General features: G+C 42.7%; 1 protein-coding gene across 4 annotated transcripts; it reads left to right on the forward strand.

The window, feature by feature from the left end:
• The first annotated feature begins 20,221 nt into the window (after positions 1-20,221).
• DSEL (dermatan sulfate epimerase like) lies at positions 20,222-114,759 on the forward strand. Of its 4 annotated transcripts, XM_056521483.1 has the most exons (4): positions 20,222-20,744; positions 31,705-31,770; positions 45,931-45,996; positions 110,316-114,759. In XM_056521483.1, exon 4 carries the CDS (start codon positions 110,983-110,985, stop codon positions 114,601-114,603), a length of 3,621 nt encoding a protein of 1,206 aa, XP_056377458.1. In that variant the 5' UTR covers positions 20,222-20,744; positions 31,705-31,770; positions 45,931-45,996; positions 110,316-110,982; the 3' UTR covers positions 114,604-114,759. The 4 variants fall into 4 exon arrangements, with proteins under 4 accessions (XP_056377458.1, XP_056377457.1, XP_056377459.1 ...); XM_056521482.1 differs by lacking the exon at positions 45,931-45,996; XM_056521484.1 differs by lacking the exon at positions 31,705-31,770.
• Positions 114,760-144,179: the final 29,420 nt, after the last annotated feature.

Genomic DNA, 144,179 nt, shown 5'->3' on the forward strand with positions numbered 1-144,179 from the left:
CTGAATTGTCCAGCGATCTGCGGCCATCGCCGACATGGGGGGGGCATAATGACCCCCCTGGGCGATATGCCCCGATGCCTGCTGAACGATTTCAGCAGGCATCAGGCAGCGGCTCCCCTCCAGCTAGCGGCGGGGGGCCGGGATTTGACAGGACGTACTCAAACGGGGCCGTTTGAGTAAGTCCTGCGTCCTTAACCCCTTCAGGACGGAGCCTATTTTGGCCTTAAGGACCGGAGCGTTTTTTGCACATCTGACCACTGTCACTTTAAACATTAATAACTCTGGAATGCTTTTAGTTATCATTCTGATTCCGAGATTGTTTTTTCGTGACATATTCTACTTTAACATAGTGATAAATTTTTGTTGATACTTGCATCCTTTTTTGGTGAAAAATCCGTAAATTTGATGAAAAATTTGAAAATTTAGCATTTTTCTAACTTTGAAGCTTTCTGCTTGTAAGGAAAATGGATATTACGAATACATTTTTTTTTGGTTCACATATACAATATGTCTACTTTATATTTGCATCATAAAATTGATGAGTTTTTACTTTTGGAAGACACCAGAGGGCTTCAACGGTCAGCAGCAATTTTCCGATTTTTCACAAAATTTTCAAACTCAGTATTTTTCAGGGACCAGTTCAGGTTTGAAGTGGATTTAAAGGGTCTTCATATTAGAAATACCCCATAAATGACCCCATTATAAAAACTACACCCCCCAAAGTATTCAAAATGACATTCAGTCAGCGTTTTAACCCTTTAGGTGTTTCACACGAATAGCAGCAAAGTGAAGGAGAAAATTCACAATCTTCATTTTTTACACTCACATGTTCTTGTAGACCCAATTTTTGAATTTTTACAAGGGGTAAAAGGACAAAATTTTTACTTGTATTTGTAGCCCAATTTCTCTCGAGTAAGCACATACCTCATATGTCTATGTAAAGTGTTCGGCGGGCGCAGTAGAGGGCTCAGAAGGGAAGGAGCGACAAGGGGATTTTGGAGAGTACGTTTTTCTGAAATGGTTTTTGGGGGGCATGTTACCTTTAGGAAGCCCTTATGGTGCCAGAACAGCAAAAAAAAACCACATGGCATACCATTTTTGAAACTAGTCCCCTCGGGGAATGTAACATGGGATAAAGTGAACCTTAATACCCCACAGGTGTTTCACGACTTTTGCAAATGTAAAAAATAAATAAAAAATTTTACCTAAAATGCTTGTTTTCCCAAAAAAAAATTATTTTTAAAAAGGGTAATAGCAGAAAATACCCCTAAAAATTTGAAGCCCAATTTCTCCCGATTCAGAAAACACCCCACATGAAAAAGAAAATGTGCTATGTCCTTAAGGGGTTAGTGCATATGCTGCACATAAATTGCTGCCCCTCGTAAATAATAAAAAAAAATTATAATAGTGAAATAAAAATTAAGCGTGGTGGAGTTTTATCAGACATTATTGGTAAAAAGTTTTTTTTTTACTTGCTTAAAAATGCTGTTGCCAGATATTTAATGAAAATCAATAGGGAAATATGAAAACCACTACAAACATTTTTTTTTTTTTTATTGGTGATTCTTTCTTTCGTAGGGCTTTTTTCCCCCTTTTATATTGGGTCAGTGGCAGTTTTTTTTTTTTTTTTCAAAATTCATCATGCTTTTCTTCTATAAACTTCCACCGTTTTTTCCAACTTAAATATTGAAATAAAAATTTTAGGGTGATAATAATCCATGTTAGTAAAACATAGTAACAAAATAAATCTTTATAAAATAATGTACAAACTACAGAGCAACAGACATGGTTAATAGCTAAAGTTGGAAAGTTCTGGCCGATAAGAATGGTTCATTTACCCCTTAAGGACCTGTATACCCGTATGCCCTGAGTCCGCTCCCTTTCTAACAATGGCAATGGCCAGGACCCATGGCTAATAGTGCGCAGCGCTGATCACGGTGCCACGCTATTAACCCTTTAGATGCGACGTTCAAAGTTGATCGCCGCATCTGAAGTGAAATGAAACTGCTCCATGCTAGCTCAGCGGGCTGTTCGGGTCCGCCACAGCGAAATCGCGGCATCCCAAATAGCTGGCAGACACAAGGAGGGTCCTTACCTTCCTCCTGCTTCGCCGATGGCCAAATGACTGCTCAGTGCATGAGCAGTCAAGCGTCAGAATCATCGATCAATGTTATCCTATGAGATAGCAAAGATCGATGTAAAAGATCAGTTAGTGTCATGTTATAGCCACTAGAGGGAGCTATAACACTACAAAAAAAAGTGAATAAAGAAAGTTAATAAAGATCATTTAACCCCTTCCCTAATAAAAGTAAGAATCACACCCCTTTTCCCATAAAAATATTTAAAAAAAAAAATTGTGTAAACAAAAATAAACATATGTGGTATCCCCGCGTGTGGAAATGTCCGAATTAAAAAAATATTGTTAATTAAACCTCAGGGTCAATTGCATACGCGCAAAAAAACTCCAAAGTCCAAAATAGCGCATTTTTGGTCACTTTTTATATCACGGAAAAATGAATAAATAGCGAACAAAAGTCTGATCAATACAAAGCGGCTACCGCTAAAAACTTCAGATAATGGCGCAAATAATGAGCCCTCATACCGCCCCTTTCGCAGAAAAATAAAAAAGTTATAGTGGTCAGAAGAGGACAATTTTAAACGTATAAATGTTCGTGCATGTAGTTATGATTTTTTCCAGAAGTACGACAAAATCAAACCTATATAAATAGGGTATCATTTTAATCGTATGGACCTACAGAATAAAGAGAAGATGTAATTTTTACCAAAAAATGTACTGTGCAGAAACGAAAGCCCCCAAAAGTTACACAATTTTGTTTTTTCTTCAGTTTTGTTGCACAATGATTTTTTTCCCGTTTCAAATGACTGATGTCATTACAAAGTAGAATTGGTAACACAAAAAAATAAGCCATCATATGGATTTTTAGGTGCAAAATTGAAAGACTTTTGTTTTTTCCTCCTCACCCTTAAAAAAATCATAAGTGCAAAAATGGAAAAACCCTAGTCTGACAGCCTCAATACTATTAATGGTCACTGGCTTTATCTTCTATTAAGGTAGCCTTATTTCTATCTCTATTTTATATGAAGATAGCCTTATATCTATCTCTATTTTATATGAAGGAAAGCCTTATGCCTATCTCTTTCTTATATGAAGGATAGCCTTATACCTATCTCTATCTTATATGAAGGATAGCGTTATGCTTATCCTATACATGTTTAAACTCCTTCACTGTATTTGCAGCTACCACTTCTGCAGGAAGGTTATTCCATGCATCCACTACTCTCTCAGTAAAGTAATACTTCCTGATATTACTTTTAAACCTTTGCCCCTCTAATGCAACACTATGACCATTTTATGTGTTTAAATGTGTCTATCATATCCTTTCTGTCTAGTCTTCCCTCCTAGCTACACAACATGGCACTACTGTAGTCTGCTCACTATTACATCTAGCTGCACTGCGGCACAATTTTAAGAAATAGTTGCAAGTCCAGAATGGCGCGTTCATTTGGCAACTGCACTAAAAGGAGCCCTAATCTTTTTGTGTAAGGGAACAATTATAGATGAAAAAATTATTGCTGCAGCAGCTGTGCTAATAGAGATAAGGCAGATAGTAAATACTTCTCAAATAAACCCTTATTCCTGCCAACAGTTTAGATGAATAATGTATAGAAGTGGTGAGGAGACTAAACATACAGACAGAGATGTAACTGGGATACTCCGGATACCAGGAACAGTAAGCTTTATACAGAGCCCATATACCAGTACTATTCCAACCACAGTACTACAGTCAATACAAAAAAAAAAAAACGGACGTGTGGACTGACACCTCTCCCAAATAGTAAAAGTTAGATGCCAAAAATGGTCCAAAGATATTTATTAGAACAAAGGTGCAACACAATAAAATCCAAACATTAGTTTGTATACAATATTAAAATACATAATATATATATATATATATATATATATATATATATATATATAGACATATGAACATACATTTTTATGTATATTATATTTTTTTATAGAACTATATATAATGTCTATATGTTCATATGCATTTATGTTCAAATGTCTATACATAATTTTTATGTATATTATTATTTTATACAAACTAATGTTTGTTTTTTATTGTGTTATGAATCTTTTTATAGACTCTGACCCTGAGACCCGGAAGTAGTCTATGAGAGACATTTTTATCTGACACTTTCCATACACCTAACACATGGTAAACAAGTGCCTATTCTTCTTATTTTTGACAGGTAAGGAACTGGAGAGCATTTTTGGGCTGTGTATAATACCATTTATTTATTACTGATGCTTATTTAATGGGAATGTATCACTTTTCAATTAAAACCAGATACATATGCATATATATATATATATATATATATATATATACTGGTAGTACCCTTCACTGCAAACCTGTCTGACAATTGGGGGGACACTGCTGAGAAGTGATCTCTACAGAATAAGAAAGTGTCAGCTTATTATTAGGCTTTGTGGCCAGACTAATATAGTGCATGACTTAAGGATTATTTTAAAATACCTGATAGTAAAATAGTCAGCAAAAAAAATCCTAAAAATATTATGTTTAACATAAAAAACTTCAACAAAAGGTCAATCTCTGATGGCACATAACATATAAATAAATACATATTTAAAAAGTGAAATTGTCTTCATTCACTTTAGTCCTGAAGAGAGAAAATACAAACCCCCTGCAAATGTTGTCCATGGTCAGACTGATAACTTTGATACAGCAAGACAATAATGTTAAAAGAAACCTGTCATCAGTGTCACCGCACCAACCTGCTGCTACACCATATTGACGTGTCCACGATCCGTGCTCCCATTGTCAAGGCATCGTCATCTATTCAATCTGTTTGGCCAGCAGGCTTGGGGCATAGGTGAAGCTTCGTGACGTCACTGCTGCTGTTTCCCTAGGTCTGCTCACAGCAGGGCCCTGCAGAGAAACAGTGTGGTGTTTCAAGGAGGGATCTGATGACGATACTTGGACAATGGTAGCACGGATTGCGGACACGTGAGTATGGTTGCCATCAGTGTCACCCGCACAACTTGCTTGTAGCAGCAGATAAGTGCGGTGACACTGATGACAGTTTTGCTTTAAGTCGCTGATACACTGAGACAGCTATGCAGTCTAATAAATTAGAGGTATTAAAACAATTATATCCTATGATACCGTATACACTTATTAAGGGTAGCGTCACACATGCTGTATTTTGCTACATATTTTATGCAGCTGATTTTGCTACCCATTGACTTCAATGGGTAGGAAAATGTGCAGCAGCAAAATACAACATATGCGACCCTACCTTAAAGAGTACCTGTCACCAAATAAAACTTTTAATATAGTGTTCCTTGAGTAGTTAGCAGACACACTCCCATTCACTTGCTTTTAAAATTATCAACATAAATATGTTTAAAATGTAATATAAAAAAACGGCCACTAGATGGCTCTGTTCTGTTCCCTGCTGCAATTAATACAGTGTTTGGTCTCCTCCTGGCCTGGCAGAAGACCAAACTCAGGAAGTGTTTTTCTGCACTGAGCTTAATTGACAGCTGCACAGAATCTCACTAAAAGCTGCAAAGAGCCTCACTGAAAGCTGCAAAGAGCCTCACTGAAACATGCATAGAGCCTTACTGAGAGATGTACAGAGACTCACTGAAAGCTGCACAGAGCTTAAGGTCTTCTATTTATCACAGCACTGCAATTATGTTCAGGGGGAAGTGGTCCCCCAGCAGGCTTCAGTGATGTCATGACTGCTGGGAAAAGCCCACTTTCTCTTGCAGGGAGATTGCACTATATGAGCAAGAATAAAGGTAAGATACAGAGCTTTTTAAAGCTTGACATTTTTTAAGGGTGGGAGGAGTGTTAGGTGTAGTTAGGGAGTTAGTTTAGAAAAGTTTATTTGGTGGCAGGTACTTTTTAAGGGTATATTCACACGGCAGAATTTCCGCAAGCAAAATTCTGCACGGATTCCGCATGCATGTTCTGCATCAAATTAAAGCCCATTCAAACGTCAGAATTTCAGCATGCAGATTCTGCATGGATTCTGCATTGATTCCGCGTCAATTCCGCACAAGCCAGAAACCACCCAAATGAATGTGGACACTGAATTGGTGCGGATGTACGGAAATTCTGCTGTATGAATATATCCTAAGGGTATGTTCACACTGATAAATTGGAGAGGAATTTACTCAAGTAATTCCGCTCACTTATTCCTCTCCAATTCAGTGAGCAGTGGAAAACCCAATAGAGTTTAACTGAATTTCCAATCCTCAGTTCACACTTAGGAATTTCTGCAAGCAGAATTCTGACTCTGAATTCTGTTCTGCATGAAGAATGAACATGTACTTTCTTCATGCAGAATCCGCTTCTAAATTCCCATAGACCGCAATGTTAATATTTTTTTTCCGTCAAACGCGCTTTTGCACGGAATTTGCACAGAATTAGTGCTGAAATTTGCAGAAATCTGCATCAATTAGACACAAAAAAAAAACGGAAATTCCACAGCGGAATTTTTAAGCTAGAATTCCTCGCCAATTCCTCAGTGTGAACATACCCTAACAATGAAAGCCATTGGATGTGTGCAAAAAAACAAACAAAAAAAAAAAAATATATATATATATATATATATATATATATATATATGTACACTTCAACTATGAAAAGGGCCAAAGTTTATATTTTTTAAATGGTTGCCCTATCACTATCTGGATGTAGCATAGATGTGGAGATATTGGACAATTTCAAATTCTACCTGATTATTTTTCTCCAGGGTATAGCTGAGGTGTCTAATTCCAGTGACAACAGCAGGCAGGATAGTAACCTGATAATATTCATTTACACGTTGTCAACAGAGCTCTCGCGGTGTATTGATTTCTTCCAGCAGTTTATATTATACTGGGTTTTATTTATATTTCTCAGTTGCATTGTGTTATTTTCTGTATTAGTGGCATGGGACAATATCTGATATGAACGGTACTGAGTCATTTAATTAAGCGATTGTCTATAAAATATTGGGAGTTTCCTATTGGGAAATCAACTCTGGATAGTGGTTTCTATAGTAATTTATTCTGGTCAAATCTGTTACCTCTTCATTTTCCTCAAAGACAGCACAACTGTATCATAGCATGTTTGCAGTTGTCCAATTCTCATATTTATTGCAAAAACTGATACTTTGTTTTTCAAAAAAGATCTCACTTGCTGTACTTGCATGTCTATTTCTCCCTTGCCTTCCTGCTGTTGAATGTGTACAACTGATGAATACAATATGAAATAAATAAACAAGTAAAGTATTTGATGTATTGCCTTGGATACAGATGTTTACTAAAGAATATTACTTATATGTTCATAAAAACTGTGCCCAGTTCAAAATGGTAGTTGAGTTTAAAAGCTGTTGCTGATATTTAAATCAATGTTAAAGGGGTTGTGCAGAGAAAAGTAACTTATCCCCTATCCACAGGATAGGACCTCCAGGGTCTTTCAGAGAAGCGCATGCTAGGGACCTCACTTTATGTGTTCTTGTAGATTTAAAGGGATTATGTAGTGAAAAGTAACTTATCCCCTATCTGTTCTCCTGAATAGGCCCAGCACTCTGCAGGGAGTGGATGCTGGGGACAGCACATGCTCCATTCATTTACTTCCGATAGAGAATCAATGGAGCTTCTGCTGTCCCCCTCTTTGCAGAGAGCTGGGGTCCATTCAGGAAAACAAATTGGGCATCAGTTACTTTTTGTTACACAACCTCTTTAACCTCTTAAGAATGCAGGGCATACCTGTACGCCCTGCACCCGGTCTTGGCATATAACGTGTGGTCACGCTGTGACCCCGCGTCATACCGGGTTTGTCCTGGCGGCTAATGAAACGCCAGTACCCTGGGCTAATAGTGTGCGGCACCACTCGTTGTGCCATGCTCTATTAACCCTTTAGACGCGGCGTTCAAAGTTGATCATCTCGTCTAAAATTAAAGTAAAAGCTTCCCAGCAGCTCAATCGAGCTGATCGGGACCATCGCGGGGAAAACAGTGGCTGTCCCCTTACCTGAAAGCCAGGCTTGAGGAATCAACCGCAGATAACACCGATCTTTGCTGTGTCAATGCATGGCAATGATTTCTGTAGCAGATCTGTGTGTGCAGTGTAATAACACTGCAAAATAAAGTGTGAAAAAAAGTTAAAGGGGTATTCCAGGCAAAACCTTTTTTTATATATCAACTGGCTCCGGAAAGTTAAACAGATTGTAAATTACTTCTATTAAAAAATCTTAATCCTTCCAATAGTTGTTAGCTTCTGAAGTTTTCTGTCTAACTGCTCAATGATGATGTCATGTCCGGGGAGCTGTGCATGATGGGAGAATATCCCCATAGGAACTGCACAGCTAACTTCAGATCACGTCGCAAAAAATTAGCCCTCATACCGGCCCGTATCCATAAAAATAAAAAAGTTATAGGGGTCAGAAGATGACAATTTAAAATTTTCCTGCATGTAGTTATGATTTTTTTCAGAAGTAATCCAAAATCCAACCTATATAAGTAGGGTATCATTTTAACCGTATGGACCTACAGACTAAATTTAAGATGTCATTTTTACCAAACAATGCACTGCGTAGAAACGGAAGCCCCCAAAAGTTAAAAAATGTAATTTTTTCTTAAATTTTGTCGAACAATGAATTTTTTTTCCACTTTGGTGTGGATATTTTGGTAAAATTACTAATGTCACTGCAAAGTAGAATTGGTGGCAAACAAATAAGCCCCAATATGGAATTTTATGTGCAAAATTGAAATCGTTATGATTTTTTGAAGGTGATGAGGAAAAAATGAATATAACGCCTGCGCTCCGGCCGGACTCGCTGGCCGTGAACGCTCTCTGTCCCCGCTGTCGGCGGACCTGAGATTCACATCGTGGGATGTGCCCACATGAGAATCTCAGCCCGTCACTCAACGTCCTCACGGTCAACATCCTTCCTTCCCTGCTCTTACTCTTATAGGGCCAGTACCCAATTAATTAAAGTGCTTGCACCTGTCCCCTGCTCCATAAATCTCTGCTCCTCCCTTCCGGATCTTTGGTTGTTTATGCCATTGTGAAGTCCTCTTGCTACTGTGTACTCACTACTGTGTACCTGTTCCCTGTTTCCCAACCTACCTGTACCTGCCCTGACCTTCTGCCATCCCGCCTCATCCTGCCAGCCACGTCCTGACAGTCTCTGTCTGTGTCACGCAACCCCCCGGCGACCTGTGTGGACGAGTCGTGCCAGAGGTGGCGACCTGGGTGCCACCTGCTGCAGCAAGACCATCCCGCTTTGCGGCAGGCTCTGGTGAAAACCAGTGGCACCTTAGGCCCCGCTCCCTGGCACGGCTCATGTCTCCATCCACACAGGCCCAGAGGATCCACCACCTGCCTCTCATAAACAGCAACACATAAAGTGAGTTTTCATGGTCTTAAGAAAAAGTTGTGTGATAAGGCTAGAGTGGTGCAGACATTACAAGATGTTCTATTTTCATTTAGTCTGTATCTGTTCTTGCTTGTTGGCAGACCTTTGGTAAAGGGTGCCTTGGTCTTCAATGCTTCACAGAAAAAAAGGTCCTTTCATTTCATAAAACATAATATTAACGACATATCTGAAAACATGTAGACAGCACCACATCAAAAAGAAGGGGCACTAACATAATGTAGTTTAGGTATACTTAGAGTTCAAACATTGAAGAACAGTGTTCAAGAATAATACAGGATAATAATAACAATAATAATAATAATAATAATTGATGGTGCTTACATTAAAGGTAGTAAAGCAGTTTGTAGTTCACTTGTTCCCTGATCTTACATTGTTAATCATTAATTCAAATTAGGATCTAAAGTCGAATTGCAGTCCTATGTATACTCACAAGCAGTAAAACTCTTAAGGTCAATAGTCAGGTTGTAAATTGTAGATTGTAAGACCTCAGTTAAGATATGTATTTTAACCCTTTATGATATGTACAGCAACTTGAAACCAGGGGCGCAATAAAAATAAATAGAAAAAAAACCAAAGAAAGCTTAGAAAAGTTGCTTTGTTTTAACCTAAACAATTGGTCTTCCAAGCACATCACCTGCCCCAAAAAAGGAAAATGCAATTACTGTCCCTGTTAAAATACCCAATCTACATATATAAAACTCAACGTGTGTGTGTTTGTGTGTGTGTGTGTGTGTATGTGTGTGTGTGTGTGTGTATGTATGTATGTTCCACAAAAACTTCCAAACGGCTAAAGATATTAACATGAAACTTGGCACACATGTTACTTATAGGTCAACAACAAACATAGGATAGGTGATTTAACCCTTACTCACCCCCATTTGCCAGGGTCGGGGTTTTTGTTTAACCCCTTAAGGACCCAGCCATTTTACACCTTAGGACCCGGCCATTGTTTGCACATCTGACCACTGTCACTTTAAACATTAATAACTCTGGAATGCTTTTAGTTATCATTTTGATTCCGAGATTGTTTTTTCGTGACATATTCTACTTTAACATAGTGGTAAATTTTTGTGGTAACTTGCATCTTTTCTTGGTGAAAAATCCCAAAATTTGATGAAAAATTTAAAATTTTGCATTTTTCTAACTTTGAAGCTCTCTGCTTGTAAGGAAAATGGATATTCCAAATATTTTTTTTATTCACATATACAATATGTCTACTTTATGCTTGCATCATAAAATGTATATGTTTTTACTTTTGGAAGACACCAGAGGGCTTCAAAGTTAGGCAGCAATTTTCCAATTTTTCACAAAATTTCCAAAATCACAATTTTTCAGGGACCAGTTAAGGTTTGAAGTGGATTTGAAGGGTCTTCATCTTAGAAATACCCGACAAATGACCCCATTATAAAAATTGCACCCCCCAAAGTATTCAAAATGACATTCAGTCAGCATTTTAATCCTTTAGGTGTTTCACAGAAATAGCAGCAAATTGAAGGAGAAAATTCACAATCTTCATTTTTTACACTCGCATGTTCTTGTAGACCAAATTTTTGAATTTTTACAAGGGGTAAAAGGAGAAAATGTATACTTATATTTGTAGCCCAATTTCTCTAGAGTAAGCACATACCTCATATGTCTCTGTAAAGTGTTCGGCGGGCGCAGTACAGGGCTCAGAAGCGAAGGAGCGTCAAGGGGATTTTGGAGAGTACATTTTTCTGAAATGGTTTTTGGGGGGCATGTTGCATTTAGGAAGCCCCTATGGTGCCAGAACAGCAAAAAATAAACATATGGCATACCATTTTGGAAACTAGACCCCTCGAGGAACGTAACAAGGAATAAAGTGAGTCTTAATACCCCACAGGTGTTTCACGACTTTTGCATATGTAAAAAAATAAAATAAAAATTTCACAAAAATGTGTTTCCCCCAAATTTCACATTTGTGCAAGCGATAATAGCAGAAAATACCCCCCAAAGTTTGTAACCCCATCTCTTCTGAGTATGGAGGTATCCCATAAGTTGACCTGAAGTGCACTACGGGCGAACTACAATGCTCAGAAGAGAAGGAGTCATATTTGGCTTTTTGAGAGCAAATTTTGCTCGGGGGCATGTCGCATTTAGGAAGCCCCTATGGTGCCAGGACAGCAAAAAAAAACACATGGCATACCATTTTGGAAACTAGACCCCTTGAGGAACATAACAAGGAATAACGTGAGCCTTAATACCCCACAGGGGTTTCACGACTTTTGCATACGTAAAAAAAAAAAAAATCACAAAAATGTGTGTTTCCCCCCCAAATTTCACATTTTTGCAAGGGTTAATAGCAGAAAATAACCCCCAAAATTTGTAACCCCATCTCTTCTGAGTATGGAGGTACCCCATAAGTTTAACTGAAGCGGACTGTGAGTAGTGAGTGGCGGCGATACCGCTATTCTTTTGCAGGTACCGCGCAGCAACTCTTTACAGGGATATCTGTTGTATTCTTTTCTTAGGCACTGGGAGTCGGACCTCGGACTGTGAGTGAGAGCCCTATACATGAAAAGAAATTATACTATACCTGAACATATGGGCTGATTGGCTTTATGTATCTTTTTTATAGGTTATCCCTTCTGGATCCGCTGTGATCAATTACACCCGCATAGTGGCACCTAGTATCGGGGTACCACATGTAGATCAATTACACCCGCATAGTGGCACCTAGCATCGGGGTGCTACATGTATTCACTTATGTTAATATATTGAGTGACGCTATTGTTATCTCTTTATTTCACACATAACCACATTGTTGAGACTTTTTATATGTATGAAGTTCTCCTGATGACGCTCTAGATTAGGGCAGAAACGCGTAGAGAGCGTAATATATTTACATGTCAATCCACCGGATTGGTGGCGCTCTGCATATCTGGTAAATCCACCAACGGGTGGTAACCTTGAGTGGATCCTGTGTATTAGCTATTTTAGATGGTGTTGGTTCACAATCACTATAGTGGTGTATTTTAATTTAATATAATAAAAGTTATATTTTAGTAGCACTCCCCTCACACTTTTTTATTTTTTTTTGGAAAAGTTTTTTTGCATGTAAAAAAAGGTGCCTGTATTCATTTCAAATGTAACATTTTGCACGAAATCAGCATGAATTCCGTGCAAAATTCTCAACAAATCCGCATTTAGCAGAGAAAATAAAGTCCCATTGATTTCAATGGACTTCCGAAGCCGAAAACCACAAAAATATAAGACATTACACATCCGGAATACAGATTTTTTGCTGCAGCTAAATTTTTTCTGTGTGAATGGGACTATGGAATCCCATTGAAGGGAATTGGCTTGAAACACATGCAGAATTTCCTTGTGGATTTTTATGTGGAAATCCATCCAGAAATTGTGCAGTGTGAGGGAGAGAAGGAAAAAGTGAATTTCAAAAATAATAAAATGTCTGTGTCCTCAAGGGGTTAATTGGTATGGATGAAATATTTATTTTCATACTGATAAATAATGCACACAATGGCCCTCATTTACTAAAAGTGGCGTATCGGTTTGTGTTTCTTTTTTGTGTTTTCAACCTTTTTTTCACTTGGTATTTACTAATCTGTCGCAATTTTCCCGATATTTTAATCACAGGGCAAAACTCTGTCGCACGGTAATTTCTGTCGCAGGGTTCTGAGGCACCGTTTTTTCTTATGCAGGGTTTTCTGTCGCACTGTCAATTCTGTCGCAGGCAGGTTTATTTCTGTTGCAGGGTTTCTTCTACAGAAGTACAGATGTGGGAGGTGGGAATCCCAGCAGGGGTTTCCTTGACCTTCCAGTGAATATCCGACTTCGGCACTGGAGCGCTACACCGGCGTGGTGACACAGAATTCGGGTATAGATACGTAATTGCTTTTTATTGATAATCATAAAAAGTGGCAATACATGGTAGGACTACGCGTTTCTGAGGGGCTCCTTCCTTCCTCAGGTCCGAGTTACAGTGTGTGGATACAGTATTTTATATATACATATTTCCATGAATACATTAACCCATTAAACATTTGAAGTTTGCTGGTTGTGAATGCCATTGGAGGCTGAGTATGACGTTAGCCTCCAGGGTCTATTGGTGGTGTATAGGAATGAATGGGCTAGATCTATACCATTGTGATTTTTGGCTAACTGAAATCAATGGGCCCATTGTGGTCTGTGGAGATCTTGTGGAAAAAGGAGTAGAAGGCTAAACAGCAGGGGCCTGGTAGTGAGGTGGATGGGAGACCCTGGTGTAGGTTCAATTCCTGGGTTGAACCCACACCAGGGTCTCCCATCCATTTTACTACCAGGACCCTACTGTTCAGCCTTCTACCCCATTTGCAACAAGATCTCCATAGACCACAATGGGTCCATTGATTTCACCAGGAAAAAAATCACAATGTTATAGATCTAGCCCATTCATTCCTATACACCACCAATAGACGCTGGAGGCTGACGTCATACTCAGCCTCCAATGGCATTCAGACCCAGCAAACTTTGAATGTTTAATGGGTTAATGTATTCATGGAAATATATATATATATATATATATATATATATATATATATATATATATGAAGTACTGTATCCACACACTGTAACTCGGACCTGAGGAAGGAGGGAGACACATATAGATAGATGTATTAAATGAGTATATATATATAATTATTATTTTTTTAAATCACCGTCATTACTGAAACGATAGGAAAAAAAGTGTTGAAAAGACTCATAAAAAAGGTGTTAAAAAAGCTAAAACCTTGCTCAAAAATTGAATTGTGCAAAACATTACAAGTAAAAATTGCTTGAAAAAGACGAGGCAGGCAATGGAGCAAACAGCCAGAGAATTTACTCCGCTTTCTGAAACTTTATACATGCTTTCAAGTGTCAGGGTTTCTTCCCAGATAATTCACATGAATTTCAGAGTGGTTTTAGGAAAAGACAAGTGTTTTTGGCTGAAATGTAGGAAACACGCCCCTTTTACCGAAATCAACGCCCATTTTGTAGTTTTTTTTTTCACTGTGAGTGATTCAGATTCTGTCGGATTTTTTTTGTCGCACATTCCGTTTCACGTTCCGTGCGACAGAATTTAGGTGCAAAACCCGACAAAAAGAGTCAGAAACATGATAGTAAATGAGGACCAATATTTTTGTGGGATAATCCCTTTGGAGAATGCATCATCTGATATAAATGCAGCCTTTATTACTGATAAATCAAGCTCCAGAGTTAACCTCATCTATTGCTTTGAATCTGGAACCAATGCATAGTGTGGAATTTGGCACCTTTAAGTTATCCTCTAAATAAGTCATTAATTCAAGATGTCCTGGCAGATCTCTTGCCTTCTTTTTATAGAAATACATAAGAGATTCATGTGTCCTCCACTTCTATTTTTACTGTTTTAACAGCTTTTATTATCTTTGCAGATCTGTCCTTGGAGAAGAAAATAATCCTCTGAGACTCTCGTGACTGACTCAGCTGATTTCATTTCTCCTTCTAAAAGAACAACATCACCATCATCTTCAGATTCCTCTGACTACAATTTCCTAGATATTTTCCTGAAGAATTCTTTATGGGACATTTTTTGAGCTTTAACGTCCTGTATGACTTCCGAGAGTTGGGACGCCAACCAGGAAAAAATTCTTTTACAGCTGAAGAAATCTGATTCCGCTTCAGATGGCCCGCATAAATAAAATATATCACCCTGTGGAAACTGCTTGTAGGATTTACATAATCTGTAGTGTGACTTTCATCTGCATTTCTGACTGTCCTCAGATTAACAGCTGGACATCTGTAGATATGTTTGTACTACGTACAGTGCCTTGTAAAAGCATTCACTTATCTTTGCTTTTTTCCATTTTACTTCATTACCTGGGATTTAAATAATTTTTATTAAGAATATGTATAAAGGTCCCAAGATTCCCAATTATCACAGTAAAATTATAAAATAACTTGTTTAATAAACAAACAAACAAATAAATAAAACTGTAGCTGCATATGTATTCACCCTCCCTCTTTTATAAAACACTTAAACAAGGTCTGGTCCATCCAATTTAACCTGAGTCTGCAATAGGGAGGTCTTTGCATCACATCAATACTTGGTGGTGTAGGTGCCATTTTTTTTTTTTGCTCACCTTTCCTTTTGTTTAATTTCAAAAAATGTTGGGGTACATATATATTAAACGAAGAAAAGTTAAGTTTTAGCTAATGCATATCCTCATTACTTACTTGTGATCTGGTGCAAGGGAATGTCTGTAACTGGGGAGCAGCGACTTAAACATGTTTGGCACTCCCCATTTTGGGAAGTGTTGGTGTGGCACCATGGTCAATCTACTCTGATACATCAGGCATTGGTGGGTGGAAATCCTGGCTGATCCATGCTTGATTCATCTTCGCAAAGGTCAGTCTCTCCACATTTTTCCTGGACAGACAAGTTCACCTTGAGTTTAATATGGCCCTCACCACACTAAACACTCGCTCTGATGGCACACTACTGGCCGGGCAGGACAGCTTTTCCAGGGAAAACTCTGCTGGATGTGGCCACAAATCAAGTTTGGCTGCCCAGAAGTCCAGCGGATCTTCAAGGTGTGTTGGCAGGGTCATGTCAAGGTATGCCACCACCTGCTGGTTCAGTTCCTGCTCCAGGTCTACCTGGAGTTGCTGATGAGTTGCTTCACTATGCGGGTGAAGAAAGCCACTCATCAGCCACTGTAGACTCAGGCTGCTGCTGATGGAGCTGGTACTGCTCCTGCCACCCTACCCCTCCCCAGCAGCCATGGCAGTGGAAGGTGAGCGCAGAGGGCCCCCCCCGAGTCAGACCTGAGAGAGGATGGACGATGGCGCAGATAGGTATCAGCCAACTGACTACGTAGGATGTCTCTGTAGTAGGTCAGTTTGCTCTCCCTCTCATTTTTTGCTGGTAGAGAAGGTACAATAAGGTGGAGAGCCAGAAGTCATCCCGCTGCCAAATGGTAACAATTCGGCAGTCACTACGCAAGCAAGTGGGCATACATTGTGCCATTTGTGCAAGTGACTCGGAGGGACTCCCTGCCTCCATCCTCACTGCATACTGCCACGGTGTGTCTGGGTCCTCTGTCTCAACTTCCTCATAACCCTCTAGCTCCTCTAGCTCCTCCTGCTCCTCCTCGAAAAAAGACATATGTCCATCAAAGTTCAACTCATGCTGCCGCCAACTCCAGACTGTGTCATACAGCCACTATATGGTCTCCACATGCTGCCGCCAACTCCAGGTTTTGTCATTCAGCCACTATATGGTCTATATGATGCTACCTTCAGGCTGTCTTATTCTGCCATCAAATGTTCTCCTCATGCTGATGCCACCTCCAGGCGGTCTCATACTGCCACCATATGTTCTCCTCCCGCTGATGCCACCTTTAGGCTGTCTCATACTGCCACCATATGTTCTCCTCACGCTGATGACACCTCCAGGCTGTCTCCTACTGCCACCTTATGTTCTCCTTATGCTTCCGCCAACTCCAGGCTGTGTCATTCAGCCACTTTGTGGTCTCCTCATGCTGCCGCCAACTCCTGGTCTGTGTCATTCAGCCACTATATTGTCTTCTCATACTGCCGCCAACTCCAGGCTGTGTCATTCAGCCACTATATGGTCTCCTTATGCTGCTGCCAACTCCAGACTGTGTCATACAGCCACTATATGGTCTCCTAATGCTGCCGCCAACTCCAGGCTTTGTCATTCAGCCCCTATATGGTCTCCTCATGCTGCCGCTTACTCCAGGCTGTGTCATTCAGCCATTATATTGTCTCCTCATGCTGCTGCCAACTCCAAGCTGTGTCATTTAGCCACTATATGGTCTGCTCTTGCTGCCGACAACTCCAGGCTGTGTCATTCCGCCACTATATGGTCTCCTCATGCTGGGTACTGGTATTGCCACCCACCACCCCACTATGTCACTGGGTCACTTTCAGGACTCCTGATGCTGCTGTTGCCACCTTCAGGCTGTCTCATTCTGCCACCATATGTTCTCCTCACGTTGATGCCACCTCCAGGCTGTCTCATACTGCCATCATATGTTCTCTTCATGCTCATGCCACCTCCAGGCGGTCTTATTCTGCAACTCTATGGTCTCCTCATGCTTCCGCCAACTCCAGACTGTGTCATTCAGCCACTTTTTGAACTCCTCATGCTGCCGACAACTTCAGGCTGTGTCATTCAGCCACTATATGGTCTGCTTTTGCTGCCGCCACCTCCACGCATTGTCATTCATGCACTATATGGTCTCCTCATGCTGCCGCCACCTCCACCCTGTGTCATTCAGCCACTATATGTTCTCCTCATACTGATGCCACCTCCAGGCTCTGTCATTGTGCTGCTCTGCGACAGTGATTCTAATAGCGACACCTCTAATCTCCATATCATACTGAATATCAGTGTTAATTCACTAACCCAGAACACACCCTATGCATGTTACAGCAAGGCAAAGTGTTCTACACCCCTATTGAGGCTCTCTGTAGGCCAGAAATAGCCATTTTTAATACAGATTCGCAGCAAATAAATTTGGCCAAATAAAATTTTTCAAAAATTCGCTCATCTCTAGTCTGCAACACCACTATTTAAACTTTGAACATCCCATGGAGTGCTGATAAATTTTATATAACCAAATGTGAAGAATATGGAACTACAAACACAACATAAACTTCCAGAGAATAAAATGAGGACATTTAATTAAAAAAAGAAAACAGGTTTGGGTTGTAGGAAAGATGGACAAGATTTCATACTGGGACAGAGGTTCATTTTACACCAGGACAATTGGGGAGATTTTTTAAAATCTGTGTAGAGGAAAAGTTGACCAGTTGCCCATAGTGACAAATCAGATTTCTCGTATAGTTTTTATAAAGGCAATCTGATTGGTTGCTATGTGCAACTGGTCAAATTTTCCTCAGCACAGGTTTCAATAAATCTTTCCAAAATACTCTAATTGCATTGCTGGTAACCACAGGGCTTGTAACCACAGGGCTCTAATGCAAAAACTGATATCAGTAACTACAGCAGCATAAAAGGGACACAATCAGGAGAACACACAATGACATCAGTGATTGGTGACATCTTTTTTATCTGGTCCATGACTTCTTCCAGCCACATCTTCCCTCTGCAGAATTTGACACCCGGACATCATTGATTCCACTATGCCAGGGAGAGGGGGCTTTTCCTCTCTTGGTACCCTGTGCCCCCCCCCCCCCTCACCTCTTCTTCCTCTCCAACATTTAATAACAGGAATCCCTAGCTCACTCTGGGACCTCCATGCAGTGTGGCCATCCAGTACTGCATCGATGGGTCTGTGTGACCCAGCAATGCAGCTATGGGTGGCAAAATGGAAACAACATATAGTGTAATAGAGACGTTGGTGGTGTGGGGGAAGTGGTTTGGGGGGACACAACTTTTGGCACCCTGCACCACATTGTGGCTCACTGCACTCTATTTTGGCACACAACCAAGCAAAAGCAGGTCAGATTCATAATAGTAAATCAGGGCCATTGTTTATTGAACTTTTTTTATATACTGTTGCTTTTTTGGTTTTGATTTTACAATATGTGAACATACCCTTGAAAACAAACAATGGTGCATTATTTTGCAAGGCAGTGTGAACATAGTACTATAAAAAAAAATGAATGTACACAATGTGGAGTAGCTGTGCACTTTAGGTGTTCTATAATTTCCTGCAAAATGACGTAACAATTCATTTAAATTGCTGGTGATTTACTGTAACTAGACATATAGCTGGTTCTTTGGCTGACACAAGGCCTGTGCCACCAGTAGAATAGCTGGGATCAGAACTTACTCAAATTTTGACCACTTAACCCCAGGGATGCTGCAATCAAAAGCAATCACAGCATTTAGGTCAGCGTTTCCCAAACAGGGTGCCTCCAGCTGTTGCGGAACAACAACAACATCCAGGAGGCCTGGACAGCCAACGGTGATTTTTTTTTCGTAGTTTTTGATCTTTCATCTCTTTAAGATGAAGCTAGAAGGATCCACTACTAAACTTTGGTTAAGAAAAACATCAGTTTACTTTACAGGACCAAGGACACTGCTCCACTTCACAGTTTGGATTGTTTACAGCATACAGTATAATTGGGCAGTGATTGCTGCCAACGTACATGTGCCTATGAAAACTGCAGAGATCACACGCCTAAGGAGCCAACCTGTAGTGCTGACGTATCCCAGGACAGTGGGGTTTTGTGGCAGTTATTATTGGTATTTGTTAGTTATTTATTTACAGTATTTATTTTTTAAACCAAAACGAGTAGTGGATTCAAAAGAAATGGGAGAATAAAAAAAAGGATTTATAGCGCTGGATCCACTCGCAAAATACTGAACGAAAAACGCACTGTGTGAACTGTGTGAACTGTTTAACTATGCATCGTTCATCATTTGTTGGTCTTGTCCTATCCGGGGAGAGAGAGAGAGAGAGATTTCATTAACCCTTTGTTCTGCCTGTAACATTTTAATGTACACGATATTTACATGTCGATAACATATTGCAATAAGGACACACTTTCGATCAGTATGTATATTAAGAATGCCATTATATGACATTCATCCAGCTGATTCAAAATATGCAGGTTATTCGCCTATGAAGTAATAAAATGCTCTTTCCCAGTCTTCCTGCTTGGAACCTCCGGCTTGTTGTTTTTTTTCCCCTTTCCTATAAAGAGCTGCACTAGGATCCAGGAGACTACAGGCAGTAAGTGAGCTGTCTGCGGAGCTCCACCCACATCCCCATCACATTGAAGCTTTCACCCTTTGCTGCACTCCAGAATCCTCTATTTATTCCCTTTTCTTGGATCTCGACGTCCTGTTATGTGTATGTGTTCCCTGGTGAATGCTGATTGCCTGTGCTGACGTCTCAGAGCTGGACCCTGCTGCACAGGGATGGCAGGATCATCTTAATGTGCTGAGAAGGAATGCACACAATCTGCTGCTGCAGTCATACAGGGAAGCTTGCCTCTACACACTGGAAATCTAATTCTTACTTCCTCTCCAGACTTTTGGCTATAGACTATTATTTCTGCACTGCTTGCAGCTACCGCACATTAACAATGCAACGCAGACCTGCATGATCCCAATGCAGAGATGAAGTTTCATAGCTGACTCTATTTGGCTTACAAAAGAGGAAACAAAATAGCATATTGCACCCTAATAATGTTCATGCCCCCCTTTTCCATCACATCAGCGACAACAGGGATTCATTATTTCCCAAGCCGTGCCAGTCTCTGCCCTACCTTAGAATGGTGAGTATATTTTATCTGCTACTACTTCTTGGGCTCCATAAATCTCAAGAATTCTGTTTGATTTTGTTTGTTGCTAGAAAATAATTAAGATTTGACTCCATCTACTGGATGATGTTTTTCATTATGTGGTGATTTTGTTTGTGTTTTATTAATAAAATGGGAGTAATCCTTGGCTTGCAAAAAAGTTTACATAGATAAATACACTATAAATAAACAACTAAATAGTACATAGAGTATGTAGAATGTTTATACTGTCTCGAAATGTATAGCCACATTCGCTAGAATTGTTCTTGGGTAAGTTTACAGTAATTCATTTGAATGCCTTGAATAAGACTATTTGGATGAATGGGACTGATTTTCAGTCACAGATATGTTTGCAAATATTTGCCAGAACTAGGTGTTTTTTAGGGTTATGAAAAAACTTTTGGATGGCCATAAAATTAAAATGGCAACAAATATTGGGGCATACTCTTCTTTGATTCATGCATGTTTATGACTGCTGCTTTATGGACTTCTACCTGCAACACTACACCATGACATGTCATCTGTAGGGACCACGTATAAAGGAACCCTGGCATTTCACGTCCATACTGACTTCATGGCAGTAGTTCTCAACTTTGAATGTCCTCAGTAAGACTTGTAATTATATAAAACAAATGGAAGACTTGGGAGAAGAACTTGGTGGGCAGCATATATAGTTATTTTTTAACGTATTTATTACTAGTGTCAAGAAGCTGTGGGCTTGGGGAGCCAGTTTTTTTTTTTAACTAAAAGATACAATGTATCTATATAATGCTGGTGTCTTCCAGAGAGAACATACAGTAGACATAAAAATTACAAACAAAACCCAAATGAGCACCAACAAATAATGTTACAAAATGATCTAAAGGGTGGGACTTCTATTATTTTTCTGTTCAAGCAATAACAATCTTTCTAGACCTCAATAGAAAACGCAAATATTTTGTAGGTGCTATCTGTCTGTCTATCTTTTTTCTTTAAAGTGAAATCCTACACTTTTCTGTTGTGTAACCTGCCGATGCATGACCCAGGAGACATGTGTCATGAATACATTAGAATGGTAGTCAACACTTGAGGCTGTAAGTGATTCCAAAACATATGCAAAAGAAAAACGTTGTTTCCAGCATGCGTTCTATAAAAATCCATCTTTATTATATTTCCAGTTATAAGAAAAGTTACAGCACGTGGCTAAAACATTCTTAGGACATACTGTCCAATGCCAGCACTGAATAAATTACCATGACTGCGCCAACATTGCTGTCCCGATTGACGGCAATGTATTCCACACAGACTTCAACCAAAGAATGAACAAGATGGATCTTTCAGTGGCTGCTGAAATTCCGTAGTAGGCTCTGTTCAGCGAAATCCCATTGACAGCAAGGGGATTCATCTGCACGTGAATTTCTGAGCATAGTATCAAAGTGGAATTACGCTCAGCGATTCTTCAGTGTAAACCTAGCCTAATGCTTAACATTAACTTTAAATAGTCAGTCTAAGGCCCATAACAGCTAAGCATAATGTGGAGACATCTTTGTATCTGTGTTACGGCATAATGTCCCCACCAGGAATCTGTGCTGCTTTTAGTTTGGATCATTAGACATATGCTGTCTCATGTACTGTTCAAAACTGAATGTACCACGTTTTTTTCCACACATTTATTTACTCATCTTTTCACATCAACAAGAGGTTGGTCCCCTTTGCACCCAAAAGATCTGCACTTTAATGGTGGTGCTTTATGGCACTTCCCAAGCCATGTTCCTCTCCATAGAGCCATGCTTCCTTGTCACTAGAACCACGGAAAGTGTTTAAGACACATAACAAATTTTCCTTGAATGAAAATGCACATAAACAAGTTCTGCCCTAAAATGTTCTTAGTCATAGCGTGTAAGATTGACACAAGAGAAATAATTTCAATTAAATCTGACCCCATCACACATTTTTACCAAACTCCACCCCTATTGGAATTGTTCTTAACCTGGATGTCTGCGTTCACACACACAGTATTTTAGTCAGTGTTGTTTTTATTTTTTTTTATTTTATTCAAATCAAAACACAGAAAAGGGAGCAAGTGTTTCTATTATGGTTTTTCCTGTGTTGGTTCCACTCCTGGACTTAGTAAAATTACTGACCACAATGAGTTCCAACTAGTGACCAAATATCTGTGTAAAAACATATCCTTAAAGCATATCAGATTTTTAATGTGTACATATGCCCAGAGATTGTTACTCACGGCAAGAGCCCAGGGTTAGTCAACCCTTCTCTTCTTATTCGTCAGGAGGATAAGCATAACCTTGAGCTTTGGCTGTAATGGTAAACGCCCCCATAGGCAACTATATATTTATGTGTCTATGTTAATGCAACATTCAACACTGCTGACAGATCCATTTTTAGGCCCTTTTACATGGCCCAACAGTTGCACAATTGCAGGCTGAGCCGCAAATCTCTGGATTTATATAGGGTGATGTGAGGCTGCATGAAAGATGCAGTCAGCCAATAAATAAGAGTTTTCTTGTTTGTTGGTTGGTCACTGATTCAGGCTGTATTTACACGTGGCAATTTATTAGGGGAACTTTTGCGGTATAGCCAAGTTTTTTATTAGCAATTTTAATGCACAATTTAGCAGTGATTTCATTCATTTTCTGTAAAACCATGACACAAATGATAGGAGAAATGACTTTCTAGCAAGATGAAACAAAATCTATGGTCAATAAAGCCAGTTTTATTACTGAGTCGGCTCAGGAGAGGCACAAATACACAGAGCTGTCATGGTAGCCATGACAGAGGGATACTCTGCTTTTAAGAAATTATCATGGCTTTTTATACTCATCTATGAACAATAGACTGCTATATGCATGCAAGGATACTTCAATCTATTTGCAACCTGCAGAATGTTGTAAACATCGATATCTAAGACATTGTATTGCCATGGTCGGAGTTTTATAATTTGGCAGATGCGCCCCTATTGTTAGACGGTATGAAAGCATATATTCTAAAACTTATGAAGCAATATTGATGCTGCAGACAACATGGTGAATTTATCATAAAATGAATCTACCAAAAAATCATGCACGATACCTTGACAGTACTCCTAATAAAATGTCACATGTGAACACAGCCTTACTTTTGTAGATTGTCAGTAACGAGTGTTTCTCTGAGCGCTTATTCAGCCAAGTATCAGTCTGAATAAGGGTACATTGAGACGAGCGGATCCGCAGCGTATTTTACGCTGCAGATCCGCCACTGAAGGACCCCTATAGGGTGCCTTTAGATGTGCCTGCTCGGGGCAGGAAATACACCGCTACGAGCAGACACACTGCTGCAATGTGCGAGTTGCGCGGTGTACTCGCACACATCATGGCCGCTCCCCCTGCTCCCTGAGCTAGGCCGAGAGGAGCCGCGATGTGCGAGCATACTGCGCATGCGTGCAGCGACTGGTTCATCGCAGTATGTCTGCTTGTAGCAGCGTATTCCCGTCCGAACAGGCACCTGAAAAGGCAGCATACAGCGCTCCTTCAGTGGCGGATCCACAGCGTAATAGTAGTAGAATAGTAGAAGGAGCAACTGTTCTTTATTTTATTTTATTTATTATGATCCAAAACTGATTCTAGCTATATATTTGTACAACAAAGCTATAATAAAACTGCACTGTGTAAGAGCAGCCTAAGGGTACGTTCACACGCGCAGATTTTTTATCGGGTTTTCCGCTGCGTATTTGAAAGTGGGCGGGCTCTTCTTGGCTGTCTGCAGAAGATTTTCCACTTTGGAATTTACGCTGTGGAAAATCCGCCACAGTCCCTACTGTCTTCGATGAACATACCCTAAAAGGGCCTTTAGTATTGACATCATGATGTTTAGTTTAATGCAGGAACAGTGAAAAGCTTCGAAACAGGATTAGATACATTTCTAGGACAAAATAACCTAGTGCATATACAGAATCATCTCCCCTCTTTCATTCACCATACCCCTTCCCTTCACCTCCTTGGTCTTGATCTTAATGGACATACGTATATGTAACAATCTAAATGCTTGTCGAATTCTGAAGAATTGTTAAGCACCTCTATGATTATGCTCTGGCCGCAGGGTATTTCTTTAAAGGGGTACTCCGCTGCTCAGCGTTTGGAACAAAATGTTCAGAATGCTTTAAGCTGGTGCCGGGAGCTCGTGGCATCATAGCCCTGCCCCCTTAATGCAAGTCTATGGGAGGGGGCATTATAATTGCCAATCCCCCTCCCATAGACTTGCATTGAGGAGGCGTGGTGTGACGTAATGAGGGGAGGGGCTATGACTTCATGAGCTGCCAGCTCTAAGCATTTGGGACATTTTATTCCAAACACTGAGCAGGGGAGTACCCCTTTAAGGCTATGTTCACACAGCGGAATGTCCATCTGGAAAACACAGGCAGTCATTCCGCACATTTTCATGTTCCACCAGTGCTATGACTGCTCCATAGACAGCAACATTTCTGAGCAAATTCGGCAAAACAATGAACAGGTTCTTGTTTCTGTGGATGCTGAAATCGGGATTTCCACAGCAGAAACATCTGTAGTAGAAATTCCACTGTGTGCATGGTGCAGCAGAATCCCATTAAAATCAATGGGACTCCACTGCAGCAGAATTTCTGAGCAGAATAGTCCCTTGGAATTTCACTCGGACATTCCAACATGTGGACATGGCCTTAATCTCCTGTTAACTTCATAGCATGAGGCTTGTCCAAGTCTATAGAAATCATGATAGGATTTGCCTGAAGTCCTTCCAATTTACAGCCAGGTGAAGCTGATAGACTTGGCATGCAGTCCGATTTATGAGCTCCATAAACTATAATGAAGCATATCAGTTGAACTGTGCACCTAGCCATGGAATGAAGCATGTTCACACATCTATAACTAGTGGGTATCAGTACTGAATACCCCTTGATATCGGGACTGAGACCTTTCAATGACCATTATGCTTTTAAATGGTGTAAAATGTATTCAGTTATTTCTGACTCTATAACTTAAAGGGCTATGCTATGTGCAGTTTTTGTAATGTACAGACCAAAAAACAGATATATTTTCCCATTAAGTTCTATTGAACTCAATGGGAAAAAAGATAATTGTGCCCACTCAGTTTATAGCCAGAATTGATGTATATTTTATGTATATCTATCTATATCTATCTATCTATCTATCTATCTATATGTATATATATATATATATATATATATATATATATATATATATATATTTTGACACACAGTTTTCCAAAACTGCCAGTCAGAACTCAGCTTTCATTTTACCAAAGTTTGTTAAGATATGAAAGCTAAGCTGTGATTGCTGTTTATGGGCAAAAACACAGATTTACTACTAGATAATTTTAATTATCTCCCTCAATGTGTCCCAATTGAAAAAAATAAATGTTTTGGACTATGGAAAGAAAAAAAAAAAGAAAAAATTATGAAAAAGAAGAGGCCCCAAAATAAAACAGATGACTGAAGACCATCTACAATTTCAGAATATTTTTAGACTTAAAAATATGTTGTTTTTTTTAACCATAAAGATGGCTCAAAAGTTGCACATAGCAACCAATGATTTAACATTACTTATTTCTCAGCTCTGGTAAAATAAAAGCTGAGCTGTAAAAGGGTTGCCATTGGTAAATCAGATTGATAAATCTGAGCCGGTTTGTGCAGCACGGCCTTATTGTTGGTACAGACATTGTTGATCTCACTGAATATGCCATCAGCATGTGATCTTTGGGTTACTTAAAAGGTTACACAATCATAAAAACAAAACAAGGAAAACAACAACTTTTGACTGGTTGTTCAGACATGTCCAAAGCTATTACTGCATAAGGTCTCACTCCTGAGACCCTCTGCAATCTCTGATTATAAGCCAGGTAACTTTGCAGCATGTACTGCTCACACCCCAGCTGTCAATTAAATCCGACCTTTTTGCTGTAGAAGTCTATGCAGCGAAAAAATCGGCTCTGCAGGCCAGGGAGTGAAGCTTGATGCTGTGTAATTCCATTAATTATAACTGGCAATCACAGCAGGTCTCAGGAGGGACACCTGGTGGGATCAATACTTTTGACTTGTCTGGGCAACATTTCAAGAGCTTTTATGAATGATAGTAATGAATTAACATTGGGACCCCCACTAGAATATAGTGGGGGAGGGGGGCACAGTTTGTTTTTCTTCCTATCACTGACTAAATCATGTCATGTCATCATGTCATGTAAAGAACAGTGACTTGTCGAATAATGCTATTAAACCACATCCGTTTAGATAACTCTTCCACCCCTACATTCTTGTCCTTGTTAGTAAAATCCGCCATTGGAACCATACAGATGCCTAGAGCAATATTTGAGGCCATTGGGTAATCGATAGGTATGTCTTTAAGTCCATTCATACCTATTAGTTTTTCTTCACATCAGTCACCAGTTTCTTTAGCATGCAAGTCAATAGGATGTAATAAACTGAAATGATAGATATCAAGGTTAACACTTTTATCCTATACAGTATGTCTACCAACTCTTCTAACAAAGAGGTTCTACAGAAGCTGTAGTGTAATATTCAGTATTCTACTTCAGCTGTTGTAGAATCTCATTATGCTCATCTTAGCTGCTTTACATCTCATGTCACACCTCAGCTTTTGCAGAAACGATTCCCCTTATTATGCATTCAATGGATGGCATGGAGGTCTGTGAGGATTTGCCAGCACTACTCACCAAGCGGCATGCACCATATACTTTATCTGGGTACAGGACATTGATAAATCTGGCATAAGCTAGAACAACACAATATTAAAGGGGTACTCCACCCTAGACATCTTATCCCCTATCCTTTGGATAAGATGTCTGATCGCCGCCACGCCCCCTTCCATAGACTTGCATTGAGGAAAGGGGCGTGACGTCACGTCACTTTTGCCTGAAATTCAGAGTTAATGTATTGATACTTCTGCCCTTATAAATTGTTCAGTAAAGTAAGCCTTGTGTGTAGACATAACAATCTGTAGATACAACACATATAAATAAGAATAACAAAAATGTAAACAAACACAGTCACTTAATTCCTTTAGAATGTTTAATATGGAGATTCAGTTTAATTTATTTTTGCTTTATATGTAAAAAAGCATGAACAATAACAAAAACTAAATAAAAAATCCTGTCATTTCTAATGGAGTAGACTGAAAGTTGAGAGGGTGATCTTCATGTCTGCCTGCCTCCCTCACTATTGATTGGTGGCTGCCTATGTGAACAGGAATATACGTTAGTAAATGTCAATTATTGATGAAGTGGTGTGAAGCTCCAGGGTCGAGCATGCAGCAGATTCATTCACTGAATTCCTTCTTCTCGTCTGTTATCTAAACAGTACAAAATGTGTCTTTACTATACTGTTCTGTGTTTATAGTATTACTAAAATATTTTTTATTTTTATTTACTTTATGCTGGATGCTTAAATGGGCACTGTCACCAACTTTATTTTTTGATATGTTGTAGTACTTATGTACTACAACATATCTCTAATATGCTTTTATTATTTATTTATTTTTTTCATTAAAAAGGTTTCATTTACATTTAAAAACCGGTCACTGAAAAAGGACTGATTTTGGAGTGGCAATCAGTACTTTTTCAGTTAGGCTGCACTCGCTCCCTGCCTGGAGCGAGCGCATTGGCTCCCCGGCCACTGGCTGGGAGGCCACTCCTCCCGCACATCGCCTCGTTGCCGCCGCTGTCCCTGCACGCCCGCTGCCGGACTCTGCAGTAACTGCAAGTGTAATGAGGGAACGGGGTATGCGGGGCGGGGGGGGGAGGAGGGAACGGGCTAGTGCTGTAGCGGGGGGGGGGGAACGGGCTAGCAAAAAAAAAATAGGATGGTGGGAGCTACCCTTTAACTATTTATGCTGTTGTCAAAGTCAAGGGTGGAATTTAAACAGTTGGGGCCAATCTTTAAAGGGGTACTCTGGCCCTATTACGTCTTATCCTCTATCCAAAGGATAAGGGATAAGATGTATGATCACGGGGGTCCCGCCGCTTGGGACCCCCGCAATCTGTCATTCAGCACCGACCATTGTGAGCTCTCTGCAGCGCTGGAGGCTCTGAGTGTGAAGTGTGACAACCACGTTTCGTGAGATTACCCCTTTAAGTGTTCAAGGATAAGAGCCCCCCCCCCCCCTCAGCTTGCAGCCAATGCTGGTGCTAGGTTATTTGTGCCCTAGGCAAGACCAGCTACTTACGCCCCCCTTTAATTTTCCCCCTTCTCACTCCCCAATGCTGGTTTTAACTTTAGAATTTTTACCATTTGAAACTACAGCTCACAGTATGACCTAAGCAGTGGTAAGAGTATGCTGGGAGTTGTACTTTCACTTATGATACCTGCTGAACTTACTAGTGACTACAGTACTAATAGGACACAATCAGACAAAATACACAATGACATAATGTCCTACAAGTGACATCTTCTCTATAGCCTTTTCTTCCTTCTTCATCTGCTCCTGGCATACCCTGACAACAGCTATCTAACAGTGTCTGCAGCTCTCAGCAGCAAACTGAGCTAACATTGAGACTCCCTTCAAAATCTGCTCTGCAGGTCTATTTCTGTCAATTTCATGTGTAGATGAGATTTCAAAAATCACATTGTGGATTTGCTGTATGAATTTCCATGCAGAAAATCTGCAGCATATCAGACTAATGTGCATTTACCTGAATAGTGAATTGCCAATTGAATGGATGAAATAATGAAATACATATGTATTGCATTGATCTGAATAAGCAATTAAAAGATTGTTCATACATGTAAACTAGGGCAGGGATGTGCCCACATAGGATCACAAGTGGTTTTGAGCCCCTGCCCCTTTTCCGCACCTGCCCCTCTAGTGCCCTCACAAAAGGAGCTGCAGACTCAGGGTGACAGGTGCAGTAAAAGTATCCATTACTAGGGATTTGTATGTGCATTTAACGCAGGTGCTGTGCCCTCCCAGTAGGAAGCGGGCACCACTTACCCCGTCATTATCTGCTATTTCTCTTCTCCTCATGGAGGAGACAGGAGCAGAGAAGGCAGATAAAAGCTCTATATGTCCCAGCCAAAAACTCCAACCTGTGCCGAGAAAAATGGGGCCACAATTATGTGTAAGAAATGATGTGTACATATGTGAGTACCTGTATGTATGTGTCTGTGTGTGTTTATATGTGACTAAATGAATGTGTGTACCTGTATGTATGATGTGCCTGTTGGCTATATCTTCTTTTCTATTCACTTCTGTGTATATATATGTATGTATATGTGTCAAAGTATCTGTTTGTATGTGTGAATATTCCCTATGTACTGTATGTGCCTTTCTTGTGCTTGTATGTATTTGCCTGTGTGTATGTAGGTGCCAGTGTATATATATGTAGGGAATAAATGAAAGCACAGAATTTAGAGAATAAGTTGAGGCACAGTATCTAGGGAATTTAGACATTTATAAGGAATTAATAGGGTAATGGAAGCACAGTATAAAGGGAATTTATGGAAGCACAGTATATAGGGAATTTATACATTTATAGGGAATTTATAGATGAATGGAAGCACAGTATATAGGGAATTTATGGAAGCACAGTATATATTTCATTCAAATTGGCACAGTATATATTTCATATATGGTGGCACAGTGTATAGCTCCTTAATAGTGGCACAGTATATAGCACATTAGTGAAGCGATCTGATTGGTTGCTATGGACAACTTCACCACTCTTCCCCCGCACAGGTTTTGATAAATCTCCTCTATAATACAATTTGTCACATCAAATTTCTATTCATGCATTTTATTCAGCCCTTTTTGCTTTTGGTCAATTTTTTCAGCTGTTTATGCCTCAAAATGAGACTCAAAAAACAGTGTGTGAACATAACCTTGTAAAGCTTTATATGTTGCTTGTAGGTCCAATGCCTGCCTCATCTACTTTCTCTGTAAGCTAGAACAAAACCAGTTCCCCAGTGTTGTTAAAGGGATATGCAACTCCCTAGCAATTGCTATAGGGATATGCAGGGTATGGCGATACATGGCTTCCTCTCACTCTGGTTCCCTTCAGGGCCAACAAAACCCTGGGAAGAGTCAGCGCTCCATTCATAGTAGAATACAGGAGCTGTGGACTGTTATCTAATATGCCTGTCAAGACTAATATATTAGTTACATATTATGTTATGACTAGTGTTGTGCGCAAATATTCAAATAGAAAAATTTTATCGCGAATATCGGCACTTCGTGATTTCACGAATATTGAGAATATAGTGAAATTTATTCGTTATGACAAATATTTGTTTTTATTTCACAGTACACATCACAATGATATGTACTGTGTAAATAAAAGTGATCATCCCTCCCTGATTCCAGCTTGTGGTCCAAAGAAGGCGAATATGCGAAAATTTGCAGAAATTGGCACTTCCAGAGGATACTGATCCCTCCCTTCTTTAAGCTTATGGGCCAATGAGAAGGATGAAAATACAGTTGTCAGAGGTTAGCAAAATCACTAGCAACCAATAGAAAGTAGTTAGTTGAAAGATATAATCGCTCATGCGCATTTTGAAAATTTAATTTCGCATGGAAAAAATAGTTAATGAATATGCGAAATTCGCAAATATAGGACGAATATTCAGCCATATATTCATGAAATATAGCAAATCCGAATATGGCCTATGCCGCTCATCACTAGTTATGACACCATTCCGAGGGGGTGGAGCCTACACCATATTGTTTTAATCAGAGGCCTCTACCAGCTTGATCTGGCCAGCTTTTTATTTAATCTTTTTTATCAGAAAAACAAACATTTTAGACATAAACTTACAAAACTAGTTTGTAGTTTATCTTAGAGAACATGTCACCAAATACCTTTCTTAACCTAGCATTCTCTTTCCAGGTAAGTTATACTTATCTTTGCAGCATTTTCAAACAACACTAAAAGCTGTCTATTATCCAACATTGTCAAACAGGTTTGTGAGTATTCTTTTCACTGGTAATTCAAGGAGGAGTGGAACATTCTAAAACCTGTTTCATTGGTATGTAAACCTTATATTATTATTATTATTATTATTATTTATTTATTTTTTTGTCTTTTACCACTCTTGGCTTTGTTTTTTGTCCTTGACTAGTGCGTAGTACAGGGTGGGATGAGGACAGATGTAATTGCCCTAGGGGCAGGTGGCAGTAGCCCCTTGTGTTAGTGATGCCAGGGCGTGGTTTATCTTCCCGAAGGAATACTGCTGGATCCTGGGCTAGGCACGGGGGCAATATTGACTCCGACGCCAAGTTACGGAACATTGGTAGCTTTACTGAGTTAGACAGGTGGAATAGTCTATACAGCTCAGCCAGGCCCACAGAGGTGACCAGTGACTTCAGAGACCTTAGGGCTTGCTGGGACTTGCAGTGGACTGGGACAACTTTGATACAGGCCATGCTGACTGAAGACAGGTCGACTTTGACTGACTTGACTGAGACTGATGATACCCCGTTTGTTGCTTACCAGGCTCTGACTTGGAGCTGGGGTTGTTGACTTGTAGACTTGTGGCTGCGTGGATGACTTGAGGCCTCCTCTGGACTCCAGACACACTCTCTGGACTTGACTACACTGGACCTCAGCAAAGACTTAACTGGAAATCAAGAGAGCGAGCCAGCTCCTCAAAGGTCTTATATGGGGGAGACTAGAAGGGGTCCCACAGATCACCCAAAGGTCACATGGTCACTGATACTTCACTGGGTTACAATCACATGACACTGATTAATCACATGTCAACGGTTCTTAAAGACATAACACTTTTATATACAATACACAGCATAAAGATAACTATTCAAGGGGAACAGGTGCAGGGGGCACAGGGGACACTGCAGGGAGGCTGCCTGACAGGGCAGTTAGGGTACAGGTTAACAAATCCTGTACTGGGCCACCACAAGTGTGTTACAAGTCATAGAGGCATACGTATGTTCAGGGAACTAGTTTATGGCTATACCACACTGAACTAACATTGGCTGCATGAGAACAGGACACTGAACTTAAGACTGTTGTTAGAACACTGCGTAAGTGAGTGTTTATGGCTTTATGACATACTTTTGCATTTCTTTGAGTTCACTATCTTATAAATACTATTACATTGAGTATACATGTAGCAATGCAGCAAGTCATTGTTTTCAAGTGTGGTAGCCCTTGGCGGTGTATGGTAGTGTTGGTATGGTATCGGTATAGGAGGGGTTAATGTTAACCCTATAGTTCGTGACACCAGACTGAGGGCTGGTATGCTGAGTCAATGCTCTGGCCTATCGCCGCCATTCCCAGTAATGATAGGTGCATGAAATGACTGAAAGTCCACAAAGAGATTGAATTTGAACAACTTTACTTAAGTGCTTGCAGTATCCAAAGCACAGTATTAGTCTTATAGAAACAGTCCTTATCTTGCTTAGTGACTGGCAGTTGTTGCGGACCTTGAGCTAGTCATACAGTCTCTGAATTTAGGGTAGATATTTGCAGATCCGTCTGGATTTAGGGGTATTATTAGGTCCGGTGATGCTGCAGAGTGTCTGGAGATTGATACACTCTAGACTTAGAATTGCTCAGCCGTTGCCGCAAGGCTCGGGCCTAACTCACTGCGTTAGTTGCTGCGCAGATCCTTCTCTCATGACAGCCCACGAGGTAAGAGAGCGACACATGGCTGTCGATCCCCCACATGGGCAGGGGGCGGGGCAAATCCGACCGGCCCGAACATCTGCCACCTACCACCACAGAGAGCAACGGGACCGCCCACGTCACAGGGCCTCCAAAGGTCCCCAAGCTCAACACCACAGAGTCCACCCAGTCACATGACCCGCAAGTCCTGCAACGCCACGGCACAGGCAATCAACCACCTATCCACAGATACATCACCACACCCACATCAACCCTACATAGACCACTGGTCCACCAGCAGAAATAGAGGTGACAAGGGGCCAACCAAGCGACAGGGACCCATACGTCCCAGGGACTCCGGCCACGGGGACCCACACACACACAGGCACCGCACAGGATGCGGCACCGGGATACCACACAAGATCATGGGCTAAATTGGAAATCAGCAAATAATCTAGCATTATGGTCTCTGAATAGCTAAACTGTTTTAATGTATTTTGCATTATGTTTTATACTTTTCCTGCTTTTTTAATTTTTCACCTTTTGGAACCTTATTTTTTTCTTTTTTTTTTCTTTCTTGAATGTTTAAATGTACTTTTTCCTAATTTTAAATTGGTCAGGGTCTGAGCTACTCTTTTCAAGCCCCTCTAAAGATAGGGAAAAATATGTCTGATCACGGGCGGTCCGGCCACTGGGACCCCTACGATCTCCGGGCTGTCACCGCTGCATTCTGAACTCAGAAGCTTGGGGCCTCTGTGTTCATGACATCACGCCATGACCTCTCCATTCATGTCATGCCCCCTCCCATAGACATGAATCTATGTCAGATTGCTGTAATGCCTGACCCCCCTGCGATCAAACAACTTATCCAAAATACCCCTTAAAGCATTATTATTTTTTTGCATATTTTCTATTTAATTGAATGTATACAATATTATTATTATTATTATTATGTAGTAGTAGTAGTATTTAGAGGAACACTCGAGAAAAGAAAATACTGCACTATTGTTTTCGGAAAAAATGGTACAGATTGCACAACTGATGTAGACCTTAAATGGGCACTGTCATGAAATAAAAAAATTGATATGTTGTAGTACTTAAGTACTACAACATATCTCTAATATAGTTTAATTAAAAAAAGTGATTTTAAACCAGTTTAAAATCACTTTTAAATTCGGCCACTAGGGGTCGCCCTCCTAGTGGCCGAATGCATTCGGCAGTGACGTCACTACAGAATTTCGTCTCATTTGAGCCTGGCAAATGAGTCGAAATTCCAGTCACTGCGGTGCTCGCTCCCGCCTGTCAATCAAACAGGCGAGAGTGAGCACAGTGAAATCCAGGGCTGCGCATTGGCTCCCTGGACTCTCACACTGGCCGCCTCCCTGCTGCATATTCTCCCTGCAGCAGGGAGGCACATGGCTCTTACCTCTCCTTACAGCCGTGGCTCCTATGGGGATACGCCGCCTCCTCACTGCTGTGTCCTGTCATTACCGGGAGCGCGTTATAAAGAGAGGGGGGCGCCATTTACAGGGCCCATCACACACTGAGCAACAAGCGTGTGCCCGGCTTCCTGTCATGCTCCTACACTCTGGTAACTCTCTCTATGGTTCTGGAGGACTTTCAATCCTCCAGAAACATAGAGACAGTTTCCAGAGTGTACGGGCATGACAGGAAGCCGGGCATACACTTGTTGCTTGCTACGGACCCCCGCTCATGGTCCGGCACAGGTGAGGGGGAGGGGGGCGATATTGGTCGGGGGCTGGGTGTCTTCCAACACAGGGTGCCTCCAGTTGTTTCCCCACTACAACTCCCAGCATGCCCTGACAGCAAATAGATGTCAGGGCATGCTGGGAGTTGTAGTGGTGAAACAGCTGGAGGCACCCTGTCAGGAGAACTATGGGCGGAACTCGGCCCCCAGCAGGCATCAGTGACATGGTGCCTGCTGGGGAAGTCTGCCTGGTAGTGAGCACACTACCAGGCAGACAAAATGCCATTTTTAAGATAATAAAAAAAATAAAATAAAGGCAGGGAGGGGGTTAGGGATAGATGGGCAATAGGCAGGGACAGAAAAAAAAAAGAGGATGGTGGGAGCTACCCTTTAAACATTAATTCAATTTATTAATGACATAGATTTTATTGTCACCCCATCAGTTCTTCTGCAGTAGCTCCTCCTGGTCATGTGACCAGAGTAACAACAGTCTATCTGGTTTACTATTCAATTCAGTAGGAACCTAATAGAGCTGTGAGTAGATTGGTCTCTAGTGGTGTTATTAGGCAACCACTTTAGTAAACTGTATTTGTCGGTGAACAGAAGAACTGTGCCCTGTACTATAGAATTCTAGCACCGAATCAGAGATTATGTAAAGATATCATATATTGTTATAATTAGTTTGAGATTAACTCATTGTATAAACTCCAAGAATCAAATGCAAAGTAGTCTACCAACAAAGATGGAAAGTAAGTATGCAGACTAAAACTTAACCTTTAGTCCAGTACATTTAAAATTGCCCTCACAAAACAGGACAACAAAAATAACTGGCCCTACAATACCCCTAGGTTACCTGTACCTAGGCGGAGAGGACGTCCTGATAAGGACAGCCCTGCAACGGAACCTACCCCTGTTAAGCTATAAGGTCCCTACAGATATCTGACTCACTTACTAGTAATAGTTAGACTATCTGACTATGTGTGGCTATGCCCTACCCCTTGCTTTAATATATATCACTCAAATAAAAATGTAAGTGCAAATACAGTGGTCCATCAGGTTACAATATTAATTGATTCCAGCACGAACATTGTATGTTGAAACCATTGTATGTTGAGACCATAACCTCTATGGAAACCTGGTAATTGGTTCTGAAGCCCCCAAAATGTCATAGGAAAATATTAGGATTAAACAAAAATAAGTAGTTAACTTATATAGATAAAGCAAGTCCTTACATATAAAAGTAAGAAAGATCTGCTGGGAGCTGTAAATCACTGTCTATGTAGAGGACAGGAGCTTCTTCAGGGTCCTGAACAGTACTTGCAATGTCCTAAAAAAGTGAAAAATGGAGCCGCCCTCACCTGGTGTACAAAGGAGCAGCTAACACTGGAACAGGTAAAGAGCAATACAGAACATGTAGTACCCCCCTGTACTGTAGGGGGCGCTACCAGACAGCCAGTCAGTGCATGCACTTCACTAATACAGGGGTTTTACCAGTGAATGCCTATTCCTATTGGTCAGATCTTTCAGCCATTGACATGTTTCACAGATCTGGACTGTCCGTATCATTGTATGTTGAGTCTGGTTTCAAGTTGCAATGGTCCAAAAAAGACCATTGTATGTTGAAACATAGAAACATAGAATGTGTCGTCAGATAAGAACCATTTGGCCCATCTAGTCTGCCCAATAATGTGAATCCTATCAATAGTCCCTGGCCCTATATGAAGGATAGCCTTATGCTTATCCCATGCATGTTTAAACTCCTTCACTGTTTTTGCAGCGACCACTTCTGCAGGAAGGCTATTCCACGCATCCACTACTCTCTCAGTAAAGTAATAATAGAAACATAGAATGATAATAGAAACATAGAATGATAATAGAAACATAGAAACTATTGTATGTTGAGGCCATTGTAATTTGAGGGATCACTGTACAGAAGGGATTGCCCATATCATAGTATAAGGCCCACATAGAGTGCAATCAGCAAAATTTAGCAAAATTTAGGTGATAACTCCCCATAGGTATGATTATCAATTACAGAAAATAGGCAATAGGTCCTCATAGTTATGATTATCAATTATACAATCTATGGATATGCCCAAACCGAGGATAATAAAGAAGATGCCTTCTGGCTGATACTTATGTTTCTGATGACCAAGGTGTCTGTTTTCATTCTCGTGTTTCCTCGTGTGTTCTCATTCAACGTGTTTCCACTACCCCATTTTGTCAGGAGAATAACTAGGTATGATGATGAGGAGCGCCCCAAGATGGATAACTGCTGTCCCAGATATCACAGGAAGTCTGCAGCGGCTATTGAGTGCATTACCAGGGTGTCTTATAGCTTAACAGGGGCAGGTTCCAGTGCGGGGCCGTCCTTATCAGGATGTCCACTCCGCCTAGGTACAGGTAACCGAAGGGTATTGTAGGGCCAGTTAGGTCCACACCCCAATCCCCCGTTGTCCCTCCCTGAGACCTTCCCTGAGCCTCGGGGGCTAAGGTCAATGATAGTCAGACTGATACCTACAGTATGTTCTCATATCTTCAATTGATATTTGGTTCGGCATCTTCTATTTTTGATTACACTTATATCACACTTTTTTGAGCACATGTGTGATTTTTCTTATCCTGTTTTGTGAGGGCAATTGTACTGTAGTAAAGGTTTAGGTCTGCATACTTACTTTCCATTCACTCATTGTAACCTACAAATCCCATGTCTTTATTGTAACAATTTGTTAATTGTTGGTGGTTTATATGTTTTTTTTTTTCTTTATTCAAATCAAAACACAGAAAAGGGAGCAAGTGTTTCTATTATGGTTTTTCCTGTGTTGGTTGCACTCCTGGACTTAGTAAAATTACTGACCACAATGAATTCCAACTAGTGACCAAATATTTGTGTAAAAACTTATCCTTAAAGCATATCAGATTGTTAATATGTACATATGCCCAGGGATTGTTCCTCATGGCAAGAGCCCAGGGTTAGTCAACCCTTCTCTTCTTATTCGCCAGGAGGGTAAGCATAACCTTGAGCTTTGGCTGTAATGGTAAACACCCCCATAGGCAACTATATCCAACACTGCTGACAGATCCATTTTTTAGGCCCTTTTACATGGCCCAACAGTTGCACCATTGCAGGCTGAGCCAATAAATAAGAGTTTTCTTGTTTGTTGGCTGGTCACTTATTCTTTCAGGCTGTATTTACACGTGGCAATTTATTAGGGGTACTTTTGCGGTATTGCCTAATTTTTTTATTAGCAACTTTAATGCACAATTTAGCAGTGATTTCATTCATTTTCTGTAAAAACATGACACAAATGATAGGAGAATTGACTTTCTAGCAAGATGAAACGAAATCTATGGTCCATAAAGCCAGTTTTATTACTGAGTCGGCTCAGGAGAGGCACATATACACAGAGGGATACTCTGCTTTTAAGAAATTATCATGGCTTTTTATACTCCTCTATGAACAATAGACTGCTATATGCATGCAAGGATACTTCAATCTATTTGCAACCTGCAGAATGTTGTAAACATCGATATCTAAGACATTGTATTGCCATGGTCGGAGTTTTATCATTTGGCAGATGCACCCCTATTGTTAGACAGTATGAAAGCATATATTCTAAAACTTATGAAGCAATATTGATGATGCAGACAACATGGTGAATTTATCATAAAATTAATCTACCAAAAATCATGCACGATACCTTGACAGTACATCTAATAAAATGTCGCATGTGAACACAGTCTTACTTTTGTAGATTGGTAGTAACAAGTGTTTTTCTGAGTGCTTATTCATCCAAGTATCAGTCTGAATAAGGGTACGTTCAGATGAGCAAATCCGCAGTGTATTTTGCGCTGCAGATCCGCCACTGAAGAACCCCTACAGGGTGCCTTTAGATGTGCCTGCTCGGAGCGGCAATAGGCCGCTACGAGCAGACACACTGCTGCAATGTGGGAGTTGCGCGGTGTACTTGCACACATCACGGCCGCTCCCCCTGCTCCCTGAGCTAGGCCGAGAGCAGCCGCGATGTGCGAGTATACTGTGCATGCGCACAGCGCATCGCACATCGCAGTGTGTCTGCTTGTAGCAGCGGATTGCCGCTCCAAGCAAGCACCTGTAAAGGCAGCATACAGCGCTCCTTTAGCAGTGGATCCGCAGCGTAATGCGCTCTGGGGATCCACTCGTGTGAACGTACCCTAAGGGTGCTCCTACACAGTGTGGTTTTGAAGCCAAAACCAGGTGCAGATCATAATGAATTAGCTAATATAAAAAAACAGATGCTACTTTTACTCTGTTGAATCCACTCCTGGATGAAATGGATTTAAAAAAAAAAAAAAAATAGGACAAAATAACCTAATGCATATACAGAAATATAGAATCATCTCCCCTCTTTCATTCACCATACCTCTTCCCTTCACCTCCTTGGTCTTAATCTTAATGGACATACGTATATGTAACAATCTAAATGCTTGTCGAATCCTGAGGAATTGTTAAGCATAACTATGATTAGGCTCTGGCAGAAAGGTATTTCTTTAAAGGGGTACTGCGCTGCTCAGCATTTGGATCAAAATGCTCAGAATGCTTTAAGCCGGTGCCGGGAGCTTGTGACATCATAGCCCCGCCCCCTCATGATGTCACACCTGCCTTCTTAATGCAAGTCTATGGGAGGGGCATGATGGTTGCCACGCCACCTCCCATAGACTTTCATTGAGGGGGTGGGGCATGGCATCATGAGGGGTGGGGCTATGACATCATGAGCTGTTGGCTCTAAGCATTTGGGACATTTTATTCCAAACGTTGAGCAGCGGAGCACCCCTTTAAGTCTATGTTCACACAGCGGAATGTCCACCTGGAAAACACAGGTCATTCCCCACATTTTCATGTTCCACCAGTGCTATGACTGCTCCATAGACGGCGAACATTTCTGAGCAAATTCCGCAAAACAATGAACAGGTTCATTGTTTCTGCGGATGCTGAAATTGGCATTTCCACCGCAGAAACATCTATAGTAGAAATTCCACTGTGTGCATGGTGCAGCAGAATCCCATTAAAATCAATAGGACCCTACTGCAGCAGAATTTCTGAGTGGAATATTTCCTTGGAATTCCTTTCGGATAAGTTTTGATAAATCTCCCCCAGTATGTCTACCAACTCTTCTCAAGAGGTTCTACAGAAGCTGTAGTGTAATATTCAGTATTACTACTTCAGCTGTTGTAGAATCTTATTATACACATCTTAGCTGCTTTACATCTCATGTCACTACTCAACTTTTGCAGAAACGATTCACCTTATTACACATTCAATGGATGGCATGGAGGTCTGTGAGGATTTGCCAGCACTACTCACCAAGCGGCATGCACCATATACTTTATCTGGGTACAGGACGTTGATAAATCTGGCATAAGCTAGAACAACACAATATTAAACCTATTGCACCCTTAGAAAAGTGGTGGAAAGTGCAAAACATAAAGGGGGACATTTATCAATGTTTGCTTATGTATTCCTTTTTTTAGTTATTTTTTTCTTACAATTTTATTGCTTATGTGCAACGTATTTATTAACTGGTTTCAGTCTGTTGATAAATTTCTTTCATGTAAGCATTTTTTTTTATAGTGTTTTCTTCTGCTCCATGTCTGAGCTGGTGTAAATTTAGTAGGTTTTTTTTTCATGCAATGCGACTTTTTTTGCAACTTTCGCACTTGAATCTCTGACCACTGCAAGTCAAAAATCACTTTTTGCTTTGGTAAGCAAGTTTCTAGCTTTTTTTTTTGCTTAGGGCGCTGCACAATCAAAAAGGTCACACAAAAAATAGAGTAGTCGCACATGCGACAATTTTGCAACAATTTTGAGCAAAAAAAAAAAACTACTAAATGCTTTGATAAATATCACCCAAAGTGACCACATTCAGCACCACTCTGAAGCCTACCCACCATTTAGCACACATTCCTATGTGACAGAAAAGGTGGAAAAGATCATTTGTAAACATGGTGTATAGCTTGACCGGCATTCACTCTATTTTTGCCTGAAATCTGCCCTTATAAGTTGTTCAGTAAAGTAGGCCTTGTGTGTAGACATAACAATCTGTAGATACAACACATATAAATAAGAATGACAAAATGTAAACAAACACAGTTACTTAAAGGGGTATTCTAGTATTTTTTTTATTTGACTATGCTACAGGAGCTGTAAATTTAGTGTAGTTCATAATATAGTGTCTGTTCCTGTGTGTGATGGTTTTTTCACAATTCTTATGTGATTTTCATCCCAATATTTATTTTTAACAGCATACAAAATGACTGGTGTCTCATAATTTTTCATAGCTTTCAATGCGGTCGAGACCTGACTCACTAGTCAGCTGATGACAGGGAGCTTGTCTGCTTCAATGGGTGGAGGGATTGCTTGCAACTAATGCAACAGCTGTAGGCATCCTGATTGAAAACCACAGGTCTGCAGCTCATTTAGTTTCAATGGGTGGGGTAGCTGATGTGTGGGAAGGAGGAAAATGAAATCATGGGCTTTGTAGGCAAACAAGAAAACAGAAAACATGAAATACAAGTTCACAGAAAGCTAGCCACAATGTTATGGTAATCTCACAGCATAGCCATTTAGCCCAAGACAAGCGCAGATCCTTCCTAAGCATGTCCATTACTGTCTGCCAGGTATGTACTAAAATCCCCTTATGCTGGATAACCCCTTTAATTCATTTAGAATTTTAATATGGAGATTCAGTTTAATTTATTTTTGCTTTATATGTAAAAAAGCATAAACAATAACATAAACTAAATAAAAAATCCTGACATTTCTAATGGAGTAGACTGAAAGTTGAGAGGGTGATCTTCATGTCTGCCTGCCTCCCTCACTATTGATTGGTGGCTGCCTATGTGAACAGGAATATACGTTAGTAAATGTCAATTATTGATGAAGTGGTGTGAAGCTCCAGGGTCAAGCATGCAGCAGATTCATTCACTGAATTCCTTCTTCTCATCTGTTATCTAAACAGTACAAAATGTGTCTGTACTGTACTGTTCTGTGTTTATAGTATTACTAAAATATTTTCTTTTTTTAAATTTACTTTAGTAAATAGAACAGGGCAAAAATGGGTCCATTAAAGGTGTATTAGGTGAGCTCTGGAGCTGAGGGCAATCCATACCCTGCTGCTGACAGCCTCCATCAATAGACGGCAAGAAGTTAACCCCTAATGCTGGATGGTTAACTATTTATGATTGTGAAGCGTGCCGACCATGTTTCATGACGTCACGACTCCACCCTGTGTTACATAATGTCCCACCCCCTCAATGCAAGTCTATGGGAGGGGGCGTGATGGCCATATTAGGGCAGGTGTACCCCTTTAAGTGTTCAAGGATAAGAGCCCCCCCCCTCCCCTCAGCTTGCAGCCAATATTTGTGCCCTAGGCAAGACCAGCTACTTGTGCCCCCTTTAATTTTCCCCCTTCTCACTCCCCAATGCTGGTTTTAACTTTTGAATTTTTGCCATTTGAAACTACAGCTCCCAGTATGACCTAAGCAGTGGTAAGAGTATGCTCGGAGTTGTGCTTTCACTTATAATACCTGCTGAACTTGCAAGTGACTACAGCACCAATAGGACACAATTAGACAAAATACACAATTACATAATGTCCTACAAGTGACATCTTCTCTATAGCCTTTTCTTCCTTCTTCATCTGCTCCTGGCATACCCTGGCAACAGCTATCTAACAGTGTCTGCAGCTCTCAGCAGTAAACTGAGCTAACATTGAGATTCCCTTCAAAATCTGCTCTGCAGGTCTATTTCTGTCAATTTCATGTGTAGATGAGATTTCAAAAATCACATTGTGGATTTGCTGTTTGAATTTCCATGCAGAAGATCTGCAGCATATCAGACTAATGTGCATTTACCTGAATAGTGAATTGCCAATTGAATGGATGAAATAATGAAATACATATGTATTGCATTGATCTGAATAAGCAATTAAAAGATTGCTTATACATGTAAAATAGGGCAGGAATGTGCCCACATAGGATCAAATGTGGTATTGAGCCACTGTCATGTACCGGCAGGACAGGTAGTGGATCCTCTGGACCGGAGAGACGATAGAACGGGTTGTACTGGAGGACCGGTTCTAAGCAGTTACTGGTCTTGACCAGAGCCCGCCACAAAGCGGGATGAATTTGTTGCGGCGGTAACTACCAGGTCGTATCCCCAGTAACAAATCAACCTCTCTGGCAGCTGATAGCGTGGTACACAGGGAGCAGGCAAGAGTGTAGTCGGACGTAGCAGAGGTCAGGGCAGGCGGCAAGGGTTCACAGGCGAGTATATGGTAGCAACAGGTTTGGCAATGGGCAAGGCAACTATCACAGTAGGGAATGCTTTTTCTGAGGCACAAGGCACAAAGATCCGGCAAGGGCAGGAAGGGGCAGGTGCCTTTTATTGGGAAGGACAGTGGGAGGTGAGGAACCAGTGCACCAATTACCGGTGCGCTGGCCCTTTAAATTTACTGAAGTCGGCGCGTGCGTGCCCTAGAGAGTGGGGCCGCATGTGCCTGGATGCAGAGGAGCCGAGAGCCGTGCAGGAAGAAGGTAGGCCGAGCAGGGACGCGGCGTGTGAGCGGGGACCAGCCGCCACGCCAGCCATGTCTCTGCCACTGTGGGGCCCGTGCTCCCGATCAGTGCGTCTGACCGGGTGACGCCGGAACCCAGGAGCGGAGGGCAGAGGCAGCGGGCGCTTCGGTCCGGAGGTGAAGACCGGAGCGCTCGCTGTGACAGCCCCGGCCCCTTCTCTTTACCTGCCCCTCTAGTGCCCTCACAAAAGGAGCTGCAGACTCAGAGTGACAGGTGAAGTATCCATTACTGGGGATTTGTATGTGCATTTAACGCAGGTGCTGTGCCCTCCCAGTAGGAAACGGGCACCAGTTACCCTGTCATTATCTGCTATTTCTCTTCTCCCCACGGAGGAGACAGGAGCAGAGAAGGCAGATAAAAGCTCCATCCACTGTATGTCCCAGCCAAAAACTCCAACCTGTGCAGAGAAAAATGGGGCCACAATAATGTGTAAGAAATTTTGTGTACATATGTGAGTACCTGTATGTATGTGCCTGTGTCTGTTTATATGTGACTAAATGAATGTGTGTACTTGTATGTATGATGTGCCTGTTGGCTATATCTGCTTGTATATTTACGTCTGTGTATATATGTTTCTAAATGTATATTTGTGCTTGTGTGTGTATATATATATATATATATATATATATATATATATATATATATATATGAAAGCACAGAATTTCGAGAATAAGTGGAGGCACAGTATCTAGGGAATGTATACATTTATAAGGAATTAATAGAGTAATGGAAGCACAGTATCTAGGGAATGTATACATTTATAGAGAATTTATAGAGGAATTGAAGCACAGTATATAGGGAATTTATGAAAGCACAGGATATATTTCATTCAAATTGGCACAGCATATATTTCATATATGGTGGCACTGTGTATAGATCCTTAATGGTGGCACAATATATATTTTATTCAAATTGGCACAGTGTATACCGGTAGATCCTTAATGGTGGCACAGTATATAGCACATTAGCGAAGTGATCTGATTGGTTGCTATGGACAACTTCACCACTCTTCCCCCGCACAGGTTTTGATAAATCTCCTCTATAATACAATATATTAAAGTGCATTTGTCACATCAAATTTCTATTCACGCATTTTATTCAGTCCTTTTTGCTTTTGGTCAATTTTTTCCACTGTTTACGGCTCAAATTGAGACTCAAAAAACAGTGTGTGAACATAACCTTGTAAAGCTTTATATGTTGCTTGTAGCTCCAATGCCTGCCTCATCTACTTTCTCTGTAAGCTAGAACAAAACCAGTTCCCCAGTGTTGTTAAAGGGATATGCAACTCCCTAGCAATTGCTATAGGGATATGCAGGGTATGGCGATACATGGCTTCCTCTCACTCTGGTTCCCTTCAGGGCCAACAAAACCCTGGGAAGAGTCAGCGCTCCATTTATAGTACAATACAGGAGCTGTGGACTGTTATCTAATATGCCTGTCAAGACTAATATATTAGTTACATATTATCTTATGACTAGTGTTGAGCGCAAATATTCAAATAGCAAATTTTATTGCAAATATCGGCACTTCGCAATTTCACAAATATTGAAAATATAGTGAAATGTATTTGTAATGACAAGTATTAGTTTTTTTTTTTTTTACCGTACACATCACAATGATATGTACTGTGTAAATAAAAGTGATCAGCCCTCCCTGCTTCCAGCTTGTGGTCCAAAGAAGGCGTATATGCGAAAATTTGCCAATATTGGCACTTCCAGAGGACACTGATCCCTCCCTTCTTTAAGCTTGTGGGCCAATGAGAAGGATGAAAATCACTAGCAGCCAATAGGAAAGTAGTTAGTTAAAAGATATAATCGCGCATGCGCTCTTTGCAAATTTCATTTTGCATGGAAAAAATAATTATTATGTGAAATTTTCAAATATAGGACGAATATTCTGCCATATATTCGTGAAATATAGCAAATTTGAATATGGCCTATGCCGCTCATCACTATTTATGACACCATTCCGAGGGGGTGGAGCCTATACCATATTCTTTTAATCAGAGGCCTCTACCAGCTTGATCTGGCCAGCTTTTTATTTTATCTTTTTTTATCAGAGAAACAAACATTTTAGATATAAACTTGCAAAACTATTTTCCAGTTTATCTTGAAGTACATGTCACCAAATACCTTTCTTAACCTAGCATTCTCTTTCCAGGTAAGTGATACTTATCTTTACAGCATTCTCATACCAAACTAAAAGCTGTCTTCTTTATTATCCAACATTGTCAAACAGGTTTGTGAGTATTCTTTTCACTGGTAATTCAAGGAGGAGTGGATAATGCTAAAACCTGTTTCATTGGTATGTAAACCTTATATTATTTTCTTTTTATTTTTTGTCTTTTCCACTCTGGGCTTTGTTTTTTTGTCCTTGACTAGTGTGTAGTAGAGGGTGGGATGAGGACAGATGTAATTGCCCAGGGGCAGATGGCATTAGCCCCTCATGTTAGTGACGCCAGGGTGTGGTTTATATCCTCCCGAAGGTATACCGCTGGATCCTGGGCTAGGCACGGGGGCAATAATGACTCAGACACCAAGTTACGGAACAATGGTAGCTTTACTGAGTTAGACAGGTGGAATAGTCTATACAGCTTAGCCAGGCCCACGGAGGTGACCAGTGACTTCAGAGACTTTAGGGCTTGCTGGGACTTGCAGTGGACTGGGACAACTTTGATGCAGGCCACGCTGACTGAAGACAGGTCGACTTTGACTGACTTGATTGAGACTGACTATACCCCGTTTGTTGCTTACCAGGCTCTGACTGGGACCTGAGGGTTGTGGACTTGTAGATTTGTGGCTACGTGGATGACTTGAGGCCTCCTCTGGACTCCAGACACACTCTCAGGACTTGACTACACTGGACCTCAGCAAAGACTTAAAGGAGTACTCCGCCCCTAGACATCCTTTGGATAGGGGATAAGATGTCAGATCGCCGCTGCGGCACCGCGCTATCATTACTGCACAGAGCGAGTTCGCTCTGTGCGTAATGACGGGCGATACAGGGGACATAGCAGTGTGACGTCATGGCTCCGCCCCTGGTGACATCACGGCCCACCCCCTTAATGCAAGTCTATGGCAGGGGGCGTGATGACCGAGGGGTATTGTAGGGCCAGTTAGGTCCACACCCCATCCCCCCTCCCCCCGTTGTCCCTCCCTGAGACCTTCCCTGAGCCACGGGGGCTAGGGTCAGTGATAGTCAGGCTGATACTTATGTTCTCATTACTGGAATTGATACTTGGTTCGGCATGTTATATTTTTGATTAGACCTATATCACAGTTCGGTGTGACTTGGATACACAGCTTTGGTCAATATAAATATTTTTTCTTTTATGATCATATGTGTGATTGAAGTGCTGTAAAATCAGCCACCCCTGTGCAAATCCTCAATTTAGTCCTCAAATGTATATAGTGCGCTGTCAGTCCTGAGCCTTGTGCGCCCGCAGAGCATTTTATGCCCACATATGGGGTATTTCCGTACTTTTTTCCTTTTACTGCTTGTGAAAATAAAAAGTAGGGGGCAACACCAGCGTGTTAGTGTAACATTTTTTTTTTTTTTACACTAACAGGCTGGAGTAGCGCCCAACTTTTTCTTTTCATAAGGGGTAAAAGGAGAAAAAGTCCCCCAAAATTTGTAATACCTCGTATGTGGCCCTAAACTGTTTTCTTGAAATACGACTGGGCTCCGAAGTGAAAGAGCGCCATGTGCATGTGAGGAGTACATTAGGGATTGCATAGGGGTGGACATAGTGGTATTCTATGCCAGTGATTCCCAAAAAGGGTGCCTCCATCTGTTGCTAAACTCCCAGCATGCCCGGACAGTCATTGGCTGTCCGGAAATGCTGGTAGTTGTTGTTTTGCAACAGCTGGAGGCTCCATTTTGGAAACACTGACTTATAATAAATTTTTCATTTTTATTGGGGGGGGGGGCAGTGTAAGGGGGTGTATATATAGTGTTTAACCCTTTATTATGTGTTAGTGTAGTGTAGTGTTTTTAGGGTACATTCGCACTGGCGGAGGTTTACAGTGAATTTCCCACTAGGAATTTGCGCTGCGGTGAAAAATTTGCACAAACTTCAAGCAGGAAACTTACTGTAAACCCGCTCGTGTGAATGTACCCTGTACATTCACATGGGGGGGGGGGGGGCAAACTTCCAGCTGTTTCAAAACTAAAACTCCCAGCATGTACTGACAGACCGTGCATGCTGGGAGATGTACTTTTGCAACAGCTGGAGGCACACTGGTAGGAAAACCTTCAGTTAGGTTCTGTTAACTAACTCAGTATTTTCCAACCAGTGTGTCTCCTGCTGTTGCAAAACTACAGCTCCCAGCATGTACTGGTCGCAGAGATGTAAATATGCAACAGCTGGAGGTATGCAACTACAACTCCCAGCATGCCGAGACAGCTGTTTGGGCATGCTGGAATTTGCAGTTTTGCAACATCTGGAGGGCTACAGTTTAGAAACCACTGCACAGTGATCTCCAAACTGTGGCCCTCCAGATGTTGCAAAGCTACAAATCCCAGCATGCCCAGACAGAAAACTGTTGTGTGGGCATCCTAGGAGTTGTAGTTTTGCAAGATCTAGAGGGCCACAGTTTAGAGGCCACTGGACAGTGATCTCCAAACTGTAGCCCTCCAGCTGTTGCAAAACAGCAAATCCCAGCATGCCCAAACAGCTGTCTGGGGATGCTGGGAGTTGCATTTTTGCAACATCTGGAGGGCTACAGTTTAGAGACCACTGTGTAGTGGTCTCAAACTGTAGCCCTCCAGATGTTGCTAGGCAACTCACCGACTTCCGTAGGATCCAGGGAGCCATCCACACGACATCGCCGCCCGCTGATCATCGCAGCCGATCGCCTCCTGCAGCCGCCGCCGATGGGTAAGTGGACTTCGGCGCCGTTCTTCTGTCGGTTTCCCCAATCTGCCCCGCCTATTGTGAGTGGGCAGAACGGAGAAAACGAAAGTTAACCCCCCGCCCCCATCTGCTATTGGTCATCGCTTCTAGACGACCAATAGCAGGGATAGGAGGGGGGGGGGGGCACCCCTGCCACCTCACTCCTATCCCTTCAGGGGGATCGTGGGTGTCTTGGACAACCCCGATCCCCCATATTTTCCGGGTCACCATAGACCCATATGACCCGGAATAGCCATAAATTGCAGCTGTAAATTTACCGGCGATTTGTGGCTATAGCCGACATAGGGGGGTCTGATGACCCCCCCTGGGCATTTGTAAGGGGTGCCTGCTGATCGATATCAGCAGTCACCCCGGTCCGGTACCGGCCAGGTGCACGGCATGGACCTGAATTCCCATGGACGGGCGCGTACGTCAAGGGTCCTTAAGGGGTTAAATGTACTGTAGTAAAGGTTAAGTTTTAGTCTGCATACTTACTTTCCATTCACTCATTGTAAGCTACAAATCCCATGTCTTCATTGTAACGATTTGTTCATTGTTGGTGGTTTATATGTGTTATACGTTGTCCTTTTTGGCAATCTAAGTCACCCATGTACTCATTAAATAAGCACTCCAGGATTTCTTTGCGATATCATGCACACTCACCCTCATTAGTCATACAGTACAATGGAAAACAACCTCCTTATGTCCACCTCATGGCAAAGAACTCTCTGGCTACATAAAGATGGCTATGCTATAAGAAGGTTGCTAAGACCCTGAAACTGAGCTGCAGCACGGTGGGCAACACCATACAGTGGTTTTACAGGACAGGTTCCACTAAGAACAGTAGTGCACATGCCCAGCATCATATTCAGATATTGCCCTTAGTAAATGGATGTATGAGCATTTTACAGCATTGACGCAAGGGTTGAAGGGGGGGGGGGGGGGGTGTCAGCCTGTCAGTGCTCAGACCTTATGCCCCACACTGCATCAAATTGGTCTGCATGGCTGTTGTCCCAGAATGAAACCTCTTCTAAAGATGATGCACAAGAAAGTCAGCAGTTTGCTGAAGAAAGCTAAGAATGTGGATTACTGAAACATATCCTGTGGTCCTATGAGACCAAGATACAGTAAACTTATTTGGTTCAGATGGTGTCAAGAGTGTGTGACGGCAACCAGGTGAAGGGTACAAATATGTCTTGCCAACACTCAAGTATGGTGGTAGCATTGCCATAGTTTGGGCCTGCATGGGTGCTTCTGGCCCTGAGGATCTACTGTTTATTGAGGGAACCATGAATGCCAACTTATGGCGCCCTGCACACTGCAGAATTTCTTCACTGAATTTCCTCTACTTCTCCATACAGAAACCATGGCACACAAGTAATTTGAAGTGTGAATGCTGCCTGGAATTCTCACATTTCAAATGTACTTTGAATAAAAAATGCACCAACCCCCAATCCACTTAGGAGCGTTAGCAGTATAGGCTGCTGGCTGCAGGGATCTAGCTAGGTTATTAGATCACCAGGTGCAGTGATAAGACCCCTCTTATCGACTTCCGGTTCCGGCACGGAGATGTGTAGACGCACTAACAGAGGCTCCCGACTGTGCGCTATCTCACCACAGGGTTATACCCGCTTATAAACCGATCTCCATTGTTGGAGACACACCGGAGAAGTACAGGGGTTCTTTTATATGGATTGGTTCCTCACTAAAATCACGGGACGCCCTTACATACAAGCACGCACACAAGCCATCACAGAAGCTGCTGAATCTAAAATGGCGACAGCAGCGTGAGAGAAAAAAGGACATGGAGCGGCTCTCCCCTCACAACTACCGACTCCTGCTGTTCTGGCGACTGAAATGGAGGTGACGATCCCTTCAAACACCAGAACTCTTTCAGCCTTCACAGCTGACTCCCACAGAGGCACCGACACCAGGAATGAGAGGTATTTAGTCTCAGGCTATAGATAACATTGATATCAAGCAACTGGCCATTATAGTGGCAGAAAGGCTATTTCCTAACTTACAAGAGGCCATGATTGCGACCTTATCTGCCTCACTACAAGCCCTACAATGTGACGTGGTCACTACAAATCAAAAAGTGTCTGACCTGGAGCAAAGGGTGCAATCTATAGAAGTCACTACCACATCCTCAGTGCCCGCCATTAAGTTGGTGTTACGGGACAATGCTATGTTACGTGATTTCATGGAGGAGCTGGAAAATAGATCCAGGTGTAATAATTTGTGCCTGGTTGGACTTCCTGAGTCTATTGAACCATTACAAGTACAGCAATTGCGTGAATCATAACTACTTGAGGCATTGGGACTTAAACACCCGAAGAGGGTGGAAAGGGCACACACAGTAGGACCCCTTCAAGCCCAGTCTGTAGAACCGCACTCACAGATGGATCTCCGCCCCAGACAGGTTATTATGCGCTTCCTAGATTACAATGATAAGGAGGAAATATTGTGTACATTAAGAGCTGGCAAAACCCCACTATTTATTAGAGGGTACAAAGTGATTCTTTTTGCAGACTACTCAGTGAAAATGATGAAATGCAGGAGAGCATTTAGCTCTGTATGTTCTTCATTATTTCACCAAGGCATCAAGTTTCATCTACAATATCCTGCGATACTACCATGTTTCCCCGAAAATAAACCCTACCCCGAAAGTAAGCCCTAGCAGGATTATGGGGTAGGGCTGCAATATAAGCCCTACCCCGAAAATAAGACCTAGTTCAGGGGTAATCTGCTGGCGGACCGCGGTCCAGATCCGGACCACAGCCGCCAGTAATGCCCGCAGACCCCACAGTAATGCCCGCAGACTCCATAGCCCCCCCCTGGCCGCCACAGTAATGCCCGCAGACCCGACACCAAGCCCGGCCACCACAGTGCGGTAATGCCCGCAGATTCCACATCCCCCCCGACCACCCGCATAATGCCCGAAGATCCCACAGCCCCCCTCGGCCACCCCCGCCTCCTTTGGCTGGTCCCGCGGCTTACCGTAATTCAGCCGGGGCAGGGACGCTGACGTTCTAAAACGTCGGCGCGTATGCACGGCCGACGTCACGGACGTGTCCCTGCCCCCGGCTGCTACGGTAAGCTATAGGAGAAGATCTCGCCGCAGGGTACGGTAAGAAAGTGAAATGAGTACTGGTACCCAAGTTTATTATGGCAGAGGGGTGGGGGGCACTGTAGGGCAGTGTTTCCCAACCAGTGTGCCTCCAGCTGTTGCAAAACTACAACGCCCAGCATGCCTGGACAGCCAAAGGCTGTCCGGGCATGCTGGGAGTTGTAGTTTTGCAACAGCTGGAGGACATTGGTTGGGAAACACTGCTGTAGGGTATGGTAGGAGTGTGAAGGACGACAGGGGAAAGGGAGGATGGGGGGCTGAAGGAGTATGGGGGGCTGCAGGAGTGTGGAGGATGCCCCCTATCCTCCACACTCCTGCAGCCCCCCATCCTTCACACTCCTGCAGCCCCCCCATCCTCCACACTCCTGCAGCCCCCCATCCTTCACACTCCTGCAGCCCCACATCCTCCACACTCCTGCAGCTCCCCATCCTCTACACTCCTGCAGCCTCCCATCCTCCACACTCCTGCAGCCCCCCATCCTCCACACTTCTGCAGCCCCCCATCCTCCACACTCCTGCAGCCCCCCATTCTCTACACTCCTGCAGCCTCCCATCCTCCACACTCCTGCAGCCTCCCATCCTACACACTGCTGCAGCCTCCCATCCTCCACACTGCTGCAGCCCCCCATCCTCCACACTCCTGCAGCCCCCCATCCTCCACACTCCTGCAACCCCCCATCCTTCACACTCCTGCAGCCCCCCATCCTTCACACTCCTGCAGCCCCCCATCCTCCACACTCCTGCAGCCCCCCATCCTCCACACTCCTGCAGCCCCCCATCCTCCACACTGCTGCAGCCCCCCATTCCTCCACACTCCTGCAGCCCCCCATCCTCCACACTGCTGCAGCCCCCCATACCGTAAATAAATAAGCCCTACCCTGAAAATAAGCCCTAGTGTGTTTTTTGTGACTAAAATTAATATAAGACCCGGTCTTATTTTCGGAGAAACACGGTACATGTTCAATTACCCGATGAATCGAACAGGATCTTTAACTGCCCGAATGAGGCAACGTCCTTTTTCAGTTCCCCTGGTGATCCTGTTGCTCCACCCGAGAATGACTCGGTCCAGAAGACCCAATTACCGCATCTACTTTCATCAGCCCTGAGAATAAAAGACGCCGATGTGCTAAAGTGCCATTTCTATCTAAGCCTGCTGTATTTCACTGGTCTCCTGCTGGGCCATCTGGAGAAGATATGCTCCCTTCCATACCGACATCCAAGACCTTGCCTTCCATGCAGTCTTCTTCTTGAACTTACCTGACTGTCCTTGTCCTTTCCATTCATCCAATCGAGAGTACTTGGACTGAGCACCGCAACACATGCCATAATTTCTTTTAGTGTTAGTCACACTTAGACGCGGGATTGAATCACTTTAGTAATGTTATAATGTATTTTTTCAGTTCACTCTCATGGCTATGTTTCGGCCTTCAAAGGTCTTGTTAGATTTTTTTTGGTATTCCTCATCACACCACAGGGATACTTTATATTGTTTAATATTGTGCTATTTTTCTTTTTTGCTTTCCCTTGACTCCCCCCCTCCCGCCTCTTTCTTTCTCTCAGGTTTCCCTTTCTTTCTCCTGTTCTCGCTTTCAGCACACCGCTTTTTCTTCTCTATCTTGTGGCATTAACTCCTCCATATCGAGTTTGGCCCTTGTATTTTGTAGGGCTGCTGCCTATTATTTTTGCAGTTCACAGTTGGGAGTGGGTACTCTCCCCAAAAAAAAGAGAAGTCATGAGCAATTTTGGCCCATGGTTAGTGGTATTTTTTCTACTTCTGGTGAGTCATAGGCTCATCCTGTATGAATGCAGGAATATTTTTACTGTATTCACTTTTTTCTATATGTCAGGTTTTTCTGTTTGTTCACAGACATCGCACAGCTCCTTTGTCCATTGTCCTTTTCTAACTAATTCTCCAGAGGTATTGTACGTCTTTTCCTATGCCATTTAGGAGAATAGTATTGTGAAATATTAAGGGGCCGCAAAAACGCATGATGGTATTAAGACATGTGAAAACTTAAGGTTGATGTTGCCTTACTACAGGAATCCTATCTGCCAGAATGTAACTTTACCCTGCTACATACTGCGCTCCGGCCACAGACACCGGCCGTGAGCGCAGCATCCCCGTGTCCCTGACTGTTGGCGGGGCCGGGATTCGCATCGCGGGACACACCCCCATGCGGATCTCAGCCCATCTCTTACCTCACTCCACTCCTGCAGCTGCTTCTTCTCAGCCAAGGCGCACGCGTCCCCATCCCTTGGGGCATGCATGCCGGAGCTTTGAAATTTAAAGGGCCAGTGCGCCCATAATTAGTGTCAGGATCCAGACTGGTATGCAGGGAGGACACGGATGGTGGATCCTCTGTGTCAGTGAGGTGATGGCGTGGGCCGTACCAGGGGAACGGAATCTAAGAGGTTACTGGTTTTTACCAGCGAGTCTGACCGGGGCGCTGCAGGCAAGCGAGCGCTCCGGAGGGGAAGCGGGGCCCGGAGCGTTCGGCGTTACAGTACCCCCCCTTTGGTCTCCCCCTCTTTTTGGAGCCCAGGAACCTATGGATGAGCTCCTTGTCGAGGATATTGTCCTCGGGCTCCCAAGACCTCTCTTCGGGCCACAATTCTCCCAATCAATGAGCAAAAATCTTTTACCTCTGACGACCTTGGAGGCGAGGATTTCTTTTACCGAGAAGACGTCAGAGGACCCAGTGACAGGAGCAGGAACGGTGACCTTGGGGGAAAAGCAGTTAAGAATGAGAGGTTTGAGAAGGGATACATGAAAGGAGTTAGGAATACGAAGAGAAGGAGGAAGATGGAGCTTGTAGGAGACAGAGTTGATGTCACGATTCGGCTTACGGGTTGTGGATCCGCTGTGTCAGCGAGGGATTGGCGTGGACCGTGCTAGTGGACCGGTTCTAAGAGGCTACTGGTTTTCACCAGAGCCCGCCGCAAAGCGGGATGGTCTTGCTGCGGCAGTAGCAACCAGGTCGTATCCACTAGCAACGGCTCAACCTCACTGACTGCTGAGAAGGCGTGGGACAGAAGGACAAGGCAGAGGCAAGGTCAGACGTAGCAGAAGGTCGGGGGCAGGCGGCAAGGTTCGTAGTCAGGATGGATAGCAGAAGTTCAGGTACACAGGCTTTGGACACACTAAACGCTTTCACTGGCACAAGGCAACAAGATCCGGCAAGGGAGTGCATGGGAGGAGATCAGATATAGCCAGGGAGCAGGTGGAAGCCAATTAAGCTAATTGGGCCAGGCACCAATCATTGGTGCACTGGCCCTTTAAGTCTCAGAGAGCTGGCGCGCGCGCGCCCTAGAGAGCGGAGCCGCGCGCGCCAGCACATGACAGCAGGGGACCGGGACGGGTAAGTGACCTGGGATGCGATTCGCGAGCGGGCGCGTCCCGCTGTGCGAATCGCATCCCCGACGGCCATGACAGTGCAGCGCTCCCGGTCAGCGGGACTGACCGGGGAGCTGCAGGGAGAAAGACGCCGTGAGCGCTCCGGGGAGGAGCGGGGACCCGGAGCGCTAGGCGTAACAGTACCCCCCCCCCCTTAGGTCTCCCCTTTTTTTTTGTCCGGTGACTGCCTCCCCTGGGATGAGGACACCGGGAAAGAATGGATGGTTTCCTCAACGGCAGGCAGTACAGCAGGAGTTGGAATGGGGAGGGAGGGCAGAAGGTGAAGCTTGGCACGGGGCAGGGAGACACAAGGACGGGAGCCATGAGGAGGCACAGAGGCTTGCCTGACGGGACTGGGAGGGGGGGAGAGGCACTTCCTGTGGCAGGCAGAGTCCCAGTACTTGATCTCCCCGGTGTTCCAATCAAGGGTGGGCTAATGAAGCCGGAGCCATGGCAGACCGAGGAGGACCTCAGAGGTACAGTTGGGGAGAACGAAGAGCTCAATCCTTTCGTGGTGGGGTCCAATACGCATCAGGAGGGGTTCTGTGCGGTAACGCACGGTGCAATCCAGTCTGACTCCATTGACCGCGGAAATGTAGAGCGGCTTGACGAGACGGGTCACCGGGATGCTGAATTTATTCACAAACGACTCCAAAATAAAATTTCCAGAGGCACCAGAGTCCAAGCAGGCCACGGCTGAGAGGGAGGAGTTGGCTGAAGGAGAAATCCGCACGGGCACCGTGAGACGTGGAGAAGCAGACTTAGAGCCAAGAGACGCCACACCCACGTGAGCTGGGTGCGTGCGTGCGTTTCCCAGGCGTGGAGGACGGATAGGGCAATCCACCAAGAAATGCTCGGTACTGGCACAGTACAGACAGAGATTTTCTTCTCTACGGCGATTCCTCTCTTCCTGGGTCAGGCGAGACCGATCCACTTGCATGGCCTCCTCGGCGGGAGGCCCAGGCGTAGACTGCAAAGGATGCTGTGGGAGAGGTGCCCAGAGATCTAAGTCTTTTTCCTGGCGGAGCTCTTGGTGTCGCTCAGAAAAACGCATGTCAATGCGGGTAGCCAAATGGATGAGTTCTTGGAGGTTGGCAGGAATCTCTCGTGCGGCCAGCACATCCTTGATGCGACTGGATAGGCCTTTTTTAAAGGTCGCGCAGAGAGCCTCTTTATTCCATGATAACTCGGAAGCAAGAGTACGAAATTGGATGGCGTACTCGCCCACTGAAGAATTACCCTGGACCAGGTTCAACAGGGCAGTCTCGGCAGAAGAAGCTCGGGCTGGCTCCTCGAAGACACTCCGGACTTCAGCGAAGAAGGACTGGACTGTGGCTGTGGCAGGATCATTGCGGTCCCAGAGCGGTGTGGCCCAAGACAAGGCCTTTCCTGAAAGAAGGCTCACTACGAACGCCACCTTAGACCGTTCTGTAGGAAACAAGTCCGACAACATCTCCATATGCAGGGAACACTGAGACAAAAATCGACGGCAGAGTTTAGAGTCCCCATCAAATTTGTCCGGCAGGGACAAGCGGAGGTTAGGAGCGGCCACTCGCTGCGGAGGAGGTGCAGGAGCTGGCGGAGGAGATGGTTGCTGCTGTAGCAGAGGCAGAAGTTGCTGTAACATGGCGGTCAACTGCGACAGCTGCTGTCCTTGTTGGGCAATCTGCTGCGATTGCTGAGCGAACACCGTGGGAAGATCAGCGAGACTTGGCAACGGCACCTCAGCGGGATCCATGGCCGGATCTACTGTCACGATTCGGCTTACGGGTTGTGGATCCGCTGTGTCAGCGAGGGATTGGCGTGGACCGTGCTAGTGGACCGGTTCTAAGAGGCTACTGGTTTTCACCAGAGCCCGCCGCAAAGCGGGATGGTCTTGCTGCGGCAGTAGCAACCAGGTCGTATCCACTAGCAACGGCTCAACCTCACTGACTGCTGAGAAGGCGTGGGACAGAAGGACAAGGCAGAGGCAAGGTCAGACGTAGCAGAAGGTCGGGGGCAGGCGGCAAGGTTCGTAGTCAGGATGGATAGCAGAAGTTCAGGTACACAGGCTTTGGACACACTAAACGCTTTCACTGGCACAAGGCAACAAGATCCGGCAAGGGAGTGCATGGGAGGAGATCAGATATAGCCAGGGAGCAGGTGGAAGCCAATTAAGCTAATTGGGCCAGGCACCAATCATTGGTGCACTGGCCCTTTAAGTCTCAGAGAGCTGGCGCGCGCGCGCCCTAGAGAGCGGAGCCGCGCGCGCCAGCACATGACAGCAGGGGACCAGGACGGGTAAGTGACCTGGGATGCGATTCGCGAGCGGGCGCGTCCCGCTGTGCGAATCGCATCCCCGACGGCCATGACAGTGCAGCGCTCCCGGTCAGCGGGACTGACCGGGGAGCTGCAGGGAGAAAGACGCCGTGAGCGCTCCGGGGAGGAGCGGGGACCCGGAGCGCTAGGGGTAACAGTTGATTTGACTTTTGACTCTATATGGTCTGAGGTAACGAGGACCCAACTTGTAGCTAGGGACACGAAACCGAATATATTTGGCAGAGATCCACACTTTGTCACCAGGGGCAAAGACAGGAGGAGCTCTTCTCTTTTTATCCGCATATTTCTTCATGCGAGGCCAGTGAGAGCGACTTTTGAGTTTCCTTCCAAATAGAAGAGAAGTCCAGGGTCAAATCATCTACGGCAGGAACTCCAGATGAAGTGGGGATGAGGAGGGGGGGAAGAGGGTGACGGCAGTACACCACAAAGAATGGAGACTTGGCGGATGACTCAGAGTTTTTGAAATTGTACGAGAATTCATCCCAGGGTAACAGGTCAACCCAATCATTTTGACAGGAGGAAACAAAATGTTGCAGGTAGTCACCAAGGATCTGGTTCACTCTCTCCACTTGTCCATTGTACTGCGGGTGGTAGGAGGACCAGAAATTTTATTTGATCTTTAATTGATTGTAGAGAGCTCACCAAAATTTAGACACAAATTGAACGCCTCTATCCGAGACTATATGTGTGGGAAGCCCGTGAAGACGAAAGATCTGCAGAAAAAATTGCTTCGCCAACTGTGGCGCAGAAGGAAGGCCTGGAAGTGTAAAGTGTAAAGTGAGCCATTTTGGAAAAACGATCAACGACCACCCAGATGACCGTGTTGCCATGGGATACAGGAAGATCAGTGATGAAGTCCATGGCTATGTGGGATCAAGGCTGTTCAGGCACCGGCAGCGGATGGAGAAGACCTGAAGGTTTCTGACGAGGGGTCTTGTCACGTGCACATACTGTACAGGCTTGTACGAAATCGGTCACATCCTTTTCCAAGGAGGACTACCAATAGTGTCTGGCAATCAACTGTAAAGTCTTTTTTATTCCAGCGTGACCAGCCAGAAGGGAGGAATGGCCCCATTTGAGGATCCAGAGGGGAAGACGGGGAGGAACATAAGTCTTTCCTGGAGGGACAGGTACCAGAGAAGCAGGAGCAGAAGAGATCAGGCACTCAGGGGGAATGATGTGCTGAGGAAGGGTCTCGGCTACAGAGGCATCGGTGGTACGAGATAGAGCATTAGCTCTGACATTCTTGTCTGCGGGATGAAAATGGATCTGAAAGTTGAAACGGGCAAAAAACATTGGAGATTGGAGATAAGACAAATTTTTGTGATCTGTATAACTGGTGATGGGGTGAAGGGATCCTTCCAAAAGATGTCTCCACTCCTCAAGGGCCAACTTAATCGCCAACAGTTCACGGTCTCCGATGGAATAATCTTTTTCTGGAGGTGAAAAGGTTTTGGAGAAAAATCCACAGGTGACATTTTTTCCTTTAGCGGATTTTGTAGGAGAACAGCTCCGGCTCCAACAGATGAGGCGTCAACCTCGAGGAAGAAGGGCTTCTGAGGATCAGGTCTGGACAAGATTGGAGCAGAGGAGAAGGCGGATTTGAGGTGGTTAAAGGCTTCCTCCGCCTGTGGCAGCCAGGATTTCGGATTAGCATTTTTCTTAGTCAGTGCTACAATAGGAGCAACAATGGTGGAGAAGTGGGGAATGAATTGACGGTAGTAATTTGCAAATCCGAGAAATCTTTGGATAGCTCGCAGGCCAATGGGACGAGGCCAATCCATTACCGCAGAAAGTTTATCAGGGTCCATTTGAAGACCTTGTCCGGACACAATGTAACCCAAGAAGGGAAGACTGCTACGTTCGAATAGACACTTCTCGATTTTGGGGGGTAAAGTTGATTTTTGGCGTAGTCGCTGGAGCACTTGATGAACATGAAGGCGATGTTCCTCTAGGTTGGAGGAAAAAATGAGGATGTCGTCAAGATAGACTACCACACAAGAGTACAGCATATCCCGAAAAATTTCATTAACAAAGTCCTGAAAGACTGCTGGGGCGTTGCATAGACCAAATGGCATAATTAGGTATTCAAAGTGACCATCTTTGGTATTGAAGGCAGTCTTCCATTCATCACCTGCTCGAATACGGATGAGGTTATATGCACCCCTTAGATCTAGTTTGGTGAAAATCTTAGCACATCGCAGTCGGTCGAAGAGTTCAGGGGTGAGAGGCAGAGGATAGCGTTTTTTACGGTAATTTTATTGAGACCGCAGTAATTAATACAAGGGCGGAGAGATCCATCTTTTTTAGCGACAAAGAAAAATCCAGCTCCAGCCGGGGAAGAAGATTTCCGGATAATACCTCTTTTGAGGTTTTCTTGTATGTACTCAGACATAGCTTGGGTTTCTGGGGCAGAAAGTGGGTAAATCCTACCAAGGGCGGTGTGGTACCAGGGAGCAGGTCCATAGGACAGTCATAGGGTCTATGTGGTGGTAAGACCTCTGCCTGCTTTTTACAAAAGATGTCCGAAAAGTCCTGATAGACCTTAGGAAGACCTGGCAAAGGAGTAGCCATGGAGACTTGGCAGGAAGAAACTGGGTGAAGACATCGCTTGTGGCAGGAAGATCCCTAGCTCTTAATGTCCCCGGTGACCCAGTCGAGGCTAGGCGAATGATGTTGGATCCAGGGCAAGCCCAGAAGAATTTCAGAAGTGCAGTTGGGTAGCACAAAAAATTTAATATGTTCATGATGGTGAACTCCAACAGTCATGAGTAGTGGTTGAGTGCGGTAACGCACAGTGCAGACCAGTCTCTCTCCATTGACGGATGAAATGAAGAGAGGCTTGACGAGACGGGTAACTGAAATGTTGAATCTGTTTACTAGGGAGGCTTCAATGAAATTTCCTGCTGAACCCGAGTCCAAGAAGGCCACAACGGAGAAGGAAGTTGTCACGATTCGGCTAGCAGATAGTGGATCCTCTGTGTCAGCGAGGGATTGGCGTGGACCGTGCCGGTGGACCGCTTCTAAGAAGCTACTGGTATTCACCAGAGCCCGCCGCAAAGCGGGATGGTCTTGCTGCGGCGGTAGCAACCAGGTCGTATCCACTGGCAACGGCACAACCTCGCTGACTGCTGAAAAGGCGTGGGACAGAAGGACTAGGCAGAGACAAGGTCAGGCGTAGCAGAAGGTCGGGGCAGGCGGCAAGGTTCGTAGTCAATATGGAAATAGCAGGAGGTCAGGAACACAGTATGGGTTACACAGTAATAGCTTTCTCAAGGCACAAGGCAACAAGATCCGGCAAGGAAGTGCAGAGGAAGTGAGGTTATATGAGCATGGAACAGGTGCAAGCTAATCAGGGTGATTGGGCCAGGCACTAGAGAGCGGAGCCTCGCGCGCCAGAGCATGACAGCCGGGGAACGGGACAGGTAAGTGACTTGGGATGCGATTCGCGGGCGGGCGCGTCCCGCTATGCGAATCGCATCCCCGCCGGCAATGTCAGTGCAGCACTCCCGGTCAGCGGGTCTGACCGGGGTGCTGCAGGGAGAGAAACGCCGCGAGCGCTTCGGGGAGGAGCAGGGACCCGGAGCGCTCGGCGTAACAGTACTCCCCCCCCTTAGGTCTCCACCTCTTTTTGTCGGGATGTCGCTCCACACAGGACGAGGACATCGGGAGCGACTGTAGAGTCTCCCTCCAGAGGACAGCGAAGTCCTGGGTATGCCCATGCACGGCAGACAGTCCAGAAGGAGTGGGAATGGGGAGGGGGGGCAGAGCGTGAGGCTTGGCACGGGGCAGAGTGTCACCAGGATGGGGGCTATGAGGAGGCACGGCACAGTCCTGATAAGCCTTTGGGAGATCAGGCACAGGAGGAGACACTGAGGCTCGACAGGCGGGGCTGGGAGCAGAAGTGAGGCATTTCTTGAGGCAAGCAGGACCCCAATTCTTGATCTCCCCGGTGGTCCAGTCAAGGGTGGGAGAATGATGCTGGAGCCATGGCAGACCGAGGAGGACTTCAGAGGTGCAGCCGGGCAAAACCAAAAATTTAATCTTCTCGAGATGTTGTCCAATGTTCATAAGCAGGGGCACTGTGCGATAACGCACAGTGAAGTGCAACTTGACTCCGTTGACTGAAGAAATGTAGAGCGGCTTGATGAAACGGGTAACCGGGATGCAGTACCTATCAAGCAAAGAGGCCAGAATAAAATTTCCCGAAGAACAAGAGTCCAAGACGGCCACGGCAGAGAAGGAGGAGTTGGCTGAAGGAGAAATCCGTACGGGCACAGTGAGACATGGAGAAGCAGACTCCGTACCCAGAGACGCCAGGCCCACATGAGCAGGTTGCGTGCGTGCATTTTCCAGACGTGGAGGACGAATAGGGCAATCCACCAAGAAATGTTCGGTACTAGCACAGTACAGACATAGATTTTTATCCCTACGGCGAGACCTCTCTTCAAGAGTCAGGCGAGACCGATCTACTTGCATAGGCTCCTCGGCGGGAGGCACAGGGTTAGATTGCAAGGGATACCGTGAGAGAGGTGCCCAGGGATTAAGGTCTTTTTCCTGGCGGAGTTCCTGGTGTCTTTCCGAAAAACGCATGTCAATGCGGGTGGCCAAATGGATAAGTTCATGCAGGTTGGCAGGAATCTCTCGTGCGGCCAGCACATCTTTGATGTTACTGGATAGGCCTTTTTTAAAGGTCGCGCAGAGAGCCTCGTTGTTCCAAGATAATTCGGAAGCGAGAGTACGAAATCGGATGGCGTACTCGCCTACTGAAGAATTACCCTGGACCAGGTTCAGCAGGGCAGTCTCGGCAGAAGAAGCTCGGGCTGGTTCCTCGAAGACACTGCGAACCTCAGAGAAGAAGGAGTGTGCAGTGGCGGTGACAGGGTAATCGCAGTCCCAGAGTGGTGTGGCCCAAGACAAAGCCTTCCCAGACAGGAGACTGACCACGAAAGCCACCTTCGACCGTTCTGTAGGAAATTGGTCCGACAACATCTCCAAATGTAGGGAACATTGTGACAGAAAACCACGGCAGAGTCTAGAGTCCCCATCAAATTTGTCCGGCAGGGACAAGCGGAGGTTAGGAGCGGCCACTCGCTGAGGAGGAGGTGCAGGAGATGGTGGCTGCGGTTGCAGCTGCTGTAGCTGCGACTGAAGTTGCTGTACCATGGTGGACACTTGCGACAGCTGGTGACTTAGATGGGCGATCTGTCGGGATTGTTGGGCGACCACCGTGGTGAAGTCAGCGACAACTGGCAGAGGGACCTCAGCGGGATCCATGGCCGGATCTACTGTCACGATTCGGCTAGCAGATAGTGGATCCTCAGTGTCAGCGAGGGATTGGCGTGGACCGTGCCGGTGGACCGGTTCTAAGAAGCTACTGGTATTCACCAGAGCCCGCCGCAAAGCGGGATGGTCTTGCTGCGGCGGTAGCAACCAGGTCGTATCCACTGGCAACGGCACAACCTCGCTGACTGCTGAAAAGGCGTGGGACAGAAGGACTAGGCAGAGACTAGGCACGTCGGGACTGAACAGGAGGACGGGGCAGGTGAGAGATACGGTATGCGATCCGCGGGCGGGCACATCCCGCCACGGGGATCGCATCCCCGCCGAGAGACACAGAGCAGCGCTCCTGGTCAGCGAGTCTGACCGGGGCTCTGCAGGCAAGAGAGTAACGCCGCAAGCGCTCCGGAGGGGAAGCGAGGCCCAGAGTGCTCGGCGTTACAATTAGTGAATTCACCTGACACCATGTTATAAGTTATTTGCATCTCCCACACACCTCTGCCGGATCTTCAGTGAAGCGTTCCCATTGCCTGTTTTGCCTGTCCGTGTTTCCTGACCTTCCTTTTATGTTTTTTTTTAAAACTCTGATCCTTTGCCGCCTGCCTAGACCTTCTGCTATGTTAACTACGCCTCTGCCTCATCCTCCGGTACCCCACCTTGCCCAGTTACCTGTGTGGTCGAGCTGTGTCGGGGGTAGCGACCTGGGTGTCGCCTGCCGCAGCAAATCCATCCTGCTTTGCGGCGGGCTCTGGTGAAGACAAGCGGCACCTTAGACTCCGCTCCCCGATACGGTCCGGGTCATCAGCCACACAGGTAGAGGATCCACATCCAGTTTCGTGACAGCCCACATACAGGTGCGGGACATTATGAGGAAATTATGGGTGGGTTCCCTGTTGGTGAATAGGAAAGCAGGTGTGATCACGCTAACTAGCAAGCACATAAAACATAACATTTTTGTTCACTTCTTTTAGTTAGAATTTATAATGTTTTATGGCCCTAATACAGCAAACACCACTTTTTTTTCTACCTTAGAGTCAATGATTCTGGCATATCCGGTTCCTGAAAAAATAGTTGGAGATGATTTTAACACAGTATTCAACCAGACAGAAGATAAATCATCCACATTACGATCACCCTATTTACCTGGTTGTGAGAGTATACATGACAAGGTATTGTCACCGTTTGTTGAACATACTTCCCTTGTTGACCCGTGGCATGTGCATCACCTTGCAGATCAGCAATTTACATTTTACTCACATGGTACTTCATGGTCCCGAATAGTTTACCTGTTCGTTCAGACCACAATCGCTTGGTATAGCAAGCTATTAAGGATCTCAAAAACTTTAAGGCACCAGGCCCAGGTTGTCTTACAGGGGAATTTTATAAACTCCTTCAGGTCCACATCTCTCCGACACTGTCGAGCTTCTACAGTCAAGTCTTAGAGGGGGACAGATTGCCTGACTCGACATCCACCTCGTACATTAGACTTTTACCTAAACCTAACAAAGATCCGATGGATCCGGGATCATATAGACCAATCTCATTAATTAATGTAGATTGTAAACTACTTTCTAAGATAATGACAGACAAGTTGTCACAAATGTCACCTGCTCTGATATCACCGGTTCAAACGGTTTTCATACGCAACTGCTCATCTGTGTTAAATCTCCATAGGGTGCTTATGGTGCTAGATGCAATCCAACAACGTCCCACCCAGACGGGTTATCCTACTTTGTTAACACTAGATGCTGAAAAGGCTTTTGATAATGTCAGCTTATCTTGGTTGGATGTGGTGTTGGATGCGATGAACATTACTGGGGTGTTACATCACATCACCAGTCTCGGAAACCTGGAAGTTTCTGACACTGGAGAGGCAGCCCTGCATACAATGCGGGTGCTGCAGGGAGATCACGGGGGTCCCCAGAGGTGGGCCTCCCGTGATCAGACATTGTATCCTCTATCCTCTGGATAGATCCCAGAATACCACTTTAACCCCTTAAGGACTGAGCCCATTTGGGCCTTAAGGACAATTTTATTTTTATGTCTTCGTTTTTTCTTCCTTGCCTTCTAAAAATCATAACTTTTTTATATTTTCATCCACAGACTAGTATGAGGGCTTGTTTTTTTTGCGAAACCCATTGTCCTTTGTAATGACATCACGCACTTTACCATAAAATATATGGCGCAACCAAAAAAATTATACTTTTTGTGTGGGGAAATTGATAAGAAAAACGCAATTTAGCGAATTTTGGAAGTTTTCATTTTCATGCTGTACACTTTATGGTAAAATAGACCTGTTTTCTTTATTCTGTGGGTCAATATGATTAAAATGATAGCTATGATTACATACTTTTCTATTATTATACCACTTAAAAAAAAATTGCAAACTTTTTAACCAAATTAGTATGTTTAAAATCCCTCTATTTTGCTGACCTATAACTTTTTCATTTTTCCGTATGAGTGGCGGTATGAGGGCTCATTTTTTGGGCAGTCACATTTGCAGAAATAAAACTTGTAATACATTTTTTATCAATTTTATTTGGAATAAAATTTTATAAAAAGCAGCAATTTGGGCTTTTTTTTTTTTTTATTCACATTCACGCTATTCACCGTACAGGATAATTAACGTTATATTTTAATAGTTCACATATTTACACACTCATCAATACCAAATATGTTTGTTAAAAAATTTATTTTACACTTTTTGGGGGTAAAATGGGGAAAAACAGACAATTCAAATTTTTATTGGGGGAGGAGATTTTTCACTTTTCTTTTACTTCTATTTTTAACTTTTTTTTTACTTTTATTTTTACACTTTAATAGTCACCATAGGGGACTATTTATAGCAATCATTCAATTGCTAATACTGTTCAGTGCTATGCATAGGGCATAGCACTGATCAGTGTTATCGGTCATCTTCTGCTCTGGTCTGCTCAATGTCAGACCAGAGCAGAAGACCCATGGAAGGCAGTGGAGGCAGGTGAGGGGACCTCCGCCTGTCGTTCTGGTTGATCGGATTGCCTCTGCAGCGCTGCGGGCAATCTGATCATCCACTTTAGTGACCGCACTGCCGCAGATGCTGTGGTCTGTATTGATCACGGCATCTGAGGGGTTAATGTCAGACATCTGCGTGATCACGGATGTCGGCCATTACCGGTGGGTCCCTGGCTGCTATCAGCAACCGGGACCTATCGCGCTCCGATGCTCACGGTTATGTACAGGATGTAAATATATGTCCTGGTGCGTTAAGTACCACCTCACCAGGACATACACTTACGTCCTGCGTCCTTAACCCCTTAAGGACCGGGCGTTTTTCCGTTTTTGCATTTTCTTTTTTTGTCTCCTTGCCTTTAAAAAATTATAACTCTTTCAATTTTGCACCTAAAAATCCATATGATTGCTTATTTTTTGTGCCACCAATTCTACTTTGCAATGACGTCAGTCATTTTGCCCAAAAATCTACGGTGAAACGGAAAAAAAAATCATTGTGCGACAAAATTGAAAAAAAAACCGCCGTTTTGTAACTTTTGGGGGCTTCCGTTTCTACGTAGTAAATTTCTCGGTAAAAATGACACCTTATCTTCATTCTGTAGGTCCATACGATTAAAATGATACCCTACTTATATAGGTTTGATTTTGTCGTACTTCTGGAAAAAATCATAACTACATGCAGGAAAATTAATAAGTTTAAAATTGTCATCAACTGACCCCTATAACTTTTTTACTTTTCTGTGTATGGGGTGGTATGAGGGCTCATTTTTTGCGCCGTGATCTGAAGTTTTTAACGGTATGATTTTTGCATTGATAGGACTTATTGATCACTTTTTATTCATTTTTAAATTATATAAAAAGTGACCCAAAATGCACTATTTTGGACTTTGGAATTTTTTTGCGCGTACGCCATTGACCGAGCGGTTAAATTAATGATATATTTTTATAATTCGGACATTTCCGCACGTGGTGATACCATATATGTTTATTTTTATTTTTATTTACACTGTGTTTTTTTTTTTTATGGGAAAAGGGGGGTGATTCAAACTTTTAATAGGGGAGGGGTTAAATGATCTTTATTCACATTTTTTTTTTCACTTTTGTTTTGCAGTGTTATAGGTCCCATAGGGACCTATAACACTGCACACACTGATCTTCATCATTGATCACTGGTTTCTCATAGGAAACCAGTGATCGATGATTCTGCCGCATGACTGCTCATGCCTGGATTTCAGACACTGAGCAGTCATTCGGCGATCGGACAGCGAGGAGGCAGGTAGGGACCCTACCGCTGTCCTGCAAGCTGAGTTAACCGGCAGCTTTTACTTTCACTTTAAGCCGCGCGGCTCAGCTCTAAGCGCGGCTAAAGGGTTATTAGCGCGCGGCGCCGCGATCGGCGCTGCGCGCTATTAGCGGCGGGGCCCGGCTTCACTATGACGCCGGGCCCGCCGTAATATGATACGTCCTTGGTCCTTAAGGGGTTAAGGGGTTAAATAGGATCAGCACATATAGTGGAGAATTGAGTTATTTCAAGTGGTTATTTTTTTATTTATTTTTTTTTATTTTTTATTGAGAAAATAATAAAAACTGTTTTGAAAAAAAAAAGACCCCTCCTATTTCCCTTTTCAAAGTCAGAGGATTAATGTGAAATGTAGGCAGCATTAGGAAAACATTTTAGTGATGGAATTGGAACAAGTATGTTTGAAAACCCACACCTATCACATCTGCTAAAACAGGTAAGCACATGGCATACACAAGAACCTCTGCATTATTCTCTTATAATAGCCTGTGCTGCACTATGTAAGCACTGTTGTATGGTCCCAGGGTGATCAATGTATTGAGTGGTTTTCCTGTACTCGGTGCACATCTCCACAGTTGATTTCATTTTCATTAGCACTCTTCTAATTCAAGAACAAGCTGGAATCCATTTTCCATCTTCTGTATAAATGAAATTCATCAGCTATGTGATGTCTGAAAGGCAGCATATAGAATTTTTCTACTGATATCAGGTTCCATCCCATTACAGAGCTACAAATAGGACAAACCTATTTATTGTAGAACAAATATAGATTTCTGTAAACCTCTGCAGACTATGATGATGGGCTTCAAATAATGATAACTAACGTAACTCATCATGTCTACTTAAAACCACACTGCATGTGCTCTTTTCCCATGTGATTTCCTTTATTCTAGATTCTCTTAAAGGGGTATTCCAGGAAAAAAAAAACTTTTTTATATATATATCAACTGGCTCCAGAAAGTTAAACAGATTTGCAAATTACTTCTATTAACAAATATTAATCCTTTCAGTACTTATGAGCTTCTGAAGTTAAGGTAGTTCTTTTCTGTCTAACTCCTCTCTGATGACACCTGTCTCGGGAAACGCCCAGTTTAGAAGAGGTTTGCTATGGGGATTTGCTTCTAAACTGGGAGTTTCCCGAGACAGGTGTCATCAGAGAGGATTTAGACAGAAAAGAACGACCTTAACTTCAGAAGCTCATAAGTACTGAAAGGATTAATATTTTTTAATAGAAGTAATTTACAAATCTGTTTAATTTTCTGGAGCCAGTTGATATATAAAAAAAAAGTTTTTTCCTGGAATACCCCTTTAAATTTTGAGAGGAGAAAAAAAGGCAGCATGACCTGAACTATGTAAAAATGTGTGTACAAAAGCATTGACAATAGACAATGTTTCTGCAGTGTGTGACCAAATGTCTCTACAGAACCTGAACCTTAAATTGGTTGTACAGGAATAGAAAACCAGAGCTAATTTGTTCCAAAAAAACGCTCCACCCCTGTCCTCAGTATGTGTGTGGTATTGCAGCTCAGTTCTATTGAAGCGAATGTAAACAAGTCGTGATACCCCACACAACCCAAGGACAAAGGTGGTGCTGTTTTTGGAAAGAAATAGCTCATGTTTCCAACCCCTTTCATACTCATTGAAATGTCTTTAATAAGTAACTGTAGTGTTTCTGCTATATGTGTTATTACAAATTACCTTACATATTTGAGGATTTTGAGAGGCTATATTTCTGGTTTACACTTAGGATTGTTTTCCCCTGTAAAAGGAGTACTCTGTCGCTAGACATGTTATCCCCTATCCAAAGGCTAGAGGAAAACATGTCTGACCGTGGGGATCCAGCCGCTGGGGACCCTGCGATCTCTGCAGTCACCCCAGTCATCTGGTGCACAGAGCGAACTCTGCTCTGTGCCGGATGACTGGCGAACACAGCCTCCACACCCCCTCCATTCATGTCTATGGGACCAGGCATGGCGACTGTGTACCATCATGGCCCCTCCCATAGACATGCATAGAAGGAACGTGGTGTGACGACATGATCACGGAAGCTCCAGGCCCAGAGATCGTGGGGGGTCCCTGCGGCCGGACCCCTGCGATCAGACATGTTATCCCCTATCCAAAGTATAGGGGATAACATGTCTAAGGGCCGAGTACCCCTTTAAGTATGTTAAGGACATTTGTCTTCAGCCAGTGATTTCCTTCCTCATAGAGTTTGATCTCCTCTTTCTTCTTCTTTTTCCTGGCTGTAGCCTTTAGAATTTTTTCTTCAACAATACCCAGCATTTAGGACTAAAGTACAGCACAGAGCTCAGACATTCTTTTATAAAAAAAAAACTGTATAGCTAAATTTTTCTTCCACATTTTGCAATAATAATATTCATTATCATGATATTTATTTATATAGTGCCAAAAAGATTCTGCAACACTTTACAATGTTGGGGTATAAAAAACAAGTATTCAACACTACGATTTTACACACTAAGGATATGTTCACACTACAGATAATGAACGGAATCTCCACTCACAGAATTCCGCGAGCGGAGATTCCATTCTGGCGGCCACCTCAATACTTCGTCGTTGCCCCATCACCATTGACGGTTATGCAGTGCTTGCGGACTTCCGCGCAAAGAATTAACATGTTCTTTCTTTGCGTGGAACAATTTCAGCAGTGGAATTGTCCGCCGCTGAAATTCCGCAGTGTGAACAGGTCTAGTGGAGACCCATTCACACTAATGTTTAAGTTTACAGCTGTAATTCCGTTCGCGGCATTCCGCTCACGGAATTCCGCGGGAATTACATAGTATGAACATACCCTAAATATTCAAACAGAAGAAGTGAGGACCCTGCTCACAAGAGCTTACAGACTATAAGGAACGGGGTTGAGACAAAAGGAAGATACAATGGTCCAGCCATGTTTCATAAACAAGGGAGGTTACATAAAGGAGGGGAAACCAGTCACTAGCTAATCTCTGAATGTCTTAAGTGCCGAAAGTATAAAGGGAAACTGACGAATTTGGCATTTTTGATGTCTCCAAGACCCAGAGGTCTCAAAAGGACCAGTTAGGAAATGTTATAGACCTACTTGAAAAGATGTGTATTGAGAGCATGTTTCAAACTGTGGATGTTTGGTTTAAAGGGGTTATCCACGAATAGAAAACAAAACTAATTTTTTTTTAAACCGTTCTGTCTCCAGGTTGGGTGTGGTTTTACAACTTATCAATTACACTGAAGACCAATATATGGCGGGTGATATCGACAATATAAACTTATAGATCACCAGAGGTGATCCAAAAAATACCCTATTTCCCATATACCTAAAACTAATTCTTTATTTATTATTCCTCACACAAAGAAAAAACAATCAGATGAAAAATCCAGTCTTATTCACTCCATTGTAGGTAAATGTGTATTAATATGGTGCCTGTCAGGTCACCCAACACTGCCAGCTGTAATCTCTGCATGCACCTGCAGTGTGCTATGCGGCAGGGACGTGCACAGACATTTAGGAGGGCAGGGGCTCAAGTAAAAAAAAAATGGCACTTCTCATAAACGTCTGCCAGACTTAATGGGAATGCTCTGCAGAAAGCAAAGTGACGTCACATGGGAGATGTGCTGCGGCCCAGGGACACAGTGGACCTCCCGCCAGGCCTCCTTGACATTGCTAGCCCCCATAAATGTTGGTGTTTTTGTAAAATAAAGTCAAGAACATTTTCTATGAAGGTCTGCCATGTGTATATACACTTTGGCTGTGCTGTCAGTCTTATTTACAGAAAACATCTGACAGCTGCCCTATAATATACTGTATTATAGAGGAGATTTATCAAAACCTGTGCAGAGAAAGAGCTGTGCAGTTGTCCATAGCAACCAATCAGATCGCTGCTTTCATTTTGCAGAAGGCTTTTCCTCTGCAAATGTTTTAATAAATCTCCCCCTATATGCCCCCACCTGAGCTCTATATGACAGAACATGCACTGTACTCGGCCTCACCCAGCACCCATCCCCAATCACCCATCCCCAATCACCCATCCCCAATCACCCATCCCCAATCACCCAGCACCAATCACCCAGCACCCATCCCCAATCACCCATCCCCAATCCCCAATCACCCAGCACCCACCTTATGCAGGAATCTCCACACAGCTCTGGTTCTTACACTGAAGAGATGACACCACACAAATATATGCTTACATTCTACAATATACAAGAATTGACAAAAAAAAAAAAGCAAGATGTGAGAACGAAGAATTATAATTATTAAAAGAAAGCCGGGCATAGCACAGCATACAGGATGGAGGCAGGGAAGCTGCGCCTCCATTGCGCACAAGACTGAATTTGCATACTAGCAATACCTAAAAAATGGGTAGACCGATTTTTTAAGTAAGTATAACATTATCTTTCTCCGATTCACCTGCACTGTAACCTAGTGTATTGGGTTAAGTGCGAGAAAACAGCCTGTCAGTTTCCCTTTAATTATATACCGTACCCCCCTTAATGAACTATATACTGTGCCACCGTTCATCTATTAATTCCCTATATACTGTGCCATCATTAATGAACTATATACTGTGCCACTATTATTTAACTACACTGTGCCACCATTAAGGATATATACACAGTGCCAGAATACATAAAAATATAATGGTCCAATATAAATTAAATATATACTGTGCTTCAATAAATTCCCTGTATACTGTGCTTTCATTCCTCTATTAATTCCCTATATACTGTGCTTCCATCCCTCTATTAATTCTCTATATACTGTGCTTCCATTCCTCTATTCATTCTCTATATACTGTGCTTCCATTCCTCTATTAATTCTCTATATACTGTGCTTCCATTCCTCTATTAATTCTCTATATACTGTGCTTCCATTCCTCTATTAATTCTCTATATACTGTGCTTCCAATCCTCTATTAATTCTCTATATACTGTGCTTCCATTCCTCTATTAATTCTCTATATACTGTGCTTCCATTCCTCTATTAATTCCCTATATACTGTGCTTCCATTTCTCTATTAATTCTCTATATACTGTTCTTCCATTCCTCTATTAATTCTCTATATACTGTGCTTCCATTCCTCTATTAATTCTCTATATATTGTTCTTCCATTCTTCTATTAATTCCCTATATACTGTGCTTCCATTCCTCTATTAATTCTCTATATACTGTGCTTCCATTCCTCTATTAATTCCCTATATACTGTTCTTCCATTCCTCTATTAATTCTCTATATACTGTGCTTCCATTCCTCTATTAATTCTCTATATATTGTGCTTCCATTCTTCTATTAATTCTCTATATACTGTGCTTCCATTCTTCTATTAATTCCCTATATACTGTTCTTCCATTCCTCTATTAATTCCCTATATACTGTGCTTCCATTCCTCTATTAATTCTCTATATACTGTGCTTCCATTCCTCTATTAATTCCCTATATACTGTGCTTCCATTCTTCTATTAATTCTCTATATACTATGCTTCCATTCCTCTATTAATTCTCTATATACTGTGCTTCCATTCCTCCATTAATTCCCTATATACTGTGCTTCCATTCCTCTATTAATTCTCTATATACTGTGCTTCCATTCCTCTATTAATTCCCTATATACTGTGCTTCCATTCCTCTATTAATTCCCTATATACTGTGCTTCCATTCCTCTATTAATTCTCCATATACTGTGCTTCTATTCCTCTATTAATTCCCTATATACTGTGCTTCCATTCTTCTATTAATTCTCTCTATACTGTGCTTCCATTCCTCTATTAATTCCCTATATACTGTGCTTCCATTCCTCTATTAATTCTCTATATACTGTGCTTCCAATCCTCTATTAATTCTCTATATACTGTTCTTCCATTCCTCTATTAATTCTCTATATACTGTGCTTCCATTCCTCTATTAATTCTCTATATACTGTGCTTCCATTCCTCTATTAATTCCCTATATACTGTGCTTCCATTCCTCTATTAATTCTCTATATACTGTGCTTCCATTCTTCTATTAATTCTCTATATACTGTGCTTCCATTCCTCTATTAATTCTCTATATACTGTGCTTCCATTCCTCTATTAATTCCCTATATACTGTGCTTCCATTCCTCTATTAATTTCCTATATACTGTGCTTCCATTCCTCAATTAATTCTCTATATACTGTTCTTCCATTCTTCTATTAATTCCCTATATACTGTGCTTCCATTCCTCTATTAATTCTCTATATACTGTGCTTCCATTCCTCTATTAATTCCCTATATACTGTGCTTCCATTCTTCTATTAATTCCCTATATACTGTGCTTCCATTCCTCTATTAATTCTCTATATACTGTGCTTCCATTCCTCTATTAATTCCCTATATACTGTGCTTCCATTCTTCTATTAATTCTCTATATACTATGCTTCCATTCCTCTATTAATTCTCTATATACTGTGCTTCCATTCCTCTATTAATTCCCTATATACTGTGCTTCCATTTCTCTATTAATTCTCTATATACTGTGCTTCCATTCCTCTATTAATTCTCTATATACTGTGCTTCCATTCTTCTATTAATTCTCTATATACTGTGCTTCCATTCTTCTATTAATTCTCTATATACTATGCTTCCATTCCTCTATTAATTTTCTATATACTGTGCTTCCTTTCCTCTATTGCATATTCGCGAATTCGCGCATATTGTGAATATAGCACTATATATTTGCAATTACGAATATTCGCTTTTTTTTGTTCACAGTACACATCACAGTGATCACTGCATCCCTCTCTGCTCTTCGCATATGCGCACATTCGCGAATATTGAGCCCTCCCTTCATTAAAGGTATAGGGAACTAATGGGCTAGTGCAGTGGTCTCCAACCTGCCGACCTCCAGATGTTGCAAAACTACAACTCCAGCATGCACGGACAGCCAACGGCTGTCCGGGCATGCTGGGAGTTGTAGTTTTGCAACATCTGGAGGTCCTCAGGTTGGAGACCACTGCACTAGCCCATTAGTTCCCTATACCATTAAAGAAGGGATGGCTCAATATTCGCGAATATGCGCATATATTTTCGCATATGCGCATAAATATGCAGGAAAAAAGCAAATATAACGAACATGCGAATTTCGCGAATATTCGTCCATATGTTCGCGAAATATCGCGAATTCGAATGTGGCCTATGCCGCTCATCACTAGTTACAATATTCAAGCTGTGAATGAATCAAAGTGGTTATAGCTGTTTCAATAGGGAGAAACACAGTAAATATAATATAATCTATAATAACATGCTAACTATATTAGGTTACAAGGATTAAAAAATATAAAGTGAAATACTTTTTAAAGGGGTTCTCCGGTGCTTAGACATCTTATCCCCTATCCAAAGGATAAGATGCCTGATCGAGGGAGTCCCGCCGTTGATCTTGCACGCGGCACCCCGTTTGTAATCAGTCCCCGGAGCGTTTTCTCCCCTCGGGTCTGATTACGGGCGATCACAGGGCGGGCGGCGTGTGACGTCACGCCTGCGCCCCCGTGTGACGTCATGCTCCGCCCCTCAATGCAAGCCTATGGGAGGGGGCGTGACAGCTATCACGCCCCCTCCCGTAGGCTTGCATTGAGGGGCGGAGCGTGACGTCACACGGGGGCAAAGGCGTGACGTCACACGCCGCCCGCCCTGTGATCGCCCGTAATCAGACCCAGAGCGAACACGCTCCGGGGACTGATTATAAATGGGGTGCCGCGTGCAAGATCACGGGGATCCCCAGCGGCCTTTGGATAGGGGATAAGATGTCTAAGCACCGGAGTACCTCTTTAAAGTAATGCGGGGGCCCCCTTCAACTTGTTCGGTTTGGATATTATTAGTGTTTTCTTTCCTGAGGATAGAAGCAAATAATTCGGTCCTGAGATATGACTTGATCAGACACCTGTAGCTTTAGTAAAATCCTAAAGTAAAAGACTATTTAGGAAATTATCAGAAAGAAAAGCTTTGGATAACATCTTCTATTGTGTCAGTATATATAGTATAATTGAATATAGAATTGAATATAGAATGGAATATGGAGACATTATTTAACCCCAGTTGGGCCCAAACCAGAGACAGAACCTGCATATTCAACAATTATTTGGACATGTATTGGAACAAAGGAGTTTGTTTGATTTTCGCCAAGTGCGATAACACAGAAAAATATCCCATTGTTTTCACGACTAATGCAAACAAAACGCAAACAAAAGTTCACAATACTGAACTAGAAGAGGTATTGTCTATGAAAGAGTCTACTAATAGATAATCACAGACATTGAGACTCCGCATTGGATTTTCTTTGATATACAATTTATGGGGACCATAAAAATAGATAATGTATTAAAAAAAAAATATTTAACCCCTTCATGACCCAGCCCATTTTCACCTTCAGGACCTGGGCATTTTTTGAAAATCTGACCACTGTCACTTTAAACATTAATAACTCTGGAATGCTTTTACTTATCATTCTGATTCCGAGATTGTTTTTTCGTGACATATTCTACTTTATGTTATTGGTAAAATTTCACTGATATTTGCATCCTTTCTTGGTAAAAAATCAAAAAATGTCATGAATATTTTGAAAATTTAGCATTTTTCTAACTTTGAAAGTCTCTGCTTGAAAGGAAAATGGATATTCCAAATAAATTACATATTGATTCACATATACAATATCTCTACTTTGTGTTTGCATAAAAAAATGACAAGTTTTTACTTTTGTAAGACACCAGAGGGCTTAAAAGTTCTGCAGCAATTTTCCAATTTTTCTCAAGATTTTCAAAATCGTAATTTTTCAGGGCCCAGTTAAGGTTGGAAGTGGATTTTAAGGGTCTTCATATTAGAAATACCCCATAAATGACTCCATTATAAAAACTGCACCCCCCAAAGTATTCAAAATGACATTCAGTAAGTGTTTTAACCCTTTAGGTGTTTCACAGGAATAGCAGCAAAGTGAAGGAGAAAATTCTAAATCTTAATTTTTTACACTCGCATTTTCTTGTAGACCCAATTTTTGAATTTTTTGCAAGGGGTAAAAGGAGATAAATCACCCTAAAATTTGTAACCCAATTTCTCTCGAGTAAGGAAATACCTCATATGCGTATGTAAAGTGTTCGGCGGGCGCAGTAGAGGGCTCAGAAGGGAAGGAGCGACAATGGGATTTTGGAGAGTGAGTTTTTCTGAAAGGGTTTTTGGGGGGTATGTCCCATTTAGGAAGCCCCTATGGTGCCAGAACAGTGGACCCCCCCACATGTGACCCCATTTTGGAAACTATACCCCTGATGGAATTTAATAAGGGGTGCAGTGAGCATTTACACCCCACTGGCGTTTGACAGATATTTGAATCAGTGGACTGTGCAAATCAAAAATTTTATTTTTCATTTTCACAGACCACTATTCCAAAAATCTGTCATACACCAGTGGGGTGTAAATGCTCACTGCACCCCTTATTACATTCCGTGAGGGGTGTAGTTTCCAAAATGGGGTCACATGGATATTTATTGTTTTGCGTTTGTCAGAACTGCTGTAACAATCAGCCACCCCTGTGCAAATCACCTCAAATGTACATGGTGCACTCTCCCTTCTGGGCCTTGTTGTGCGCCCCCAGAGCACTTTGCGCCCACATATGGGGTATCTCCGTACTCGGGATAAATTGCATTACAAATTTAGAGAGTCTTTTTTCCCTTTTACCTCTTGTGAAAATGAAAAGTATAGGGCAACACCAGCATGTCAGTGTAAACATTTTTTTTTTTTAAACTAACATGCTGGCGTAGACCCCAACTTCACCTTTTCATAAGGGGTTAAAGAAGAAAAAAAAACCCAAAATGTGTAAGGCAATTTCTCCCGAGTACGGCGATACCCCATATGTGTCCCAAAACAGTTGCCCTGAAATACGACAGGGCTCCAAAGTGAGAGAGCGCCATGCGCATTTGAGGCCTGAATTGGGGATTTGCACAGGGGTGGACATAGGGGTATTCTATGCCAATGATTCCCAAACAGGGTGCCTTCAGCTGTTGCAAAACTCCCAGCATGCCTGGACAGTCAATGGCTGTCCGGCAATACTGGGAGTTATTATTTTGCAACAGCTGGAGGCTCCGTTTTGGAAACAGTAGCGTACCAGACATTTTTCATTTTTTTGGGGAGGGGGGGCTGTGTGGGGGTATGTGTATATGTAGTGTTTTTTACTTTTTATTTTAGGTTAGTGTCAGTGTAGTGTAGTGTTTTTAGGGTACAGTCACATGGGCAGAGGTTCACAGCAAGTTTGCCACTGGAAGTTTGAGCTGCAGCGCAAAATTTGCGCCATCTCAAACTTGCAGCACTCACTGTAAACCTCCGCCCATGTGAGTGTACCCTGTACATTCACATTGGGGGGAGAGGGCAAACATCCAGCTGTTGCAAACTCCGAGCATGCCCTTTGGCTGTCCGTGCATGCTGGGAGTTGTAGTTTTGCAACAGCTGGAGGAAGACTGGTTTGGAAACACTAAGTTAAGTAATAAACTTTTAAGTGTTTTGCAACCAAACTTAGTGTTTCCAAACCAGTGTGCCTCCAGTTGTTGCAAAACTACAACTCCCAGCATGCACGGACAGCCAAAGGGCATGCTCGGAGTTTGCAACAGCTGGATGTTTGCCCCCTCCCCCCAACAGCTGGAGGCACTGAGGTAGGAAACGGACAATGTTTCCCAACTAGTGTGCCTCCAGTTGTTGCAAAACTACAACTCCCAGCATGCCCAGACTGCCAAGGCATGCTGGAAGTTGTAGTTCGGCAATATCTGAAGGATCAGATGTTGCCGAACTACAACTTCCAGCATGCTTGGGCAGTCTGGGCATGCTGGGAGTTGTAGTTTTGCAACATCTGGAGGTCCACAGTTTGGAGACCACTGTATAATGGTCTCCAATCTGTGCTCTTCCAGATGTTAGAGAACTACAACTCCCAGCATGCCTGGACAGACTGAGCATGCTGAGATTTGTAGTTTTGCAACATCTGGAAGAGCACAGATTGGAGACCATTATACAGTGGTCTCCAAACTGAGGACCTCCAGATGTTGCAAAACTACAACTCCCAGCATGCCCAGAAAGCCAAAGGCTGTCTGGGCATGCTGGGAGTTGCAGTTTTGAAACTCCCAGAGGCAGCAGTGAGATCGCTTTACGGCGATCTCACTGCTGCCAATGAAGATGCCGCACTGCTGCTGGAAACTCACCACCGGGACGCAGCGCCGCCGGGACCGCATGGAGGACGTCGTTCGCGCCGGGACCGCTCGGGACACCGCTCGGACGGGTAAGTGACGCCGGGGGACGGGTCAGGGACACTTAGCAGAGCGGTGTGTGTCCTGATCCCTGTGATCGGGACTCACACACCGCGCTGCTAAGTATTTTCATAGCGAAACGCTGCTATCAGCTAGTCAGATTTGACCAGCTGATAGCAGCGATCGCTGGGGGGATGAAACCCCCCGTGGTCGCATGGTAAGATGGCTGGCTATCAGTGATAGCCACCATCTTTCCGGGCGCTGCTGGATGCCGCGAGTAGCGGCAAAAATGTTCATGACGTACCTGTATGTCATGGGTCGGGAACACCTTGCCACCCATGACGTACAGGTATGTCATAGGTCGGGAAGGGGTTAAAATGTAAAATTTAATAAAAAAAAAAAAAATGTTTTTCTTTAGAATTTGGTTTATTAAAATAATGCAGGTGTGTACTAAATGAGTGTAGGGCCCAGGGTATATAGATATTCTATTCAGGTGAAGTGACACAGAGATCAATGGGGTAGTCAATAAATAACATATACCAGTGACCCTCTGACCTACTATGGCCCCGACATATGATCATTTCAACATACGATGGCCTCTCAGAGGCCATCACATGTTGAAGGCAGCATCAACATACGATGCTTTTGTATGTCGGGGCCAACGCATAAACGGCTATCCGGCAGCTACTGCTTCAGCTGCCACTGGATAGCCTTTGACGGTGCCCCGTGAGGTCCGCTGACGATCACTTACCTGTCCTCAGGGCTCCGGCGCTTCCTCTTCGGGATCCCCTGCATGGTCGGCGCTCTCCATCGTCGTCATCATGTCACTGCGCACGCCGTCCCATCATCCAATAGGAGCAGCGTGCGTAACGACGTGATGTCGGTGACGGAGAGCAGCGACGGAGAGCGAGGATGCCGGTGAAGCAGAGGCCTTGCCGGAGCATCGGGGGCACCTGGGGACGCGGCGACAGCGATGGAAGGTGACATCCAGGGCAGCGGTGACGAGCGACGGGGACAGGTGACTACGACTTCCTATACCAGTGGTCTTCAACCTGCGTACCTCAAGATGTTGCAAAACTACGACTCCCAGCATGCCCGGACAGCCGTTGGCTGTCCGGGCATGCTGGGTGTTGTAGTTTTGCAACATCTGGAGATCCGCTGGTTGTAGACCACTGTCCTATACTTTACATTGCACGGATCCCTCAACATACGATGGTTTCAACAAACGATGGTCCATTTGGAACGGATTACCATGGTATGTTGAGGGACCACTGTATAGTGCACCACTCACAGGACAACAGTGGAATTAAAATGACACCACATAAGTAATTTTTAATTAAGGCGGATTTTCAACTGCCCAATTACAAAAGGACACATGAAAACCACACCTTTTTAGGGAAAAAACAACAAGATGGAAAATGAGTTGGGTTAAGAGAGAAGGAAGATTTTTCTAGGATTCAGTTTATTCTGAGGTCATAAGAAAGAGGGCCTATCCCGGGAGACAGAGACCTTACTACTCCAATTCCCAAATCATCATTGGTAATTATTAATTTATCATAAAACTGCCTTTGTAAAAAAAATTTTTTCTTTTAAAAAATACTATATGTTGAATGTATTTATTTATTTATTTATTTAATTATTATTTAGTTCGTTTTGGCTATTGTAAGATTCTATGTTTATTTTCTTAAACTGCAGCATAGAAAATAGATGTAACTGGGAATGGGAAGCATATTATTTCTTTACATGGTATATTTGACCATGTATTATTCTCAGAGGTGATTAATGATATTTGGATGTAATAACCTAAGGATCAGATACCATATTGTTTTGAATGGTGTTTAAAGGTACCTATTTGTGTTGATGTAATAAGTTCTCTTATTTATTAGCTCATTATAGTGTTTAATATAGGAGCCATTTTCAAGTTGGGTTGGACTCTAACAAGACATGGTTTTATTGTATTCTACATATGGGAAATGGTGGCTCAGGGGTTAGCGCTGTTGCCTTGAAACTCCCACTGAGTTTGTATGTTCTCCCCATGTTTGTAAGGGTTTCCTCTGGGTACTCTGGTTCTTCCCACACTTCAAAACATACTGATTTATTTGTGAGCCTCAATAGGTATAGGGTGTACAGCACTGCCGAATCTGTATGTGCTATATAAATAAAGAATTATTATTATTATTATGTTCATATGACCTGTTTGTGCTATATTTAGGAAGTGTCTTTTGATAAATTCTATTTTGTTTGAATCAACAGTTTGTTTTTAATTATATTAGACTAAGTGTATATTAATAAATTATTCCATTTGTGCTGTAACCTGAGTGAAAAATAGTTGATTCAGACTTTAACTATACGTTTATATTGTTAACTCTTACGTAAACTTGGGAGGCAGTGATTTCATGAGTTATGAGTGTTCCCATTTCATTGGTAGCTAATAATTCATAAATTCATAATCCCTGACTACTGTATGCAACTGTATAGACTAGAGCCATGCGCAGGACAGTTTTTTTAACCCCACTTCCGCATGGTGTTTGTTTCACTCCCGACCGTTCCCGCATGGTGTTTGTGTCACTCCCGCCCGCTCCCGCATGGTGTTTGTTTCACTCCCGCCCGCTCCCGCATGGTGTTTGTTTCACTCCCAGCCGCTCCCGCATGGTGTTTGTGTCACTCCCGCCCGTTCCTGCATGGTGTTTGTTTCACTCCCAGCCGCTCCCGCATGGTGTTTGTTTCACTCCCGCCCACTCCCGCATGGTGTTTGTTTCACTCCCGCCCGCTCCCGCATGGTGTTTGTTTCACTCCCGCCCGCTCCCGCATGGTGTTTGTTTCACTCCCGCCCGCTCCCGCATGGTGTTTGTTTCACTCCCGCCCGCTCCCGCATGGTGTTTGTTTCACTCCCGCCCTGTCCTGCAATGTGAGTCCTGCTTTGCTAACTGTACATTTCTATATGAGGGATAGGGGGGTGCACAGCATTGTGTCCCTACACATTCCTATATGATAGTGCACTGTAGAGCACTGTGTCTGCGTCTTCCTAAATGAGGGGTAGGTGAGTGCAATGCTCTGAACCCCCTACCCCTCACAGAAGGACTGTAAAGACACAAGGGTGCAATGCTCTGCAGTGCCGACTCTGCACTGCAGATCATTGCACCCTAGTGTCTGTGTAAATTCCTACAGATGGGGGTATAAGTATGCAGCTGATATTTATTGGGGTATAAGTGGGAATGAGTATGTATTATACCGACTATGCAAATTTACACAGGTCCTCCAGTGCAGACTCTGAAAGGCTGCCATACGACCTACTTAAGCAAAGTAATACGTAGCGTAGCAGCGCTGAGCAAGTACCACCTCCAGTCAGCGAGGTGGAAGAGATTGGAAGGAGATAGGTTCGGCTGCACATTGAATCATTGCAGCATGTGCCACCAGCCACCAACCAAGCAGGATGCAGGGTTAGCACTGGGACTTGGGGCAGGAGGGTGGGACTTATGTCTTAAGAGGTCAGGTCAGGACTGTGCGGGATTAACAGGACCAGTAGACATAGCATCTGACTGTCTACTGCAGCCCACAAAAGCCTCATAACTGCCTGCAGCCAGATGTTTTGGATTGGGGCCTACGTGACATGTAGGTTCCCAATCCCAATGCAAAGCTCTTATATAGAGTAATATATTGTATATATCTGAGCGTGAAGCTGGCTTCACAAGTTTTACACTTACAATGATTGTATCTTCTTTTTTATCTCCCAGTAATTCGATGTGTACCACAATTAGTGTAAGTGCCTTGTCTTACATGCACAAAAATTGGAAATAAATATGGATAATATTCAATATCTATCAGCCTTAAATATACAGCTTATTACAATAAGCTTAGAATATTAGTCATGTTTATTTGCAATTCCCAGTTGTTCATTTCAGTACGGTCTGTTTATACTGCCCAACCTTGTGTTCTGCTATAGTGAAAATGCAAACCAGCAAAATACTTCTGAATAAAACGCATATGCTTGAGTCTTTTTTTGTACCATGTGACACATTTCAGCTTAAAGGGAAAATGAAATCAACATCATGTGCATTATCCTATTGGTATAGGCTTGTAGTGTGGAGGACGCTGATTACAAAGGCACTTACCATTTGTTGATTAGTGAATCCATTCCTCTGATATTTCATGTTTTCTGTATATGCAAATAAATGAGATTGGAGCATAAAAGGTTTTCCCAAGCCCTGAATGCATGGTGACATCCTGCCAGCATCCTCATAGTAATGCCCTCCTCCCCTGTGCTGATACTTCTATGCTGCAGAAAGGAGCTCAACTCGGCATGTAGACCCCTACTCTTCTGTGAAATTTCTCTTGTGAGCAGAGAAATTTCACTTCATGTCACCTGTCAGTGAGGATTTTGCCTGCGCAACCACAGGTGATATGAAGTGAAAGGAAGAGGATCAGCACAGGCAGGGCCGGTTTTAGACTAAGTGTGTCCCTGGGCAAAAATGAAAAATGGGGCCCCCAGATTGCGTGATCAAAGATCACTATGTTGCACCCCCTGAATTGTGCGGCACAGCTAATGTGAGTAAATGAGACAAATGGCTGTGACTACAACATGAGAAATGTAATAATTCCATCCAGGATGAATTTGTGGCTGTGGTAATTTGGGGGTCACAATGTGACCCCATTTAGTGCAGATCAGCTCAGCTCCCCCCTTTGCAAGAACGAAGTGCACGGACAGCTGTGGAGCCACAGCAACTTGTAAGAGCACACAGAGAAATCCAGCGCAAAACGGCATCATAAAATGGATGGTCACAGGAAAACACAGGGTCACAGGAAGCCATACATTCTATGATGCTGTTTTAAGGGTTTAACCCCTTAAGGACTCAGGGTTTTTCCGTTTTTGCACTTTCGTTTTTTCCTCCTTACCTTTTAAAAATCATAACCCTTTCAATTTTCCACCTAAAAATCCATATTATGGCTTATTTTTTGCGTCGCCAATTCTACTTTGCAGTGACATTAGTCATTTTACCCAAAAATGCACGCCGAAACGGAAAAAAAATCATTGTGCGACAAAATTGAAAAAAAAACGCCATTTTGTAACTTTTGGGGGCTTTCGTTTCTACGCAGTGCATATTTCGGTAAAAATTACACCTTATCTTTATTCTGTAGGTCCATACGGTTAAAATGATACCCTACTTATATAGGTTTGATTTTGTCGCACTTCTGGAAAAAATCATAACTACATGCAGGAAAATTTATACGTTTAAAAATGTCATCTTCTGACCCCTATAACTTTTTTATTTTTCCACGTACGGGGCGGTATGAGGACTCATTTTTTGCGCCGTGATCTGAAGTTTTTATCGGTATGATTTTTGTTTTGATCTGACTTTTTGATCACTTTTTATTCATTTTTTAATGATATAAAAAGTGACCAAAATACGCTTTTTTGGACTTTGGAATTTTTTTGCGCGTACGCCATTGACCGCACGGCTTAATTAATGATATATTTTTATAGTTCGGACATTTACGCACGCGGCGATACCACATATGTTTATTTTTTTTTTTTTTTACTCTGTTTTATTTTTTTTATGGGAAAAGGGGGGTGATTCAAACTTTTATTAGGGAAGGGGTTAAATGACCTTTATTAACACTTTTTTTTTACATTTTTTTTTGCAGTGTTATAGGTCCCATAGGGACCTATAACACTGCACACACTGATCTCTAATGCTGATCACTGGCGTGCATTAACACGCCTGTGATCAGCATTATCGGCGCTTGACTGCTCCTGCCTGGATCTCAGGCACGGAGCAGTCATTCGTCGATCGGACACCGGGGAGGCAGGTAAGAGCCCTCCCGGTGTCCGATCAGCTGTTCGGGACGCCGCGATTTCACCGCGGTGGTCCCGAACAGCCCGACTGAGCAGCCGGGTCACTTTCACTTTCACTTTAGAAGCGGCGGTCAGCTTTGACCGCCGCTTCTAAAGGGTTAATACCGCACATCGCCGCGATCGGCGATGTGTGGTATTAGCCGCGGGTCCCGGCCGTTGATGAGCGCCGGGACCGACGCGATATGATGCGGGATCGCGGCGCGATCCCGCTTCACATCGCGGGAGCCGGCGCAGGACGTAAATATACGTCCTGCGTCGTTAAGGGGTTAATAAGCCACCTAAAGAGCAAGAACTGATTTCTGCTGGATTTCTCTGTGTGACCACATTTACTTACATTAGTTGAGATTCAGCACCATTCAAGGAGAAAAACATGGCGATCTTTGACTGTGCAACCCATTTTTGCCATGTAGCCCTAACCTTATATTGTAACCTTGTTCTTTATACAGTAATAGTCACCACACACAGATAAACAGTGATCTCAATGCTACCTATCAGTAATAGCGCCCACATATATTATAAGGCTAAGTTCACAGACAGAATGTTCACATGGAGAATCTCCGTGCAGATATTCCGCAAACTGCAGGACACCGAAATAATATGCTGGCACTAGGACTGCACAGGAATGCAGCGTCTCATAGACAGCCATGCATTCTGTGTGGACACAGAAAATGGAATTTCCGTGCTGGAAACATCTGTGGATCTGCCGGTGACCAGACCCATTTTGTGCCTCCAGCTGTCCCCCCACATTAGGTTGGCAGCATAGTTCCCCCACATTAGGTTGGCAGTATAGTTCCCCCTAGATTAGGTTGGCAGTATAGTCCCCCCACATTAGGTTGGCAGTATAGTTCCCCCACATTAGGTTGGCAGTATAGTCCCCCCACATTAGGTTGGCAGTATAGTTCCCCCACATTAGGCTGGCAGTATAGTTCCCCCACATTAAGTTGGCAGTATAGTCCCCCCATATTAGGTTGGCAGTATAGTTCCCCCACATTAGGCTGGCAGTATGTTCTCCCACATTAGGTTGGCAGTATAGTTCCCCCACATTAGATTGACAGTATGTTCCCCCACAGACATACAGCCTACAACCATATACAGTGTATGGCTGGAGGCTGTGTGTCTATGTATTGCCCTGCTTCAGTGCTCCAACCACCGCTCCTTCTGGCTTATAGGCCATAGCAGTAGGTCCCGGGATCAGAGGAGCAGTGGTCTGAGCACTGAAGATGACGTGCCGCTGGTGACTTACCATGCTGGCCAGCGGGCGTCCTCCTGCTTGATGCTCTGCGCCTCCGTTCCTATGGGCGCATGCTAAAGTTAATGCAGTGCCGCAGAGAGTTAATGCGGGCAAACTTGTGTCCCGAAAAGATCTTTCGGGACACAGGGATGTCCTTAATAGTGATGCCCCCCCCCCCCCCCCATTTTTGCCACCACAGGCAAAAGCAAATTTTTCTGCCCCTTGACTCCCACCTTACTACTGGGGTGACACACTGTAACAAACCTCCTCCTCATGTAATCACCTTACTACTGGGGTGACACACTGTAACAAACCTCCTCCTCATGTAATCACCTTACTACTAGGGTGACACACTGTAACAAACCCCCTCCTCATGTAATCTCCTTACTACTGGGGTGACACACTGTAACAAACCTCCTCCTCATGTAATCTCCTTACTACTAGGGTGACACACTATAAAAAACCTCCTCCACATGTAATCACCTTACTACTGGGGTGACACACTGTAACAAACCTCCTCCTCATGTAATCTCCTTACTACTAGGGTGACACACTATAAAAAAAACCTCCTCCACATGTAATCACCTTACTACTAGGGTGAAACACTGTAACAAACCTCCTCCCCATGTAATGTCTTTACTACTAGGGTGACATACTGTAACAAACATCCTCCTCATGTAATCTCCTTACTACTAGGGTGACACACTGTAGCAAACCTCATACATACACACATTATACAAACATATATACATAGACATCTAACACACATACACACATCATACATACACATACATCTATCATGCACACATAATATATGTACACATAAAAAATCATATACACACATATACAATACATGTCCCCAACCCCAAGCCTCTCCTTACCCCCAGGAGGTGATTGCTGGAGATCGGGTTGGTTGAGGCTGCCTTGCTTCTGCGCCAGGGTCACGTCAGTAGGGGCTCCCAGCAGCCCCTGGCCTCCTCAGCCCTGCAGGGCCGCACATAGTAGAAGGAAAAAAAAAGTGCTGGCAACGATCGCCAGGGGCCCTGAGCAGTGGAGCGCAAGCAGCGTTCATTCCTCAAATATATATGAGGAGGAAGTGAGGGGGGTTTACTAGTGGAGTGCTGCCTGAGCGTGGTGACGTCTGATAAGTGGAGTGCAAGCAGTGCTCCTCCAGAATGCTGAGGACAGGGGTCTTAAGGGGCCTTGAGCCATGAATACTGCATTTTGCACGAAATTGCGGTAAGATCGCGTAAAAAATGCCACGATTTAACTGCGATTTTGCGCAAAATGCAGTACTGTTAGTAATGCCCTAAAGCTTTTCAGGGGCCCCTTTTTGGATGGGGGCCCTAGGCAACTGCCTAGGATGCCCCGCCCTAACGCCGGCCCTGAGCACAGGGGAGTAAGGCCTTACTATGAGGATTCTGACTATCACAGTGCACTGAGGGCTTGGGAATGCTCCACATGCATCAAGCTTCTAAATTTCTATTTCCAGAAAATTGGGAATATCTGAGGAATGGAGGCACTGAACATCAAACAGTAAGTACCATTGTCATCACCTTCACCCACCCACAAGCCTATACTGATGACAATTTACCTTTAAAGGAGTTTTACACTTACAATATAATTGATTAGTAGGGCAAGAATCATATAGGGAAACACAAATTAAAAATAAAATACCCTGTCACTCATGGTTTTAGAATACATAGTAAAAGTGCCCTGATGCATCGTCACCGTCCTGTACATTCTGCACCACATGGCCAATCACTGCCATCAGAGGTCATGTGCAATAGGAAGTACACATGACCACTGAGGACAGTGATTGGCCAAGGCATCCTATGCAGAGTGTATGGTGATGTCACCAGGGAACTTCTACCAGGCAATCCAGAGTAGAAGCATCATTGGCCTAAGGCTAAGTTCCACTTGGTTTTTTTTCTGGCAGTTTTTGGATATCTGCCTCTGCAATTTTTGAGCCAAAGCCAGAAATGTATTCAAAAGGAATAGGACATAGAAAGGAAGGACTTAAACTGCCAGAAAAAAACAAAGGGAAACTTAGTCTTAGAGTGACAGAAGGAGTAAGTATATTGTATTTTTATTTTATTTATTTTTTTATTCCACTTCCCAATGCTTTCCCTCAGGAAATTGTAGGTCCTCAAATAATTTATAGAAAGGCATGAGAAATTTTATTTTATTTTTGAGAAAATATTTTTCTAAATAACACTTGATTTTGCCGTTAGAATATTTAATCTAGTAAAATGTTTACCTTTTAACTTTTTTTTATTTTATATTTATAAAGCCAAATGGACTGTTAATTCATGGCTTTATGTAGCCAACTATATTAAGTAATGGATTTGTGTAAGTCTTTCCTTTGGTAAAGTAATTGCTAGTACTTATAGAAATTGAAATGTCCATGTACATAGAAGTCCTAAGAGTGTAATAATATATTTTGGCAGGGTTAAGTTTGGCAGAACAACTTATGGCTGTTTTATTTATGAAAGTCGTTGTGCAGTATTTTAGAAATTCATCCTAATATGTTGGTTTTAAAAACCCTTGGCTTCGCATTACAAGAGTAATATATATATATATATATATATATATATATATATATATATATATATATATATATATATATATAACTCAACATGTGTATATGTTCCAGCATCACGTCCAAACACTAATATGTCAAAAACAAACATAGAATAGGTAATTTAACACTTACCCACCACCATTTGCCAGGGTCGGGGTTTTTGTTTAAAGTCCTATACAAGTCTATGGGAAATATATGTTACTGCATAACTTCCAAACGTCTGGAGATATTTCGATAATACTTGGTCACATGTTACTTATATGTCCACTTAAAATATAGTATAGTTTATTTAACCCTTATTTACCCCATTTGGAAGGGTTGGGGTTTTTGTTTAAAGTCCCATGCAAATCTATGGGAAATGTATGTTCCCACATAATTCCATACGGATGGAGATATTTCAATAATACCCGGTACACATATTACTTATATGTTAAATAATAAGATATGATAGTTAAATTAACCCTTACCTACACCTCATATAAAAGATGGGTTTTTGCTTCAAGTCCCATGCAAGTATATGGGACTTCCAGTACCTTACTCCACAAGCTCCGCTCTGTATCTCCTGGTGAATGTGTCAGTCCAGCTTGCAAGCCACACCCCATCTCGCAAAGACATGACACTGTTTAAGCCCCACCCATTTTATTCTCTACCCTTTTTGTGCATCGGTCTGGCTTGCAAATCACGCCCAGTCCCACAAAGCCACGTCCCCTTCTATTTTGAGCTTACAATATCTTCTTCACAAATCATTCCTACCCGAGGACAGAATATGAGGATGGGACATAAAGATTAGATAGGAGGACAGTATATGAGGTCGGGATATGAGGTAAGGATATGAGGTCAGCATATGAAGTTGGGATCTTAGGACGGGATATGAGGTTGGGATATGAGGACGGGATATGAGGTCAGGATATGGGGATGGGATATGAGGTCGAGATAGGAGAACAGGATATGAGAATGGGATATGAGGACGGGATATGAGGATGGGATATGAGGATGGGATATGAGGTTGAGATATGATGACAAGATATGGGGACAGGATATGAGGTTGGGATATAAGGACGGGATATGAGGACGGGATAGGATGATGGGATATGAGGATGGGATATGAGGACGGGATATGAGGTCGGGATATGAGGACAGGATGAGGACGAGATATGAGGACTGGATATGAGGACGGGATAGGAGCTTGGGATAGGAGGTCGGGCTATGAGGTGGAGATATGAGGATGGGATATAAGGACGGGATATGAGATGGAGATATGAGGACGGGATATGGGGTTGGGATATGACAACAATATATGAGGACGGGATATGAAATCAAAAGCTTCCTCCTTTGTATCTTTTCCTCCCCAACAAGGAATAGGAAGGAAAAAACGCGCAACGCTGAGCAGTGGCGTTGCGACCCGGGTGCGGGGGGTGCGGCCCGCACCGGGTGACACCAACCTAATAGGGTGACACCAAGACGCTCTGCAGCACCCCCCCTCCCCAGCTACACCGACACCCCCGTCAGTACCCGACCGGCAGCACCCCCCGGCATTGACCAGCGCTGTGCGCCCGTCCAACAGCACATCCCCCCCCTCCCAGCATTTACCAGCGCTGTGCGCCCGTCCAACAGCACCCCCCCCCCCTCCGGCATTCCATTCACCAGCGCTGTGCGCCCGTCCGGCAGCACCCCCCCGGCATTGACCAGCGCTGTGCGCCCGTCCAACAGCACATCCCCCCCCCCCCCCGGGATTCCATTCACCAGCGCTGTGCGCCCGTCCGTCAGCACCCCCCCCCAGCATTTATACCAGCGCTGTGCGCCCGTCCAACAGCACCCCCCCCGGCATTCACCAGCGCCCGTCCGTCAGCACCACCGCATGGGTCGTCAGTGACGTCACTCGCAGGGCGCCAGGAGAGAAGGAGCGCTGCGCTGGATGGGTGAGTGTGTGTGTCTGTCTCTCTGTCTGTCGCTATCTCTTTATGTGTGTGACTGTCTGTGTGTGACTCTGTGTGTGTGTGTGTATGTATGTGACTGTGTGTGACTCTGTGTGTGTGTATGTATGTGACTGTGTGTGACTCGGTGTGTGTGTATGTATGTGACTGTGTGTGACTCGGGGTGTGTGTGTGTGTATGTGACTGTGTGTGACTCTGTGTGTGTATGTGACTGTGTGTGACTCTGTGTGTGTATGTGACTGTGTATGTGACTGTGTGTGTGTGTTGCAGGGGGACCCAGGAGCGCTACACCCCTGCCCATATGTGTGACTCTGTGTGTGTGTGTGTGTGTGTGTGACTCTTTTACTCTGTGTGTGTGTGACTGTGTGTGTGTGACTGTGTGTGTGTGTGACTCTGTGTGTGTGTGACTCTGTGTGTGTGTGTTTGTGTGTGAGAAAGTGTGTGTGTGTGACTCTGTGTGTGTGTGACTCTGTGTGTGACTGTGACTCTGTGTGTGTGACTGTGACTCTGTGTGTGTGTCTGTCTGTGAGTGTGTCTCTCTGACTGTGTGTGTGTTTGTGTGTGTGTCTCTCTGTGTTGTATGTGCTTTATTTTTTTTTGTGTGTGTGTGGGGGGGGGGGGGTTTAAACAGCAATGTGGGGAGACTTTGATCCATTGTGGGGAATCTGCAAGGGAACCTGCGGCCTAATGTGGGGTAACTACTACCAAATGTGCGGAGTCTATGCTACCTAATGTGGGGATTCTATGCTACCTAATGTGGGGAGTCTATGCTACCTAATGTGGGGAAACTGCTACCTAATGTGGGGAATCTGTGCTACCAAATGTGGGGTGTCTATGCTACCTAATGTGGGGAATCTGTGCTACCGAATGTGGGGAATCTATGCCACCTAATGTGGGGAAACTGCAACCTAATGTGGGGAATCTGTGCTACCTAATGTGGGGAAATTGCTACCTAATGTGGGGGAACACGTACCAAATGTGGGGAATCTATGCTGCCTAATGTGGGGAAAATATGCTACCTAATGTGGGGGAACTGCTGCCTACCTAATGCTCCCCCCTGGCAGTAGCACCCTCATCATCCACCAGCAACACCCCCCACCCCCAGCAGTAGCACCTCCATCAGCAGATCCTGATGGTGGATGATGACGGTGCTCCTGCCGGGAGGATGATCCTGCGGATGGATGATGGGGGTGATACTGCCAAGGGGGATGGCCAGTTGCACCCTCATCATCCTCCAGCAACACCCCCCCAGTAGTAGCACCCCCATCATCCACTAGCAACACCACCAATACCCCCCTCCCGTGGTAATGGCATCAGCTAACGAATGTTGAGGGGTGTTACTGCGGTTGTGGTATTATATTCAGAGGGTGCACTGTATGGCAACGTTATATTCAGAGGGCGCAGTTTGTGGTAGTATTATATTCAGAGGGTACAGTGGGTGGTAGTATTATATTCAGGGGTACAGTGTGTGGCGGTATTATATTCAGGGGTACAGTATGTGGTAAATTTATATTCACAGGGTACAGTATGTGATGGTATTATATTCAGAATGTACAGTGTGTGGTAGTATTATATTCAGTGGGTACAGTGTGTGGCGGTATTATATTCAGGGGTACATTATGTGGCAGACTTATATTCAGAGTGTACAGTATGTGTTGGTATTATATTCAGAATGTACAGTGTGTGGTAGTATTATATTCAGTGGGTATGGTGTATGGAAGGTTTATAATCAAAGAGTGTAGTGTATAGTAGTATTATATTTAGAGGATACAGTGTCTGGCAGGTTTATAATAATACTTGTTTTCATAAAGAGGATGAGAATGCGCTGACATAGTGAGGAAACGTCTGGGCGTCACATTCTACAGACAGAAGTTTTAGCTGGACCAGGCGGTATGTTCCATCTAAATTAGATAAGGAAAGACTATAGAGAAGACTTCACCTGTAGTCACTGATATCATTGTGTATTCTCCTCACTATAGAGAAGATGTCACCTGTAGTCACTGATGTCATTGTGTATTCTCCTCACTATAGAGAAGACGTCACCTGTAGTCACTGATATCATTGTGTATTCTCCTCACTATAGAGAAGACGTCACCTGTAGTCACTGATATAATTGTGTATTCTCCTCACTATAGAGAAGACATGACCTGTAATCACTGATATCATTGTATATTCTCCTCACTATAAAGAAGACGTCACCTGTAGTCACTGATATCATTGTGTATTCTCCTCACTATAGAGAAGACGTCACCTGTAGTCACTGATATCATTGTGTATTCTCCTCACCATAGAGAAGACGTCACCTGTAGTCACTGATATCATTGTGTATTCTCCTCACTATAGAGAAGACGTCACCTGTAATCACTGATATCATTGTGTATTCTCCTCACTATAGAGAAAAGGTCACCTGTAATCACTGATATCATTGTGTATTCTCCTCACTATAGAGAAGACGTCACCTGTAGTCACTGATATCATTGTACATTCTCCTCACTATAGAGAAGATGTCACCTGTAGTAACTGATATCATTGTACATTCTACTCTCTATGTCCTATCAGAGCTGTAGTCACTTGTAAGTTCTACAGTTATGGTGAGTGAAACTACAACTCCCAGCATAACCTCACCACTGCTCAAAGGGGTACTCTACTGGAAAAAAAAAAAAAATTTAATCAATTGGTGCTACAAAGTTAAACAGATTTGTAAATTACTTCTATTTCAAAATCTTAATCCTTCAAGTACTTATTTGCTGTATAAGTGATTCACAGGAAATTATTTTCTTTTTTAATTTCTTTTCTGTCTGACCACAGTGCTCTGCTCTGACACCTTTGTCCATGTCAAGAACTGTCCATAGTAGGAGCAAATCCCCATAGCAAACCTATCCTGCTCTGGACTGTTCCTGACATGGACAGAGGTGTCAGCAAATAGCACTGTGGTCAGACTGGAAAGAACTACACAACTTCTTGTGGAGCATACAGCAGCTGATAAGTACTGTAAGGATTAAGATTTTAAATAGAAGTAATTTAAAAATCTGTTTAACTTTCTGGCATCATTTGATATAAAAGTAAATGTTTTCCAGTGGAGTACCCCTTTAAGTAATTCTGGGAGCTGTATATTTAAATGGTGAAAACTTCTTTAACACTTTCCTATTCTGTGGCAACTGGTATATCTGATTATTATACTGGAATTTCTCACAATGCTCTACAACAGTGGTGTCTTTCACAACAGGCTAAAAACGTGCTGAGGGGGGGAAGTATGGGGTGACACCATTTTCTACCGCACCCGGGTGACACCAACCCTAGCAACGCCACTGACGCCGAGTATGCGCTAGTATATGTATGCTATATATATATATATCTATATATATATATATATATATAGAAAGGAGCAGCACACCTCAAGATGTGGGTGCTACCGGTAGGAATTGAAGTTAGATAAATATGCAAGAAGATCGCAGCACTCCAACCACAACTTGGTATATATATATATATATATATATATATACCTCCAAAAAAGGAAAGCGGCACTCCAATGGCAGAAAAAAGGTGTATTATTCACCCATCAAGTCAAGTGCGACGTTTCAGCCTCACAATGAAGCCTTTCTCAAGCTTCATTGTGAGGCTGAAACGTCGCACTTGACTTGATGGGTGAATAAATACACCTTTTTTCTGCCGCTTTCCTTTTTTGGAGGTGTTTAAGAAGGGTTTGGAGTTTGAACCTGTGAAGGCTGAGCACCCGATTTGGACTTTAAGTCCTATTCTACAGTGCCGGTTCCCTAATTTTTACTCTTTATATATATATATATATATATATATATATATATATATATATATATATATATATATATTTTCCCCAGGACTTTTCTTTCTTTTTTTTTTTTTTAAATTGATGGTTCATCAATATCTGAGTGGTGTCGTACCAACACCCAGCCCACCCGACAGTCAGCAATTTGGCAGAGCCACTTCGCCCGCAATAACAATACACTGTGTAATGGCTGTGCTGGGTCATTGCAGCTTAGTCCCCATTGAAATGAATGGGGGCTGAACTGTTGTAACCCAGCATGGCCCCTACATAATGTATAGAGCCATGTGCCTTCAGGACTGTTCACCATGAATTGTGGGTGCCACTGCTGTGGCAAACAGTTTTCCAGTTTGAAGCCCCCCCTTCAAAACTGGAAAACTGTTTGCCACAGCAGTGGCACCCACAATTTTGGTATTGGGTTGGGTTCAGGTGTTGGCACCCACCAAATATTGATGTCCTATCCCAAAGATAAGCCATCAATTAAAAAAAATATTGGATAAACCAAAATGTTTTCCATTTTAAGATTTCTGGATATTGCAGATTTATGACTGACAAATCTATTCCATTTTGAAAATGCATATGTAGTTGTGTGAGTTATGAATTAGTGTAGAATAGTAAGATAAAAATCTAAACCACTGTACCAAGTAAATAGTTTAAAGATGCTGCTTCTGAATCTGTAATTTGTACCTTTCTCCTTACTTGCAGCCCCCTGCTGTTAGATAACTAAACATGCTGATGCATAGAGGGGGATAATAAGAGCAGCAATAAAATGGAGATGATTACTTATACTCCTGCATTGGTGGGGTTTCAGTAGGAGGAATGCTTGAGAGTAGACAAATAAAAAATATGGTTTCAGAATCCACATGTTACAAATTATTGTAGATTTTTTTTTTTTTTTGGTGGTGGGGGGGGGGGGGGATTGGTGTCAGATGTGACACTTTCTAGTTTATTAATTTACATATACCTAATATTTATATGCCTCAAATAATTTAAACTAATACTTTTTTATATATCTATATATATAACAATACTGCATTTTGCGCAATATCGGGGTAAAATTGCGGCTCCACTAATCAGACATCACCACGCTCAGGCAGTGCTCCACTAGTAAACCCCCTCACATCCTCATCATATTTAGTGGAGGAATGAACACTGTTAGCGCTCCACTGCTCGGGGCCCCTGGCGATCGTTGCCAGCACTTTTTTTTTTATTCTACTATGTGCGGCCCTGCAGGGCTGAGGAGGCCAGGGGCTGCTGGAAGCCCCTACTGACGTGACCCTGGGGCAGAAGCAAGGCAGCCTCAGCCAACCCGATCTCCAGAAATCATCTCCTGGGGGTAAGGAGAGGCTTTGGGTTGGGGACATGTATTGTATATGTGTGTATAGGATTTTTTATGTGTACATGTATTATGTGTGCATGATAGATGTATGTGTATGTATGATGTGTGTATGTGTGTTAGATGTCTATGTATATATGTATGTATGATGTGTGTATGTATGAGGTTTGTTACAGTGTGTCACCCTAGTAGTAAGGTGATTACATGTGGAGGAGGTTTGTTACAGTGTGTCACACTAGTTGTAAGGTGATTACATGAGGAGGAGGTTTGTAACAGAGTGTCACCCTAGTAGTAAGGTGATTACATGAGGAGGAGGTTTGTTGCAGTGTGTCACCCCCAGTAGTAAGGAGATGACATGAAGAGGAGCTTTGTTACAGTGTGTCACCCCAGTAGTAAGGTGATTACATGTGGAGGTGGTTTGTTACAGTGTGTCACCCCAGTAGTAAGGTGGGAGTCAAGGGGCCGAAGAATTAGTTTTTGCCTATGGTGGCAAAAATGGGGGGGGGGGGGGCAGGGGGCAAACAAGTGCCTTACCCAGGGGTCCAATCAAAATTAAAGATGGCCCTTGCAGTATTGGTAGTCTGAGTATCAGTGGCGGATCGGGGAGGGGGGGTCTGGGTGGATTAGTTTCCCCCGTCACTATTAAGGACATCCCTGTGTCCTGAAAGATCTCTTCGGGACACAAGGTTGCCCGCATTAACTCTCTGCAGCACTGCATTAACTTTAAAAACACAGGGGTGCACGCCAGAGATAGAGCACGCCGGGACGTCACTGACATCCCATGCATGCGCCCATAGGAACAGAGGCGCAGAGCATTGGGCAGGAGGACACCTGATGGTTAAGTTCGAGGACTGAAGCAGGGCAATACACAGACATACAGCCTCCAGCCATACACTGTATATGTTTGTAGGCTGTATGTCTGTGGGGGAACATACTGCCAACCTAATGTGGGGGAACTATAATGCCAACCTAATGTGGGGGGGACTATACTGACCACCTAATGTGGGGGAACTATACTGCCAATCTAATCTGGGGGAACTATACTGCCAACCTAATGTGGGGGAACTATACTGCCAACCTAATGTGGGGGAACTATACTGCCAACCTAATGTGCTGGAACTACAACCTAATGTGGGGAGAACTATACTGCCAACCTAATGTGGGGGAACATACTGCCAACCTAAGGAAAGGGAACTATACTGCCAACCTAATGTGGGGGAACTATACTGCCAACCTAATGTGGGGGAACTATACTGCCAGCCTAATGTGGAGGAACATACTGCCAACCTAATGTGAGGGAACTACAACCTAATGTGGGGGGACTATACTGCCAACTTAATGTGGAGGAACTATACTGCCAACCTAATGTGGGGGAACTATACTGCCAACCTAATGTGGGGGAACTATACTGCCAAACTAATGTGGGGGAACTATACTGCCAACCTAATGTGGGGGAACTATACTGCCAACCTAATGTGGGGGAACTATACTGCCAGCCTAATGTGGGGGAACATACTGCCAACCTAATGTGAGGGAACTACAACCTAATGTGGGGGAACTATGCTGCCAACCTAATGTGGGGGAACTATACTGCCAACCTAATGTGGGGGAACTATACTGCCAACCTAATGTGGGGGAACTATACTGCCAACCTAATGTGGGGGAACTACAACCTAATGTGGGGGAACTATACTGCCAACCTAATGTGGGGGAACTATACTGCCAACCTAATGTGGGGGAACTATACTGCCAACCTAATGTGGGGGAACTATATTGCCAACCTAATGTGGGGGGAACTATACTGCCAACCTAAGGTGGGGGAACTATAGTTAGTAAAGTTGAAAAAAGACATATTTCCTTCAAGTTCAACCAGGGAATTGAAGGGTAGTGGTGTGGCGCGATATTGGGGAAGGGATGGGATATTATATTTCTTCATAAGCATTAATGTTATTTTGTTCCAGGAATGTATCTAATCCTGTTTTAAAGCTGTTAATTTTTCCTGCTGTGACCAGTTCCTGAGGTAGATTGTTCCATAAGTTCACAGTTCTCATGGTAAAGAAGGCGTGTCGCCCCTTGAGACTAAACTTTTTCTTCTCCAGACGGAGGGAGTGCCCCCTCGTCCTTTGGGGGGGGTTTAACCTGGAACTGTTTTTCTCCATATTTTTTGTATGGGCCATTAATATACTTATTTACATTTATCATATCCCCCCTTAAACGTCTCTTCTCAAGACTAAACAATTGTAACTCCTTTAATCGCTCCTCATAGCTAAGATGTTCCATGCCTCATATTAGTTTAGTCACACGTCTCTGCACCCTTTCCAGCTCCACAGTGTCCCTTTTATGGACTGGAGTCCAAAACTGAACAGCATATTCCAGGTGAGGCCCTACCAATGCTTTATAAAGGGGGAGTATTATGTCCCTGTCCCTTGAGTCCATGCCTCTTTTGATACATGACAATATTCTGCTGGCTTTGGAAGCAGCAGCCTGACATTGCATGCTATTCTGTAGTCTGTGATCTACAAGTACACCCAGATCCTTCTCTACCAGTGACTCTGCCAGTTTAAGCCCCCCTAAGACATACGATGCATGCATGTTATTAGTACCCAGATGCATAACTTTACATTTATCCACATTGAACCTCATTTGTCAAGTGGATGCCCAGACACTTAGTCTATCCAAGTCATCTTGTAACCTATACACATCCTCTATAGACTGTACCGTGCTACAAAGCTTGGTGTCATCTGCAAAGATAGAAACAGAGCTGTTAATGCCATCCTCTATATCATTGATAAATAAATTAAACAACAGCGGTCCCAGTACAGAACCTTGGGGTACACCACTAATAACCGGGGACCAATCAGAGTACGAACCATTGACCACCACTCTCTGGGTACGATCCATGAGCCAGTGTTCAATCCAGTTACAAACTAAAATTTCCAAACCCAAAGACCTTAACCCCTTAACGACGCAGGACGTATATTTACGTCCTGCGCCGGCTCCCACGATATGAAGCGGGATCGCGCCGCGATCCTGCATCATATCGCGTCGGTCCCGGCGCTCATCAACGGCCGGGACCCGCGGCTAATACCACACATCGCCGATCGTGGCGATGTGCGGTATTAACCCTTTAGAAGCGGCGGTCAAAGCTGACCGCCGCTTCTAAAGTGAAACTGAAAGTGACCCGGCTGCTCAGTCGGGCTGTTCAGGACCGCCGCGGTGAAATAGCGGCGTCCCGAACAGCTGATCGGACACCGGGAGGGCCCTTACCTGCCTCCTCGGTGTCCGATCGACGAATGACTGCCCCGTGCCTGAGATCCAGGCAGGAGCAGTCAAGCGCCGATAATGCTGATCACAGGCGTGTTAATACACGCCAGTGATCAGCATAGGAGATCAGTGTGTGCAGTGTTATAGGTCCCTATGGGACCTATAACACTGCAAAAAAAATTTAAAAAAAAAGTGTTAATAAAGGTCATTTAACCCCTTCCCTAATAAAAGTTTGAATCACCCCCCTTTTCCCATAAAAAAAATAAAACAGTGTTAAAAAAAATTAAAATAAACATATGTGGTATCGCCGCGTGCGTAAATGTCCGAACTATAAAAATATATCATTAATTAAACCGCACGAACAATGGCGTACGCGCAAAAAAATTCCAAAGTCCAAAAAAGCGTATTTTGGTCACTTTTTACACCATTAAAAAAATGAATAAAAAGTGATCAAAAAGTCCGATCAAAACTAAAATCATACCGATAAAAACTTCAGATCACGGCACAAAAAATGAGCCCTCATACCACTCTACACATGGAAAAATAAAAAAGTTATAGGGGTCAGAAGATGACATTTTTAAACGTATACATTTTCCTGCATGTAGTTATGATTTTTTCCAGAAGTGCGACAAAATCAAACCTATATAAGTAGGGTATCATTTTAACCGTATGGACCTACAGAATAATGATAAGGTGTATTTTTACCGAAATATGCACTACGTAGAAACGGAAGCCCCCAAAAGTTACAAAATGGCGTTTTTTTTCGATTTTGTCGCACAATGATTTTTTTTTTCCGTTTCGCCGTGCATTTTTGGGTAAAATGACTAATGTCACTGCAAAGTAGAATTGGCAATGCAAAAAATAAGCCATAATATGGATTTTTAGGTGGAAAATTGAAAGGGTTATGATTTTTAAAAGGTAAGGAGGAAAAAACGAAAGGGGTTAACTTACCTGTCAGACGTCTATGAGGGACAGTATCAAACGCTTTAGCAAAATCCAGAAACACTATATCCACAGCCATTCCTCCGCCAAGGCTTCTACTCACCTCTTCATAAAAGCAAATTAGATTGGTTTGACAACTTCTATCCTTAGTAAACCCATACTGGCTGTCACTTATAATACAATTATCCCCTATGTATTCCTGTATGCAATCCCTTATGAGTCCTTCAAACAATTTACCAACAATGCACGTTAAACTTACCGGTCTATAGTTTCCTGGGCAAGACCTAGAGCCCTTCTTGAAGATTGGCACCACATTCGCCTTGCGCCAGTCCCTTGGCACAATACCAGACACCAGTGAATCTCTAAATATCATGAACAGGGGTACAGATATTACTGAACTTACCTCTCTAAGAACTCTTGGGTGCAATCCATCCGGCCCTGAAGATTTGCTTACATTTATATTACTTAACTTACCTTGTACCATCTCTACATTAAGCCAGTTCAGTACATTACATGATGTGTTACCAGCACTGACCTGGCCAATGTCAGCTCCTTCTTCCCTAGTATATACAGAACTAAAGAACCCATTCAGTAACTCTGCTTTCTCTTTATCGCCCGTGACAACCTCCCCATTATCATTATTAAGGGGTCCTACATGCTCTGTCCTTGTTTTTTTTTGCATTTATATATCTTTTTTTTGCATTTATATATAGTTTTGCTTACTTTGGCCACCTGTCTCTCATTTTGAATTGTTGCTGTTTTTATTACATTTTTACAGATTTTATTAAGCTCTTTGTACTGTTTAAATGTTATAGCTGACCCATCAGATTTGTATTTTTTGAAGGCAATTTTTTTGTTGTTATAATGTCAACCTAATGTGGGGGAACTATACTGCCAACCTAATGGGGGGAACTATACTGCCAACCTAATGTGGGGGTACTATGCTGCCAACCTAAAGTGAGGGGAACTATACTGCCAACCTAATGTGGGGGAACTATACTGTCAACCTTATGTGGGGGAACTATACTGCCAACCTAATGTGGGGGAACTATATTGCCAACCTAATGAGGGGGAACTATACTGCCAACCTAATGTGGGGGAACTACAACCTAATGTGGGGGGAACTATACTGCCAACCTAATGTGGGGGAACTATACTGTCAACCTTATGTGGGGGAACTATACTGCCAACCTAATGTCGGGGAACTATATTGCCAACCTAATGAGGGGGAACTATACAGCCAACCTAATGTGGGGGAACTATACTGCCAACCTAATGTATGGGAACTATACTGCCAACCTAATAAGGGGGAACTATGCTGCCAACCTAATGTGTGGGGAACTATACTGCCAACCTAATGTGGGGGAACCATACTGCCAACCTAATGTGGGGGGAACTATACTGCCAACCTAATGTGGGGGAACTATACTGCCAACCTAAGGTGGGGGAACTATAGTTAGTATGGTTGAAAAAAGACATATTTCCTTCAAGTTCAACCAGGGAATTGAAGGGTAGTGGTGTGGCGCGATATTGGGGAAGGGATGGGATTTTATATTTCTTCATAAGCATTAATGTTATTTTGTTCCAGGAATGTATCTAATCCTGTTTTAAAGCTGTTAATTTTTCCTGCTGTGACCAGTTCCTGAGGTAGACTGTTCCATAAGTTCACAGTTCTCATGGTAAAGAAGGCGTGTCGCCCCTTGAGACTAAACTTTTTCTTCTCCAGACGGAGGGAGTGCCCCCTCGTCCTTTGGGGGGGGGGGGGTTAACCTGGAACAGTTTTTCTCCATATTTTTTGTATGGGCCATTAATATACTTATTTACATTTATCATATCCCCCCTTAAACGTCTCTTCTCAAGACTAAACAATTGTAACTCCTTTAATCGCTCCTCATAGCTAAGATATTCCATGCCTCATATTAGTTTAGTCACACGTCTCTGCACCCTTTCCAGCTCCACAGTGTCCCTTTTATGGACTGGAGTCCAAAACTGAACAGCATATTCCAGGTGAGGCCCTACCAATGCTTTATAAAGGGGGAGTATTATGTCCCTGTCCCTTGAGTCCATGCCTCTTTTGATACATGACAATATTCTGCTGGCTTTGGAAGCTGCAGCCTGACATTGCATGCTATTCTGTAGTCTGTGATCTACAAGTACACCCAGATCCTTTTCTACCAGTGACTCTGCCAGTTTAATCCCCCCTAAGACATATGATGCATGCATGTTATTAGTACCCAGATGCATAACTTTACATTTATCCACATTGAACCTCATTTGTCAAGTGGATGCCCAGACACTTAGTCTATCCAAGTCATCTTGTAACCTATACACATCCTCTATAGACTGTACCGTGCTACAAAGCTTGGTGTCATTTGCAAAGATAGAAACAGAGCTGTTAATGCCATCCTCTATATCATTGATAAATAAATTAAACAACAGCGGTCCCAGTACAGAACCTTGGGGTACACCACTAATAACCGGGGACCAATCAGAGTACGAACCATTGACCACCACTCTCTGGGTACGATCCATGAGCCAGTGTTCAATCCAGTTACAAACTAAAATTTCCAAACCCAAAGACCTTAACCCCTTAACGACGCAGGACGTATATTTACGTCCTGCGCCGGCTCCCACGATATGAAGCGGGATCGCGCCGCGATCCTGCATCATATCGCGTCGGTCCCGGCGCTCATCAACGGCCGGGACCCGCGGCTAATACCAAACATCGCCGATCGCGGCGATGTGCGGTATTAACCCTTTAGAAGCGGCGGTCAAAGCTTACCGCCGCTTCTAAAGTGAAACTGAAAGTGACCCGGCTGCTCAGTCGAGCTGTTCGGGACCGCCGCGGGGAAATAGCGGCGTCCCGAACAGCTGATCGGACACCGGGAGGGCCCTTACCTGCCTCCTCAGTGTCCGATCGACGAATGACTGCTCCGTGTCTGAGATCCAGGCAGGAGCAGTCAAGCGCCGATAATGCTGATCACAGGCGTGTTAATACACGCCAGTGATCAGCATAGGAGATCAGTGTGTGCAGTGTTATAGGTCCCTATGGGACCTATAACACTGCAAAAAAAATTTAAAAAAAAAGTGTTAATAAAGGTCATTTAACCCCTTCCCTAATAAAAGTTTGAATCATCCCCCTTTTCCCCTAAAAAAAATAAAACAGTGTAAAAAAAAATAAAAATAAACATATGTGGTATCGCCGCGTGCGTAAATGTCCGAACTATAAAAATATATCATTAATTAAACCGCACGGTCAATGGCGTACGCGTAAAAAAATTCCAAAGTCCAAAAAAGCGTATTTTGGTCACTTTTTACACCATTAAAAAATGAATAAAAAGTGATCAAAAAGTCCGATCAAAACAAAAATCATACCGATAAAAACTTCAGATCACGACGCAAAAAATGAGCCCTCATACCACCCTACACATGGAAAAATAAAAAAGTTATAGGGGTCAGAATATGACATTTTTAAGCGTATACATTTTCCTGCATGTAGTTATGATTTTTTCCAGAAGTGCGACAAAATCAAACCTATATAAGTAGGGTATCATTTTAACCGTATGGACCTACAGAATAATGATAAGGTGTATTTTTACCGAAATATGCACTGCGTAGAAACGGATTCCCCCAAAAGTTACAAAATGGCGTTTTTTTTTCGATTTTGTCGCACAATGATTTTTTATTCCGTTTCGCCGTGCATTTTTGGGTAAAATGACTAATGTCACTGCAAAGTAGAATTGGCGATGCAAAAAATAAGCCATAATATGGATTTTTAGGTGGAAAATTGAAAGGGTTATGATTTTTAAAAGGTAAGGAGGAAAAAACGAAAGGGGTTAACTTACCTGTCAGACGTCTATGAGGGACAGTATCAAACGCTTTAGCAAAATCCAGAAACACTATATCCACAGCCATTCCTCCGCCAAGGCTTCTACTCACCTCTTCATAAAAGCTAATTAGATTAGTTTGACAACTTCTATCCTTAGTAAACCCATACTGGCTATCACTTATAATACAATTATCCCCTATGTATTCCTGTATGCAATCCCTTATGAGTCCTTCAAACAATTTACCCACAATGCACGTTAAACTTACCGGTCTATAGTTTCCTGGGCAATACCTAGAGCCCTTCTTGAAGATTGGTACCACATTCGCCTTGCGCCAGTCCCTTGGCACAATACCAGACACCAGTGAATCTCTAAATATCATGAACAGGGGTACAGATATTACTAAACTTACCTCTCTAAGAAGTCTTGGGTGCATTCCATCCGGCCCTGAAGATTTGCTTACATGTATATTACTTAACTTACCTTGTACCATCTCTACATTAAGCCAGTTCAGTACATTACATGATGTGTTACCAGCACTGACCTGGCCAATGTCAGCTCCTTCTTCCCTAGTATATACAGAACTAAAGAACCCATTCAGTAACTCTGCTTTCTCTTTATCGCCCGTGACAACCTCCCCATTATCATTATTAAGGGGTCCTACATGCTCTGTCCTTGTTTGGCTTACTTTGGCCACCTGTCTCTCATTTTGAATTGTTGCTGTTTTTATTACATTTTTACAGATTTTATTAAGCTCTTTGTACTGTTTAAATGTTATAGCTGACCCATCAGATTTGTATTTTTTGAAGGCAATTTTTTTGTTGTTATAATGTCAACCTAATGTGGGGGAACTATACTGCCAACCTAATGTGGGGGAACTATACTGCCAACCTAATGTGGGGGTACTATGCTGCCAACCTAAAGTGAGGGGAACTATACTGCCAACCTAATGTGGGGGAACTATACTGTCAACCTTATGTGGGGGAACTATACTGCCAACCTAATGTGGGGGAACTATATTGCCAACCTAATGAGGGGGAACTATACTGCCAACCTAATGTGGGGGAACTACAACCTAATGTGGGGGGAACTATACTGCCAACCTAATGTGGGGGAACTATACTGTCAACCTTATGTGGGGGAACTATACTGCCAACCTAATGTGGGGGAACTATATTGCCAACCTAATGAGGGGGATCTATACAGCCAACCTAATGTGGGGGAACTATACTGCCAACCTAATGTGGGGGAACTATACTGCCAACCTAATAAGGGGGAACTATGCTGCCAACCTAATGTGTGGGGAACTATACTGCCAACCTAATGTGGGGGAACCATACTGCCAACCTAATGTGGGGGGAACTGTGCTGCCAACTTAATATGGGGGGGAACTATGCTGCGTACTTAAAGGGGAAGTCCACTGCCCCAGTGTTCGGAACATTTTCAGCAGGCCAGGGGCGGGCGAGGTGGGGGAAAGGGGTGGCAACAGCTGGAGGCACAAAATGGGTCGGGTCACCGGCGGATCCACAGATGTTTCCGGCACGGAAATTCCATTTTCTGTGTCTGCACAGAATGCATAGCTGTCTATGAGACACTTCATTCCTGTGCAGTAATAGTGGCGGCATATTATGTCGGTGTCCTGCAGTTTGCGAAATATCTGCACAGAGATTCTCCATGTGCACATTCTGTCTGTGAACTTAGCCTTATAGTATATGTGGGCCCTATTACTGATAGGTAGCATTGAGATCACTGTTTATCTGTGTGCGGTGACTAATTCTGTATAAAGAACAAGGTTACAATATAAGGTTAGGGCTAGATGGCAAAAATGAGTCGCACAGTCAAGGATCGCCATGTTGTTCACCTTAAATCGTGCTGAATCTCAACCAATGTAAGTAAATGTGATCACACAGAGAAATCCAGCGCAAATCAGTTCTTGCTGTTTAGGTGGTTTATTAAACCCATAAAACAGCATCATAGAATGTATGGCTTCCTGTGATCCTGTGGTTTCCTGTGACTATACATTTTATGATGCTGTTTTGCACTGGATTTTTCTATGTGTGCCCTTACAAGTTGCTGTTGCTCTACAGCTGTCCGTGCACTTCGTTCATGCAAAGGGCTGAGCTGAGCTGATCTGCACTAAATGGTGTCACATTGTGACACCCAAATTACCACAGCCACAAATTCATCGTGGGTGGAATTATTACGTTTCACATGTTGTAGTCACAGCCATTTGGGGTTTTCAGCTCAATCTCATTTACTCACATTAGCTGAGCAGCACAATTCAGGGGGCGCAACATAGTGATCTTTGATCACGCAATCTGGGGGGCCCATTTTTCATTTTTGCCCAGGGCCTCACTTAGTCTTAAACCGGCCCTGTGTGTATATATATATATATATATATATATATATATATATATATATATAGTCTTTTTTCCCCAGGACTTTTCTTTTTGTTTTTTAAATTGATGGTTCATCAATATCTGAGTGGTGTGGTACCAATACCCAGCCCACCCAACAGTCAGCATTTTGGCAGAGCCACTTTGCCCGCAATAACAATACACTGTATAATGGCTGTGCTGGGTCATTGCAGCTTAGTCCCCATTGAAATGAATGGGGGCTGAACTGTTGTAACCCAGCATGGCCCCTACATAATGTATAGAGCCATGTGCCTTCAGGACTGTTCACCATGAATTGTGGGTGCCACTGCTGTGGCAAACAGTTTTCCAGTTGGAAAGGGGGGGTATTGGGTTGGGTTCAGGTGTTGCATAGTATCCAGCTATGTGTTAAGGGAAAACTGTAAGCATGTTCACCCACACTAAACCCAATACATTGGGCTATAGTGTGGGTGAACAGGAGTATAAAAGGAGTCACTTACTTTTCAGTAAGTCCTGAGATATGTCCCACAGAAGATCCTGTGCTGAATTTAGTGAATTGCGCAAAGGGGGTGGGGCTTCGCCGGCTCAATTTACATACTCATTGTCTGTGACTCCACATGCAAGTGAAGTGGAGTCCTGAACCCCCACCCCTACAAAGCCCCGCCCATATGCATGATTCACTGAATTCAGCAGATGATCTTCTGGTGGACAACAGAATTTTATATATATATATATATATATATATATATATATATATATATATGCGTGTGTATTGGCATTTTAGTAAATATAATAATACTAGCTGAGTACCCGGCATTGCCCGGTTTTTCCTTCTGAATCCTTGTTGGGGAGTAAAATCAACAAAGGAGGAAGTTTTGCCTTCATATCCCATCCTCATATATTGGCCCTCATTTACAAAGACTGGAGTGTGAGTTAGGTTTTTTTTTTTCAGTTTGCTCGTCTTTTTTTTCCTTGTGATTTACTAATCTGTCGCCCAATTTCCCTTTCTTTCTGTTGCAGTTTTTTTTTGTCTGTCGCACAAAATGTATTCTGTGCAACAGAAAAAAGTCCCTGCAAATTCTGACTACATTAGTGCTTGTACTACTACCCCCATTATGGAACAGGGTCTGTTCCATGTTGGGGGTAGTAGTACAGGGATTGATCGCATCGGGTCTCACTTCTGAGACCCGATCCGATCAAAAGTTATTAAGCAGGGGAGCGGGCGGCATGTTCCGATCCCCTGCAATGTACTGGAAACTTTCATTTTTAAATTCCCCACCAGAAGCCCTGAACGGCCGGGACCGAGGAGAAAATCAGGGCTCCTGGCAGGGTTTTAATATAGAAGCGCTGTGGTGGGCAAAGATGTATAGAATCGCTGGGGTGGGGGGAGGGGTATACATCTGGCCCCTCCAGCATTTCTATATCTATTTCCCCCTGCTGCGCTATATCAAACTTAGTGGCCGATGCGCTTGAATAAATGTACTGCCCCCCCAGCGCTATTATATATCTATACTGACCCCCGCTGCACATATACTGACCCCCGCTGCGCAAAAAAAAATATATATATATATATATATATACTGCCCCCCCAAGCTGTGCATATTAATCTTCATCTTCTCCCTCCCTTGGCTGCCAATGAATGAAAACTCTATTAGCTGGGGAGCGGAGGGCTGCTGCCCGCTCTTGCTGCTAAGAGTTTGTCATTCATAGCGGGCAGCAGCTGCATATCATGCTGTGGGGGTCAGACATATGGATATATGTCTGACCCTCACAGCATACATATACAAATGCCGGCTCACCGCCATGAATGACAAGTAAGCTATTGGCAGCAGCACCGCGAGCCTCCGCTCCCTGCACTGCTTTACTTGTCATTCATAGCGGTGAGCCCGCACCTGTATATATAGATGCGCAGTAGGGGTCAGACATATATCCATATGTCTGACCCTCACAGCATCTATATATACAGGTGCCGGCTCACCGCTATGAATGACAAGTAAAGCAGTGCAGGGAGCGGAGGCTCGCGCTGCTGCTGCAAATAGCTTAGTTGTAATTCATAGCGGTGAGCTGGCATTTGTATATGTATGCTGTGAGGGTCAGACATATATCCATATGTCTGACCCCCACAATATGATATGCAGCTGCTGCCCGCTATGAATGACAAACTCTTAGCAGCGAGAGCGGGCAGCAGCCCTCCGCTCACCCGCTAATAGAGTTTTCATTCATTGGCAGCCAGGGGAGGGAGAAGATGAAGATTAATATGCGCAGCTTGGGGGGGGGGGGCAGAATATATATAAATATGCACAGTGGGGGCCAGTATATGCGCAGCGGGGGTCAGTATAGATATATAATAGCGCTGGGGGGGCAGTACATTTATTCAAGCGCAGCGGCCACTAAGTTTGATATAGCGCAGCAGGGGGAAATATATATAAAACGTTGGAGGGGCCAGATATATACCCCCCCAGCGATTCTATACATCTTTGCCCACCACAGCGCTTCTATATTAAAACCCTGCCAGGAGCCCTGATTGGCTCCTAGGTCCCGACCATTCAGGGCTTCTGGTGGGAAATTTTAAAATGAAAGTTTACAGTACATTGCAGGGGATTGGAACATGCCGCCCACTCCCCTGCTTAATAACTTTTGATTGAATCGGGTCTATCCGGTGAATCGGGTCTATCTACTACTACCCCCAACATGGAACAGACCCTGTTGCATGCTGGGGGTAGCAGGATTCACTCCGTTATGAGTAATTTCCCGACAGCTCAGAGCTGTCAGGTTTCTGTGAAGCAAAACTCACAGGTTTTCTTGTGAGTTTTCTTCATACTCGGAGGTTTTTTTTCTCTTTTTGTCGGGAACACGCCCCTTTTGTCGGGAAAAACGCCCCTTTTGTAGGTTTTTTTTTCACTCTGAGTGATTTTGATTTTGTCGGGTTGTGCGCCAGATTTTGGTGCAAATTCGTAAATGAGGGCCATTGTTGTCATATCCCATCATATCTCAACCTCATATCCCATACTCATATCCAAAACTCATATCCCATCCTCATATCCCGACCTCCTATCCCAACCTCCTATGCCAACCTCATATCCCAACCTCCTATCCTGTCCTGCTATCTCAACCTCCTATCCCGTCCTCATATCCCAACCTCATATCCGGACCCCATGTTCCGTCCCCATATCCCGTCCCTATATCTTGACCTCATATCTCAACCTCATATCCCGTCCTCATATCCCAAACTCATATCCCGTCTTCATATCCCATCCTCATATCTCGACCTCCTATCCCATCCTCATATCCCGTCCTCATATCCCAACCTCCTATCCTGTCCTATCCCGACCTCATATCCCATCCTCATATCCCATCCTCATGTTCCATCCTCATATCCCGAACTCATAACCTGTCCTCAGGTGGGTCTGATTTGTGATGAAGATATTGTAAGCTGAATATAGAAGGGGACGTGGCTTTGTGGAAAAGGGCGTGATTTGCAAACCAGATCGATGAACAAAAAGGGTAGAGAATAAAAGGGGTGGGGCTTAAACAGTGGGCATGTATTTGTGAAATGGGGCATGGCTTGCAAGCCGGACTGACACATTCACCAGGAGATACAGAGCGTAGCTTGTGGAGTAAGGTACTGGAAGTCCCATATACTTGCATGGGACTTGAAACAAAAACCCATCTTTTATATAAGGGTGTAGGTAAGGGTTAATTTAACTATCATATATTTTTATTGACATATAAGTAATATGTGTACCAGGTATTATTGAAATATCTCCAGCAGTACGAAAGTTATGTCGGAACATACATTTCCCTTAAATTTGCATGGGGCTTTAAGCAAAAACCCCAACCCTCACAAATGGGGGTAGTTAAGGGTTAAATTGACTATCCTATTTTTTTTGTGGACATATAAGTAACATGTGACAAACAAGTATTATCAAAATATCTCCAGCTGTTTGGAAGTTATGCAGTAACATATATTTCCCTTAGTCCCTTGTATAGGACTTTAAACAAAAACCGCGGACATGGCAAATGGGGGAGAATAAGGGTTAAATTACCTATTCTATGTGTGTTGTTGACATATAAGTAACATGTGGGCCAAGTTTCATGTTAATATCTTTAGCCATTTGGACGTGATGCTGGAACATACACACAGATACAACACACAGTTTTATATTATATATATATATATATATATATATATATATATATATATATATATATATGTATATATATACACATATATATAAATATGATCCAGCAATAAGTCCAACAGCACTCAAGGTGCAATATATATATATATATATATATATATATATATATATATATATATATATATATATATATATATGTATATATAAATCCCAATAGGTGGAGGGCAGCACAACCACTGTAGATCTCTAAATAGTAGTCCGGGCAATAGGAAAAACTGCGGTCCCAGTCACAGACCGCATCCATAAATTCCAGCAATAAGTCCAACAGCACTCACGGGTTCAAGGTGAAAAAACACAACAGTGTTTATTTAAACCATGTTCAGATGCAACATTTCAGTGGTATCCCACCACCTTTTTCAAGCTGAAACGTTGCATCTGAACATGGTTTAAATAAACACCTTAGTGTTTTTTCAGCTTGAACCCGTGAGTGCTGTTGGACTTATTGCTGGAATTTATGGATGCGGTCTGTGACTGGGACCGCAGTTTTTCCTATTGCACCCGGACTACTATTTAGAGATCTACAGTGGTTGTGCTGCCCTCCACCTATTGGGATTTATATGTACATATAGATAGATGTGTGTGTATATATATATATATATATATATATATATATATATATATATATATATATATATAAATATATTTATCTAGATTATAATATTTTGTGTTTACAGCAAGCAAATATTAATGTTATTTTGGCATTCCTTTATGAGATTTTTTTCTTTCTTTTCCCAGGATAAGCGAGCCTTACACAGCTGAAGAAAAGAAATGGAGACAGAAATAACTCAAAAGGCAGATGTTATATTTCTGACATTATCTCCACGTCAAAAATCTAAAGGACAAACAGCAAAGAAGAACAATATTTAGCAAATCTAACAAGGCAAATCCATAAAAAAAAAGAAAGCTTTTCTTCAAAGTGTCAGGCTTTTTAATTGCTGACAGCTAAAAAAAAAAAAAAATGAAGTAATGGCACAAAACCCCATCACCTATGCTTTTTGGCAGTCACTCAAGACATGACTCAAAACACGGAGCAAATGTGGCAGTTGTGCTCAATAGTTATTTAAGTGAGAAAGTATGTATATACTTCACAAAGACTCAGTATGCTACTATTGTACTGTTCCCGCTTATAGCAAAGTATCCATAGCAATCACTGACTTTCTAAAATCTATAACTTGCACCACATATATGTCTTATTGTGTTCTAGTATTATAAGCATAGTCATTACACTCAATGGAAAGCTATTAAATAGAAGTCATCATTTGTATCAAACATATTCTGAATGTACAAAGTCTCTGATATGCATTTGCCAATATATTTTAGAAGTGAGAATTCAAATATCCAAAGACTTCAAAGGTTAGAAGACAGAAAAAAGATGTATCATTGACTTACAGCCAAATGGAACATGGCTCCGAATGTTGTAGGACAGTCTTTATTTGCAGTATTTTTTATTTTTCTGTCACCTGTCAGTTGTAGCAATTATACAGATGACTGGATGGCACTTAAAGGAGATATCACTCCATATAACAGACTATTTCATGTTACTACTAGTTTCAAGCAGAAAAGCAATCCTTCACATCCAAGACTATTTTTTGATGGTGCAGATGTTCAAGGACTGAGGCAGAAGTCTCACACCACTCATCTCCATTTATTTAGAACGATTAGAAATGCAGTTAACAAAATGCTGGCTAATCCATCTTACTTCTTGCCCCCTCTAAAGCACGCTGACTTTGCAGCTAAGTGGAATGAGATTTATGGGAACAATTTGCCTCCATTGGCTCTATATTGCTTGTTGTTTCCAGATGATAAAACTGCATTCACTTTTGCACTGGAATATATGGACAGAATGGTAAATTACGAAGACTGGCTGGTTCAAAACGCACCGGGTGATGAGGTACCAGTTGCACACTCTTTGACAGGCTTTGCCACAGCTTTTGACTTTTTATATCGCTTTCTTGACAGTGATAGAAGACAAAAGTATTTGGGGAAAATTGAAACCATAAGTGATGAAATGTATGAATGTTCCAAAGTTCGTTCATGGGGAAAACAATTCCTTCACAATCACCAAACCACAAATATGCTTGCACTGCTTACAGGAGCAATAGTTGTGGAAGAGCACCGATCAAAACAAGCTAATATATGGAAACAAACTGTTGTAGACGTGATGGAAAAAACAATGTTCCTCCTGAATCATGTTGTTGATGGATCTCTGGATGAAGGGGTTGCTTATGGTAGCTATACTGCGAAATCAATTACCCAATATGTTTTCTTAGCAAAAAGGCATTTTGGTATGAATCATTTTGACAACAACTGGCTGAGAATGCACTATTGGTTTTATTATTCTACCTTGTTGCCTGGTTTTCAGAGAACAGTTGGAATAGCAGATTCTAATTACAATTGGTTTTACGGACCAGAAAGCCAGTTGGTGTTTCTGGATTCATTCATTTTAAAGAATGGAGCTGGAAACTGGTTGGCCAGTCAAATCAGAAAACACAGACCAAAAGATGGACCAATGGTACAATCCACAGCACAAAGGTGGAGCACACTTCACACAGAGTATTTGTGGTATAATCCCGAATTGACCCCTCATCCTCCAGTTGATCATGGCACACCAAAAATGCATGTGTTTCCTAACTGGGGAGTAGTAACATATGGCGCTGGCTTGCCCAATACTCAAATAAATACATTTGTTTCATTTAAGTCTGGAAAGCTTGGTGGTCGGGCTGTGTATGACATTGTTCACTTTCAGCCATACTCCTGGATAGATGGGTGGAGAAGTTTCAATCCAGGTCATGAACATCCTGATCAAAATTCTTTCACATTTGCTCCTAATGGACAAGTTTTTGTTTCGGAGGCACTCTATGGACCAAAACTAAGTCATTTAAACAATATCTTAGTTTTTGCTCCTTCTCCAACAAGTCAGTGCAATAAACCATGGGAAGGCCAGCTTGGGGAATGCTCACAGTGGCTAAAATGGACAGCAAACGGATCTGGAGATGCAGCTGGTGAGGTTATTACAGCAAGTCAACAAGGGGAGACAATGTTTATAAGTGGTGAAGCAGTGTCTTCCTACTCATCTTCCATGAAACTAAAAAGTGTTTACCGTTGCTTGCTGCTTTTAAATCACCAGACTCTGCTTGTAGTCGACCACATTGAAAAGCATGAAGATTCTCCTCTGTCCTTAGTCAGTGCCTTTTTTCATAATTTAGATATCGATTTTAAGTATGTTCCATTTAGGTTTCTTAATAAATTTAATGGTGCTATGATGGATATATGGGATGCACATTACAAAATGATTTGGATAGACCAAAATGGTAATAGTCCTGTAGGTAATATCCAAGAAGCTGAGCAAACAGCAGAATTCAAAAAGCGTTGGACACAATTTGTAAATGTCACCTTTCAGCTGAACCAAAAAATGTCAAGGATTGCTTACGTATTTAATGGACCATATGTTAATGTGTCAGATCTGAAGTTCCTAGAAAGTAACAACCATGGTGTCAAAATATCTGTTAAAGTTAACAATACAGAAAATATAGTGTCTATAGTAACAGACTATAATGATCTTCAGGTCAGATTCAACTTTCTTGGCTTTGGAGGCTATGCAAAGTTAGAAGACCTGAGCAAAGTAGTTCGATTTGGCTTGGGCACTGAGCATATTAAAAAAGCCACTAAATTTATTAGTATGAATGCATTTCACTTTGGGCTAAAAGTCAATTTGGTAATAGGATTAATATTGTGTGCAGGCTTGGGAATTTTAGCATTTCATTGGAGATTCTATATTCCTTTTAGTAAGTTAATGCGCTGGATCCTAGTATTGATTATAACCCTGTGGGTTTTTGAATTAGTAGATGTATGGACAGCATGTACCCAACCCATTTGTACAAAGTGGAGTAGTGAGGGAGCGGACACAGAAAGTATTAAGAAAAGCGAAGTTCATTCTGATCCACCTATTGTAGTAATCACATCTCTGCCAGGTTCGGGAGCAGACATTTTAAAGCAACTCTTTTACAACACTTCAGATTTTGTTTATATCAAGGTCCCTACAGTTTATATTGACATTCCAGAAGCAGAATACAAAATTGATTCATTTGTGGATCCATGTGAATGGACGAGCTCTGATGCTGTGGATGGACGTTTTCAGCTTATTCAAGGTTGGCTTCAATCATTGCTTCAGAACACAAAACTTCATTTACAAAATATTGATTTACAAGAACCCATGAAGCCTAGACTTTTTCACCATTTAACAGTTAGCAAGGATAAAAAAAGACGTTATAGGAGACGAGACCCATTTTCTGAACAAAGAACTAGATACAAAGGATATTATGACAGGGACGCTGACTATGTTAGACAACTTCGCAATCATTTAGCACTGTTTCCCAAAGCTCAGCCAGTGCTCGGCTTTAGCAGTGGTAGCTGGACTTTAAAGCTTCCATTCATTGAAAAAATGATCGGACCTCAGTTAAGAGCATTATTTATTGTACGAGATCCACGTGCTTGGGTTTATTCAATGTTGTATAAAAGCAGTCCAAGTTTGTTCTCCATGAGGAATGTTGATCAGCGTCTATCAACAATGTTCAGAGATGAAGAAAAGCAGAAATGTAGGTCAAATGCCGGCTATGCTCCGGAATATGATTCATTAAAAGAAGAGCTTGCTAATCCTAAATCACATGCCCTAACAAAACTTTCCCATGTATGGCTTGCCAATACTGCAGCAGCTATCAGAATAAATAATGATTTAGTATCCAAAAGTTACCTTTTGATTAAATTTGAGGACATTGTAAACTTCCCAGAAGAAACAACTCAGAGAATATATACCTTTTTCGGCATTCCTCTTTCTCCTGCAAGTTTAAATCAAATAATGTTTGCGAGTAACACTAATTTATTTTACCTCCCCCATGAAGGGGAAATTTCACAAGCAAATATAAACACATGGAAGTTTAATATGCCTAAAGAAGATATTGTCCTGATTGAAGACATATGCTGGACACAAATGGATAAACTTGGGTATGCAAGATTTAGAGACTAACTTGAGACTAAGCCAAATATTATCATTATGAGTACTGATTTTAAGAACAATAGTCCCTATATGCTGCGGGTCAGCAATCATTTGCACTAGATACTGTATCACAATATTCCTTAGGATCCACAATCGGAATAAATAAATATATTGTTTATTCTTGTACATTGTCTTAATAGAATTATGGAGATATTATTTGCTCAGGCATTTAAAGTACTATACAAATTTTAATTTTTTAAACTTGTTTTGTTTTGAATTTGCATTTTTCAGGTTTTAATATGTTCTCTTATTTGTTTTGTAAATAAACAAAATATAGTGTATTTTTAAAGTATTACTGAAACTTTTGACATGTCAAACAGACATGTCTTGACTAATTGGGATTTGGTTTTTTAGACCTCCACTGATCTCTAGATAGAGCAAGGAGAAGCGCAAGGCTAAGTACTTCACTTCCCAAGGAAAGAAGTGTTCAGCAGCATTCTTCTCCCAGCTCTATCTAGCAATTGTTGAGGGCCTATGTACACTGTTACTGGACAATCAAAATTTCAAACATGTCTGTGTAACATGTCAATTTTTTTTTTTAAAGTGTACCTGTCGTTAACAAAAACTTTTTATATAATGTAGATAATACCATTATATGTATATTTGTAATATACATTGGTTAAAAAATGTGTATATTTTTTCTCTATTAGGAGTCCAAATATAGGAAGTGTGGGTGGACAAGTAGGGCTCTGTGCACTCAGGACAAGCAGGGCTCTGCACACTGAGGCTCTATGACATGCCCCCGGCTCACACAGCAGGATGATTGACAAGCCAGGAGCTTGCACAGAGCCCTGCTTCTCTTGCCTTCACTTCCTGTATTTGGACTCCTCATAGACACACACAGATAATAGCTGCAGGTGCAGCATTTTTTCACCTAAAAATAAACACATTTTTCAATCAATGTATATTACAAATATACATATAATGGTATTATCTACATTATAACAGAAGTTTTTGTTGGTGACATGTACATGTTAACCCCTCAAGGACTGAGGGTTTTTCTGTTTTTGCACTTTAGTTTTTTCCTCCTTACATTTAAAAAATCGTAATTCTTTCAATTTTGCACCTAAAAATCTACATGTTGGCTTATTTTTTGTGCCACCAATTCTACTTTGTAATGACATCAGTCATTTTACCCAAAAATCTACGGCGAAACGGAAAAAAAAATCATTGTGCGACAAAATTGAATAAAAAACGCCATTTTGTAATTTTGGGGGCTTCCATTTCTATGCTCAATATCCAGCAGACCTATATATGGCGGGTGGAATTAATCTCAATTACTTATAGATCACCTCAGTGATCCAACAATACCCTATTTCCCATATATAAAAACTTTGTACTTTATTAGTTGTTTCTCACACTGCCCATATAGTGATCCTTAAATACAAACGGTGCCAGCCTGGCTACCTGACACTACTTATATGAGCATCACATGCACCTGCAGTGTGCTATGCGAATGGAGACAGCACTGTGTTTTAAAATCAGTTCTCAGCCCCCCTCGACATGTTTCGCTGCTAGACGCAGCTTTGTCAAGAGGACAACAGGCACCGTTTCTACGCAGTACATTTTTCTGTAAAAATGACAACTTCTCTTTATTCTGTAGGTCCATACGATTAAAATGATACCCTACTTATAATAGGTTTGATTTTGCCTTACTTCTGAAAAAAATTATAACTACATGCATATAAATTTATGCTTTTAAAATGATCCTTTTCTGACCCCTATAACTTTTTAATTTTTCTGCGTACAGGGTTTTATGAGGGCTCATTTTAGCACTGTGATCTCATGTTTGTATTGATCGGACTTTTTGATCACTTTTTATTCATTTTTTCATGATATGACGCTATTTAGGACTTTGGAATTTTTTTGCGCATACGCCATTGACCGTGAGGTTTAATGAATACAATATTTTTATAATTCGGACATTTCCACACGCAGCGATATCACATATATATTTTTTATTATTATTATTAATATAATATATTATTAATCATAATATTATTATTTTTATTTAAATGGGAAAAGGGGAGTAATTCAAACTTTTATTAGGGAAGGGGTTAAATGATCTTTATTAACTTTTTCACTTTTTTTTTTGCAGTGTTATGTCCCCTCTAGTGGCTATAATACTGCACTAACTGATCTTTTACATCAAACTTTATTATCTCATAAGATAACATGGATCGAGGATTCTGCCGCTTGACTGATCATGCCTGGATCTCAGGCACTCAGCAGTCATATGTCGATCGGCGATGCATGAGGAAGGAAAGGACCCTCCTTGTGTCTGCCAGCTGTTCAGGACACCACAATATCTCTGCGGCAGTCCCGAGCAGTCCGCTGAGCTAGCCGGGAGTAGTTTACTTTCACTTTAGACGCGTCAATCAACTTTGAACCCCGGGTCTAAAGGGTTAATAGCGAGCCGCATTGCGCCACGGGCCAGGCCCGACCTGTAGAAAGGAGCCGACTCAGAGAGTACAGGTATGCCCTGCATCCTTAAGGGGTTAAATTTCATATCAGTTCACCCTTGCTGTATTTGATTTGCATTGAAGAATTTACTTTTCGCCCTTTCCCAGCCCTTTAACTGATTCCATTGTAGAGACATGTATAGAAGTACCACCCATGATCAAGTCTAATTCTAAGGCTCATGTTACAAATGTTTTGGAAAACTGCCATTGAAGTTTTTGACCCAAAGCCAAAAGTGATTTAAAAAAGACTGGGAAATATAAAGAAAGAGTTTATACTTTTCCATCCTACTGAATCCACTTCTTGCTTTAAATAAAAAAAAAATGCCAAGTTGAAATACAACCTTAGAGTAGGGTCACACATAGCGCTGCACGTGAAATACATTGTGTATTCTACTATGAGCAGCTCTGTGGCGGCCGCACTGTGTGTAGTGAAGTTTGGAGACACATTGGCAAACCTCACTGCACACACAGGGCTGCCACTGGGTAGCCCTGTGTGTCTGCTCATAGTAGAATATGCAGTAGATTTTGCACAGCAGGAAATATGCTATAGATACGCTATATGTGTCCCTACATAGTAACATAGTAACATAGTTCATGAGGTTGAAAAAAGACCAGAGTCCATCAAGTTCAATCTATAACCCTAATGAGTCCCTACTGAGTTGATCCAGAGGAAGGCAAAAATCCCTCATACTCGAGTTAAAAATTCCTTCCCGACTCCAAATATGGCAGTCAGAATAAATCCTTGGATCAATGTTCTGTCCCTATAAATCTAGAATCCATAACCTGTAGTGCTATTATTCTCCAAAAATGCATCCAGACCCCTTTTAAATTATTTTACAGAGTTCACCTTGACCACCTCCTCCAGGAGAGAATTCCACAGTCTCACTGCTCTTACAGTAAAGAATCCCAGTATGTGAGGGTGTAAAACCTTCTTCCCTCTAAACATAGAGGATGCCCCCTTGTTATACATACAGTCCTGGGTATAAATAGATCATTGGAGAGATCTCTGTACTGCCCCCTGAAATATTTATACATAGTTATTAGGTCTCCCCTAAGCCTTCTTTTTTCTAAACTAAATAACCCTAATTCTGATAATCTTTCTGGGTACTGTAGTCCTCCCATTCCCCATATTACTCTGGTTGCCCGTCTTTGAACCCTCTCCAGCTCCACTATATCTTTCTTGTACACTGGTGCCCAGTACTGTACACAGTATTCTATGTGTGTTCTGACTAGTGATTTGTACAGCGGTAGAATTATTTCCTTGTTGCTGGCATCTATGCCCCTATTGATGCACCCCATGATTTTATTTGCCTTGGCAGCAGCTGCCCGACACTTGTCACTACAGCTAAATTTACTATTAACTAAGACTCCCAAGTCCTTTTCCAAGTGTCAGTCGTCCCAAGTGTTCTCCCATTTAATACATAATCCCAGCCCGGATTTTTCTTCCCCATGAGCATTATCTTACAATTATCAGTGTTGAACCTCTTCTGCCACTTCCCAGCCCAAACCTCCAACCTATCCAAATCCATTTGTAACAGTGCACTGTCCTCTATAGTGTTTACCGCTTTATAGAGTTTAGTATCATCTGCAAAGATTGCTACTTTACTATTTAACCCCTCTAAAAGGTCATTAATAAATATATTAAATAGAATAGGACACAAGACTGACCCCTGTGGTATCCCACTAGTAACAGTCACCCAATCAGAATAAGTTACTTACCCACTTACACACATTCTCCTCCAGTCCAAATTCCACTCATCTTATGTACCATATACGACATCCAGCGATTGCCCCTGGTCCAGTCTGGAGTTCACCTCCTCATAAAAGCTGATCAGGTTAGTTTGACAGGACTGATCCCTCATAAAGCCATGCTGATATGGGGTCATACATTTATTTTTATCAAGATACTCCAAAATAGCATCTCTTAGAAAACCCTCAAACAATTTACAAACAATGGAGATTAAACTAACAGGCCTATAATTCCAGGGGTCACCTTTTGATCCCTTTTTAATCTGTTAAGAACCAAAGGCGTACAAGTACGCCTTTGCTCCCTGGAACTTAAGGACCAAGGGCGTACTTGTACCTGCACCCTGCGCAAATGCCCAGGGGGTTCATCAGACCCCCCATGCCGGCGATCGGTGAAAATCACAAGTGAATTCACACTTGCGATTTGCGCAATTCCGGGTCGTTAAGGGTCTATGGTGACCCGGTGACTTGGAATATAAGGGGGATCACAGTTGTCTAAGACACCCACGATCCCCCTGAAGGGATAGGAGTGAGGTGGCAGGGGTGCCACCCCTCCTATCCCTGCTATTGGGCGTCTAGAAGCGACATCCAATAGCATATCGGGGGCGGGGGGATTATCTTTTGTTTTCCCCGTTCTGCCCACCCAGAATAGGCGGGTTAGAACCGGGAAACGACAGAGGACCGGCGCCGAAGTCCACTTACCCTGCGGGCGAGGCTGCGGGTGACGATCGATGTCGGAGATCGGCGGGCGGCATGTCGTGCGGCAGAAGAGGACGGCTCCCTGGATCCGACGGAAGCCGGTAAGTTGCCTAGCAACATCTAGAGGGCTACAGTCTGAGACCACTATTGTTACGCCGAGCGCTCCGGGTCCCCGCTCCTCCCCGGAGTGCTCACAGCGTTCTCTTATTCACAGCGCCCCGGTCAGACCAGATAATGTTCCCAGCCGGGATGCGATTCACGATGCGGGACGCGCCCGCTCGCGATGCGCATCCCGATTCCCTTACCAGACCCGTTCCTCGTCTGTGCTGTCCCAGGGCGCGCGGCCCCGCTCCTTAGGGCGCGCGCGCGCCGGGTCTTTGCGATTTAAAGGGCCAGTGCGCCACTGATTGGGGCATCAGGTTTTAATCAGTACCTTCACCTGTGCACCTCCCTACTTACCTCACCTCACTTCCCCTGCACTCCCTCGCCGGATCTTGTTGCCATTGTGCCAGTGAAAGCGTTTCCTTGTGTGTTCCTAGCCTGTGTTCCAGACCTCCTGCCGTTGCCCCTGACTACGATCCTTGCTGCCTGCCCTGACCTTCTGCTACGTCCGACCTTGCTCTTGTCTACTCCCTTGTACCGCGCTTATCTCAGCAGTCAGAGAGGTTGAGCCGTTGCCGGTGGATACGACCTGGTTGCTACCGCCGCTGCAAGACCATCCCGCTTTGCGGCGGGCTCTGGTGAATACCAGTAGCAACTTAGAACCGGTCCACCGACACGGTCCACGCCAATCCCTCTCTGGCACAGAGGATCCACCTCCAGCCAGCCGAATCGTGACAACTATACAGTGGTCTCTACACTGTTGCCCTTCAGATGTTGTAAAACTACAACTCCCAGCATGCCCAGATAGCTGTCATGCTGGGATTTGTAGTTTTGCAACAGCTGGAGGACTACAGTTTGGATATCACTGTGCATTGAACTGTGGCCCTCCAGATCTTGCAAAACTACAACTCCCAGCATGCCCACACAGCAGTTTACTGTCTGGGCATGCTGGGATTTGTAGTTTTGCAACATCTGGAGGTCAACAGTTTGAACATCACTGTGCAGTGGATTCTAAACTGTAGCCCTACAGATGTTGCAAAACTGCAAATCCCAGCATGCCCAAACAGAAAACAGCTGTCTCGGCATGCTGGGAGTTGTCGTTGCGTACCTCCAACTGTTGCATAACTACATCTCCCAGCATGCACTTCAACGATCAGTACATGCTGGGAGTTGTAGTTTTGCAACAGCTGGAGGCACACTGGTTGGAAAATACTGAGTTAAGTAACAGAACCTAACTGAAAGTTTTCCAACCAGTGTGCCTCCAGCTGTTGCAAAAGTACAACTCCCAGCATGCACAGTCTGTCAGTGCATGCTGGGAGTTTAAGTTTTGAAACAGCTGGAGGTTTGCCCCCCCCCCCCCCCAGGGTACAGGGTACATTCACATGGGCAGGTTTACAGTAATTTTCCTGCTTCAAGTATGAGCTGCAGCAAATTTTTCGCCGCAGGGCAAACTCGTAGAGGTAAGCTCACTGTAAACCTCCGGCAGTGCGAATGTACCCTAAAAACACTACACTAACACATAATAAAGGGTAAAACACTACATATACACCCCCTTACACTGTCCCCCCCAATAAAAATGAAAAAGTATTGTACAGCAGTGTTTCCAAAACGGAGCCTCCAGCTGCTGCAAAACAACAACTCCCAGCATTTATGTACAGCCACTGACTGTCCAGGCATGCTGGGAGTTTAGCGACAGCTGGAGGCCCCTGTTTGGGAATCTCTGGCATAGGATACCCCTATTTCCACCCCTATGCAATCCCTAATTTAGTCCTCAAATGCACATAGCGCTCTCTCACTTCGGAGCCCTGTCGTATTTCAAGGAAACAGTTTAGTGCCACATATGGGGTATTTCTGTATTCAGGACAAATTACACTACGTATTTTGGGGGGCTATTTCTCCTTTTACACCTTATGAAAAGGAAAAGCTGGGGTCTACACCAGCCTGTTAGTGTAAAAAAAAATATTTACACTAACATGCTGGTGTTGCCCTTTACTTTTTATTTTCACAAGAGGTAAAAGGAAAAAAAGACCCCCAAAATTTGTAACACAATTTCTCCTGAATACGGAAATACCCCATAAGTGGTCGTAAAATGCTCTGCGGGCACACGACAAGGCTCAGGAGTGAGAGCGCACCATGTACATTTGAGGCCTAAATTGGTGATTTGCACAGGGGTGGCTGATTTTACGGTGGTTCTGAAATAAACGCCAAAAAATAAATACCCACATATGACCCCATTTTGGAAACTACACCCCTCATGGAACGTAACAAGGGGTATAGTGCGCCTTAACACCCCACAGGTGTTTCACGACTTTTCATTAAAGTTGGATGGGAAAAAAAAATATTTAATTTTCACAAGGGAAAATGGGAAAAAAGCCCCCCAAAATTTGTAACCCCATTTCTCTTGAGTATATAAATACCCCATATGTGGATGTAAAGTGCTCTGCTGGTGAACTACAATGCTCAGAAGAGAAGGAGCGCCAGTGGGATTTTGAAGAGAAAATGTGTCCGGAATTGAAGGCCACGTGTGTTTACAAAGCCCCCATAGTGCCAGAACAATGGACCCCTCCCACATGTGACCCCCATTTTGGAAACTACACCCCTCACATAGTGTAATAAGGGGTACAGTGAGCATTTACACCCCACAGGTGTCTGACAGATTTTTGGAACAGTGGTCCATGAAAATGAGAAATTTAATTTTTCGTTTGCTCAGCCCACTGTTCCACAGCTCTATCAAACGTCAGTGAAGTGTAAATACTCACTGCACCCCTTAATAAATTCTGTGAGGGGTGTAGTTTCCAAAACGGGGTCACAAGTTGGGGGGGTCCACTGTTCTGGCACCACGGGGGGCTTTGTAAACGCACTTGGCCCCCGACTTCCATTCCAAATAAATTCCCTTTGCAAAAGCTCAATGGCGCTGCTCCTCTTCTGAGAATTGTAGTGCGCCAGCAGAGCACTTGACGTCCACACATGGGGTATTTCCATACTCAGAAGAAATGGGGTTACAAACGTTGGGGTCATTTTCTCCTATTACCCCTTGTAAAAATGTAAGATTTGGGGAAAAAACTGCATTTTAGTGAAATTTTTTTTTTTCATTTACACATCCAACTTTAACAAAAATTTGTGAAATACCTGTGAGGTGTTAAGGCTCACTGTACCCCTTGTTACGTTCCTTGAGGGGTGTAGTTTCCAAAATAGTATTTTTTTTTCTGCTCTGGCACCATTGGGGCTTCCTAAATGCGACATGCCCCCCAAAAACCATTTCAGCAAAATTTGCTTTCAAAAAGCCAAATGTGACTCCTTCTCTTCTGAGCATTGTAAATCGTCCACAGAGCATTTTACATCCTAACTTGGGGTATTTTCATACTCAGAAGAGATGGTGTTACAAGTTTTGGGGGGCATTTTCTCCCATTACCCTTTATAAAAATGGTAAATTTGGGGGAAAAAATGCACTTTAGTGAAAAAAAAAAATGTTTTCATTTACACATCCGACTTTAACGAAAAGTCATCAAACACCTGTGGGGTGTTAAGGTTCACTGGACCCCTTGTTACGTGCCTTGAGGGGTGTAGTTTCCAAAATGGTATGCCATTTGGGGGGTTTTCTGCTGTTCTGGCACCTCAGGGGCTTCATAAATGTGACATGCCCCCCAAAAACCATTTCAGAAAAACTCACTCTCCAAAATCCCATTGTCGCTCCTTCCCTTCTGATCTCTCTACTGCGCCCACTGAACACTTGACATACACATATGAGGTATTTCCTTACAAATTTTGAGAGGATTTGTCTCCTTTTGTAAAAATTCAAAAACTGGGTCTACAAGAACATGCGAGTGTAAAAAATGAAGATTTTGAATTTTCTCCTTTATTTTGCTGCTATTCCTGTGAAACACCTAAAGGGTAAACACACTTACTGAATGTCATTTTGAATACTTTGAGCGGTGCAGTTTTTATAATGGGGTCATTTATGGGGTCAAAATTGCTGCTGAACTTTGAAGCCCTCTGATGTCTTCCAAAAGTAAAAACATGTCAACTTTCTGATGCAATCATAAAGTAGACATGTTTTATATGTGAATCAATATATAATTTATTTGGAATGTCCATTTTCCAGAGAAGAAATTAAACGGATCCCTCCAGGGAACAAACCAGGATAGAGGCAGCGCACAGGACTTCAAAGGTAAAATGGTTTATTTACCCGGCATGCAACGCGTTGCAACGCGTTTCGCTGGATAACCAGCAAACCATGTTCCAAATATTTCGCAATTTGAAAAACGATTTCAGAAACTACCGCAACATGTGAATCCGATTCATATAATTGATCCACCTGTTGACGAACCTTGTGGTGATGAATCCATGTCAGAAGATACCATTTTCAATAGCTCTATACTTACGGTACATAATGTTTCTTCCTCTACTCTGCTTCATAGTCCGGTAGACACTAATTCTGATTCTAGCCTTTTTTTAGGCTCCCGTGCTATAATTGCCAGCACTGTCACACTCCAACATATGGAGGAGTGTGTCACCACCAACCGTATCACTCAATATTTTCAGCCAATTGCAACAAAGTCAATAAAAAGAAAATTCGGCATCGAGGTTGCAGGGGAGGTAGAAAAAATAAATCAAAAAGGTTCCAGTCCAGATTTCAAGAAGAACAAAAATCTATTACAATAAATTCTGAATTAAGTTTTCCTAAGAACATAGTTAGAGATAGTGATGGTAAAATAAAAATTTTCAATTTATCTTCTTACGTCTTGGCCCAAAATGAGAGTGATTTATTATCAAAAGGGTTATCCTTTTGTCCAGTTTCCTTACCAAACAATTTCCAACTATTTTTAGATTTGAATCGTTTTACACGTAAACTTACATTAAGTAGACACTTTTCCCTTTCGAATAAACGTAACATCTCAGTAGAGGACCCATTGTTGGGGCAATCTAATACAAATGTTTCATCATCCTTTGACACCATAAGGAATACTGAAATTAAGCATGTAAAAGTAACCCCCCCGTCATCTTTCTATCCTATCCATAATAAAGGCCCTTATGTGGATACTTTTTATCAGATTGTTTCAAAAGAACTTTGTTCCTTACGTGATAGCCATAATTTTGGCAAAATACAAGACAATCTAAGTATTGTTGAACGACAGGCTGTAAAAAGTCTACAGGATAATTCCTCTATAATTATCCGCCCCGCTGATAAGGGGGGTGGTGTTGCAGTTCTTGATAGATCTGCGTATATTGATGAGGCCCTCAGAATCCTTTCCGACAAAGAATACTATGAAATTTTGACGAATGATCCTTCCCCTAGATATTTTGCGGAATATAAAGAACTTATAAAAAATGCTACTGACAATAATTTGTTAAATAAAAAAGAATGTGATTTTTTATCAGTGAAAAATTATTCGTTACCTATCTTTTACTACTTACCTAAGTTGCACAAATCCTTGTTTTGTCCCCCTGGACGTCCTATTATATCTGGTGTTGGTTCACTCACCTGCAATTTATCACATTATATAGATTTATTTCTACAACCTTTTGTTCTCTCTCTTCCCTCCTATCTTAAAGATTCTACACAGCTAATTAGGGAGGTTAGCAATATTATTTTTCCAGCTGATTTTTTGTTTTTGACTCTTGATGTTTGTGCACTTTATTCTAATATTACCACCTCTATAGGTCTAGCGGCCATAAAGGAGACCCTCCTCTCAGATGGTAATTTTTCACTCACCCAAGTACTGTTCATTATTGAATCTATTTTTTTTTATTTTAGAACACAATATTTTTAGTTTTAATGATATCATTTACAGACAATGCAGGGGCTGTGCGATGGGGACTCGATTCGCCCCCAGTTATGCTAATTTGGTCATGGGGCGTTTCGAGTCCTCACATATCACACAGTCCCCTGTTTTTAATCGGTATGTCGCCTTTTATAGGCGATATATTGATGACCTGTTCATTATTTGGACAGGTTCTTCCTCTCAAGCACATGATTTTGTTGACACTCTTAATTCTAACACCTGGGGTCTAAAATTTACCATTCACTGCTCTTCTTCCCCTATTGACTTTCTTGATCTTCAACTCAGAAAGGATTCGGATGGCCGTATAAAAACAAAAACATTTTTTAAACCAGTGGACATAAATAGTCTATTGGATTTCAATAGTTCCCATTATCCCCAGTGGATTCGTAATGTGCCCTATGGGCAATATTTGCGTATCAGAAAAAATTGTACATCTAATTCTGACTTTTTGGAACAATCACGTATTTTACAGAATCGCTTTAGAGAGAAAAACTATCCAAAATCGATTCTAAATAAAGCTTTTAATCAGGCTAAGGGACAACGACAAGAGGATTTGATAATTGATAAAACTAATGTGAATGATATTAAGAAAGAAATTATAAATCTCACAATCGATAAATGCCAAATTGATTGTAAAAGTAATAATAAAAAATCCAAGAAGAATTATAGTCACAATTTCGTTACCAATTTTAATTGCGCAGCACCCAGGATAAAAACAATATTCAATAAATATTGGTATATATTAAAAGGTGATCCGATACTTAAAGATATACTACCCGACCACCCAGGTGTCACATTCCGCAGATCACAAAATCTGCGTAATTTGGTGGCCCCCAGTGACGGTCTTAAGAATAATCGTTTTGTTGTATCTAATCGTGTAGGACAGGAGAATGGCACTATCCCCTGTGGTAAAATGAGATGTAAATGCTGCATCATGATAGAAAAAGATGATAATTTTGTTTGTAATATTTCGAAAAATGTATTTCGGATTAAGGGAACGCATGATTGCGAAAGCAGCTATGCGGTTTACCTTTTATCTTGTATTTGCGGTTTGCAGTATGTGGGCCGCACTGTTCAGACAGTGCGGTCCCGCATGAATAAACATCGTTCCAATGTGGGAAGACAATTCATGCTACACAGTGTCTCACGACATATATGTCAAATACACTCTGGGAATTTTGACTGTCTTAAATTAAAAATCATTGAAGTCATACCATCTATTATAAAAAATTGTTTCCAAAGGTTAATTAATAGAGAATCATACTGGATTTTTTCACTTGGTTCCCTTTTCCCTGGTGGTTTAAATGAGATGATTGAGAACGCTGTGTGACTTGACTTGCCTTCTATTATCATAACATATATTAAATATATTACAAATTCATTGACATATTTTATATCTTATGTATTTTACATATCCAATTTTTCTAGTTGGGTATGTGGATATATATAATTTTGTTATTTATTTATTTTTATATATATATTTTTTTGTATTTTACTATTTTTTATATGTGTGTTTTATAGGCTCCCGCCTATTGCTTTTATTCCAGCAATGTGCGGGTTAACTGTTGTGTATAAATACCCTATGTATCTCCACCCTCAACATGCCTGATGAAGCTGGTTATCCAGCGAAACGCGTTGCATGCCGGGTAAATAAACCATTTTACCTTTGAAGTCCTGTGCGCTGCCTCTATCCTGGTTTGTTCCCTGGAGGGATCCATTTAATTTCTTCGCCTGTGTGTCCAGGAGCAGCTGCCGCTCTTCGCCCGTTGCAGGGTCACTTCACGCCTTCACCATAGTTGTACTTGGTCGCAGTACAACTAGACTTGGTGAGCAAGTTTTCTTGTCTATTATCTTTGCTTTTACATTACGCTATCACACTAGGAGCGCTCTCCTTGTCTGTCTATTGCATTTTCCAGAGAAGCAGAAAGCTTCAAAGTTAAAAAAAAAATGCAACATTTTCAATTTTTTCATCAAATTTGGGAATTTTTCACCAAGAAATGATGCAAGTATTGATAACATTTTACCACTAACATAAAGTAGAATATGTCTTGAAAAAACTTTCTCGGAATCAGACTGAAAGGTAAAAGCATCCCAGAGTTATTAATGCTTAAATTGACAATGGTCAGATGTGCAAAAAACGCTCTGGTCCTTAAGGTGAAAATGGACCTGGTCCTTAAGGGGTTAAGCTTGCGGCCTAAGTACCTGAAATCATTTTTAAGAACACTCCACCTACCTCTTACTTTGTCATTGGTGCCAATATGTACCATGACTGCTGGGTCTTCTCCAGCCCCACCCAGAAACCTGTCAAGCCGATCCGCGATGTGCCGAACTCGAGAACCAGGAAGACAACACACTGTTCGGCTATCCCGGTCTTTAGAACAATAGATGAAATGGGTCCAGCTCCCGGTGAATGGAATAATTAAATCTTAGCGTTTAATAGACATATTAAAAGAGACTAGCAGCCACTGTGAGGGGCAAGGGACATGTCACCCTTAAAATAAGAATGAAACGTCAACACGTTTCGAGCATAAGCTCTTAGTCATGGCACTGACACCATGTCCCATGAACACTTATATACTCACTAGCAATTGTCAGCGCCCAAACTGTGGGGCAATGGTTCCACCCTCCAAACGGGAAATGACGTGCTGTACTAAGGGAAAGTAGCAGGTGAGTAAATTACAACACCTACCACTCCCGCACGATCCCAAAGGAATGGCAGTTAACCCATAGATATCATACAAGAAATGACTAGTGTTGCTTGCGAATATTCGCAATGCAAATTTTATTCGGGAATATCGCATATTCGCGAATTTGCAAATATTCGCGAATATAGCACTATTTATAAGTAATTACGAATATTCGGTTTTTTGTTTTTTTTTCACAGTACACATCACAGTGATCATCCCTCTCTGCTTCCAGCTTGTGTGGTGTAAAGAAGGCTCTAATACTACTGTGTGAGACTGGCGTAAAATTTTTTGCATATGCGAGTTTTCGTTTATGCTAATTTTTGCATATGCTAATGTTCGCATATGCGAATGTTCGCATATGCGAAAATAAAACGCGAATATTACGAATATGCGAATTTAGCGAATATATGACGAATATTCGTCCATATATTCACGAAATATCGCAAATTCGAATATGGCCTATGCCGCTCAACACTAGAAATTACCTGATTGCCCCACAGTTTGGGCGCTGACAATTGCCAGTGAGTATATAAGTGTTCATGGGACATGGTGTCAGTGCCATGACTAAGAGCTTATGCTCGAAACGCGTCGGCGTTTCATTCTTATTTTAAGGATGACATGTCACTTGCCACTCACAGTGGCTGCTAGTCTCTTTTAATATGTCTATTAAACACTAAGTTTAAATTTTTCCATTCACCGGGAGCTGGACCCATCTCATCCATTGTTCTATCTGCCAGTATCGGGGGTATGCGGTCCCCTGCATACGTGCTCCTGGACTACATATGTGGTGTCTTTATCCATGAAAAGTCGGTGAGCTGATCCATTATTTTGTTTCTTTTCTATCCCGGTCTTTGTGACAGATCACCCTGTCTGTACACCTAATAATTGAGTCCGCCACTACCATTACCTGTCTGGCCTGCCTTGCACTCCTCCCTCCCTCTTACTAGAGCAGACACCATCCTGGCGGTCAAAGGCAGAGTCCTGTTGCAGTACTGCTAGCTCTGAAATGGCATCCCCCTCATCTGCCAACCCGGAAAAATTGTTGGGGTGTGCCAGATCAGGACTAGCCTCCCTGACACTTTTCCCTCTACCCCGTTTTCTAACTGTAACCCAGCTATCTGCCTGACTGTCCTGCACCTCCGTCCCACTATCCTCCCCCACCTCTACCCCGGAGAGTACTTGCTCAGTGAGCAGGAGACTCCTCTCCAAGTTGTCAATGCGTCTCAGTGTTGCCAGTTGGTCATCTAGATCCAGGATCTGGACTTCCAAATGAACAACTCGCACACATCTCACACAACAATATGCACTCTCAAACTTCTTTTCAAGGATTGCATTCATTGTGCAAGATGCACACTGGACTGCCTTTTCCAACATGGAGGCCATACTAGATTTGGGAATTGCAAAAATTAACAGTAAAAAAACAATCAAATATTTCAGTTAAACTCCCTGAATTTAAAGTCCCTCTCACTTTTATACTTACACTCACTTGTATACTTCACACTCTTGTATACAGGCACACAATCACTAGCTCAGACAATTGCTTAGTAAACTTTCTTCTATAGTTACCAGACACCACCTCTCTCTCTTCCACTGCCTGGAAGTGAATGCAAAGTGCTAGCTACCCTTAGGCTGTTTTCACAGTGCATCATATCATTCAAGAACTCTGCACTTTTCTATTCAAGAATTGATTGGAAACCCTGATTAACACCTGGATAGGGCAAAAAAAAAATACTGATTTGGCCTCCATCTGTTGATAGGGGTAATACTGTAAGGCAAAAGTACATCATAATCAAGGTGTAAGAAAAGCCTAATTGGCATTTGACCAGAGATAGGAAGTTGAGCATCTATTTTAGTCATGCTTCATTCTGAACACATGCTTTCTAGTATGTAGAGGCTGTAGGAGCTGTATTGGAAGAAGAGGGGTTGAATGTAATCTGATGTAAATAAATAAATAATAAGAACATATGGGATACAATATGATCCCTTGTTTAATTATGTAAATATACCCAGATAATAACTTAAGATGCAATTGAGGATGATCATTCATTTATACTTACCTTGTTCGGTTTATTGCATTAATTAATCTGGTGACATAAAGTATGTTTGTGCAGCCTCGCTATATTATAATCACTAGTATAGAGATTAGACTAAGAGTTCGCGCAGCTTAGTCTGCGCATCTTGGTAAAAACCTAACATCTCGCGCAGCATAGTCTGCGCATCTATGTCATGGTCTATGGACAAGTTTTTAGGAAATTTCTTAATGCATACTGTACGGCAAAAGTACGTCATAATCAAGGTGTAAGAAAAGCCTAATTGGCATTTGACCAGAGATAGGAAGTAGAGCATCTATTTTAGTCATGCTTCATTCTGAACACATGCTTTCTAGTATGTAGAGGCTGTAGGAGCTGTACTGGAAGAATTAAGATAATTGGGAAATCCAATATTACATTTTTTATATAAATTAAACATATCAAGGTTTATGATGGAAGGTCTCCTTAAGTTAGCTTTGATAGTGTTATTTGCATCAGAATTTACAGTTCCCACTTGGAATGTTATGATTTGGTAGTAGCCTTCTATGTACTGCTAAACCTCCATCTACTACCAAAGGACAGTGGTGTTCTAGATTATTTTATTATTCATTTGTATTGTGAGGATTCTTTTCATTATAGTAGTGCTATCTATTTTAAAGGGAACCAATCAGCAGATTTTACCATATATAATGCTCGACAATGTGTTATATATGCTAAAATCATTATCCTCACTATCCCCAGGGGAAGTTTGTGCCCACCATGGATGGTAAAGATATTAAGTTATAAAGTCCCCACTGGCAGCCCGGCAAGTAGTCCCCTTGGCGGGGATTTACAGCCCGTGGCACTGCCTCGACGGCTTGAATGATGGCTTGCGTCATCGCTCTGCTCCCTAAGCAGATGGAGCAGAGCGATGACGCGAACGTCATTCAAGCCATCGGGGCGGTGCCACGGCCGCAGTGAATGGAGCTGATGAGTGTAAATCCCCACCAAGGGGACTAGCCGGGCTGCCAGGGGGGACAGAGCTGCGAACAGAGCTAGCGAGTGTAAGTCCCCGCTCAGAGTACTACTTGCCGTGCGGCTGGGGGGGGACATTATAATTTAATATCTTCACCATCCCTGGGGGCACAAACATCAACCCGAGGATGGTGAGGATAATGATTTTAGCATATGTAACGCATTGTCAAGCATTATATATATGCTAAACTCTGCTGATTGGTTCCCTTTAAAGGGATACTCCGATGGAAAAAAATATTTTTTAAATCAACTGGTGATAGAAAGTTAAACAGATTTCTAAATTACTTTTATTAAAAATAATTTTAATCCTTCCAGTATTTATCAGCTGCTTTATGCTGTAGAGGAAGTTCTTTTCTTTCTGAATTTCTTTTCTGTCAGACCACAGTCTCTCTGCTGACACCTCTGTCTGTGTCAGAAACTGTCCAGAGCAGGAGAGGTTTGCTATGGGGATTTTCTCCTACTCTGGACAGTTCCTGAAATGGACAGAGGTGTAAGCAGAGAACACTGTGGTCAGACAGAAAATAAATTCTAAAAGAAAGAACTTCCTCTGTAGTATACAGCAGCTGATAAGCACTGGAAGGATTACATTTTGTAAATAGAAGTAGTTTACAAATATGCTTAACTTTCTGCCACCAGTTAATTTAAAAGTTTTTTCCCTTCTAGAGTACATCTTTAGCTTTGTTTATAATAAAAAAACATGGATAAATATACTACAAAAGTGTACTAGTTTTAATACAAGTTTTCATTTATCACAGATATACTTCGCATTAAAACATGATGACATGATGTGTTTATTTCATACATTCACTAGCTCTGTCGGCTGCGGCCGGGGCCCCGCCCCGACGGCTTGAATGACGGCTTGCGTCATCGCTCTGCTCCGTCTGCTTAGGGACCTCATCCTACTGGCTGGTAGTGCGGGGGACGCTGATCAATATGCTGCCTACCATGCCTGGATTCACCCTTTATCTTGTGGATATGCAAATGAGCTGCTAACTGGCACGGGCGAGGTTACAATGCAACTTCTGGCACTCTAACGTCAGTGCCGCTCGTCTGCAGCACTGAGCGGCTTATGAATATTCATCCCCTCCCCCCAACTGTTCCTCCCCTCCCCGCTCTCTACTGGACTCCACTGAGGAAGGAGGGGATGAATATTCATAAGCTGGACGCGCTGAGGACGAGTGGCGCTGATGTCAGAGTGCCAGAAAGAGCATTGGAACTCTGCCCATGCCAGTTAGCAGCTCAGCTGCATATCCAGAAGAATTAAGATAACGGTTGAACGGCGGGACGGATCCGGGCATGGTAGGCAGCTTATTGATCAGCGTCCCCCACACTACCAGTCAATACCTCTGGTTAGTGCAGGGGGAGTTTACTGACAGTTTTTCTTTAAAAGGCCTCATACGGCCAGCTCTATAACTTAAATCAAGGCCAGGCGACTCATCCTCGATAGATCAACTACATTGCATCGGAAGGGTCAGGTATATTGGATTTCAACTGCCCTCTTTGCTTGCCTTCCCCTTCCCCATTTACACAATATGAATGATTGGCTTAACCAAACAGTAATATGTATAAGATGGATGGAATAGATACCTGTCAGCTGAACAAATGTTTGATCAACAGCTATTAATTGTATATGTGCACGTTAAGGTAAATTTGCATAACCAGAATAAAAGAAGAAAGATGCCACGGATTTTAAAACAGTAAGTACCATCATCATCAGCAGAACCGCCATCAGGGGGTACAACCCATACAACTGTATGGAACCTGGCGCTTCAGGAGGCCCGGACTTCCCTGGACATTTTTTTTATTTTTATTTATTTATTTTTTTACTGGCCTGTCACTTATACCCCCCTGATGGTGACCCTGCATGTCAGTGAGTGACTACGACTGTCACTCACTGACCGCTGGGTGCCGGCAAGAGCATGACCGGGCCTCATAGTCCAGGGCGCACATTTCTATTAAATTACCTATTTCTAGGGCACGGGCCCCTTAAGAATTATGGCAGGGCCGGACAGGCCAAGGGCTGATTGGAGTAGAGACGTCACGTGCCCCGTGCAGGCACGTCCACTCCAATCACCTGCCTACATCACCTCGTGATCTCCTTTATCCTCCCCGTGCAGTGAAAGGAGCACCAGAAGCCTCACGTGGTTTCACCGATCCCTGGCAGGGTAGGTGAACTTGCGTCGGGGTGGGGGGTTGGGCTATGTTATGGGAGTGATAAGAGGTGATGAGTGGTGCAGGGGAGGTGGTGATGAGAGGTGGTGGGGGATTCTGGTGGTGATAAGAGGTGCATGGGGGTTATGGGGGTGATTAGAGGTGAGGGGGGTTATGGGGGTGATAAGAGGTGTGGGGGTTATGGGGGTGATAAGAGGTGCAGGGGGGTTATGTGGGTGATAAGAGGTGCGGGCGGGGTGATGAGAGGTGCAGGGGGATTATGGGGGTGATGAGAGGTGCATGGGGGGTGACGGGGGTGATAAGAGGTGCAAGGGGGTGATGAGAAGTGCAGGGGGGGTTATGGGGGTGATAAGAGGTGCAGGGGGCAGGATGAGAGGTGCAGGGGGTTTATGGGGGTGATAATAGGTGCAGGAGGGTTATGGGGCTGATACGAGGTGCAGGAAGGTTATGAGGGTGATGAGAAGAGGTGATGAGGGGGTGATGATGAGTGATGAGGACACAGAGGATAAGAGGGGGTGTATATGTATATATGATGTGTATGCATGTATGGCAGTATTATATTCAGGGGTACAGTGTATGGCAGTATTATATTCAGGGGTACAGTGTGTGGCAGTATTATATTTGGGGTACAGTGTGTGGGAGCATTATATTCAGGGTACAGTGTATGGCAGTATTATATTCAGTGGGTACAGTGTGTGGCAGTATTATATTCAGGGTATAGTGTGTGGCAGGATTATATTCAGTAGATACAGTGTCTGACAGTATTATATTCAGGGTACAGTGTGGGGCAGCATTATATTCAGGTTACAGTGTGTGGCAGGATTATATTTAGTGGGTACAGTGTATAGCAGTATTATATTCAGGGTACAGTGTGGGGCAGTATTTTACATAGGGTACACTTTCTGGCAAGGTTATAATGATTATTGTCTTCATGCAGAGGATGAGGATCTGATGACAAAGTGAGGAGCCAATGATGTCTGGTTGTCAGACTCTGCAGAGAAGATGGAGCTGGAGGAAGACCTGGTCTTTGGACCAGAGGAATAAGAAAAGACAACAGAGAAGAAATCACTCAAGTCAGAAGACGTCACTCAGGTGACTGATATCACTATGTATTCTCCTGACTGTCCCGGCTGTCCCATCAGAGCTGTAGTCACTTGTAAGTTCTGCAGTGATGATGGGTAAAACTGTGTCCAATCTGTGTCTCTCCAGCTGTTACAAAACTACATACAGTTGTAGGCCTCTCTGAGAGGGGCCCAGGCCTACCACAACTATGGGGGCAACTATTAACAGAGGGGCCTACCACAACTATAAGGGCAACTATTAACAGAGGGGCCTACACAAACTGTATGGAGCCCCCTATATAGTTTGGGTAGGCCCCTCTGTTAAAGGACAACTGCAGCGGAATTACACCTATCCCCTATCCACAGGATAGGGGATAAGTGTTTGATCACGGGGGTCTGACCGCTGGGACCCCCCTCGATCTCCCTAACAGGGCACCAGCATTAGCGCCCATGGTAACGTAGCGTCGACAAATGCTGCCTCCCCGCCTCTCCCATAGAGATGTATGGAGGAGGCGTGCCGGCCGCAACGTCATGCTGCAGCTGGCACGCCCCATGCATGGGAGAGCCGCAGCCCCGTACAGGAGATTGCCGGGGGCCCCAGCGTTCAGACCCCCCGTGATGAAACACTTATCCCCTATCTTGAGGATAGGGGATAAGTGTTTGTACCGCTGCAGATGTCCTTTAATAGTTGCTTCTATATAGTTTGGGTAGGCCCCTCTTTAAAAGGATTAGTCTGGTGAAAAATAACTTAACCCCTATCGAAGGAAACAGGATAAGTTATAGATCGCAGGGGGGTCCAAGTGCTGGGATCCCCCCTCGATCTTCTGCACAGGCCCCGGCAGTTTGCTGGAAGCTGACGTCTGTACCCTGCAGGCCTGATGAAGCTGGTTATCCAGCGAAACGCGTTGCATGCCGGGTAAATAAAACCATTTTACCTTTGAAGTCCTGTGCGCTGCCTCTATCCTGGTTTGTTCCCTGGAGGGATACGCTTTATTTTCTTCCTCCTGTGGTCCAGTGGCAGAGAGGAAGAATTTATCACGTATATCAACAATAATGCAATGAACCTAAAATTCCCCCTGGAATGAGGGGGAGAATGCATACATTTTTTGGATGTGACAGTCTATCGAGATTGCACTGAAGGTCGTGTGCCTTCTAAATTATATAGAAAACAGACATCTGGAAATAGTATCCGGTCTGCTACGAGTTGCCACCCGAAGCATGTCATACGTAATCTCCCAATAGGAGAATTTGTTAGGGCTAAAAGGGCTTCATCAAACAATGCTGCACATGAAGATTCATGTCATGATATAACAATGAGGTTGCGAAAAAGAGGTTATGGTGTTAATATTCTGAATAGGGCAAAAAATATAGTGGACAACAAAAATGCTTACCTGGATTTTGAAACGAATCAGATACACCAGAAGGTAAAAACGAGCGGTCAACAAAGGGTTGATCATCCTGTAACCTTCTCTACTCCCTATAGCACCAACTTCAACCAGATCAGGAATATTATACAGAAACACCTACCTGTATTGTATGATAATGAAGACATCTGTAGAATCTTAGGTAATGGAGTCAGAATTGTGGCTAAAAAAGGGAAATCTCTACAGGGAAGGTTGTCAAATAGCGACTTTAAAGATAGTCAGAATGAGTGCTGGTTAAGAACAGTGGGAAATTATAAATGTTTGCGTATGAGGTGCAACCTGTGTAAATACATGACACATACTAAATAGTTTTACTCACCTGTAAATGGAAAAATCTATAATATAAAATCCTTAATAAATTGTGAGACCACACATGTGATATATTCAGCAATATGTACTCTATGCCATGTACAATACATAGGTTGCACATCAAGAAAATTAAAGAAGCGATTCTACTAACATTTCCATGTACAACAAGGGGAGATTAGTGGTTCTCGTGCACTTTCTGGTCTAAGCAGGCATATATTGGAATTACATGCAGGGGACCCGCAATCTATTCAGGTTACAGGAATTGAATGTGTACCTCGCCCCCAGAGGGGAGGGGATTGGCCTCATGCAGTTTTCAAAAGAGAGGAATTTTGGAAACTAAGGTTGGATTCATGCTACCCGCAAGGGTTGAATTCTTGTAACGACTCGTCATATTTCTACTGATTTCTCTTCTCTCCTTTTTTTTTGGGATCGGAGGAATTAATCTGAAATAATTTGTATTGTTCCTTTTCTCTTTGTGCGGCTAAATTACTCATATATGAGTTATACAGTTTTTCACACACAGTTATATGGCAAATCTCAATATTTTCCTTTCTACAAGAAGGGGTTAATGTTTACTGAGTTGCTGCAACCCCTCCCAGGAAGTGATGACAGACGTCAGCTTCAAGGCGGGGACTAGGGTTTTCCCTGAAGCCATATGTTATCAAATATGAGGTATATAAGGTTAGTTAATACTTTCCTTCCTTGCCATGACTAAGGACCCAATGGTCCGAAACGCGCCGGCGTAGGGGTTTTTACCTTCACTGGGTGTTTTTCTTTAGCATTTTTAACATGGATCAATACATTTTGGACTTTTAATTTTTCTATTTTTCCTTTGGAGCTGGATACCTCTTTCTATTCAGATTTGTAAATTACTTCTATTAAAAAATATGAATCCTTCCAGTACTTATTAGCTGCTGAATACTACAGAGGACATTTTTATTTATTTTTTTGGATTTATTTTCTGTCTTTTCACAGTGTTCTCTGCTGACACCTCTGTCCGTGTCAGGAACTGTCCAGAACAGAAGAAAATCCCCATAGCAAACATATGCTGCTCTGGACAGTTCCTAAAATGGACAGAGGTGTCAGCAGAGAGCACTGTGGACAGACAGAAAAGAAATACAAAAAGAAAATAATTTCCTCTGTAGTAATCAGCAGCTAGTAAATACTGGAAGGATTAAGATTTTTTAAAAAGTAATTTACAAATCTGATTAACTTTTTGACAACGGTTGATTTAAGAAAAACAAATATTCCACCTGGGTACCCCTTTAAGCTGTTTCAAGCTGTTAACAAGCATAAGTAAAGTTACAGGTCCCCTTTAGAAACATGTGTTCTTGTTTGTATTGTAATAGTTGTTTTTTAAAAGTTCTTTCCAAAGGCAGTGTTGAAAGCCAGGTCTGGGCTGGTGTAGATTTGCAGTGTTGCGGAGGGGTTTGCTTCTTTTTGTGCAGCATTAGAACTTTCGCATAAATCCGTTACCATTGCAAAGTGAAAACTAAAATTCACTTTTGCAAGATCATTTGTAGCTTTTGCTTACAGCCAAAAGACGCAAATAGAAAAGGGTTTTGGCACACGTGCAACATTTCCTGTGCATGCACATTCACATGTGAACTATATTTCTGGTGTAGCAGAACTTTTCCTTGTCTGTACAGTAGTAGTAAAGTGCAGACAAATCCATTTTCTATACTGGCACCCCCCACAAGACTAAGAGAGACTCAACTGATTAGGAGGGAAATCAGATTTCAAGCTGCAGATAAAATAGAAGAAAGATAATTAAAACCTTGTATGTCTGGGTTTCATTGTGACATTGTGAGCATTGTATACCCCCTTCCACAGATACTTACACAGTGTTCCTCTCTGTGCTCTTTGCTGCCGGCTCTGTCAATGAAAGATTAGAGGGAGCTTCACAGGGGAATGTAGGAAGTGAGAAGCTGGGGAAGGACTACAAGTTTCAGCAGGTTTCCAGCCTCGGCCTTAGTAGTGTCTCTGAGTCCTCTGACTGCAGTCCCCACACAGGAGGCAGCATCACTACATATTGTGATGTGCTCCCACTGACAATACTGGGAAGCTTGGGACATACAGCTCACCTCTTGGGACAGCAATGCAGGGTTTTAAATTCAGGGCAGTTAGGAGGTATGGCTGAAAGACCCCCCTCTTGCTCAGACCTGTCATTCCGCCCCCGTCGGACACCAGAACAGGTTATAGTCAAAGCATGAACTGTGCACAGCATCAGAAAGAATGGCGGTTAGCATTGCTGCTTTGCAGAGTGAGTTTGAGTCCCCTTAGATACCATCTGTTGGCTATGAGGTCAGTTGTGATCAATTGGGACAAAAACAAAATGTAAGTGGAGCTGACTAGGCCTATGACCAGAAAACCTCTTGTAGGTAAATCGAACAAAACAAAGAAAAAGGGGTGCTTGCGCTCAGGAACCAAGATATGGTAAAAAGTGGGGGAGTAAATAAAACTGAATCAACTCACTCCTCCATGGGGAGACCAAAGGATGGTATAATGGTGCCCCCCTCCAAGTCCGCTTTGTGCAGGCTCCCAAATAGCGTTCACAAAATTGAGGTGATGGTAAAACTTCATAGGAAACCACTGGAGGCGTTCGTAGCAGATAATGATTTAATCCGATAAAGCGCTAAAATATATATTTCTGGGAGATGTAGTTATTAAAACTCCACTTCATCAGGCCGTACATTAGGAAAAGTACATCACAAGTTTATATACAAAATATTACTCACATGGTCTTCAGTGGGCACTGTCGGCGTATTTGGATGTGTTTCCGTTTTTTTCGCGGTCTCTCATGATGCCGGCGGCGTCACAGGAAGTGAGTCACCATCAGACCGGAAGCCACTCCCCCCACGGCGCCACGACACGCAATGTTCGGTCCATGTGCCAAATGCACAGGACGCACCATAGCTTGCGAACTTCCTATGCCGCTGAAGCGCAACATGCGCTCCATTGGGCTAATCTGGACATCCGGCCGACAGAACACACAGCTCCACACCTATAAGGGCAAGCAACATCCAGCTTTTGGAAAGCACTATACTATTTCAAGCCAATTAAATATATTTAGCCTAATCCAAATGGCCGACAGCCTCCCTAAAGGCCCATATACAATCCACCAATTCATACAATACCTATTATAATATATATATATATATATATATATATATATATATATATATATATATATATGTATACATTGCACACAGTGCATATATATATATATATATATATATATATATATATATATATATATATATATATATACATACACACACACATACATATACACATATATAGATACAACTACCTAAATACTAAATTTGAAATAAGTACTAATAAATAAAGAAATTGAAAGATAAAAGCTATAGAATGAAAAATAAAAAAATAATAAATAAATAGGCATCTGTGTCGGAGGGAGATGCACAAGGACACTCAATATACTGTCTCCAATGCCTCATTAAGGCCGGCTGGACTTAAGGTGTTTAACCGAAAAATCCAGTACATCTCCCTATGGCACAGATACCTATACTCCCCCCTTTTGATCTGATCAATGGGGGTAATTTTCAGTCCTGAGGGGGTGCCTCCATGGATTTTAGCAAAATGACAGGACACACTATTGAGCTTATATATGTGATTAATATTGAACCTGTGGTGGCTTAAACGTTGTCTTAAAGTGTTGGTTGTCCGCCCTATGTTTTTTAAACCACATGGGCATTCTATTAAGTAAATTATATAACTACTTTCACAATTAATATATGTATTAATATTGTGGGGTTCAGGTTCCCCTTGTATTAATATCTGTTTAGTTCTGTGGATAATGTAAGAGCAACATTTGCAACTCGATGTCCCACATTTATATACCCCTTTAACCTCTCCATTTGAGTTTCCACTTTTTACCCCAATTTTACACTCATTTTGTTGATGAGGAATAGATGGTGCTACTATATTTTTCAAACTACGTGTCCTTCTAAAAATGCATCTGGGTTGCTGCCCTATGGAGCTTACTATAACCCTATAACAGGGTCGCTAGTTAGCATGTTCCAAGGTTGATCAAGTGTTTTCTTAATTTGCGTATGCCAAATATTAAATTTGGTAAGGAAAGCTAAATTAAATGATCCAGAATCATTAGTCTCATCTTGTTTGATATCATTTTGGGATTTGGGTCTATCCAAACACTCAGTCTGTGTTATCCTAGAGATGCGTCTTTGGGCTCCTTCAATTAATGTTCTCGGGTAACCTTTTTCTTGAAACCGTTTTTTAATTAGGGATATTTGCTGTCTACATTCCTGGTCTGAGCTACAATTGCGACTAATACGCTTCATTTGACTAAATGGGATATTTATTTTCCATGACTTTAGATGGCAACTATGAAAGTCCAGATAGCTGTTCGCATACACCTTTTTAAAGTGGGTATTAGTGCGAACAGCCACCTGGTCCGTGCCTATATTCAAGTCTAGGAAAACTACTTTTTGTCTATTAATATGGGCTGTAAATTCCAGTCCCCACTGGTTTCTGTTTAAAGGGGTACTCCGGTGAAAACCTTTTTTCTATTAAATCAACTGGTGCCAGAAAGTTAAACATATTTGTAAATTACTTCTATAAAAAAAAATCTTAATCCTTCCAGTACTTATTAGCTGCTGAATGCTACAGAGGAAATTCCTTTATTTTTGGAACACTGATGACATCACGAGCACAGTGCTCTCTGCTGACATCTCTGTCCATTTTAGCAACCATGCATAGCAGATGTATGCTAAGGGCAGCATGGTGGCTTAGTGGTTAGCATTGCTGCCTTGCAGTGCTGGGGCCTTGGGTTCAATTTTCACTAAGGACAACAATAAATAAAGACTTATTATTATAATAACGTCAGCAGAGAGCACTGTGCTCGTGATGTCATCAGAGAGCATTCCAAAAAGAAAATAATTTCCTCTGTGGTATTCAGCAGCTAATAAGTACAGGAAGGATTAAGATATTTTAATAGAAGTAATTTACAAATCTGTTTAACTTTCCGGAGCCAGTTGATTTAAAAGAAAAAAATGTTTTCACCGGAGTACCCCTTTAAGGAGGAGATGTAGTCCCTGAGATTGGTCTCAGGGCCCTCCCATACGATAATAATATCATCTATGAACCTTTTATAAAATTTCACCCTGGGATCATGTATACCCCTCTCGAAGGCTCCCATATACAGGTTGGCGTAGCTGGGGGCAAATTTTGTCCCCATAGCCGTACTGCAAACCTGTCTATAGAAGCCTCGGTCATAGGAAAAGTAATTATGTCCCAGGGTGAATTGGATGGCCTTTAAAATAAACTCTTGTTGGAGCACTGGCATTAGGGGATCTTCTTTTAGGAGTAAAGCCATAGTTTTATACATATTTTAGCACTTTATCGGATGAAATCATTATCTGCTACGAACGCCTCCAGTGGTTTCCTATGAAGTTTTACCATCACCTGAATTTTGTGAACGCTATTTGGGAGCCTGCACAAAGCGAATGCGGAGGGGGGCACCATTATACCATCCTTTGATCCCCCCATGGAGGAGTGAGTTGATTCAGTTTTATTTACTCCCCCACTTTTTAACATATCTTGGTTCTTGAGCGCAAGCACCCCTTTTTCTTTGTTTTGTTCCATGTACTGAGTCTGGGTGGATACTACCTTCCGGGGATTTGGAGCTGCGCTCTCCCTACCATTAGGGATCTTGAATAAGAGGAACCATGCAGGTATTGTGTATACCTACATGGCCCTAGGTGTTGTGGAGAGCCAACCAATTCACATTGGTGTCCCTCCACCACGCCAGGTGAGTCCATTGGAGTTGTATTATGTCTATTTCTACATTAGTGTTGAGCGGCATAGGCCATATTCGAATTCGCGAATATTCGCGAATATATGGACGAATATTCGCGAATATTCGCGAATATTCGCATATTCGTTATATCCTCGTTTTATTTTCGCGTATGCGAAAATACGCACATGGCAAAATTAACATACGTGGAAATTCGCATATGCGAAACTTAGCATATGTGGAAATTCGCATATGCGAAAATTAGCATATACACATTTTCGCATATGCGAATTTTCGCACGCCAGTCTCACACAGTAGTATTAGAGCCTTCTTTACACCACACAAGCTGGAAGCAGAGAGGGGTGATCACTGTGATGTGTACTGTGAAGAAAAAAAAACAAAAAAAAAAACGAATATTCGTAATTACGAATATATAGCGCTATATTCGCGAAATTCGCGAATTCGCGAATATGCGATATTCGCGAATAATATTCGAATTGCGAATATTCGCGAGCAACACTATTCTACATAATCATTGTTTGGATGAGCGCTGCTGGTTTTTGTAATCTCTTTTTCTTGCAGGTAAATCGGAAAAGTTGCAGGAGAAGTCCTCAAGGATGCAGTTGGACAATAATAGAATGTTGAAAGTTTAAAATATGTTAGTGTTGTTAATCCTCAAGGATATAGAGGAACATTTAGTAAGATGTTTGTGATTTAGTTAATTTTTTAGTTCTTTTTTTGTGTTTTTTTGTGTGAGTCCACCAAATGTATTAAATGGTTGCAGAGCATTTGATAAATTTTATGGAGGATACACATTTTCAGAAATTTCACCAAAAAGCTATGCTAGGTCCGAGCTGGTGTAGAATTGCGCCTTATTGGTGAGTTTTTCGACTTTTTTGCGACAGTTGCAGTTGCTAAATTCATTAGCACTGAACAAGACTAACCCTTAACATCTGGCCTAGTGTAAAAAGGTGTCAATCGAAAAGGTGCAAAAAATAGCCTGGGACGCTGCGCCTAAATAGCAACAAATCAACACAATAAAAAATGCTTGAAACACAATGATAAATGCCCCCAATAGTTATTGTTACACAAGTAAAATGTGCATAAAGAAGTTTTACTGAAGAATAAGAATGAATAAGATAAAGTACAGAATGCAGGTAATGATACAAATATGAATAAAAACACCTGGAGATATGCTAAAAATATCTATGAGGCCCTTGTGGTAAGAAAGATGAAAATAAAACTACCGGTATATAGGAATAGATATACTTCAGAATCTCTATGGAAATTATAAAATATTCAATGTCATAAATTGATGTAAAGTGCATCAGATGACTAAGCTGACCAGTCCATATGTCATGTGTTCCAACTGATCTTAATAATGTTTTATCAATAGTTCATTGATGGTAATTTGCTGCTAAGATGTAGTGGGTATTAGCTTTTGTCTATAAAATCAGTCAGATGAGACCAACATATATGGAACAGGGTTAATCCACAGGTGTTAGTGCAATGTTAATAAGGCGAGGTTCATACGGCTATTTGCATCCGACTCGTTAAAGGGGTATTCCAGGAATTTTTTTTAATTTGACTATGCTACAGGGGCTGTAAAGTTAGTGTAGTTCATCATATAGTGTCTATACCTGTGTGTGACGGTTTTCGCACAATTATTCTGTGATTTTCACCCCCCTATTTATTTTTATCAGCATACAAAATGACTGTTGTCTCGGATATTTCCCAGCTTGCAATTCGTCCGAGACCTGACTCACTAGTCAGCTGATGACAGGGAGCCTGTCTGCTTCAATGGATGAAGGGATCAATCTACAACTAATGCAATCGCTGTAGGCACCCTGATTGAAAACCACAGGTCTTTTGTTTCAATGGGTGTGGTGGCTGATGTGTAGGAGGGAGGAAAATGGAATTGTGGGATTTGTACTCAAAAAAAGAAAAGTCAAACAGGAAATTCAAGTTCACAAAAAGCTAGTGTCAGGATTCGGCAGGCTGGAGGTGGATCCTCTGTGTCAGAGAGGGATTGGCGTGGACCGTGTCGGTGGACCGGTTCTAAGTTGCTACTGGTTTTCACCAGAGCGCACTGCAAAGCGGGATGGTCTTGAAGCGGCGGTAAAAACCAGATTGTATCCACCGGCAATGGCTCAACCTCTCTGACTGCTGAGATAGACGCGGTACAAGGGATTAGACAAGAGCAAGCTCGGACGTAGCAGAAGGTCAGGGCAGGCAGCAAGGATCGTAGTCAGGGGCAACGGCAAGAGGTCTGGAA

This window comes from Hyla sarda, chromosome 5 (assembly GCF_029499605.1).
Source record: "Hyla sarda isolate aHylSar1 chromosome 5, aHylSar1.hap1, whole genome shotgun sequence".
NCBI classification, from domain to species: Eukaryota; Metazoa; Chordata; class Amphibia; order Anura; family Hylidae; genus Hyla; species Hyla sarda.

What these genes read in the sequence shown, in the direction of transcription:
- DSEL (XM_056521483.1), top strand. Translation starts at nt 110,983, where the DNA reads ATGGCTCCGAATGTTGTAGGACAGTCTTTATTTGCAGTATTTTTTATT.